Consider the following 122,529-nt stretch of genomic DNA (forward strand, 5'->3'; position numbering starts at 1 on the left):
CTCTTTTATCCAAGATTTAGAGAACTTTCTATCCTTAATATATTGTGAAAGTTGACTAATAAAAGCCTAACAATATGTATAAATTCAAACTCAAGAGTATGAATATGTCAAATTAGGTAATCACCCAACAGGTTCACTGTGCCCTCTGTCTAGATAGAGCCAATTTATTCAAGACATGGGAATTGCAATAGAGAAAGAGTTATTCATGCAGAGCCAGCTGTGCAGAAGACTGGAGTTTTATTATCACTCAAATCACTCTCCCTGAGCATTCTGGGATCAGAGTTTTTAAGCATAATTTGGTGGATGGGGTTCACTCCTAATGAATTGGGAGTGCTGATGGGTTGGGTTGTAGATGAAATCATAGGGAGTCAAAGTTGTCTTCTTGAGTCAGTTCCTGGGTGGGGGCCACAAGATGAGATGAGCCAGTTTATCGATATAACTGGTGCCAGCTGATCCATCAAGTGCAGGGTCTGGGAAGTATCTCAATCTCTGATCTTAGGTTTTACAGTAATGATGTTATCCCCAGGAGCAATGTGGGGAGGGTCAGAATCTTGTAGCCTCCAGCTGTATGACTCCTAAACTGTAATGTCTAATCTTATGGCTAATTTGTTATTCCTACAAAGGAGGCAGTCTAGTCCCCAGGCAAGAAGGGGGTTTGTTTTGGGAAAGAGCTATCACTTTTTTTTTTTTTTTTTTTTGAGACAGAGTCTCGCTCTGTCACCCAGACTGGAGTGCAGTGGCAGTGGTGTGATCTTGGCTCACTGCAACCTCTATCTCCAGTGATTCTCCTCCTCAGCCTCCCAAGTAGCTGGGATTACAGGTGCGCACCACCACACCCAGCTAATTTTTGTATTTTTAGTAGAGACGGGGTTTCGCCATGTTGGCCAGGCTGGTCTTGAACTCCTGACCTCAAGGGATCTGCTCACCTTGGCCTCCCAAAGTGCTGGGATTATAGGCCTGAGCCACCAAAGTTAGTTTGGCCTACGACCAGGAATGAACAATGACAGCTTGGAAGCAAGATGGAGTTGGGGAGATCAGATCTCTTTCATTCAGTTACAATTTTGCAATTTCAACTTAGGAAGAAATAAAATACAGCTAGCTTGTGGGTATTCAATAGGTACACAAATTTTCTACCTTTCAGGCATGCAGAAGGGAATTCTGCTAAAAGTAGGCCACAATCTCTTCTTTTTAAATTTTTGACATGAAGTCTCTAGCTCTTGTCCCCAGGCTGGAGTGCAATGGCATGACATTGGCTCACTGCAACCTCCGCCTCCCAGGTTCAAGCGATTGTCCTGCCTCAGACTCCCTAGTAGCTGGGATTACAGGTGCTGGCCACCACGCCTGGCTAATTTTTGTATTTTTAGTAGAGACAGAGTTTCACCATGTTAGCCAGGCTGGTCTCGAACTCCTGACCTCAGGTGATCCACCCACCTCAGCCTCTCAAAAGTGCTGGGATTATAGGCATGAGCCACCATCCCCGGCCCAGTCTCTTCTTTAGTTTACTTTCATGTTGAATTTCACACATTTTAGATATTAGATAAGTTGTGTTAAGTTTAAAACTAGGAAAATAAGCTATTTCTCGGAGACCAGTTCAAGTTCCTGGTTAAAAATATTCATAAAATTGTGTATTCCACCTTCATCACTCTCAGGGAGAAAAGATTCTCCTGGACATTAGGTATGGAATTCATTTCTTTTACTGCAGTACATTAGATAATAAGCACCACGGCTGGGTGTGGTGGCTCATGCCTGTAATCACAAGACTTTGGGAGGCTGAGGTGGGTGGATCACTTGAGGTCAGGAGTTCGAGACCAGCCTGGCCGACACGGTGAGGACTAAGCTCCGATTTTTTTTTTTTTTTAAATCTTGCCTAAATTCCTATCTAAGGGGTCTGGGGAGTCGTGCCTTACAAAGCATGAATTCTCATCAGATGGGTTTTATTTAATCCTGTATATTGTGACTTACTTTCCACTCTGACTCTGGCATAACAGGAAAATCAAAATGTTTTACCCCCAAATACATTTTCTTGCCATACCTGGAAATTGCCCTGTAAAGTCTTTGGTGGGAAAAATGCACATCCTATAAAGAATCCCTTTTCCCCTTTGTTTTCCTTCCTTTCTTTCCAGATCCAGGAGGTATTCAACTTAGAACCAGGCACCTTTTTAATTCCCGTAAGAAACATTTCACAACCTGCTTTCTCTGAAGTCTTTTATCTGAGCGCTTCCTCTGCACAATAAAACTCCGTCTCCACAATCCTTTATCTTAACCTGAACATTTCCTTTGATCCCAGGTCTTCAGATAAACTCAACCAATTGTCAACCAGAAAATGTATAAATTTACCTATAGCCTGGAAGCCCCCAGCTTTGAGTTCTCCCAGCTTTCTAAGTCAAACCAATGTATTTGTTAAATGTATTTGATTAATGTCTCATGCCTTCCTAAAATACATAAAACTAATCTGTACCTTGGGCAGGTGTTCTCAGGACCCCCTGAGGGCTGTATCACGGGCCATGGTCACTCATATTTGGCTTAGAATAAATCTCTTAAAATATTTTAGAGTTTGACTCTTTTTGTCGACAATGGTGCAACCCCGTCTCTAAAAAAAAAAATAAAAATAAAAATAAAATAAATTAGCCGGGTGTGGGGGCATGTGCCTGTAATCTCAGCTACTCAAGAGGCTGAGGCAGGAGAATCGCTTGCTTGAATGTGGGAGGTGGAGGTTGCAGTGAGTCAAGATTGTGCCACTGCACTCCAGCCTGGGCGACACAGCAAGACTCCCTCTCAAAATAATAAGCACCAGAAATTGTTATATTTGCTTCAATAAATAGTTGGTCACATATGTCATTTTTTGTTTGTCTCCACATGTCTTCTGCATGGGGGTGACTAGGTTCTTTGAGGTTCACATAAAAGAGAAAATGAGAGGACTGAAGTATCTATACTCTCAGGGTCCATCTCATTTGGGAGTGCAAGGAAGGGGAGTTGGGGTGGATGGGTAGTGTAGAGGTTCTTAATTATTCCCAGGGAGGACTTTGAGAGGTCTGCTCCAATTTTATTTGTGTGTGTTTGCCTCATCAAGTTGAGAGATTATTTCTATTTTTAAAATGTTTAATTTTTAAATTTATTGCATCGTGTTGTATTGACAAAGTCTTGCTCACTAGAGCCTAGAACTCCTGGGCTCAAATGATCCTCCTGCCTCACTCAGCCTCCCAAGTAGCTAGGACTACAGGCACATGCCACAATGTGGGGCTAATTTTTTATAGAGATGGGGGTCTCACTATGTTACCTAGGCTGGTCTCAAACTCCTGGCCTCTTAACAATCCTCCCACCTTGGCCACCCAAAAAGCTAGCATTACAGGCATGAGACACCACACCTGCCCCCAAATTTTATTTTTAAAATGTTTATTTTTTCAAAATTGTAATGTCGACAGAGTCAAACTCTGTAAAATATTTGAAGAGATTTATTCTGAGCCAAATGTGAGTGACCATGGCCCATGACACAGCCTCAGGAGATCCTGAGAAGATGTGCCCAAGGTGTTTGGGCCACAGCATGGTTTTATGCACATTTTAGGGAGCATAAGACATCAATCAATACATGTTAAATGTACATTGGTTCAGTCCAGAAAGATGGGACAACACAGAGGTGGGGGTAGGGGGATGGACTTGCTGTCACATTGGTATCTTATTGCTACAAAGTGTATCAGTGTTAAGGTCTCTGTTTGTTTGTTTGTTTGTTTGTTTCTCCTGAGACGGAGTCTCGCTCTGTCACCCAGGCTGGAATGCAATGGCATGATCTTGGCTCACTGTAACACCCACCTCCCAGGTCCAAGTGATTCTCCTACCTCAGCCTCCCAAGTAGTTGGCATTACAGAGGCCCACCACTATGCCTGGCTAATTTTTGTGATTTTACTAGAGACAGGGTTTCACCATGTTGGCCAGGCTGGGTCTTGAACTCCTGATCTTAAGTGATTCACCCGCCTTGGCCTCCCAAAGGGCTGAGATTACAGGCATGAGCCACTACACCCGGCCTCAGGTTTACTTTAGAATGCCCTTGGCTGACAGGATGGGTCTATTTAGTCGGTTGGGGGGCTTAGAATTTTATTTTTGTTTTACAGTAAGAAGCCAAAGGACACAACAGAGTGAAAAGGCAACCCACTAACAGGGAGAAGACGGGGCTGGGTGTGGTGGCTCATGCCTGTAATCCCAACCCTTTGGAAGGCTGTGGCAAGAGGATCACTTGAGCCCAGGAGTTTGACACCGGCCTGGGCAATACAGGGAGACCCTGTCTCTAAAAAAAATGAAAAGAAAAGAAAAAGTGGGAGAAGATATTTGCAAATCCTATCTGATAAGGTGGTTAATATCCAGAATATACAGGGAACTAAAACACAACAAAAACCTACTAAAAAAATGAGCAAAGCCAGGAGTTCAAGGCTGCAGTGGGCCATGATCATGACACTGCACTTCAGCCTCGGTGACAAAGTGAGACCCTGTCTCTTAACAAAACAAACGGGTAAAGGACTTGAATAGACATTTCTCCAACGAAGATATACAAATGGCATGGCTGATAAGCACATGAAAAGATGCTCAACATCACTGGTCATTAGCAAAAGGCAAATCAAGACCACAACGAGATACCTCACACCTATTAAGATGGCTACTATACAAAAATAAAAAGATGTCAGCAGAGATGTAGGGAAATTGGAACTTTTGTGCACTCTTGGTGGGAATGTAAAATGATGCAGCCACTATGGAAAAGAGAATGGCAGTTCCGCTCGGCACAGTGGCTCATGCCTGTAATCCCAGCACTTTGGGAGGTCGAGGCGGGCGGATCACGAGGTCAGGAGTTCGAGACCAGCCTGGTCAACATAGGGAAACCCCATCTCTACTAAAAACACAAAAATTAGCCGGGCATGGTGGTGCACGCCTGTAGTCCCAGCCACTCAGGCGACTGAAGCAGGAGAATCACTCGAACTCAGGAGGCAGAGGTTGTGGTGAGCCGAGATCGCACCACTGCACTCCAGCCTGGGCAACAAGAGTGAAACTCCATCTCAAAAAAACAAAAACAAAAACAAAAACAAAACAAACAAGAGTATGGCAGTTCCTCAAAAAATTAAAAATAGAATTACTACATAATCCAGCAATTCCATTTCTGTATATATTGCTCAGGAGTTGAAAGCAACAGATATTTGAACATCTGTGTATATACCCAAAAGGGTTACAAAACAGATATTTGTATATCCACGTTTATAGTATTATTTCACGGTAGACAAAAGTGGAAACAACCTGTTATCCATTAACAGATGACTGAATGAACTGCCATATATATAAAATGGAATATTATTCAGCCTTGAAAGAAATTCTGACACATGGATGAACCTTGAGGACATTATGCTAAGTGAAATCAGTTACAAAAAGACAAATGCTGTATGAATCTTTATATGAAATACCTAGAGTAGTCAAATTCATAGAGACAGAAAGAATGGCAGTTGCTGGGAAGAAGGGAGGGGAAGAATGAGGAGTTACCATTTACTGGGTACAGAGTTTCAGTTTTGCAAGATGAGTGCTGGAGACGGATGGTGGTAATGGTTGCACAACAATGTGAATGTATCTAATGCCACTGAATTGTACCTTTAAAAATGGTTAAGATGGTAAAATTTACCATCTTACAGTTTTACCATCTTTACAGTTTCTCGAGATTGCAAGGCCAGCAGTTAAAGACAAAAACGAAACTTCACTATTTCCAACTGCCCTACAGTGTGCAGACTTTTCCCTTGTCCTGCCCTGAGTAGAACTACAGTTGTCATCCGTGATTCTCCCTTTAAAAAATGCTTGTGGCCAGGAGCGGTGGCTTATGCCTGTAATCCCAGCACTTTGGGAGGCCGAGGCGTGCGGATCACCTGAGGTCAGGAGATCGAGAACAGCCTGGCCAACACGGTGAAACCCCGTCTCTGCTAAAAAGACAAATTAGCTGGGTGTGGGGGTGCGCGCTTGTAGTCCCAGCTGCTCCGGAGGCTGAGACAGGAGAATTGCTTGAACTCGGGAGGCGGAGGTTGCAGTGAGCCGACATCGCGCCACTGCACTCCAGCCTGGGCAACACAGTGAGACTCTGCCTCAAAAAAAAAAAAAAATCATGCTTGCGTTTCATGGCGAATGTTACACATTCAAACTTATCACATACATTAATAGTAAGAAAATATGTTTTCTATCCGTTGTATATATTTGAGTTCCAGGCGAGATTTCCTTCGCAGAAAGAGTTCCGCAGATGAAAAGGAAAAGAAAATCCGTGGCCAAAGTCAGCCGCGCGCTGAGGCCGGTCCCGCTACTAGCCCCGCCCAATCAACAAGGCCAATCAGCGGCTCGCAACGGGGGAGGGACACGCAGCCGCCAGCCGAGCAAGTCGATGAGGAGGCGCAGGAAGCACGCTGAAACACTGGGCTGCGGCAAGCTGTGCGACGTCTTCTGCGGCCGGCCTGGGCAGGTGTCTTCCTCGGGAGGCAGGCAGGGGATCCCGGACGTGAGTCCGTGCAGTTGGGTGTGTTGTGCGGCGGGTGGGGCGGGGCGTTACGCCCCGGCGGGTACCGCGGACTCGCGGCGCGGACGCTGGGGAGGTCGCAGGCGCGACCCGGGGCGGGAACCGTGCTCGCTGCGCAGCGTCGGCTCCGGCCTGTGGGTGCCTCGGGCTCCTCCCTCGGCTCCCGCGCCGGCGGCTGCCTGTCCGCCGTGGTTGTGCGCATTCCGGGGAGGTGCTGGGCCCAGAGAGCGGCCTACGGAGAAGGCACAGCGAGTGCAAAGCGAGACCCGGGCGCAGGGTGAATTATGTTGGCTTTGGTTATCTCTGAAAACTTTGAGCATAATTTGAATAAATACTGTCAACAGAATAGCTCAGATTTAGTTGTAGTTAATTTTCTAAAACTTCAAATTTGTGAATTAACACAGTTAACAACAACAAAAAAGGTCACAAAACAATCTCCAAATCCAATTTTTTTTTTTGAGACGGAGTCTTGCTGTGTCACCCAGGCTGGAGTGCAGTGGCGCTCTCTCCGCTCATTGCAACCTCAGCCCCCCGGGTTCCAGCGATTCTCCTGCCTCAGCCGCCTGAGTAGCTGGGACCACAGGTGCGCGCCACCACGCCCGGCTAATTTGTAAATTTTATTTGTAGAGAAGGGGTCTCGTTGTGTTGCCCAGGCTTGTCTCTAACTCCTGGGGTCAAGGGATCTTCCCATCTTGGCCTCCCAAAGTGCTGGGATTACAGGCATGAGCCATCGCGCTTGACTTCAAATCTGATTTGAGTGTAAAAAGTTAGAGACACCATAAGCTGTAGGTTTATAACTAGGTGGTGAAAAACAATTCAGGTTTTCTTTATGATAGTGATTGTGAAGTGTTCTTCCCAGACTAGCTTTATCGTCATCTGGGAAATTGTTAAAAATGCAAATTGACAAGTTTGAGAGCCGTGGTTCCAAGAAACTACAGAATCACACGAACTAAGTTGCAACCTCCCGACGTATGCCCTGGTACTTCTAGCCTAATACAGGATTTGACTCTACTAATCCAAGTTAGTCTTGCCTTTCCCATTACTAATGTGCATTCGTTGAAACCAAAGACTTTCTTTTGTGTCCATTTGTACTCAATGGCTGGCCGTCTGCACGGAGATCTGTGTTTCCTGGTAATTCTCCAGTCTAGAAGCGACTATAATTTACTATATATATTTTATATAGTAAAATATATAACTATTCGTTCTAACAGGTCTTCTCCACTCTAAGACCCTATCCTCTCAGAGAAGCCCCTGAGAGCCTGTTAGTACTTTTGCCCTGGAGAGGCAGTTTAGGTGGAGCCAGTCTGGGTTCTACCACTTACTAGCCTAGTGGTCTTGGGCAAGTTACTTTGTGTGATCTGTAAAATGAAGATAAGTGAGGATAAGAGTACTACTTCCAGTAGTTTTGTGAGGATTAAATTAATGTAACAGTGTTTGGCACATAGTAACAAAATACTAGCTCCTTTTAAGACGGAGTTTTGCTCTTGTTGCCCAGGCTGGAGTGCAGTGGCGTCATCTCGGCTCACCGTAACCTGCACTCCCCGGGTTCAAGCGATTCTCCTGCCCCAGCCTCCCGAGTAGCTGGGATTACCGGCATGCGCCACCACGCCCTGCTACTTTTGTTTTTAGTAGAGACGGGGTTTCTCCATGTTGGTCAGGCTGGGCTGCAACTCCCAACTTCAGGTGATCCTCCCGCCTTGGCCTCCCAAGGTGCTGGGATTACAGGCGTGACCCACCGTGCCCGGCCTTTAGCTACTATTATATATATTATAATTTAAAAATTATTAGTACCGAAGCCTGAGACAGGAGAGAAATGGTAAAACTAGTAGGGACTGCGGGAGAGAGAGAGAAGTATCCCCTGACAAGTACTAGAATGACATAGGTGCTACCATTAAACGAAGCCAGCTAGGATGGTTACTTTTGATTAACACTTTGCTACTCAAGAGTGTGGTCTGCGGCATCACCAGGAGCTTGTTAGAAGTGGAGAATCTCAGACTTACCTCAGATTTACTGAATCAGAATCCTTTTTTTTTTTTTAAACAAGCTCTCCAGCAGGTTTAGATGCAGCTTTGTTTGGAGGAAATGTGAGATTCGTTTTAGGATTTCTCAAGGAGTTCTAGCCTTCGATCAGTGACCATGGGGATCTGGCAGGAGGGCTTGAATTTCTAGCTGATTCTTCTATTCTGTCTTACCCTCCGGTCTTCCATCATTTCTACATTGCTAATCTCTATCCCTGGAGAAATCTATGGAACTGCTGGTTATTATTGGAGAAAGTAACATAGTTGCCAATAGTATGACTTTGTGGATGTCACAGTCAAAACTCAGCTGCCTGGCTGGCACGGTGGCTCACCTGTAATCCCAGCACTTTGGGAAGACAAGGCGGGGGGCGGGGGGATCTTTTGAGTTCAGGGGTTCGGGACCAGCCTGGGCAACATAGTGAAACCCTGTCTCTATAAAAAAGAAAAAAAAGCTCTCAACTGCTTGACAGGCTTTTCATTCACTTCCCTTTGTATAATGCCTCCTGTAGTAAGTACTTTTTTTCCGCTTCAACTCTCCATTTCCCCCATCTTAACCTCCTCACATACAGTGTTAGAAATGCAAATTACTCTTAGTAATTTCTCTGTCCACTTGATATCATAATATGAAATCTGTCAACTTCTCTTTTTGCTTTTGAAATTTTGTCTTCATCCCTCTTCATTCATTTCTATTTATGGAGTGTATAACCTCATTGCCTATGAAGAACCCTTCCTGTAACCTTGATTTCATGCACTCCCATCTTGGAGCCTGTCTCCAGTTTACACACTCCCTTTGTCACCTACTTCTTAACCACCTAGAGAATTAGGCTTCTCACTGTCATTCTCTGAAAGGTCATAAATGGCCAACTAATTAACCAATCTAATGGCTTTTTTCCAGACTTTATTCCTCTCCACTTCTCTGAAGTATTGAATATGCTTGATACCTCTTTCTTGAAATTAAGCCCCTCTTTGGTTTTTGCCCATTGCATTTTTTTGGCTTGCCCTCTATTGCCCTTATTAGCCTTCACTCTCCTCTCTGGTATTTGCTTCTTCCATGGCTTTCTTCCTTAGCTGAACTCTTAATTTTTTCCAATACAGTATACAGTTATTCAGTATTTCTAAGTATCTCCAGAGCATAACAGCGATTTTAGTGGGTTTTTTTTTTCTTTTTTTTCTTTTTTTTTTTTTTAAGACGGAGTCTCGCTCTGTTGCCCAGGCTGGAGTGCAGTGGCGCCATCTCGGCTCACTGCAAGCTCCGCCTCCCGGGTTTACGCCATTCTCCTGCCTCAGCCTCCCGAGTAGCTGGGACTACAGGCGCCCGCCACCTCGCCCGGCTAATTTTTTTGTATTTTTAGTAGAGACGGGGTTTCATTGTGTTAGCCAGGATGGTCTCGATCTCCTGACCTCGTGATCCGCCCGTCTCGGCCTCCCAAAGTGCTGGGATTACAGGCTTGAGCCACCGCGCCCGGCCTTTTTTTCTTTTTAATTGAGTCAAGGTCTTGCTCTGTCACCCGTCTTGGAGAACAGTGGCATGATCACGGCTCATTGCAGCTTCAACCTCCCTAGCTCAAGTGATCCTCTCACCTCAGCCTCTCCAAGTAGCTGGGAATATAGATGTGCGCCACCACACCCAGCTAAATTTTAAGTTTTGTAGAGATGGAATCTCCCTAAGTTGCCCAGGCTGGTGTCAAACTCCTGAGCTCAAGTGATCCTTCTGCCTTGACTTCCCAAAGTGCTGGAATTACAGGCATGAGTCGCCACAACCGGCCAGAAGCTATTGTTCTATATATTTTGTGAAGAGCTTTGATTGTTCAGGCAGGAGGGTAAATCTGGTCCCTGTTACTCCATGTTGGCCAGAAGTAGGAGTTGGGGAAGTGTGTTGGAGTACAGAGTCCCCCCTTTACTCTTGGGGGATACATTCTAAGACCCCAGTAGATGCCTGAAACTTCAGATAGTACTGAACCTTATATATATTCTGTGTTATTTCCTATACATCTATACCTCTGCTAAAGTTTAATTTATTAGTTAGGCACAGTAAGAGATTAACAGCAATAACTAACAAGATAGAAAAATTATAACAATACACAATAATAACAGTTATGTACTGTGGCTGGAATTTTTTCACTTTGAGGTACGACAGCAAAACTAGCATGAATTTCTTTCTCCTCCTGTACAATTTCATGGATACAAGTTTTGTTCTTAACATAGATCTTAGCAACCTCATCATATGAGTTTTTTTCTTTCTTTCTTTTTTCTTTAATTTTTTTTTTTTTCTTTTGAGACGGAGTCTCACTCTGTCACCCAGGCTGGAGTACAGTGGTGCGTTCTCAGCTCACTGCAATCTCTGTCTCCCAGGTTCAAGCGATTTTCCTGTCTCAGCCTGTCAAGTAGCTGGCATTACAGGTGTGTGCCACCATACCCAGCTAATTTGCATATTTTTATTTATTTATTTATTTTAAGACGGTGTTTCACTCTTGTTGCCCAGGCTGGAGTGTAATGGCGCGATCTCGGCCCACCACAACCTCTGCCTCCTGGATTCAAGTGATTTTCCTGCCTCAGCCTCCTGAGTAACTGGGATTACAGGCATGTGCCACCACGCTCGGCTAATTTTGTATTTTTTTGTAGAGACAGGGTTTCTTCATGTTGGTCAGGCTGGTCTTGAACTCCTAATCTCAGGTGATCCGCCCATCTCGGCCTCCCAAAGTGCTGGGATTATAGGTATGAGCCACTGCGCTTGGCCTATTTATTTATTTTTTGAGATGGAGTCTTGCTCTGTTGTCCTGGCTGGAGTGCAGTGGTGTAATCTTGGCTCATTGCAACCTCTGCCTCCTGGGTTTAAGCAATTCTCCTGCCTCAGCCTCCCAAGTAGCCGGGACTACAGGTGCCTACCACCATGCCTGGCTAATTTTTGTATTTTTAGTAGAGACAGGCTGTGTTTGCCACACTGGTCTCGAACTCCTGGGCTCAAGTGATCTGCTGGCCTCAGCCTCCCAAAGTGCTGGGATTACAGGCATGAGCCACTGCGCCCAGCCCTTTTTTTTCTTTATTAAGTTGAGAACTTTCACTTTTTCACTTAAAGGAAGCACTTTATGGCTTTTCTTTGATATATCTGAATTGCCAGCATTGTCACTCCTGTGCTTTAGGACCATTATTAAGTAAAGATTCCTTGAATACACACACTGAGATACCACAGCAGTCGATCTGATAACCCAGATGGATATTAAATGACTGGAGTGTGACACCTACAGTGTGGACATCGTCCCAGGTGGGATGGAATAGGACAGCAAGAGAGTTCCTCACACTATCCGGAGCTGCGCATAATTGAAAACTTAGAAACTGTTTACTTCTGGAATTTTCCATTTAATATTTTCAGACTGCAGTTGACTGTGGGTAACTGAAACCTCAGAAAGCAAAACCGTAGATGGTGGTACCACTGTAGAGTTACTGTGTCACTTTGATCCGAAACCTCCACCTGAATGATTCCTTTAACCGTTCCCGCTAGGCTTTCTCTGTTAAAGCTGCTGTGCCAAATCCAGGGGTCAGTTTGCTGCCCTCTGATCGCCTGACCTCTTAGCAGCATTCAACTTATTTGTCTCTTCTCTCCTCCTTTCTTCACTTGGCTTCTGGAATTCCAGCCTCTCTTGGTTTTCTTCCTGCCTCATAGCACTCATTAGAAGTATCTCTTGCTGGTTCCTACTCTTCTTTCTGATCCCCGAATGTTGGCTTGCCCTGGACTCAGTCTTTTGTCCTCATAATAGATCTTCTGGTGATCTTACCCAGTCCATCTCTTTTAAACCCGTCTACATCCTGAGGGCTCTCAAATGCAGTCCCACTGCTCTCCTTAGCTTCATCCTGCATATTTACAATCTCTACTTGGACATCAGTGGACACTTCAGATTTACTATATCCAAACAAAACTCTTGGTCTTTCAGAACTTGCTGTCTTCCTCAGTCTTTTCTCCCAGTTGGCCTGGCCACAAACCTAGAAATTGTACCAAATCTTCACTTGTCCTTACCTACATCCAAATTTTCAGCAATTTCTATAGTGTATTTCTGTATTAGAGTAGCAAGAGATGTTATAAGAAATAAACCCATATATCTCAGGATATGCCATAAAGGAAGTTGATTTTTGCTCACATGAAAGTGAAAAGCTATATTCCCACTTAGTGGGTGGCCTTCCAGGTGGGCCCAGGCACCTGCATAGTTTGGCTGCCCTCCTCCAGGGCTCAGTGTCCTGGACATTCCCAGGTTGGAAGAAGGCAGCTGGGAGGTTTTCATGGGCCAGACCTGGATGTGGTGCGTATCCCTTCTACCTGTTGCATTGGCTAGAACTTTACTATTACGCGGCCATACTCTACAAAGAGAGGCTGAGACATACAGTCATCATTTGTCCAGAAGGAAGAAGAAATATGCCTAGTGACCTATTAGCTGGTCACTTTGCCAAATGTAGTAGGGTCTACCTACAGATTTTAAAAATCTGACCATTTGTCATCACCTTTGCTGCTATCTTAGCTCATGTCACCTTCATCTCTCAACTGGATGACTACAGATCCTCCTAACCTCCTGATAATTTTCCATTCTAATCTCTACATAATAGCCACAGTAATTTCTTTTAGAATGTAAACCAGATTCTATCATGCCTCTATTTAAAAGCCTCAGGTGGCTTCCTGTTACATGTAGAGTAAAAACCACACTCTTTACTGTGGTCTACCACTCCCTCCCTCCCCACCTCCCTGCCTCCCAGCTCATCCCCAAGACCCAGCTGTTCTGGCCTCCTTTCTGTTCCTTGACTGCTTCAGCTTCTTCCCCACTCAGGGCCTCTATACTTGCTGTGTCTTCTCTCTGGATGTTCTTCAAATCTTCCTAAGATTATCTTATTTTTCTCCTTAAATGTTCTTGTAGTTACCTACTTACGTGTAACAAACCACTCTAAAGTGTAGTGGCTTTTTTTTTTTTTTTTCTTTTTGAGACAGAGTCTTGCTCTGTCACCCAGGCTGGAGTGCGGTGGTGCGATCTTGGTTCACTGCAACTTCCACCTCCCAGGTTCAAGCAATTCTCCTGCCTCAGCCTCCCAAGTAGCTGGGACTACAGGTGCGTGCCACTATGCCCAGCTGAATTTTTGTATTTTTAGTAGAGACGGGGTTTCACTGTGTTAGCTAGGATGGTCTCGATCTCCTGACCTTGTGATCCGCCCGCCTCAGCCTCCCAAAGTGCTGGGATTACAGGTGTGAGCCACCGTGCCTGGTCAAGTGTAATGGCTTTAAACAACACTTTTATTACCACTGGTGATTTTGTGGTTTTATGGGGTGTGATTGGGCTCAGCTGGATAGTTCTTTTATTCTGCATGACGTTGGCTGCATCATCAAGTCAGTCACCAGAGGCTGGACTGGAACCACCAAGATGGCTCAGCCACATGACTGCCATTGATATTAGCTGCAGGCTGGGAGCTCAGTGTGCCCCTGCACCCAGCCTCTTCGTGTGACTGGCCTTCTTACAAGGTGGCAGCTGGATTCCAAGAGGGGCGTGTTCCCACGAACATATGTTCTGTCTTAGGATTCTCCAGAGAGACAGAACCAATGAGGGTGGGTGGATGGATGGATGAGAGGGAATTTATTAGCGGAATTAGTTCATATGATTATGGGTGCCAGGAAGTACCATGATAGGCTGTCTACAAGCTGGAGACCCTGGAACGCCAGTAGCCTGGCTCAGTCCAGGTGTGAAAGCCTCAGAACCAGGGAAGCTGATGGTGTAATTTTCAGTCTGAGGCTGAAGGCCTGAGAACCTAGGGGCTGCTGGTGTAAGTTCTGGAGTCTAAAGGCTTGGAGAGCCTGGAGTTCTGATGTCCAGTGACAGGAGAAGAAGAGTGTCCCTGCTCCAGGAGAGAAAAGAAATTGCCTTTTCTCTTTTTTGTTTTATTAGGGTTCCCAGATGACTGAGTGGTGCTCGCCCCTACAGAGGGTGGATCTTCCACACTCAGTCAACTGACTCACAAACCAGTCTTCCCTGGAAACCCCCTCAGACACATCGGAAGGAATGCTTTGCAGTTCTCTAGGTATTCCTTAGTCCAGTCAAGTTGACACTTAAAGTTAACCATCACATGTTCCAAAGCGAAGTAGAAGCAGGCGACCCTCTTGAAGGCTAGGCCCGGAACCATCGCAGCCCCACTTCCACCAAAGGATTTTGGTTCAGTAGTCACAGGGCCAGCCCAGATTCAGGAGAGGGGGAAATACACTCGACATCTCTCCGTGGGGAGAGTGACAAAGCATTTGTGGCTGTCTTGGATTTTAGGGGCCTACCCTGAAATACGCAGCATCGTCTAATCCATATGTAACACTGTCTTGCTTTATTTTCTTAGGATTTATCACTATCTCGAGTTACATGTTTTTGTTTTTGTTTTTTGCCAACTTGCTGTCCTCCCCCCCTAGAATGTAAGCTTCCTGAAGAAGACCTTGTCTGTGTAGATTCCTGGGGTCCCTGTCACTTAAGACAGTGCCCAGCGCGGTGGCTCACGCCTGTAACCACAGCACTTTGGGAGGCCGAGGCGGGCTGATCACCTGAGGTCGGGAGTTCGAGACCAACATGGAGAAATCCCTGACTAACATGGAGAAATCCCTTCTCTACTAAAAATACAAAAAATTAGCCGGGTATGGTGGCGCATGCCTGTAATCCCAGCTACTTAGGAGGCTGGGGCAGGAGAATCGTTTGAACCCAGGAGGCAGAAGTTGCAGTGAGTTAAGATCACACCATTGCCCTCCAGCCTGGGTGACGAGCGCAACTCTGTCTCACACACACACACACATAGCCCAGCCCAGGAGATCGCGCCATTGCACTCCAGCCTGGGTGACAAGAGCAAAACTCTGTCTCACACATACACACACACACACCCCAGGAGGTCGCGCCATTGCACTCCAGCCTGGGTGACAAGAGCAAACCTCCGACACACACACACACAGTGCCCAGTGTACAGTAGGTATTTGGTAAATGTTGAACAAATTAATGCTGAACTCCTTCCACAGCCATATTCTCATTCTGAATTTCTATTTAAAATTAACATCACTGTTTTTGTTGCTGGTAGGCTGAGGTCTGTAGAATTGATCTTCAGAGTGTGCCACGTGTGTCCTTCCTGGTTTTGTTGCCACCACTCTTTTAGGCCGAGTACCACATCTTTCTTCTGCTTCAGCCACTTTGTTGGATAATGAATCCAGGTTTTCCTCCTCCTCGCACTTAGTGCTAGTTTTTTATTTTTTTTTTTTGTTGTTTTTTTTTTTTAGAGACCGAGTTTTATGCTTTCGCCCAGGCTGGAGTGAAGTGGCACAATCTCGGCTCACTGCAACCTCTGTCCCCCAACCAGGTTCAAGCGATTCTCCTGCCTCAGCCTCCCAAGTAGCTGGGATTTACAGGTGCATGCCACCATACCTGGCTAATTTTTTTTTTTTTTTGGTAGTTTTAGTAGCGGCAGGGTTTCACCATGTTGGCCAGGCTAGTCTGGAACTCCTGACCTCGTGATTCACCTGCTTGGCCTCCCAAAGTGCTGGGATTACAGGCGTGAGACACCGCGCCTGGCCTAGTGCTAGTTTTATCTTCCTGCAGTGTGGCTCACATCCCTCTCTTTCTTGAGGTGGAGTCTTGCTCTGTCACCCAGGCTGGAGTGCAGTGGCGTGATCTCCGGTCACTTCAACCTCTGCCTTCCAGGCTCAAGCGATTCACCTGCCTCTGAGTAGCTGAGATTATAGGTGCCTGCCACCACGCCCGGCTAATTTTTGTATTTTTAGCAGAGATGGGGTTTCACCATGTTGGCCAAGTTGGTCTCAAACTCCTGACCTCAAGTGATCTGCCCACCTCAGCTTCCCAAAGTCCTGGGATTATAGGCGTGATCTACTGCTCCCAGCTTTGGCTCCCACCCCTCGTGAGAATTACAGCAGGTGAAGTTAGTCATAAGCTTTTTTCCTCAGCAGTGTCATCACCAGCCACCCACCTCTACCTCTCACTGTATCCATCCTCCCAATTGCAATTGCTGAAGCATACACTTTGCCCTCTGTCTCTGCCTGTCCCATCTTAAGCACTTAACATGTTACCCCTACTTCAGATTCTCATTCCTGTGCAGTCTTTCCACTTTCTCCAGTTGATGTGCATTCTTTTTTTTTTTTTTTTTTTTTTTGAGACGGAGTTTTGCTGTTGTTACCCAGGCTGGAGTGCAATGGCGCGATCTTGGCTCACCGCAACTTCCGCCTCCCGGGTTCAAGCGATTCTCCTGCCTCAGCCTCCCAAATAGCTGGGATTACAGGCATGCACCACCACTCCCAGCTAATTTTGTATTTTTAGTAGAGATGGGGCTTCTCCATTGTTGATCAGGCTGGTCTCAAACTCCCCATCTCAGGTGATCCATCCGCTTTGGCCTCCCAAAGTGCTGGGATCACAGGCATGAGCCACTGTGCCTGGCCAGATGTGCTTTCTTTATCCTTTGAACCTCTAAAATCCTTGAGTCCTTGCTATGGCTTTATTTGCATTTGCTGCTTAACAAACGTTTACTGAATGTCTTTCACGTACCAACCACTGGGCTGGGTGTTGAGGCTGGGGAGATGGAGGGACAAGGTGGAGATGTGAGTGGGAAGGTGACTTCAGAGTTAGGTAAGATATTACCTTTCCCTAGAGAAGTTCACTCTTTAACAGTGGTTTTCTATCTTGGCTACACATAAGAATCACTTGGAGGGGCTTAAAAAAATTCCAGTGCCTGGGTCCTAATCCCAGAGATTCTGATTTAATTGTTTTGGGATATGGCCAAAACATTGGGAGTTTTAGAAGCTCCTTGGGTGATTCTAATATGGAGCCAAGGTTGAGAGCCATTGAGCTAATGGAAGAGACAGACCGATAAATGGCTAACTTCATTGCTTCCAGTGCCAGAAGAATATACAAGACACATGGGGAACAGGAGTATTTAATTTAGCCTGGAGTTATATTTATTGTATAACTAGACTGTAAGCTGTTTATGGACAGGGCCCAGGGCTTTGTCATCTTGGGGTTCTCTTGCCTGATTCTTACATGTGGTGGGTATGAGATAGGCCATCCAACAGAACTTTCTTCGATGATAAAAGTGGTCAAATGTTCTGTATCTACCCTGTCCAATATGGTAGCGACTACCTATACGTGGCTATTGAGTGCTTGAAATGTAGCTAGGGGGAATGAGGAACTGAATTTTTAATTTTATTTAATTTTAATTAAATAGCTATATAGAAGAGTTACTAATGTTTAAATTATTTGACTGTTTATGCAGGGGCTTAGGTAAGGCAGGTTATTTTCTCTGAATGGTTTTGAAGTTTAGTCACTTCATTTGAATTGTAATTTCTCACTTCTCTTTTTTTTTTTTAAGGTGGAGTCTCACTCTGTCACCCAGGCTGGAGTGCAGTGGTGTGATCTCAGCTCACTGCAACCTCTGCCTCCTGGGTTTAAGCAATTCTCCCACCTCAGCCTCCCAAGTAGCTGGGATTACAGGTACACACCATCATGCCCGGCTAAGTTTTTGTATTTTTAATAGAGACGGGGTTTCACCATGTTGGCCAGGCTGCTCTCGAACTCCTGGCCTCAAGTGATCCGCCCACCCTGGCCTCCCACAGTGCTGGAATTACAGGCGTGAGGCACCGTACCTGGCAATTTCCCACTTTTCTTATTTATCATTTGTTAAAATGAAAAAAAACACAGAGGGAGTCAGGTGTGGTGGCTCACGCCTGTAATCCTAGCACTTTGGGAGGCCAAGGCATGTGGATCACCTGAGGTCGAGAGTTTGAGACTCGTCTGACCAACATGGAGAAACCCCATCTCTACTAAAAATTCAAAATTAGCTGGGCATGGTGGTGCATGCCTGTAATTCCAGCTACTCAGGAGGCTGAGGCAGGAGAATCGCTTGAACCTGGGAGGCGGAAGTTGCGATGAGCCAAGATTGTGCCATTGCACTCCAGCCTGGGCAAGAAGAGCGAAACTCCATCTCAAAAAAACAAAACAAAACAAAACTCCAAAAACACAAGGAGGTTCATTAAAATACCTGTTTTTAAATTGACTTTATTGAGCTATAAATCATACTATAAAATCCACCATTTAAAGTGTCCAGTTCCACTAGGCGCAGTGGCTCATGCCTGTAATCTCAGCACTTTGGGAGGCTGAGGTGGAAGGATAGCTTGACCCCAGGGGTTTGAGACCAGCCTGGGCAATATACTGAGACCTTATCTCTACAAAAAAGTTAATTAATTAAAAAAAAATTAGCCAGGTGTGGTGGTGCAGGCTTGTAGTCCCAGCTACTCAGGAGGCTGAGGTGGGCAGATCACTTGAGTCTGGGAGGGTGAGGCTGCAGTAAGCTGGGATTGTGCCTCTTCACTCCAGCCTGGGAAACCCTGTCTCCAAAAAAAAAAAAAAAAGTATACAATTCCATAGTTTTGGGTATACTTGCATGTATTTGCAACCATTATCAAATTTTAGAACATTTTTCATCACCTCAAAAGGAAACCCTGTAGCTATTATACTCCCAAACCTTCAGGCTTAACCACCTGTTAATCTACTTTCTGTCTTAATAGCTTTGCCTATTCTGGATATTTCATATATATGTACTTATATAATGTGTGGTCTTTCATATCTGGTGTCTTTCATATAACGTAACATTTTCAAGGTTCATCTATGTTGTAGCATGGTGTCAGTACTTCATCCCTTTTTATGGCTGAATAATCTGTTGCATGGCTGTATCACATTTCATTTATTTATCAGTTGATGGAAATTTGTTTGTTGTTGTTGTTGTTTCTGTGACGGGGTCCCACTCTGTCACCCAGGTTGGGGTACAGTGGTGTGATCTTGGCTCACTGCAACCTCCGCCTCCCAGGCTCAAGTGATCCACCCACCTCAGCCTGCCAAGAGGCTGGGACCACAGGCTGCACTACCACACCTGGCTAATTTTCTGTTTTTTTTTTTTTTTGTTGCCTAGCCTGGTCTTGAGCTCCTTAGCTCAAGCAATCCACCCGCCCAAAGTGCTGGGATTACAGGCGTGAGCCACCACACCTGGCCCTGTTGATGGAAATTTGGGTTTTTCCGAAACGTTTTGGCTGTTATGAAAAATGTGGCTATAAACATTCATGTACAAGTTTTTGTGTGGACATACATTTTCATTTCTCTTGAGTATATACCTAGGAATGGAATTGCTGGGCCATGTGGAAAAATGCCTGTTTTCTTATCTCAATGAGCATATTATGCATACATGCATGTTTTTTATATATGAATACCAATTTATTATTAATGTACCTTCTTCCTTAGTTACTATTCAGAAAGTGTTATCTTAGCTCTAGAAGGAAGTATTTTCATTATAGAACAATCTGGCTGGGTACAATGGCTCATGCCTATAATCCTAGCAGGGTGGGAGGATCACTTGAGGCCAGGGGTTTGAGACCAGCCTGGATAACACAGACCCTGTTTCTACTAAAAATTAAAAAAAAAATTAGCCAGGCGTGGTGGCACACACCTGTAGTCCCAGCTAGCCAGGAGGATCCGTTGAGCCCGGGAGTTGGAGGATGCAGTTAGCTGTGATTGTATCACTGCACTCCAGCCTGGGCAACGGAGCAAGACCCTGTCTCTAAAATAATAATAATAATAAAACCCAAAACCCAATTTATTTAAAAAATAATTCTATTTCGTTATATATATTGAAAATTGTTTTTGCCTTATACAGGATGCTGTGTTCTTGGCTCCTTTGTGAATGTCTGTTGCTAGTAGCTGGTTATGCTCATGATGATGACTGGATTGACCCCACAGACATGCTTAACTATGACGCTGCTTCAGGAACAATGAGAAAATCGCAGGTATTAAAAAAAAAAATACGTGCATGTGTGTGTAAGACCTTCTCAGCCCCATGATGGAAATAGTCTAGCTCTGTTGTTTTTCACAGAGCTATGAGGGTCATGGATCCATGATTAGCAATTATGCAGAATATTTTCCTGACACTGTTAATCTAAAATTATTTCAAACCTACCTAGTATTGAATTTGAATGTAAAGCCCTTGAAGTAGCAAAATAATATGATTTTAGTTCTTAGTGTGTACATTTGAAACTGTTTTTTTGTGGTTCAGTATAATTTAAGAATATAACATGCAGAGTCATGAAATGATGAAGTCAGAATCTTAGTCTTCATTAACCAAAGGCTATTTTTGTAACTAAACTATAAAGAAATAAAATGTTTCTATACTCTGTTTTAGGCAAAATATGGTATTTCAGGGGAAAAGGATGTCAGTCCTGACTTGTCATATGCTGATGAAATATCAGAATGTTATCACAAACTTGATTCTTTAACTTATAAGGTTAGTTTTTTTCATTCATAAATTTTATATTTTTATATTATGTTAAATCGCTCTCTGCTGATACATTTGTGTTTCTAGTGTTTCTGTGTACCATATGATTTTTATAGGTCAAATTTTTCTTTGGATACTCTGACCTTGGTTTCTCATTGTTATTGTAGCTTTGGTTTTTCTAATAGTACCTTGTATTTTCCTGTAATAACATTGACATCTCTGTGTTGTAAGTATTTCTTTACCAGACTGCAGACTTCTTGGTGCAAGGAATACGTTTCATTCATCTTAATTCTCTATCACCTATCACAGTGCTGAGGCATAGTAAACTCTCAAATGTAGCAAATGAAGAAATGTGTCTATTACCAGCTTATAAGCATAAGAGTTACTCTTAAGAAGGATTATTATAATTTAGCATGTAATAGTATTCATTCCTTCACTTATCCAATCCTCTTTAAAAAAATGTAGCTAAAGAAGAGTTTACACAAAAATAAATAAGTCAAGGGATGTGAATGGAGTCGTTATTTGGTGTGGGAGCCACCTTCAATTGGCTGCGTAGGCAGGGCGAACTGGTAGCAGTGTGGAGGTAAGGAGGTAAGCCCTGGAATGGAGACGGGGGCGGGGGGGTGTCAGTGAGATCAGTGGAGGCTACAGAACTCCAGAAATGCTGAAGGTCTGAAATGAGGCAGTGATGGGTTGAAGATAAGAGGCAGGTATTAAACTTTTATGAGGTAGAGTAGGCAAATGTTGGTGGCTTAGGGAAGCGGGGCGGGTGTTAAGGGATAGGGAATTGCTAAAGAGTGAATGAGTCCCAGCTTGAGAGACTGGGAGAGTTTGTTCATTGAGATCCAGATAGAGCCCAATAAGGTCTATACCCACTTGCTTGTGATTCTTATTCAATGCGAATATTGTCTCACCTGAGTGCTTGAGAAAATGCGCTTGGATAAAATTTGCTTCGCTCCCATGATTTGAGGAAGCCACAAGAAAAAGAAAAGGAAAAAAAATTGCTTCACTTTGTGTATTATTACTGTATAGTGAGCTACACAAAAGTTTGGTTGCATAGCAAAAATGCAGAAATACCTTTTTACAGAATTTTTTTATTCCATTATTTGTGACTGGTTTAAACGTTATAAGAAACATGATTGGTAAAATGGAGTCTCGAATCCTTTCTTTTTTTTTTTCCTAAGTTGTTTCTTTAAGGTTTAGAAAATAAACTGGTTTTACAAACCTTGCCTGAGAGCAAAGGAAACTGCTGCGTCCTTCTGTGTCCTCCTCTGCTCTGTGCGCTTCTTATTTTAAGTCGGTGTGCTGCTCAGTTATTGTCGCGTTTATCCACTGACGTGCATTTCAGTGCTGAACTCGTGGTCCACACTCGGTTAAAAAATACAAGTTGATAATCACCATGTTATTTTAATGTTTGAAAAATATCCACTACCCTCAGCGACTTGCCTTCTGGGTTGGTGGTGGCAGAGCTAAGTTCGTAGGAAGTCTGCTCCGTTGTAGAATTGTGCGCTGAAGGTTTACCATGTGGATGGTACCCTGGAGAAGCTGCTGTTCCTGCCTTCCTGAGCATTCCATACAGCATGGAATGATTAATTGCTGATGAAACATTAATGAAAGGCCAAAAGTCATATGCACAGTGAAGAAATATTCTGTTGTGTCTTTCATTTCATATTCTGGCTTCATCTTGTCTCTGTTTCTCTGTCCATTTGTCTCTCTGTGTGTATTTATTCTGCTCTTCCCTCCTGCCCGTCCTTCCTCCTTTCTCTTGTTAAATTGTTGCTTTGGAATTAGAAAGAGGCAGATTGGTCCAGATGCTCTGCTTGTGGATCTCTGCCTCCTGGACTCATGATCTTTAGCTTTAAAGTTGTTGAAAGTCAGCAGAAAAACTGCCAGGTTAGAGCTAAGTACTGGATCTGGGCTCCATGTTTGTTGCCTACTTGCCCTTTGCAAAGAGAACATGGGGAGGCAGGCCAACTCTGCCCTGTAATGTATTATAGCTGATAAATGCAAGCTTGATCAAAACAACTAGCTCCTTACCTTGATTCCAATGGCAGCACTAGGCTAGAAACTTAACCCTTACATTATACTTTGACTCTAACTAATGTTGAATGATTTTATGGTTACAGATTGATGAGTGCGAAAAGAAAAAGAGGGAAGACTATGAAAGTCAAAGCAATCCTGTTTTTAGGAGATACTTAAATAAGATTTTAATTGAAGCTGGAAAGCTTGGACTTGTGAGTATCTGATGGTGTGATACTAATCAGAGTAGTGGATATTTTTATTCATTAATTTCAAATAATATAAAGAAGTGAAAGCATCATGATGCTTTTTAACAGAGCCCACCTGACTGACTCTCTAACCAGAAGCTATTCATACAGGATTGAAGGCACTACTGTATTGCTTTGCAGTGGTCTGGTGGAAGATGAGCAGTGCAGACCGCTCTTTCTCCTTTAGTTTGTATGGATTTACTTACTCAGCTCTGTGCTCTGCTCCACCAGTTAATAGAGGTGAGGAGGTGGGGTGATAATTCTGTCCTGACCCTACTCCTGGTTTTCTCTCAGTATATGCTGAGAAAAAGAAAAATGTATTTTATGTAGTTTTTCTCCTTGTTGCTTACTGTGGTGAGTGCTGCTTTATAGACATATTGTTCATAATTGTTGTTAAAATTTCCTTTTTTTTTTTTGAGACAGAGTCTCGCTCTGTTGTCCAGGCTGGAGTGCTGTGGTGCAATCTTGGCTCACTGCAACCTCTGCCTCCCAGGTTCAAACAATTCTCCCTGACTCAGCCTCCTGACTAGCTGGATTACAGGCACCTGCCACCATGCCTGGCTAATTTTTGTATTTTTAGTAGAGATGGGGTTTTGCCATGTTGGCCAGGCTGGTCTTGAACTCCTGACCTCAGGTGATCCGCTTGCCTTGACCTCCCAAAGTGCTCGGATTACAGATGTGAGCCACTGCACCCAGCCAAAATTTCTATTTTTAAGAAGTCACTGTTTTCACTTTGGGAAGTGAAAACTTCCCAGACTTAATGCATTAATTTAGTTTTAATTCACTTACCAAAGTGAAAACATCAAGAAAACGTGTAATTTAATAACTTATAACATTTAGAAAGCTCATTTAAAAGCTCATAGACTTTTTTTCCCTATTGTGTATGCCACCAGAATTGATTTAGAGAGTCAGAGACCAGCCTTTGGTCTTGATCTGGCCGTTAGCCCCACCTACCAGAAGTGGTCACAGGCAGAGCCCCGAAAATGAAAGGCCCTTGCATCAGCACAGTGTAGGCTGGCAAAACTTGCCATATACTCCATCTTCCTGGTACAGTAAGAAGTGACCAAAAGAAAAGGGAGTGTTAGATGAATAACAATGCTGCCTTATTCTGGAATTGTAGAAGCAGATGTGTTCTCAAATGTACACTCTATAATTTGAGTCTTACAGCTGTGTACAGGGTGGAACAGAACCTGGATAAGGAAACAGATGGAAACAAAAATACCTAGGATGGAAATGCTTGAAAATACTTAGTTTCTGATTTTTTTTTTTTTTTTTTTGTGACGGAGTCTTGCTCTGTTGCCCAGGCTGGAGTGCAGTGGCACAATCTTGGCTCACTGCAAGCTCCACCTCCTGGGTTCATGCCATTCTCCTGCCTCAGCCTCCCAAGTAGCTAGGATTACAAGCGCCCGCCACCATGCCTGGCTAATTTTTTGTATTTTTTTTAGTAGACAGGGGGTTTCACCATGTTAGCCAGGATGGTCTCCATCTCCTGACCTCGTGATCTGCCTGCCTCGGCCTTCCAAAGTGCTGGGATTACAGGCATGAGCCACTGCGCCTGGCCTAGTTTCTGATTTTTAAAACATGTTAATATTAATGATGGCTTTTAAAAATGCTTACTGATGATTTGTGATAATATGTGACATTTGTTTCTTTTCTTTTCATATTTACTTTTTTATATATGTATTTTTTGAGATGGAGTCTCACTCTGTCACCCAGGCTCTCGGCTTACTGCAACCTCTGCCTCCTGGGTTCAAGCTATTTTCCTGCCTCAGCCTCCCGAGTAGCTGGGATTACAGGTGCATGCCACCACGTCTGGCTAATATTTTTGTATTTGTACTAGAGACAGTATTTCACCATGTTGGCCAGGCTGGTCTCAAACTCCTGACCTCAAGTGATCTGCCTGCCTTGGCCTCCCAAAATACTGGGATTACAGGCATGAGCCACCATGCCCCGCCGTGTATTTACTGTTTGTAAAAGAAAAAGGAATTTTATTTGTATCAACTTGCTAATTAATGCAAAATTTGTTTACAGTGATTTTGCTAAGGTGAACTCACACTTACAAAGGTAGTTATAAATATATATTTTGTGGAAGCCCATTATTTTGTTGCTCTTTGAAATCCTTATTTTTCTTGTTTGTACTAATACAGATTTTAGGCTATCTGAAAACTGTTCAGCAAATGAAAAGTCATGCAGTGAATCATAAAATAAAAATGCACAGTTGATCCTCATTCTTCACAGGTTCTGTATTTATGAATCGACCTCATTAAGTCTGTGTAACCCCAAAGTCAATAATCGAGGTGTTTTGTGGTTACTCTGGGACACTGTGAAGAGTGGCAAAAAATTTGGGTTGCCTGTTGCATGCATTCCCAGCTGAGATGGAACAAGGCAACCAAAACTGTTGTCTTGTTTCAGCTCTCATACTGCAAACAAGTGTTTTTTTTTTGGGGATCTATTTAGTGGTATATTTTTTCATGCTTTTTTGAGGGGAGAGTGGTGATTATTTTTATTTTTATTTATTTTGAGACCAGTCATTAAACAGCATGATTTCGTTGTTTAAAACAGCCCTCTGATGTAGTGCTGAACTGAGGTCTAGTGTTTCTAAGTGCAAGAAGGCCATGATGTACTTACAGAGAAAAGGTGTGTATTAGAGAGGTGTGTATTAGAGTCAAGCGTAAGGTATACGACAGTTGTCCATGTATTCAATGTTAATGAATGAACTATATGTATATTCAATAAGGCGTCCTTAAACAGGAATGTACAGAAACACACATAAAACAAGGTTATGTATTGATCAATTGATAAAAATGTTATGACAGAGGTTTGCATGAACCAAACTGTATATTTATTATAGGAGTAATGGTTCAGTACTTGCTAATCGGTGTTTGAGGTGACTTTATAGACAATAACTACTGTGAATAGCAAGAATCAACTGTATTTTAGTGAAATTTACAGTATCTTTTTTTTGCACAGAGTTCTAGAATTTTTAAATGTTTTTCACCTGTATTATCTTTGGTTTTCATGTTAGCCTGTGAAGACAGGTGGATATTATTATTATTGTTTTTAAGAGACAGAGTCTTACTCTGTCTCCCAGGCTGGAGTGCAGTGGTGTGCTCATAGCTTACTGTAGCCTTGAATCCGGGGCACAGACAATTCTTCTACCTCAGCCTCCCTAGTAGGCGGGAGCCAGGTGCACACCACTGCACACAGCTAATTGTTAGAATTTTTTGTAGAGATGGGGTCTTGCTTTGTTGCCCAGGCTGGTCTTGAAGTCCTGGCTTCAAGCTGTCCTCCCACCTTGGCCTGTCAAAGCACTAGGATTATAGGTGTGAGCCACCTCGCCCAGGCTATTATACATATGAAATACTGCAAACTAATATTTAGTTCCAAATTGGCTTTTGTCTTAAAATGGTTCACCAAGTAGTAATAAAATTCTCTTTCTATTGTTTGTTTTTTGGTAAATTTAATTTAGCCTGATGAAAACAAAGGCGATATGCATTATGATGCCGAGATTATCCTTAAAAGAGAAACGTTGTTAGAAATACAGAAGTTTCTCAGTGGAGAAGACTGGAAACCAGGTGCCTTGGATGATGCACTAAGTGATATTTTAATTAATTTTAAGTTTCATGATTTTGAAACATGGAAGTGGCGATTTGAAGATTCCTTTGGAGTGGATCCATATAATGTGTTAATGGTAAGATGGGATGAGGGCAAGGGCAACGTCATTAAGTTTCCTTTTTAAAATACTTTCCAAACTCCACCATAATTATGTTAAGAACCTGTACTAAGTCACTCATGCCTTATTGATGAACAAGCCGCAAAATTGTAGAAATGATTTTGTGCATTTGAGTCCAGTTCTTTTTAGCTGCCCTGAGTGTTTTTGGTGGCTGATTTCTGCTTCTCTCTGTTTTAAGGTACTTCTTTGTCTGCTCTGCGTCGTGGTTTTAGTGGCTACCGAGCTGTGGACATATGTACGCTGGTACACTCAGTTGAGACGTGTTTTAATCATCAGCTTTCTGTTCAGTCTGGGATGGAATTGGATGTATTTATATAAGGTATTACATGGATGAAGGGTTTTACAATTTTAACACATTTATTCACAATGAAAGAAGACTAATCTGTTGAAAGCAATCTTGCCTTGGATGTAGGTTGGAGGCAGTGACTAGAGGTGGTCCACGCTGGGGAGGAATTAAATGGACAATTCTTAGCTGACTGTTTTTTGATTCCTTGACCAGTTAGTGGGTAAAAAAGTTCAGTCCTAATTTTCATAACCCAGTTACTGTTAACATTTGGGCATGTAAGTCAGAATAAAGCTAGGTGGGTTGGGCATGGTGGCTAATGCCTGTAATCCCAGCACTTTGGGAGGCTGAGGTGGGCAGATCACTTGGTCAGGAGTTCAAGACTAGCCTGGCCAACATGGTGAAACCCCATCCTTACTAAAAATACAAAAATTAGCCGGGCCTGATGGCGTGTGCCTGTAGTCCCAGCTACTCAGCAGGCTGAGGCAGGAGAATTGCTTGAACCTGGGAGGTTGCAGTGAGCCAAGATCGTGCCCCTGCACTCCAGTCTCGGCCACAGAGTGAGGTCCTTCTCGAAAAAAGGAAGGAAAAAAAAGAATAAAGCTAGGTGGATACATTTAAAAATTCTCATGTGGGTAATTTAGGGTATGTCATTCTATTCTTTGCTAGAAATGATACCAGAATACTATCTTTTAAAAATTAGCTTATTTTTTGAGTAAGTGTTATGTTCATGGCAGAGAATGTAGAAAAGACAGATAAAAAGAAATTAATTTTAAAAATCACCTATAATTTTATCACCTAGAGAAAATCTGTCAGTAGTTTGAGGTATTTCTTTCTAGTTTTTTCTAGATTTTAATTATCTTTCAAAGTTGGGATCATACTGTATATAGAAATTTGAAAGGACCACTACTGTTCCCATCAACATAGCATAATCATTGAAAGAAAATTTTAGATCTGTCTAGCAGAGTAAGTCAAGTAGCCAATGACTTCAATGACTTCATCTGGTTAAAGCATTATGACATTTCTTTAACCTTTTGCCCTAAGTATTATAGTATCTAGAACTAATTATTTACAAATTAAACACAGATTCTATGTGGAAGGAAAGTTTGTTGAGTATTGTCACCTCAATGATTATATATTGGTCATTGTGCTGGAAATTATCCAGTGCAAAATAGGATATCATCAACTGTAAAAGAAAATGAGAAGTAGTCATTTAATTTGTATGGCTAGAACTAGTTGTTGTTGTTGTTGTTTTTGAGACCGTCTCACTCTGTCCCCCAGGCTGGAGTGCAGTAGCGAAATCTCGGCTCAGTGCAACCTCTACCTCCTGGGTTCAAGCGATTCTCCTACTTCAGCCTCCTGAGTATCTGTGACTCCAGGCCCTTGCCATCATGCCCGGCTGAACTAATTTTTAAAAACATTATTTTTAGTAAAGTTTTCCTTTTTCATTATAATTACTTACAGAGAAGGCAATTGTAGTTAGTACTTTATGCTTACTTGTTGCATTAAGGCTGTACTTTTCCATGAACTGGAAATAGCTACTCTTTACAAATAATATGTTTTCCTATAATCCCTCCTATAATATAATTTCCTATAATCACTTTGGGAGGCTGAGGTGGGCAGATCACTTGAGGTCAGGAGTTCGAGACCAGCCTGGCTAACATGATGAAACCCCGTCTCTACTAAAAACACAAAAATTAGCTGGGCATGGTGGCGGGCACCTTTAATCCCAGCTACTCGGGAAGCTGAGGCAGGAGAATTGCTTGAACCTGGGAGGTAGTGGTTGCAGTGAGTAGAGATTGTGCCACTGCACACCAGCCTGGGCCACAGAGCGAGACTCCGTCTCAGGAAAAAAAGAGAAAAAATAGTAATAATATGAATTTTTTAAATTAAAACTTTTATAACAGTCTGGTTTGGATGCATGGTAAAGACACTCTTTGAATGAAGGTCTTTTGGATGTGTAGGCCTAACCTTCATGGTAACGGCCTCTCCTGGTTCCCTTTTGGTTTTGGTCAGCTAGCTTTTGCACAGCATCAGGCTGAAGTCGCCAAGATGGAGCCATTAAACAATGTGTGTGCCGAGAAGATGGACTGGACTGGAAGTATCTGGGGTAAGGTGTTTGTGCACTTGTCCTTATTTTGATAGAAATTCTGAGAATGAGAGAACATAGAACAAAGAGAATGATAAAATAACAGAGGAGGCTTTCCATGACTGAATCTTTAATATCAGAAGAACATGCAAGAAGCATTTGAGGTTTAAAACCAGTGACTTTGTATGCTCATCTAAAGTCACAGGGAAGGAATAGAAGTTGTATATATGTTGGCTCTGATATTATGTCTTCCTTCATAAGACTGTGTGAAGGATCCTATGCTCGCTTTTGTTCATCTCGTCCTTTGCACAGTGTCTGGCATATTCTCAATAGAAGTTTATTAAACAAGTGAATCAAGTGAATGAGTGTATATATGAATTAATATCCATCTTAAATTTAATGGCCTTTATTGACTTGTGAAATTTTATGTTATAGCTTTACTTTTTTTTTAACTCTGGGAAAGATTAGTTTTTTAATTCTTTCACATTTTATAAACATTCTCATGAATGTTCACTACCTTTGGTTGTGTATATCTAGCAATGGGGATGGTTTAATAGTGTTCTAAGGCATTTTATAAATGCAAGTCCATGACTGATACAGAATTCTGCAGATGGGTTCCAAAATAAATGTTTCTTAAAAAGTTGTGGGAGGCCGGGCGCGGTGGCTCAAGCCTGTAATCCCAGCACTTTGGGAGGCCGAGACGGGCGGATCACGAGGTCAGGAGATTGAGACCATCCTGGCTAATATGGTGAAACCCCGTCTCTACTAAAAATACAAAAAACTAGCCGGGCGAGGTGGTGGGCGCCTGTAGTCCCAGCTACTCGGGAGGCTGAGGCAGGAGAATGGCGTAAACCCGGGAGGCGGAGCTTGCAGTGAGCTGAGATCCGGCCACTGCACTCCAGCCTGGGCGACAAAGCGAGACTCCGTCTCAAAAAAAAAAAAAAAAAAAAAAAAAAAAAGTTGTGGGAACTAAACCAATTCATGGCTTCAGTGGACTGTGAAATGTGTCCTCTAGCTCAGGCTAGTTTGCCAATGTATATAAGCCTGATTTGGAAAAATTAGAACTAATATTCTACTTTATTTTGTAAACTCCATAAAGAACTGACTTTTTTTTTTTTTTGAGACGGAGTCTGGCTCTGTCACCCAGGCTGGAGTGCAGTGGCGGGATCTTAGCTCACTGCAAGCTCCGCCTCCCGGTTTTACACCATTCTCCTGCCTCAGCCTCCCGAGTAGCTGGGACTACAGGCGCCCGCCACCTCGCCCGGCTAGTTTTTTGTGTTTTTAAGTAGAGACAGGGTTTCACCATGTTAGCCAGGATGGTCTCGATCTCCTGCCCTCGTGATCCTCCCGTCTCGGCCTCCCAAAGTGTTGGGATTACAGGCTTGAGCCACCGCGCCCAGCCAGAACTGACTTTTTAAATAAATAATTTACTGAGGTAATTGTGGATTTACATAGTAAGAAACACTACAGAGAGGGCCGGTGTACCCTTTCCCCATTTTCCTCCAATGGTAACATCTTGCACAGCTTTAATAGTACAATATCAGAGTCAGGATATTGACTTTGATACAATCCACCAGTCTTATTTTGACTTCCCATTTTACCTGTTCTCATTTGTGTTTGTGAAGCATTGCTTTTAAAGTGTTTACCTTTTAGACATTTTTATAAAATACAATTTTTTTATCTGCATAAAACATGTATAATTTGAATGGATTTTTAAAACATGATTTTGGACGTAAGATGAAAAATTAAAAAATCAGCATTACAGGGAGTCTACTTAAAACAAGATAATTTAAAACTGATTGGTGGGTGGTCAGAGGGTCGAAACCAAAGTAGTGTCTTGTTTGGGAATGAAATGCAACATTAAAAGAAATGATCAGTGTTTTGTCTGTTTCTCTAAACAGAATGGTTTAGAAGTTCATGGACCTATAAGGATGACCCATGCCAAAAATACTATGAGCTCTTACTAGTCAACCCTATTTGGTTGGTCCCACCAACAAAGGTATCGCATATATTTTGTAAAAATTCCTTAAAGTAAGTCAGAAATCCCTTGTATTTTAAAGAAATTTAGTGTTTGAGTCATTTTGCAAATAAGCCTTTGTCCAACAAAAAATACTATTGCACAGTGATTTTTCACATTAAAAATGGCACAACAGCATTTTAATTTATGTAACATACTTTCAGCCTCAGTGCACAATGAATTTTGATTCATTCTGTACCTTAGCCCTGTGAGGAGAAAATTAAGTTGCTTTTCTCTCTTGTTTTAGGCACTTGCAGTTACATTCACCACATTTGTAACGGAGCCATTGAAGCACATTGGAAAAGGAACTGGGGAATTCATTAAAGCACTCATGAAGGAAATTCCAGCGCTGCTTCATCTTCCAGTGCTGATAATTATGGCATTAGCCATCCTGGTTAGTATTAATGTATTAGCACTGTCAGGCCGGGCGCAGTGGCTCACGCCTGTAATACCAGCACTTTGGGAGTCCGAGGCAGGCGGATCACAAGGTCAGGAGATCGAGACCATCCTGGCTAACACGGTGAAACCCCGTCTCTACTAAAAAAATACAAAAAATTAGTCGGGCGTGGTGGGGCCGTCTGTAGTCCCAGCTACTTGGGAGGCCTAAGGCAGGAGAATGGCGTGAACCCGGGAGGTGGAGCTTGCAGTGAGTGGAGATTGCACCACTGCCTTCCAGCCTGGGTGACAGTGTGAGACTCTGTCTCAAAAAAGAAAAAAAAAAGTGTGTGTGTGTGTGTGTGTGTGTATATATATATATATATATATATAAAAGCACTGTCAGTATTTAGCAAGATTTATATTAAATCTTAGTGTTAATATATTAATACTGGTTAGTATTAGCACTGTCAATATTTAGCAAGATTTACAGAAAAGCAATGCTGAACTTACTGGGCTTCTCTGATATTGTAAATCAGGCTAAGTCATGCTTAATGAGAAGGTGATTTTTAAGTGATACAGATTTTTTTTCCTCCCCTCCCCCCCTCTAAATGATACAGATATATTATACTTACTTGTATATTTTTCTTTTTTTTTTTTTTTGACCTGATGGGAGCCTTTATTCACACACTCGCCTCCCCCTCCGCTTCTCTCTTCTCGGGCTTTTGGAATTGGGTGTAGCACTCACTCCTGTGAGGACACCCAGCCTGGCCTCCAGCAAACCTGGCTGGTTGGAAGGAGTCGCAACAGGAGTGCTGCAACATCCCAGCATGAGCCCAGACGACTGATACTGTTCACGCATGGTTCTCCTTGGACAGCTGCTGGTCCCCCTGGGAGTGCCTCTGTACTGCTTGCTCCCTGTGGGGTTCGTCCTCAAGGCCACTCAGCAGTGGCTATAACAAATTGTGATAAATGTTGTCCAAGGGTCAGTGTTCAAAGAAGAGGAACAAAGGTAGTCAAGGGAGCCCTCTGCCCCCAAGGGAAGCAGTAGATGGGGGAAGTAGGCCAGGCCCCGCTGGCCCAGGAACTCAGGCCAAGCCCTGGATATGCACGGGTGGTGCCGCAATGCCCAGCTCCTCCCGTAGAGCCCTCAGGGACTGCTCCCAGCGCCGCTCATAGTACAGGTTGAAGACACATGGGGCTGTGCGCCCGTTCTGAACGGCCCATGGGATCAGCTCCGAGACCAGCACTTGCAGGCTCTGAGCACTGAGTTGGATCGGTCCAAAGAGAGCACCCAGGATGCACATGGGCAGGCCAGTCTGGACAGCCTCAAACCATTTCACCACCATCTCCCCCAGGATGTTGGTGGGCATCCCCAGCAGGGTGTGAAGCATGTCGTGCACCTCCCGGTATCGCTGAATCACATACGCTAGCTCCTCATCATCCACGAAGCGGGTGGGTGCTCGGGTGTCTGGGGAGACCCTATTCACATCCAGGAAACGGAGATACTCGCGACCCAGGGAGCCTTCTGGCAGGCTCTGAGGGTGGACGTCGAAATCCGGGGACGCTCCTGCAGGATCTGGGCACCCTCTGGATCCCTCCTCATCTGGTCCCTGAGGACCTTCAGGGTGCGGTGTCCTGTGGTCTCCCCTAGAACTGCGACCATGTCGTGGCGGCAGGGGTCATAGAGCGCCATTGCCGCGGAGCCGGCGGCCAGCAGCGCTTTCTGCAGCGGGGAGGTGGGGATGTGGTGCGAGTACAGCGGGCCGGCGCCGGCGCCGTCGCTCCTGGCCCGGAGAGGCATTTGTGCTGCAAGCCGCAGGAGGCCGGGAAGCCCGCGGAGCCCGCGGAGCCGGCGCAGGACAGGGCGCAGCAGAGTCGCCATGGCAGTGGGCGTCCACTTGTATATTTTTCTAATCAAGAAAGTAGTTCTCTAGTTTGATTGCATATGTAGCAGTGATTTAGAATAATACCCTCTTTTTAAATTTGTCCTTTAACCTTGGTGAATTAATACACAGGAAATAGGAAGTTGATTACTGTCTCCTTGAGAAAGGGGGCCTTCTTATTTGTAGTCTGAGTTTTTGCAGCAGTGAGAAGGGAAGAGCATTGAGTTTGACACAGAACCAGAAAGGGATGTGGAAGAACGTGGGTATGCTGAGAAGGAGTTTGGGGATCCAGGAGCAGACATTAAGAAGAAATATTACTCGTCATTCATCCATGGTCTGTTCCGTGTTTTTTTTTTTTTTTTTTTAATCGATTTTTTAGCTATTACCCAAGTAAAGCGGTTGTTGCATAAAACCAAAAACTTAGATGTGCCAAGGGAAATTCTCTGCCCTAAGGATACAAGATTCACCATCTCTATTCACTTTGAAATTGTTTCTTTTTTGGTTTTGTGTTTTGGCTTGTGATTACAGGATTATGTGGTTGGCGGGTATTTTTTTTTTTGTTAGGTGACATTAGTTCTATAGTCGTAGTGTAGTCTCTGAAACTGAAATTATCAGCAGAGTCTTCACCATCTGTTTTTGTTTCATGTGCTCCCTAAGGAAAGTTATGCTCTTTGACTTTGGCTGCTTCTGTCTTCAAATAGTAGTGTTTGAAAAACTAGTATAGAAATTTTCAAAGTTTCTGTTCTCAGGACCTCTTTGCAGTCTTAAAAATTGAAGCCCACAAACAGCTCTTACTTAAGGTGATTATATTTATTGATATTTACATATTAGGAGTTAAAACAAATTTAAAACATACGAGTACTGTACACGCAGGCAGGCATCTCCTGAGTCCGAGTGAGGCTGTCACTCTAGCATCTGGAATGTTCCATTGCACACTCAGGAGGGGACAGTGAAAAAGACAAATAATAATGGCTTTGTATTATGAAAAGTTTTGATCTCATAGATCCCCTGAAAGTCTCAGGTTTCCCCGCAGGGGTCCCTGAGCCACACTGTCAGGAACTGCTGCCTACTTTTTCCCATGGAATGTGAATCAAAACCTGTTGAATTTTAGCTGTAACTTAAGCTAGTTTGTATTTGTAAAAAGTAAAGGTACAGGATATTGTTTACATAATGATATACAACTTTAAATATTTTCAGCATTTACCTTGTATGATGGGCATGAAGCTAGAAACATGAATAATTATCAGACTAGAACCTGCTAATTTAAATACCTAGGCTTCAGCCTGCCATTGTTATAGTTCGATCAAAATGTGTCTAGCTGATTAAAATATCTACTGAATAGTCAGTGATTTATTAAGCTTTATGGGCCACTTTGGCCTTGTATTAATCTAAAGAAGAGGTCTCTAATGAAAAAAAGTCAAATTAACATGTTTATGTCTATAAATGCCACAAGTAAGTTAAATTACATAATTTTGTTAGCACTCTGAATAAAATGCCTCATAACTTTTTTGTAGGTTAGCCATTAAGTCCTTAGGAAAATGTATTTCTTTTCCTTACAGAGTTTCTGCTATGGTGCTGGCAAATCAGTTCATGTGCTGAGACATGTAGGCGGTCCTGAGAGAGAACCTCCCCAGGCACTTCGGCCACGGGATAGGAGACGGCAGGAGGAAATTGATTACAGACCTGATGGTGGGGCAGGTGATGCAGAGTTCTATTATAGAGGCCAAACTGGCCCCATTGAGCAAGGCCCTTATGCTAAAACATATGAGGGTAGAAGAGAGATTTTGAGAGAGAGAGATGTTGACTTGAGATTTCAGACTGGCAACAAGAGCCCTGAAGTGCTCCGGGCATTTGATGTACCAGACGCAGAGGCACGAGAGCATCCCATGGTGGTACCCGGTGTAAGTCAGCAACTCTTTTATTTTGCTGTCCCTTCGTTACTGGTTCTAAATGCTTCTGGAAGAGTTTTGATTGTTTTTACTCTTACCCTTCACCCTTAATTATATAATGAGTGATACAGTCACTCTGTCTCTCCCCTTTCTGGTCAAAAGTTAGTTCAGCTTTCTCAGAAGAAATAAAATTAGATTTAACTTTTATGTAAAATACAATTTAACAGTAGTTTGTTAGAACAGATGGTAATTCATACGAACCTTCATAGGAAGCCAGCATGTGAGCATGACAGAAATTTCTATCTTTGAAGAGATCAGAGAGGAGGCATCACTGAAGGCCCAGAGCTCTAGGGAAGGCACTGTAGGGCCCTAAAGGATTAGCTGGATGGAAGAGTGGGCTGGGGCCAGGGATCAAAAACATTGCTTCCCCAAATCTTCGGTGTCATTGGCTGGCTAGACTATACTTTTTACCTGTAGAATGGTGAGAAGTGTTTCACCATTATCAGTCTTTTAAAGGGACATTTCCATTTCTGTTTGAGGGAGGAATTTGTATTGTCATTTGAAATGTTTAAGTTGCAACTGTTAAACCTTTGAAATAGTTATGAACATAATAGAATCTGGGAAATTATAGAATCCCTTCCCATAGAGTTCGTACAAAAATAAACACATCTACATGTATCTAGAAAACCTTAAGATGGACCAGGTGCAGTGGCTCACGCCTGTAATCCCAGCACTTTGGGAGGCCAAGGCAGGCAGATCACTTGAGGTCTGCAGTTCAAGACTAGCCTGGCCAACATGGCAAAACCCCATCTGTACTAAAAATACAAAAAAATTAGCCAGGCATTATGTGGTGCGCACCTGTAATCCCAGCTACTTGGGAGGCTGAGGCAGGAGAATTGCTTGATTCCAGGGGGTAGAGGTTGCAGTGAGCCGAGATCATACCATTGCACTCCAGCCTGGGTGACAGAGTAAGACACCGTCTCAAAAAAAAAAAAAAACAAAAACCAAAACAAACATAAAAACAAGACCTTAAGATGCTCCTTCCAGCTTTTATAGTTAATAATTACCTGTCACCTATCTCAGAAGTCTTCCAGTGACTTCCTGTCTCACTTGAGGGGAAAGCCAGTTATCACAATGGCCTAGAAGCTTCCTTGGTCTCCCCTTCCCCCACATCCACTACCTCTCTGGTCACCTCTTCTTCCTCCATGCTCACTCTACTTCAGCCACAAGGGCTCCTGACTGTTCCTTGAACTGAGAGCCTTTGTACCTCCTGTTCATTTGCTCTACAGTATTCATTCATATATCATATGGTTACTGTCTTCAGGCCTTTACTCATTTTTATTATTTTTGGAGACAAGGTCTCACTCTGTGGTCAAGGCTGGAATTCAGTGATCTTAGCTCATTGCAGCCTCAAAATCCTGGGCTCAAGCGATTCTTTTGCCTCAGCCTTCCTAGTAACTAGGACTATACCACCATGCCTGGCTAATATTTTTTATTTTTTGTAGAGATGGGGTCTTGCTGTTACCCAGGCTGGTCTCAAACTCCTGGCCTCAAGCAGTCTTCTCACCTTGGCCTCCCAAAGTTATGGGATTACAGGCATATACCACCATGCCTAGCCATATCATGCTTTTTTTTTTTTTTTTTTTAATTATTTTTTATTATGCTTTAAGTTCTAGGGTAAATGTGCACAACGTGCAGGTGTGTTCATATGTATACGTGTGCCATGTTGGTGTGCTGCACCCATTAACTCATCATTTACATTAGGTATATCTCCTAATGCTATCCCTCCCTTCTCCCCTACCCCATGACAGGCCCCAGTGTGTGATGTTCCCCTTCCTGTGTACAAGTGGTCTCATGGTTCAATTCCCACCTATGAGTGAGAACATGCGGTGTTTGGTTTTCTGTTTTTGCGATAGTTGGCTGAGAATGATGGTTCCCAGCTGCATCCATGTCCCTACAAAGGACATGAACTCATCCTTTTTTATGGCTGCATAGTAGTCCATGGTGTATATGTGCCACATTTTCTTAATCCAATCGGCATTGATGAACATTTGGGTTGGTTCCAAGTCTTTGCTATTGTGAATAGTGCCGCAATAAACATACGTGTGCATGTGTCTTTATAGCAGCATGATTTATAATCCTTTGGGTATATACCCAGTAATGGGATGGCTGGGTCAAATCGTATTTCTAGTTCTAGATCCTTGAGGAATCACCACAGTCTTCCACAATGGTTGAAGTAGTTTACAGTCCCACCAACAGTGTAAAAGTGTTCCTATTTCTCCACATCTTCTCCAGCACCTGTTGTTTCCTGCCTTTTTAATGATCGCCATTCTAACTGGTGTGAGATGGTATCTCATTGTGGTTTTGATTTGCATTTCTCTGATGGCCAGTGATGATGAGCATTTTTTCATGTGTGTGTTGGTTGCATAAGTGTCTTCTTTTGAGAAGTGTCTGTTCATATCCTTTGCCCACTTTTTGATGGGGTTTTTTTCTTCTAAATTTGTTTGAGTTCTTTGTAGGTTCTGTATATTGGCCCTTCTCAGATGAGTAGATTGCAAAATTTTTCTCCCATTCTGTAGGCTGCCTGTTCACTCTGATGGTAGTTTCTTCTGCTGTGCAGAAGCTCTGTAGTTTAATTAAATTCCAGTTGTCAATTTTGGCTTTTGTTGCCATTGCTTTTGGTGTTTTAGTCATGAAGTCCTTGCCCATGCCTAAGTCCTCAATGGTATTGCCTAGGTTTTCTTCTAGAGATTTTATGGTTTTAGGTCTAACATTTAAGTCTCTAATCCATCTTGAATTAATTTTTGTATAAGGTGTAAGGAAGGGATCCAGTTTCAGCTTTCTACATATGGCTAGCCAGTTTTCCCAGTACCATTTATTAAATAGGGAATCCTTTCCCCATTTCTTGTTTTTGTCAGGTTTGTCAAAGATCAGATGGTTGTAGACGTGTGGCATCATTTCTGAGGGCTCTGTTCTGTTCCATTGGTCTGTATCTTTGTTTTGGTACCAGTACCATGCTGTTTTGGTTACTGTAGCCTTGTATTATAGTTTGAAGTCAGGTAGCATGAGGCCTCCAGCTTTGTTCTTTTGGCTTAGGATTGTCTTGGCAATGTGGGCTCTTTTTTGGTTCCATATGAACTTTAAAGTAGTTTTTTTCCAATTCTGTGAAGAAAGTCATTGGTGGCTTAATGGGGATGGCATTGAATCTGTAAATTCCCTTGGGCAGTATGACCATTTTCACAATATTGATTCTTCCTATCCATGAGCATGGAATGTTCTTCCATTTGTTTGTGTCCTCTTATTTCATTTAGCAGTGATTTGTAGTGGTCCTTCACATCCCTTGTAAGTTGGATTCCTAGGTATTTTATTCTATTTGAAGCAATTGTGAATAGGAGTTCACTCATGATTTGGTTCTCTGTTATTGGTGTATAAGAATGCTTGTGATTTTTGCACCTTGATTTTGTATCCTGAGACTTTGCTGAAGTTGCTTATCAGCTTAAGGAGATTTTGGGCTGAGACAATGGGGTTTTCTAAATACACAATCATGTCATCTGCAAACAGGGACAATTTGACTTCCTCTTTTCCTAATTAAATACACTTTATTTCTTTCTCCTGCCTGATTGCCCTGGCCAGCACTTCCAACACTATGTTGAATAGGAGTGGTGAGAGAGGGCATCCCTGTCTTGTGCCAGTTTTCAAAGGGAATGCTTCCAGTTTTTGCCCATTCAGTATGATATTGGCTGTGGGTTTGTCATAAATAGCTCTTATTCTGAGATACGTTCCATCAATATCGAATTTACTGAGAGTTTTTAGCATGAAGGGCTGTTGAATTTTGTCAAAGGCCTCTTCTGCATCTATTGAGATAATCATGTGGTTTTTGTCTTTGGTTCTGTTTGTATGCTGGATTACATTTATTGATTTGTGTATGTTGAACTAGCCTTGCATCACAGGGATGAAGTCTGCTTGATCATGGTGGATAAGCTTTTTGATGTGCTGCTGGATTTGGTTTGCCAGTATTTTATTGAGGATTTTTGCATCGTTGTTCATCAGGGATACTGGTCTAAAATTTTCTTTTTTTGTTGTGTATCTACCAGGCTTTGGTATCAGGATGATGCTGGCCTCATAAAATGAGGTAGGGAGGATTCCCTCTTTTTCTATTGATTGGAATCGTTTCAGAAGGAATGGTACCAGCTCCTCCTTGTACCTCTGGTAGAATTCTGCTGTGAATCCGTCTGGTCCTGGACTTTTTTTGGTTGGTAGGCTATTATTACCTCAATTTCAGAGCCCATTATTGGTCTATTCAGGGATTCAGCTTCTTCCTGGTTTAGTCTTGGGAGAGTGTATGTGTCCAGGAATTTATCCATTTCTTCTAGGTTTTCTAAGGTATTTGCGTAGAGATGTTTATAGTATTCTCTGATGGTAGTTTGTATTTCTGTGGGGTCGGTGGTGATATCCCCTTTATCATTTTTAATTGCGTCGATTTGATTTTTCTCTTTTTCTTCTTTATTAGTCTTGCTAGCGGTCTATCAATTTTGTTGATCTTTTCAAAAAACCAGCTCCTGGATTCATTGATTTTTTTGGAGGGTTTTTTGTGTCTCTATCTTCTTCAGTTCTGCTCTGATCTTAGTTATTTCTTGCCTTCTGCTAGCTTTTGAATGTGTTTGCTCTTGCTTCTCTAGTTCTTTTAATTGTGATGTTAGGGTGTCAATTTTAGATCTTTCCTGCTTTCTCTTGTGGGCATTTAGTGCTATAAATTTCCCTCTACACACTGCTTTAAGTGTCCCAGAGATTCTGGTATGTTGTATCTTTATTCTCATTGGTTTCAAAGAACATCTTTATTCTGCCTTTATTTCGTTATGTACCCAGTAGTCATGCAGGAGCAGGTTGTTCAGTTTCCATGTAGTTGAGCGGTTTTGAGTGAGTTTCTTAATACTGAGTTCTAGTTTGATTGCACTGTGGTCTGAGAGACAGTTTGTTATAATTTCTGTTCTTTTACATTTGCTGAGGAGTGCTTTTCTTCCAACTATGTGGTCAGTTTTGGAATAAGTGTGATGTGCTGAGAAGAATGTATATTCTGTTGATTTGGGGTGGAGAGTTCTGTAGATGTCTATTAGGTCCACTTGGTGCAGAGCTGAGTTCAATTTCTGGATATCCTTGTTAACTTTCTGTCTCTCGTTGATCTGTCTAATGTTGACAGTGGCGTGTTAAAGTCTCCCATTATTATTATGTGGGAGTCTAAGTCTCTTTGTAAGTCTCTAAGGACTTGCTTTATGAATCTGGATGCTCTTGTATTGGGTGCATATATATTTAGGATAGTTAGCTCTTCTTGTTGAATTGATCCCTTTACCATTATGTAATGGCCTTGTCTCTCCTCATCTTTGTTGGTTTAAAATCTGTTTTATCAGAGACTAGGATTGCAACCTCTGCCTTTTTTTTGTTTTCCATTTGCTTGGTAGATCTTCCTCCATCCCTTTATTTTGAGCCTTTGTGTGCCTCTGCACGTGAGATGGGTCTTGACTTTTTATCCAATTTGCCAGTCTGTGTCTTTTAATTGGAGCATTTAGCCCATTTACATTTAAGGTTAATATTGTTATGTGTGAACTTGATCCTGTCATTATGATGTTAGCTGGTTATTTTGCTTGTTAGTGGATGCAGTTTCTTCGTAGCATTGATGGTCTTTACATTTTGGCATGTTTTTGCAGTGGCTGGTACTGATTGTTCCTTTCCATGTTTAGCGCTTCCTTCAGGAGCTCTTGTAAGGCAGGCCTGGTGGTGACAAAATCTCTCAGCATTTGCTTGTCTGTAAAGGATTTTATTTCTCCTTCACTTACAAAACTTTAAGTTTGGCTGGATGACATATCACGTTTTCAGACCACCCTGATTTAAACTATAATTTGACCCTACCAGCCCACCCCACATTCAGCAGTCATATCTTCTCTGCTTTTTTTACATAGCCTCTTTAATTCAACATATATATCATACTTGTGTGATTTTCTTCTAACCTAAATATAAGTTCCAGTGAGAACAGTTTTATGTGTTTTGTTCCTGCTGTATCTCTAACACCTAGAACTTAATATATGCTCAATAAATATTTGTCAAATGAATTATTCTCACCAGGCTAGAGATGTTAACAATACTGATGACCAATTCTCTTAACGCCTTCTAAGCTGGGCCACTAGACCACCCAGTAGGCCCTAAGTGTTCCCACTCCTCCATGGGAGTACAGTGGAGTTTGGTGAGGTATAATAACATTTACATAATTATAACTTAGCACTGGACCCTGGATTTGAAAGAGTTTGGAGCTTGCTACAACAGATTAGGGTGGGAACTTTTTAGATATGTTTGATTACTGAGACTTCACATTACATCAAACAGTTAAAATGTAATTTTGTACTTTATAGCAGAAATCACCTGTTTTGGATACAAAGCCCAAGGAGATAGGTGGAATCCTGGGGGAAGGCACACTGAAAGAAAGCAGTACTGAAAGCAGCCAGTCTGCCAAGCCTGTCTCTGGCCAAGACACATCGGGGAATACAGAAGGTTCACCTGCAGTGGAAAAGGCCCAGCTCAAGTCTGAAGCTGTGGGCAGCCCAGACCAAGGCAGCACATACAGCCCCACAAGTGGTGTGGCTGGACCATGTGGACAGGATCCAGTCAGCAGCCCCTGTGGCTAGAGGAACACCAGCACAAACGACAGCCTCAAGTCTCCTCCGAGCTCTGTAAAGTATACTCTTCACTCTCTTTCTCTTCTCTGCAAGTATTCTGATTACTACAAAGGTGCCAACTTCAACATTCACATTTTTACTGACAATTAGAATTAACAAACACATGTATGTATATAAAAGCTTTTAATTTCATCTTCTCTTTGATATTTACATCCCATAAAGTAGGAAGTGTTTAAGATGAACAGATGGCAGGCATCACTGATTCTGGATAGTTAAGGAGACCAGTTTGAATTGGGGACATTGAAAAAGAAATTTTATTGTTATAGGCACTTACAGGAACCCACTAACCAACTTACGTTGCCTAGTGGAATCCACTAGAGTTCAGGCCACCCACTTGGTGCCTCCAGCATCTTCATGCAGCCATGGAGTGTCGTTACCAGGATCAGTCTGACTGACACCTCAGCTTGTCTCTATGTAGCCTGCCCACAGGTCATTGTGGCTTCGTAGTTTCATCTTTTCTGCAGCTATTACTACACCTGCATCCTTATTGTCACTTTTACTTTATGTTTACTTAGAGAAAACTGAAGACTGCCAGGGCAATTTAGATAACATTGGTAATCTGTTTTACAGAGTCAGTTGACTGAAAATGACATTATTCTTTTCCCCCACCAAATGAAGTATATGGGCTTTTTATAAGACCTATTTTTCATGTTACTCAGAATCCTAGCATATTATCATATCTTAATTTATATTATAGCAGATCATATTGTCTTGTCCATAGGAAGTTTGCATTTTTAGAAATCTGTACACAGAGAATACCATAATGAGGAAGAAAAGTTGGGTGTCTTCCTTAACTGCAGACAGGACATCAGTCAGCACTTTACATTAGTCTTTCTTGTTATCAAAAGCATTCCTCATTTTAAACTGTTTAAAAAGCAATTCATAAATTTTGTACCTGTCCTTAGCAGATTTCACAGACATCAGGTGTCCTTCGTTTTAACCATATTCACACTACAAGATTTCACAGACATCAGGTGTCCTTTGTTTTAACCATATTCACACTACAAGTTATGTTCAACTGCTTACTAAAAATGATACCAGTCAGGAATAAAGTCTTGAAATTTTCATGCAGATATTTGTATCCCAAGCACTTGCTTTTTCATTTTAATACGAAATGCAGAATGCACATTTTTGGATCCAGGAAGTGTTACTTATGTGCCTGTAACAATTTAATTTTAGGCCAGGCGCAGTGGCTTATGCTTACAATCCCAGCATTTTGGGAGGTCGAGGGAGGATGATGGCTTAAGCTCAGGAGTTCAAGGCTATCTACTAAAAATAAAACTAGCCAGGCATGGTGGTACACACCTGTAGTCCCAGCCACTTGGAGGGCTGAGAGAAGAAGATGGCGAGGTGGCAGTGAGTTATGATCTAGCCACTGTACTCCAGCCTGGGTGACAGGGCAAGACCTTGTCTCAAAAAAAATTATACATGTTAATATATTCTAGTTTAATATTGCAAACATCTTTAGTATTTCATCAGAAAGGTTATTTTTTCTAAGAAGTGCAAAAGGATTTTAAGATTTTTAACACAGAGGGCATATAACAAATGAATCCTGACAGACACCTGCAGTTTAGAATAAGTTTGTGAACATCCATGCATATAAAGTAGTCCTCTGGGGACAAGACATGTTCACACTGACCCCAAGGTGAGAGCTGTCTTTTGAACTGTGATCCGACTCTGAAAAGTAGTGAATGCCCCAGGTGATAGACTGTAACTGTGAATGGAATTAAAGCTGCTTGCATGCCTTTTAATCCAAAAACAAATTCTTTTAAAAAAATTTTAAATAAAATTTCACCTCTGTATTCTTTCATTACAGATATCCATTTGGGGATGAAATCTACTTTGACAGCTAGCAAGGCAACGTGCAGCTGCTGTTGAATGACGACAGCAATTCAGGAAAGACTTAAATATGAAAGCAAATTGAACACATCAGGGCCAGTTTATTATCAGAAAAGAGATAAGGCTTATTGACTAGCCAATATGTCATTAAAATTAAGGTTTATAGTGTGAAGCTTTTTTAAAATTTAATTTTGAGAGTTTTGCTCTGTTGCCCAGGCTGGAGTGCAGTGGCGCAACCTCGGCTCACTGCAACCTCCACCTCCCAGGTTCAAGCGATTCTCCTGCCTCAGCCTCCCAAGTAGCTGGGATTACAGGTGTGCGTCACGATGCCTGGCTAATGTTTGTATTTTTAGTAGAGACGGGGTTTCGTCAGGCTGGTCTCGAACTCCTGACCTCAAGTGATCTGCCCTTGTCGGCCTCCCAAAGTGTTGGGATTACAGGCGTGAGCCATCGTGCCCAGCCTATATAGTGTGAAGCTTTTAGGAAAATCAGAACAGGGTAGATAGACAGCTATTAAAAACAGTGTTTAAATGGAATAATGTTGAATGTTTACAGGCTGTAAGAACTATTATATACACAAAATAAACTTTTTACATTGTGGTTTGGTATACTGTGTTACTGAATTTTCTTATAAGAACCCCATGAAACTTACCTGAGTTTTTAAAATGCTATCCAGGACATCACACCTTATAGTATACGTAAAACATAATGTAATCCAGGTTTTAATTTAGTACTTTTTGTTTTTTGGCTGAGCACTTTAATTCCAGATTATGACTCTCTCTTTAAAAAACATTGGCCATTTAGATAAATATTTCTATTTGCCCATTCAAATCACCTGAATGACTTTTTGAAAGAATAGGGGTCCACATCCCCAGATCCCATCCCAGCTGTGCACAGTCAGAAGCAAGGAGAGTGGAACAAGTTGGCAACTTGTTCCAAGCATGGGCTTTTGCAGTCTGTGATGCAGTGTTACTCCAGGCCCTGGTCTGTCCCATACTTGTCTTTTGCTACAGTTACTTTGTTATCCCCTTGTAAACTGCCTTCAGTATCTGGGATAAGGAAGACAAGGCTTAATGACAACTAATGTTCTAGCTGACATCTTTTATACTTAATTTTTGTGAGTTTTCATCTGTTTTCTATTTATGTGTCCTAGGTTCTTGACCTAACCATATGGTGCTTTTTGTTTTTTTTATATTGGGACTTAGAAAAGTTTGTTTTACAGCAGTATTATGGAACAGAAGAGACCATTTTAAATATATATATATTTTAAACAAATAGCCCAAAACACACAAAAGATACTTGTTTTCTAGAGACAGGGTCTTGTTCTGTCACCCAGGCTGGAGTGCAGCCTCCACCTCCTGGGCTCAAGTGGTCCTCCTGGCTCAGCCTCTTAAGTAGTTGGGACTACAGGTGTGTGCCAGCATGCTTGCTATCTTTTTTCTTTTTTTTTTTTTTTGAGACAGAGTCTTGCTTTTTCACCCAGGCTGGACTCCAGTGGCTGGTCTCGGCTCACTGCAGTCTCAGCCTCCCAGGGGTTCAAGCGATTCTCTTGCCTCAGCCTCCCAAGTAGCTGAAACTACAGGTGCATGCCACCATGGCCAGCTAATTTTTGTATTTTTAGTAGAGATGGGGTTTCGCCATGTTGGCCACGAAGGTCTCAAACTCCTGACCTCAAGTGATCCACCCACGTAGGCCTCCCAAATGCTGGGATTACAGGCATGAGCCACCGCGCCTGGCTGCTGATTTATTTTTTGTAGACACGGGGGTCTTACTATGTTGCCCAGGTTGGTCTTGAACTCCTAGCCTTAAGCAATCCTCCTGCCTCAGCCTCCCAAAGTGCTGGGATTACAGGCATGAGCCACCATGCCCAGCCCAAGAAGCAGAGTTTCTTTTATACTGACTGGCCTAAAAAATATTGAAAATAGATTTTCATGGAGAAAAAAAAAAACTAGATTTTTAATAAGACTATTTTATATGCTTTTTTACATTGATCAAGTACATTATTTTTACTAAACAGCATTGTTTCCCACTACATCCATGGTTATGTGTAAAAAAAAATGCCATTGTCAAGATTTTAAAAAATTATTTCCATAAGAGGATTAAATTCTAATCTATGATTCACTTAACTTCCTACTTTACAAACACTAGGTAAAGTAACCTAACAAGCTGCCAAAGAACACATCCCAAGTAATCACAGATGATGAAGCACCTTTACAGGACACCTCCACCCTCAAACATGCGCGTGTCCAGAGAAGTAGTAATGCCTTAATAGACTACTGAAGGTTAACTATTTACATTATTCTAAAAATATTTTAAGCTGTATTACAGTGCTATAAATTCTCCTTTTAAGGAAAAAATTAATAGATTGTTTCCTTACCGTGTTCTGAAAGGAAAAAAAAAATACATCTATAGTAACTAGTGGTCTGCTGATTTTTTCCCTGAATTTTTAAACTCCAACAAAGCATTACTTTGCAAAAAGTCCTTTAGCCCAAAGTCAGTGTCTCTGTTTTGATCTCTTTGTAAAAGAACTCTCTGTTCATCCATTCTCTTTGCCTGGGACCGTAAAATAAGGCTGAAAAAGTCTTCATCTGGTACTGTCGGACCCTTTGTGGTAGCAGGTGGTGGAGCACATCTTTGATCATCTAATCTGGATCCCTAAAAGTGTATGAGAAAGAGATTAAAAGACATCCTGTGGGAAAGAAAGCACCAAGCTATGTTATATCTCTGTCAGTCATACCAAGAAAACACAGTTGTAAACTTATTTGGGGCTTCTCAGAAATTAATCTTTGATTTTACATTGTTTTCTTTAGTTCCCAGCCTGATTTCTGAAATAAATTAATCTTTAAACCTGAAACTGCATACAATTTTTCCTTTAAAATGACTTATATAGGTATAGCTGCTTCATGGGTTTAGTAAGTGCATTATATTAAGTCATACTGTTTTAATTATAATTGGTCACAAAAAATCTGAGATAAAACACAAGGTCAACTCTATCTAAGTATGACAGTTCAAGGTTATAATCTAACAGGCATCAACAGTGGAACTTAACAAACCTTTAGAAATATGTACAAACCCATGAGGAACTACCTTAAAAAAATCGCGTCTTAGGCTAGGTGACAGCAAACTGTAACCCAATGCCTGCTTCTGTAGATGAAGTCATTTTCATTTTCCCATCAATACATCTGTTTATATACTGTCTATATGGCTGCTTCCCTACTAAATGGCAGAGTTGGGCAGTTGCAACAGAGACCATATAGGCTGCAAAGCCTAAAATATTTTCTATCTGGCCCTTAACAGGAAAAGTTTGCCTGCCTCTGTCTTAGGCAGTTAAATCTGTTAAGAAATAGCCGGCGGATCACGAGGTCAGGAGATCGAGACCATCCTGGCTAACACGGTGAAACCCCGTCTCTACTAAAAAATACAAAAAAAAACTAGCCGGGCGAGGTGGCGGGCGCCTGTAATCCCAGCTACTTGGGAGGCTGAGGCAGAAGAATGGCGTAAACCCGGGAGGTGGAGCTTGCAGTGAGCTGAGATCCGGCCACTGCACTCCAGCCCGGGTGACAGAGCGAGACTCCGTCTCAAAAAAAAAAAAAAAAAAAAAGAAATAGCCCAGACTGATTTTTTTTTTTGAGACACAGTCTCGCTCCGTCATCTAGGCAGGAGTACGGTGGTGTGATCCTGGCTCACTGCAACCTCCATCTTTCAGGTTCAACTGATTCTCCTGCCTCAGCCTCCCAGTAGCTGGGACTAAAGGCATGTGTCACCACACCCGGCTAATTTTTTTATTTTTAGTAGAGACAAGGGTTTCACCATGTTGGCCAGGCTGGTCTTGAACTCTTGACCTCAAGTGATCTGCCCGCCTTGGCCTCCCAAAATGCTGGGATTACAGGCATGAGCCACCATACCTGGTCTCTGAATTTTTCTTTCAAGTTTGAGTATTATGATTCTTACATTAGACATGCTACTTGTCAAATAAAAAATACATGTACTTACAAGTATACACCACAGTTTCTGGCATTATAGCTCAAGAATAAGAATAGAAGTGTGATAGCTGATATTTGAATACCCACTACATTGTTAGGGACTGTGATAAGCACATAGATCCCTGAGTATTTAATCCCACAACCCTCAGAGGATGCAGTTATTTACTGCCCTCCTAAGTCGGTGCCGCCTCCACACATACATGGCTCACTCATTTCTCCTGTCATAAATTGATAATTTCAATGTCCTCCAATTAACCCAACACTTGGCACTTCAGTTCCTAGACTTCCTCTGATTGAGTGTTCTCATCCTTCACTTCGGCATTAGCCATTTGGCTCCCATGATCATATTCTAGCCTCTTGTTCTCTCTATAGAAATGCCTCTTGCAGTTCTTTGCCCATTTTTGAATCAGGTTGGTTTTTGTTGAGTTTTAGGAGTTCTCTATATATTCTGGATATTAATCCTTTATTAGATATGTGATTTCCAAGTATTTTATGTTGAGTTGCCTTTTTACTGTTGATAATGTCCTTTGAGGCACAAGTTTTTAAGTCCATTTTGTCTATTTTGTTGTTGTTGTTCCCTGCTCCTTTGGTTTTATAACCAAGAAATCACTGCCAAACCCAATGCCATGAGGCTTTCCTTTTTTTTTTTCCTTTAGAGACAGGGTCTCACTCTGTGGCCTAAGCTAGAGCACAGTGACATGATCATGGCTCACTGCAGCCTTGAACTCCTAGGCTCAAGTGATCCTCCCACCTCAGCCTCCTGCATAGCTGGGACTACAGGTGTATGCCATTAAAAAAATTTTTTTATAGAGATGGGATCTCACTATGCTGCCCAGTCTGGTCTTGAACTCTTAGGTTCAAGCAATCCTCTCATCTTGGCCTCCCAAAGTGCTGGGATTACAGGTGTGAGCCACCACATGCTCCTCTTTAGTTTTATAGTTTTAGTTCTGATGCTTAGGTCTTTGATCCACTTTGAGTTTTGTATATAGTATTAGGTAAGGGTCCAACTTCATTCTTTTTGTATGTGGCTATCTAGTTTACTCAGAACCATTTGTTGATAAAACCATCCTTTCCCCCATGGAATGGTCTTGGCACCCCTGTTGTGTATCATTTGACCACACATGCAAAGTTTATTTCTGGGATCTGTATTCTGTTCCTTTGGTCTATATGTCTGTCTTTATGCCAGTACTGCACTGTTTTGATTAGTGTAGTTTTGTAATAACCTGAAATAAAAAAATGTGAGTCCTAAAGCTTTATTCTTAAGATTGTTTTGGATATTTGGAAGTCCCTTGAGGTTCCACATGAATTTTAGGAATTTTAGGCTATATTTTCTATTTCTGTAGGGGGAAAAAACCATTTGGATTTTTACAGGGATTGCATTGAATTTGTAGGTCACTTTGGATAGTATCAAAATTTTAACATTAAGTCTTCTAATCCATGAACATGGGATATTGTTCCATTTGTTTTCTTTCATCTCTTTCAGCAATGTTTTGTGGTTTTCATTATACAAGTCTTTTGCCTCAATGATTAATTCCTAAGTACTTTATTTTTTTGATGCTATTTTAAATGGAATTTTATATTTCTTTTCAATTGTTCATTGTTAGTGTATAAACACACAACTGATTTTTGTGTTGATTTTGTATCATGCTATTTTGCTGAACTTGTTGATTACCTCTGTCAATTTTATTGATATTTTGTCCTTTTCGATGTGAATGCCTTTTTTTCTTTTTTGCCTAATTGCTTGAATTTCTAGTACCTCATTGAATAAAAGTGGCCAAAACCTGCATTCTGATCTTGTTCCTGATCTTGGAGGAAAGCTTTCAGTCTGTCACCATTGAGTATGATATCAGCGGTGCATGTTTCGTATATGGCTTTTACTATGTTCTGGTAGTTTCCTACTGTTGCTAATTTTTAAGTTTTTATCATGAAAGAGTTTTGAATTTTGTCATTTTTTTTTCCTATATGTGTTTTTTCCCTTTATTCTGTTTATGTGTTACATTGATTGATTTTCACATGTTGAACAATCAATCCTTGTATCCTAGGAATAAATCCCACTTGGTCATGTTGTAAAATCCTTTTGATGTGCTGCTGAATTTGGATTGTAGTATTTTGTTGATTTTTGCATCTGGATTCATGAAGGATATTGATCTGTACTTTTCTTGTAGTGTCTGTCTGGCTTTGGTATTGGCAATACTGGCCTCATAGAATGAGTTATGAAGTATTCCTTTATTTTCAGTTTTTGGAAGGAACAGTTTGAGAAGGCATAGTGTTAGTTCTTTAAATGTTTGATAGAATGCACCAGTAAAGATATCAGGTCCAGGGCTTTTATCAAGAGGTTTTTGATTACTGATGCAACCTCCTTACAATGGGTGTATTTTCTGTTTCTTCATCATTTGTTCTTGGTAAGTTTGTGTTTCTAGTAATTTGAATGTTTTTAAAATTTATCTAGCTAAAAGTTTGTCAATTTTGTTAATCTATTTTTCAAAACGTTTTGGCTTCATTGATTTTCTCTATTTTTTTTCTGTTCTGTATTTTATTTATTTCTGCTATAATCTTTATTTTTCTTTCTTTCCTTCTGCTAGTTTAGGGTTTTGTTTGTTCTTCTTTTTCTAGTTCCTTAAGTTGTAAAGTGAAGTTGTTGACTTGAGATCTTTCGTCTTTTTTTAGTGTAAACATTTATGGCTATGAATTTCCCCCTTGGCATTGCCTTTGCTATGTCCCATACATTTTTGTATGTTTATTTTTATTTGTCTCTATTTTATAGTTTCCATTGTGATTTCTTCTTTGATGGATTAGTCGTTTCAGAGTGTTTAATTTCCACAAATTTGTGAGTTTTTCCTGTTTTCCTTCTGTTATTGCTTATTTTATCCTTTGGGGTCAGAGAAGGTACTTTATATGATAGTTATCTTTTAAATCTGTTGAGAATTTGTGGCCTAACATATGGACTGACCTGAAAAATGTTCCATGTGCACCTCAGAAGAATGTGCACACTGCTGTTGTTGGGTCAAGTGTGCTATATGTGCACATTAAATCTAGTTGGTTTACTGTGTATTCAAGTCCTCCTTTTCCTCACTTATCTTCTAGTTGTCCTATCCATTAATGAGCACAGGATATTGAATTCCACAACTATTTTTGTAGAACTGTCCATTTCTCCCTTCAATTCTGTTAATTTTTGCTTCATAGATCTTGATGGTTTGTTATGTATCTTTAGCATTCCTTGAATCTACTGGGACCACTGCTACTTTTTACTTTCACACCTTTCATTTCTTTATTTCCCTTCTTACAGCCTAGATTCTAAAGTCCATTATTAAAATCACTTCCTGGCACATGTCTTCAACTACCATTCTCTCCCCTAAATCCCATTCTCCTGGCAAAATATCAGTCTTGATTTATCTCTCTGCTTCAAGCAGCTGGTTATGACTGGATAAATACACAATTGCATTCAACCAGTTTTACTTCCAGTGACTGTGAACCTCAGGTGGGTTCTTTCCACAGCACAGTATTCTTAATACTTTCCCCTAGTTTCAGTTTCTCTAAGTCATCTATTTCCCACTTCCTTTTTCTTCAAATTTGTAGGGCTCCCCAACCCCAGTCTTAACTAATGACTACTTCTTTCTTTGGTGAGACAATAAAAGCATCCAGAGAGAATTCCTACTTGCTCCCATCTCCAAATGCATACTCTGCTTTCCCTCTCTCACCTACACAAAAACTGTGTTCTTCAGTTACCCCAGACTTACCTACATCACTGACTCTTCTCTACTTGACCGTTTCCACCTGTAAACTATGTTATCACCCCAAAAAAGAAAAGAAAAAACCACATTTGCCTTCTATTTCTTTTCTAGCTAATGGTCCATTTAACCCATTAAAGTTTTCTATATTTACTATCTCCCCTTTCACACTTCCCATTTTCCCACCCCACTCAATCCTTTGTCCCCACCATACCACTGAAACAGTATCTTTCAAAATTATTTATAATCTCCATGTTATCAAATCTAGTAGTTATCATCTGACTCAGGTTCTTAGCAACATTTGCCACAGTTGAGCACTGCTTAAGATACACTCTTCACTTGATTTCCACCACACCACACCTCACCCCACCCCACCCCAGCCCACCCTCGGGGTATCCTTCCAACTCTCTGGCTGTTGCTGCTTTGCCAGCTCATCTTCCTCCATCTAACTAGTAGACTTTGAAATGCTCAGGGCTTAGTCTTCCTGTCCTATTCTTTAGGTAATTTCTTCCCAGGGCTTTAATACCAGCTATATGCTGATGCCTCCCAAGTTTACATCTCCCTTGGGCTCCAGATTTCACATCAAATTGCCTATTTAACACCTCTACTTCATTGTCTATACCAGTCACACCTGCCGTTCCTTGAACTGGCTAACAGTTTACCAAATTTAACATGTCTAAAACAGAACTCTTGCTTTTTGTCTCCAAACTTGCTTCTCTCTAGTCATCTCCATTTCAGTAAATAGAACCATTCATTTCCCAGTTATTCAAGGTATAAGTAATCTTTGATTCTCTTTCCCTGAAACCCTCTACCCAATTTATTAAGACATCCTGCCAACTAACCATAATATATAACTGATATAATAACTAATAATGTAGCCCTACGCTGACTACTCACTGTTACCACTCTAGTCCACATCACCAGTATTTTTTGCCTGCATTGCCATACTATCTTCCTAGCTGGTTTTCATACTAACACCCTTGCCCCTCTACATTCTTCCATCAGTAGCCAGGATCCTCTTTGAGGATACTCCCAGTACTTTCTTAATACATCTAAAACACAAGACTTTATCATGGCCTCCAAGAGCCTAGATGATCTAGGCCCTGATTACTTCTCCATCCTCATATTGTGCGACTCTTCCCTTCCCCTACCCATCCCATGCCAGTCACATTTGCCATTCCTTGAACTGGCTAAGCTTTTATATCCAAGAGGGGACTTGCTGCCTCTGCATGGAATACTCTTTCTCTAGATAGTTACATGGCTGACTGCTTCACTGCATTCAGGTCTCTGTTCAAATGACAATCTAGAAAGGTCTTCTCTAACCACCCTACCTAAAACAGACACTCCCCCTACCACCAACACCTTCGCTTATCCACTACCCCTTTATCCTCCTTTAAAGTTCTTCATAGCAAGTATGATTACCTAATACAACACACATACACACACATACTCTCTCTCTCTATACACACACACACACACAAACACACACACATGCACTTGTCTCTCCTAAAATGTAAGATCCTTTAAAAATCAAGTGTGTCCTCAATGCCTAGAATAGCACCTGAAACATAATCGGTGTTCAATAATTTTTTACTGAATGAGGGACAATAATAACTCTCTAATAAAAAATAAGCCCTTCCTGAATGAGAATTATAACACTGCCAATGTTCTCAGTGGCATCTGAGCTGTATGCAGAATGAAAAAAACATACAGACATACTTGACATTTTACAAGGATGTCAAAGAAATCTTCATCAGCCTCTTTGTTGTCATTAGTCATCAGGTGGCTAAGTACCGACTGGCTGTTGTTTTGTGTTAGACGAAGCCCTGGCAAATTACTGAAACTAGCCCTCTGGTCATCCAGACGACGGCTCTGTGAGCTGGCAAGAAGATCTAAAAACTCATCCGTGTTGGGGGATACCACAGGAACAGACGGTGCTAAGAATAGTAGAAGAAAGCGAAAGGTTAAAAAAAACAAAAAAACAAAAAAAACCTAAGCACATTTATTATATATACCTAGATCTTTTCAGCCTTGCCAGTCCCAATACCTGCCCTGCCCTCCTGCTATAGCGCTGACACGGATGGGCTTTGGCTAGATGGGTGTGGTTTTTACTGGTGGGAGGGAAAAATGAACCCTAGAGTACTTCAAATGACCCACTTGGGGGTTATTCAGATTTGGCTATATTTCTCTATTTAACGCTCACTCAAAATGTAACTATATGTGACCAGATTTCAGAAGGTGAATAAACTGTTTTTCTTACATAATTTCTCAGACCAGGATGTGTGGGACAGTGTTTTTTATTCTAGGCCCTGGATACAAATCATTTAGTAAACTAACAGTTAAGTGCTGCTGGCAAGTCTTGGTCTATGGTATAAGAAGTCTTTTGGTAGCTGAAATAGAAAAATATAAGCAACCTATTTTAGTCCTTTCTAACTCAGCCAGGCCTTAGCCTCAGCCTTAGCCATAGGTTCCTCTTCAGTCTGTCTTTGTTTTTCTTTCTTAATTCAGATACGAAGTATTGACATTTTATATATAATCATAAAGTATGTATAACTACTTTTCTTCCTCATTTGTATTTTTAAAAGTTATATTAAGGCTGGGCATGGTAGCTCATGCCTGGAATACCAGCACTTTGGGAGGCTAAGGCAGGAAGATCACTTGAGGCCAGGAGCTTGAGACCAGCCTGGACAACATAGCAAGACCTCATCTCCACAAAAAATAAAAATAATTAGCCGGGCATGGTGGTGTGTGCCTGGAGTCCCAGTTAACTTGGGAGGCTGAGGTAGGAGGACCACTTGAGCCCAGAAGCACAAGGCTGCACTGACTATGATCATGGCCTGGCACTCCAGCTTGGCTAACAGCAAGATCTCGTCTCAAATAAATAAATAAAATCAGATTTTATTTTTATATATTTTTTAGACATAGGCTTTAACTATGCTGCCCAGGCTGCAGTGCGGTGGCTATTCACAAACACGATCATTGCACACTATAGCCTCAAACTCCTGACCTCAAGTGATCCTCCCACTTCAGCCTCCCAAGTAGCTGAGATTACAGGCGTGCACCACCACACCTGGCTCACAGTCACATTTTCCACAACAGATTTTTCAAAGAAAACTAGGGAGGTAGTATAATATAGTTAGTAGAAGGCACATTGGACTAAAAACACATATATACATAAGGGAACTGAAAAAACCTTGTTTGAACTGTATAATAGCAGCATTTCGGATATACCTGGATTCAGGCTCATTTATTATATCTCTTATGATGAGAACTCAATTCTCAGAAATGAACCACAAGAATATCAAAGAGAACTATTAAAATCGGGGGAGAAACAGAGATGACTTACTTTTTAGCATCATTTTGGGGGGAGTGGAAGAAGTTGTTGTTGAAACTGTATGGGAGTTCTTTTCTTGCAAGCAACATCTCTGATCATCCATCCTATTGCTTTGAAATCGGCTTAATAAGTCAAAGAACCCTTCATCTCCAATAGCATCTGCACTGATTTTCTAAAATATTGAGAGGAAGTCTAGTTCATTTGAATATTCCAGTATTATTTTTAGATCATCAGTGAACATCATGATGCATTTAAATGCAAAAGGTAAAGGATGAGGATTAAAAATGAGAATTGACATTTTGAAAAAGAATACAAGATGGCAAATATTGGTAATAAAATCTTATTTTAATCCAACTAACAAAAAGCACTTCTAGTTTTTAATTCCTGTATTTCTGAAGCTAAAGAAACATACCTCAGACGTAACAGAACCACTACAGATACTGAATTATGCAAACACTGGTGATACAGGCCTGTACTTCAGGCTCTGCATTCAGTTCTAAACATTCTACAGTGGAATTTAAGTACACTTACCTCTTTGTAAGAGCTGTCTAAGAAAGAAAACAAGGGTATTTTCCTACCATAGTGATTTCTAAGGTCTTTTTATTATACTTAGATTTGAAGACCCTGAAAAAATACAAACTTCAAATAAATGAATATTTGTGAGGAGAGCAAGATCTATATTTATACTTCATTTGGAAGGCTTCAAAACTGAAATGATTAATGCAATGTTTAATACAAGTAATTATTTTAATTTTTTCATAATGATGTATTATAATAGAGGCACATATACAAAAAATGTTATGGGCCTGAGGAGGAGAGAAGAACTAATTTTTAGGAGAAACAGGGAAAATTTCATAGCATGTATTTGTGTTGGCTCCTTAAGAATGAATAGACATTTGGAGGTGAGAGATGTTTCATACTGGTTAATATGCAATAGTATTCAATTGATGATGAACTGAAGGGTAGGGGTAGGTATAGAGGAGGGAAGAGGCCTTTGTATGCAATACTAACAAATGTAGACTTTATCCTATGTGAAATAAGATGAGCACTGGCAATAGTCAATTTTAAGCAGTTTTGTTTAGCGATAATAAATGAAGGCAGGGAGATCAGTTCAGGTACCTATTGAAGTCTAGGTAAGAGAGTAAGTACTAGGCTAAGACATGGTAGCAGATTTTTTTTTTTTTTTTTTTTTTTTTGCGGAATCTCGCTCTGTCATCCAGGCTGAAGTGCAGTGGTATGATCTTGGCTCACTGCAACCTCTGCCTCCCAGGTTCAAGTGATTCTCCTGCCTCAGCCTCCTGAGTATCTGGGACTATAGGTGCATGCCACCACACCTGGCTAATTTTTGTATTTTTTGTACAGTCAGGGTTTCACCATGTTGGCCAAGCTGGTCTTGAACTCCCGACCTCAGGTGATCTGCCTGCCTTGGCCTCCCAAAGTGTTGGGGTAGCAGATATTTTTTAAAAGGGGTGAGGGTGAGAGCAGATCTGAGGGACACAGTAGATTTGATGTGGTTAGTGAAAGAGGGAATCTTGCACGACACTGGGGTTCCTGGCTTAGGGACAGAGTAAATGGTATCCCTTTAACTGGGACAAGGAAAACAGGAGTGATTAAGAGAAGTTTTTAACATGTTAAATTTGAGGTTTGGGAATGATATATACATAAGCCACAGTCAAATGTGTTAATTACCAACAAAAGACTTTTTCCTAGGAGCAAAAAAGCCTAGAATTAAAGACTGAACGTAAAAATATATATGGCTCCAAAAGTATGGGCATTTTCAGTTGAGCTAAGTGAGCTTAGTTAAGACCCCAAACTTTGAACAAAGGCGTGACTTCCTTGAATTCCAGTCCTGCTCTAGATCTACAAAAATATCCCTGAATTTCTATATACCCCATAAGTTTTAATTTTATTAGTCATAGCTATCCCAGAAAAGCTATGTAAGAAACCACTGATAAAAATCGAGGCATTCTATAACAATACCACAGACTTGGGGGAAAGAAATTGAGACAAAAGACACTACAAGGATATAAGTATAAATGAAATGCTGACAAAAGAAATCTCTAACTTAAAACAAAAAGGTTAACTTTTTTTTCAAAGGCTCTCATTGCTGGAAAAATTGATTTTATTTATTTTACTCTTTTGAAGACAGTCTCACTCTGTCGCCCAGGCTGGAGTGCAGTGGCACGATCTCGGCTCACTGCAACCTCCAACTCCTGGGTTCAAGCGATTCTCCTGCCTCAGCCTCCTGAGTAGCTGGAATTACAGGCATGTGCCATCACACCCAGCTATTTTTTGTATTTTTAGTAGAGACGGGGTTTTGCCATGTTGGCCAGGTTGGTCTTGAACTCCTGACTTCAAGTGACCTGCCTGCCTTGGCCTCCCAAAGTGCTGGGATTACAGGTATGAGCCACCGTGCCCAGCCAATTTTATTTTTTAATTTTTTTTGAGATGGGGTCTCACTCTGTCACCCAGGCTGGAGTGCAGTGGTGCAATCTCAGCTCACTGCAACCTCTGCGTCCCAGGCTCAAGCAGTCCTCCCACCCCAGTCTTCTGAGTAGCTGGGACCACAGGTGTGTGCCACCACACGCAGATAATTTTTTGCATTTTTGGTAGAGATGGGGTTTCACCATGTTGGCTAGGCTGATCTCGAACTCTTAAATCCAGAAGATCTACCCACCTTTGCCTCCCAAAGTGCTGGGATTACAGGCATGAGCCACTGCGCCTGGCAGATAAATGGATTTGATAATATGAAGTACCTTCTTTGTAATTTACTTTGATACTTTTACCAGATTATAGGGTAGCTGGATTTGAGATTTCCCTGATACTGATTATCAGTAAACCCATCATATTTTTATTTCTAAATAAATTAAATAAACTGTTTGCTATGCTCATTTTTCTCTTTTTTTTTTGAGACAGGGTCTTGCTCTGTTGCCCAGGCTGGAGTGTAGTGGCATGATCTCAGCTTACTGCAACCTCCACCTCCTGGGCTCTGGGACCATAGGCACATACCACCATACCCGGCTAACTTTTTATTTTTTGGTAGAAACAGTTTCACCATGTTGCCCAGGCTCATTTTTCATCAAAAGTTTGTAATTCTATCATTACAGTTTCAATAATATGATTAATAGAAGTAGATGCTAACAGACACTCTTCATTCTAAATTAATATTTAAAAATTCTTGAGCATCTGAATTTAATTTGTTCTGCCTTCTGAGCTGAGTAGAGGGTAGTTTTACTGGGAGACAATGCAGTGAAATAACTGGTAGTATTTTTGCAAACAACAGTGACTCAAATAAATAATTATTGGCCAAGCGCAGTGCTTCACATCTGTAATCCCAGCACTTTGGGAGGCCAAGGCAGGCAAATCACTTGAGGTCAGGAGTTCGACACCAGCCTGGCCAACGTGGTGAAACCCTGTTTCTACTAAAAATATAAAAATTAGCTGGGCATGGTGGTGCGCACCTGTAATCCCAGCTACTTGGGAGGCTGAGGCAGGAGAATCGCTTGAACCCGGGAGGCAGAGGTCGCAGTGAGCCGAGATTGCGCCACTGAACTCCAGTCTGGGTGACAGAGCAAGATTCAATCTCGAGAAAAAAAAAACAAAAAGAAAAATAATTATTGTCCAATACAAGGGAGCAACTTATCTACTAAGACAGTAATTACCATTTCTAATTTTGAAGAAGATAGAAAAGATAGGGAAATATGAATACAAAGGTATTTTATATTACATGTCTAATTTAAATTACTAAAAATTCAGTATGAATACAAGAAAACCCAAATGTTGGTACTCAAAACACAATACTCAAAAACTTAAACGTACCCTCTGAGAATCTGGAATTCGGTGGTCAATAGAATTACTGGCATCTTGGAGAACTTTAGTGGAGGAATTCGTTTTGTATTTTTTCCCCTTCAGTCTGTTGACAAAGAGTAGCTTTGCAGAAGGTTTGGCAATAAGAGGTTTTTGCTTAGCAAGAATTTCACTGTTCCAGTTCTGTATCTACAAAATTATAAATGGAAGGTAGGTGAAAAAACACCTCCAAATCCCCAGCTCTCTTCTGGTTTCCCATAATATTAACCTGACATACTCACTTATTTACTACTGGGGGAGAGAGGAAGAATTTTAGATCTCTTTAAAAATATCTTTTTTAGTATATTGCACTATTTTCAAGATCTTGTACCAAATGCATACTGTGGATTTCTCATTATCAAAACATTAAAATGCTGGTTTTAAAGAACCTATGAATAAGAAAGCAAGGTTTGCCAAAACCTTATAAAGTATGAACGGTCAGAGAAGGAGCCAAAGTTTTACTCTAGACGTGAGTTACTTAAAAATATGTTACAACTGGAATTTTTGGATGTATGTAGAATTTTTAAACATAAAAATTAATATTTGAAACATAGCAGTAATTTTTAAAAAATAAAACAGTACTGTTTTTACTAATACCGTACTAAATTCTCAATAGGCAAAACCAATTTATAAAGGTTTAGATATGATGTAAATACACAACCTACAAATAACAAAATAACATTTATTGAGTACAGGGGAAAAATATGCACTACATACAATAGCTCTGACATTTGCAGCTTTAACATTCAGTCTTAAATGTTTATAATTAAGTCTAAAGGTTCATGCTATGTAATAATTTTAGTTACACACAGTTTTTCATAGGTAAAATTACAGTCAAATGCACAGACTTTAAGTCTATGATTGGAAGCCATATAACCCCTACTCCAATCAATACATAGAACATTTCCACCAATCCAGAAAAGTGCCCCATGAGGCACAAACTGAAATAAATGTACAGGGGAGTGAGACATGTAGCTGGGGATGGTGGCTCACACCTATAATCCCAGCTACTCAGGAGGCTGAGGCAGGAGGATTGCTTGAGCCCAGGAATTTGAGGCTAGCCTGGACAACATAGTGAGAACCCATTTATATATATAGAGAGTGTGTGTGTGTGTGTGTATGTGTATATATATATATACACATATAAATACATTTGTTGGTTTTTTTTTTCTTCTTTTTCTGTTGCCAGGCTGGAGTGCAGTGGTGCAATCTCAGCTCACTGCAGGCTCCACCTCCCAGGTTCAAGTGATTCTCCTGCCTCAGCCTCCCGAGTAGCTGGGACTACAGGTGCCCACCACCACGCCCGGCTAATTTTTTGTATTTTTAGTAAAGACGGGGTTTCACCACGTTGGCCAGGATGGTCTCGATCTCTTGACTTTGTGATCCACCCACCTTGGCCTCCCAAAGTGCTGGGATTACAGGCGTGAGCCACTGCGCCAGGCCTTGTTGCTGTTTTTAAAACATGTGGTTAGTAAGTGAACCAAGCCATCGATTCCTTTTCACATACACATTATAAGGGGAAATTATTTACTACAGTGGATTTCATGGTCTATTGTTTAGAGAAAAGGAAAATGGTCCTTGATGTGAGAACATAAAACTGTACCCAAAACCCAAGAAGAAAAATTAAAAATGTTCCTTATATATTTATTTGAACTTCTCAACAATACTGAAAACAAGAATACAGGGCGAAGCAATTCCCTTTTTCCTTATGTATGCTTCTTTACTTTGTTGAGAATAATGAAATAATGAATTATTTGACAGCTTTATTATGAGGAAAAGAAACCAATACAAAGAACTAATTACACTTAAACATATTTTAAATTAAGGATAGAATTTTATCACTTGGCTCTTGGAGAATTACAAGGTCAAATCTGGTCAGCTTCTTACATAACACTGTTAGTACCACTACATAGGTAGGCAGAAGACAGCAAATTAATTTTGCTACTTATTAGTATGTTCCTAAAAGAAGAAAGTAGACAAAAATTGCCTTAAAAGCTTTTAAAAAATAATTTGTGGATTTAACAAATTTATATTTGAGAGCCACTCACAAAGAAAAGCTGGACATTTGGAAAAATCACAAAGTCCTTTAAAAATTACTAGAGTTTCCAAATAACTGTGAATGGCTGGAATAAAAATATCTTGGATATGATTCTAACACAATTAGATTTTGGTTTTTTGAAGACTATTCACACATAAACTATCACTATTGAAAAAGCATATGTTATTGTTATAATGATAGGGCAGAAGAATATTTAATGGCATGGAAAGATGTTCCTTTTTCTTTTCTTTTTTTTTTTTTTTTTTTCCAGAGACAGGGTCTCACTCTGTTACCCAGGCTGGAGTCCAGTGACACAATCATGGCTTATTGCAACCTCTGCATCCCAGGCGCAAACGATACTCCTGCCTCAGCCTCCCAAGTAGCTGGGACTACAGGCATGGCATGCAACATCAAGCCTAGCTAATTTTTCTATCTTTTTTTTTTTTTAATTGTAGAGACAGGGTTTCACCACGTTGCCCAGGCTGGTCTCAAACTCCGGGGTTCAAGTGATCTGCCTGCCTCGGCCTCCCAAAGTGTTAGGATTACAGGCATGAGCCACTGCGTCCAGCTGGAAAGACGTTCTTGATAGATTACCACATATTAGAAAATAGTGTCTATAACATCCATATGAAAATGCCAGATGAATAGATGCCAAAATAACTGTAGTTACCATCAGGAGGCAGGATTACTGATTATCTTTATTTCTGTATTCAAATTTTCTAAAGTTGCTGTAATGAAGATATTTTATAAAAAGTATTTTTAAAAATATACCACAGCTGGCACAGTGGTTCACACCTATAATACCAGCAACTCAGGAGGCTGAGGCAGGATGATTGCTAAAGGCCAGGAGTTCAAGACCAGTTTAAACAACACAGTGCGAGACTCTGTCTCTGAAAAAACTTAGCCAGGCATGATGATGTACACCCATAGTCCCAGTCTCAGCAAGACTCCATCACGAAAAAAAAAAACAAAAACATAAAAGAACGAGAACCTTTTTTTTTTTTTTTTTTTTGAGACAAGTCTCGCTCTGTGGCCAGGCTGGAGTGCAGTGGTGCGATCTCAGCTCACAGAAACCTCCGCCTCCCTGGTTCAAGCGATTCTTCTGCCTCAGCCTCCCGAGTAGCTGGGACTACAGGAGTGCACCACCACACCCAGCTAACGTTTGCATTTTTAGTAAAGACAGGGTTTCACCGTGTTGGCCAGGATGGTCTCGATCTCCTGACCTCATGATCCACCCACCTTGGCCTCCCAAAGTTCTGGGATTACAGGCGCGAGCCTCCGCGCCCGGCTGAGAGCCTATTTTGACAATGTAATATTCAGTTCAAAGGAAATGGAAGAAAGTAGTCTTGATGTGTTCTTCAATAACCTGTTTCTAATTATGAAGTCCCTTCCCTTTTACTATGCACCCCTCTCCCCCAAGAAAAAGCCTAAGGAAGATGTATCTTCAACACAAAGTACTTGTTTAAAAAAAAAAAAAAAACTTTTCAAGAATGCAGCTAGAAGAACAACTCTCCTTTTGATCATAAATTTCATTTATCTTGGCAATAAAGTTGCTATGTAGTTGGGAAAAAAAGGTTGTCCTTTTGATCTTCCTGATCTAATTAAAAAAAAAAGTAATACATTTACTTGGTAAATGATTCAAATAGTTCAAACTGGTATATAAAGTATTTCTAGCCTAACCCACTCAGTCCTCTTCCCAGAAGAAATCACTGTTAGCCTGTTTCTTACATCTTATTCCAGAAATGTTTTAGGAATCTACAAAGGAAATATATGCATGTATTTTTCTTAAACAGATGGCAGCATACTGTACGCATTCTTTTTGCACTATACTTTTTCTGATTTTTTTTTACAGGCAACTTTTAAAGTGATATCTATATAGGGCAAGCCTTATTTAAATTATTTCATTAAATGAAAAGTTACTAAAACATTTTATAATAGTTCATGAAATTTAAAATATAAAACCTGTCACCCACCTTTTCTGGTGTTAACTTCATAAGTTCCATATTTTCCATACTGTGCCGGCGTCCCAACTTGGGGCGTACACCTTTGTTTAAAAAAAATTAATTCAAATAAACCAGGGAGCCCTTAAGAGTACAAGTTCAGCATCATTACATTATTCAGTTCTAAAATCTGATACACAAACCCATATGGAAGGAGAAAACCTGTACAAATATGTATTCTTCTAAGAATAATGATCTTCCATACCAGCTACACAAAAATAGAATATACATTCCCCTCTAAAATGCTTTGATGTAAGGAAGTTACATTTTGGTTGGAAACTAACATTACCCCTTAATTTGAAAAAGGCATTTTATAGTAACTGGTTTTATACTATCCACACAGTTTCAAAAATAACAAACTGTAGAGCGGTTTATTCCTTATAACAACATAAGGAAAAGGCTGTAGGCCTTCAATTGTGTGAAAAGAATCAAAATAGCATCCCCACTACCACGCTGTTATTCCTTTCTAGGTCACCCCTTTCCATTTTAAGATCTCATTAGATGACAGACTTACTGCCAGTCAGAAAACAAGTAAACAAGGCCTTAAATTTTTTTCAGTAAAGTTATTAAATATAGAGAATTTCCATATCCATTTAATCTTTTAAAATATTAGGCAATAGTTTAAAAGGCATAAGAAATACCTAATACCCAGCTTAAAAAATGAAACATTACAAACACATTAAACTCCCCTTGTATAACTCCCCTCATAATTTACCTTGTCTTCCCTGTGCTTTTATGCATTTTCATTACAAATGCATGTATTTCTTAGCAATACAGCATGTGTGGGTTTTGAAACACTTATAAATGGTATCATACTGTATGTATTCTGCAACCAGCTTTGAGAAACCTTATATTTGTGAGATTCATCCAAGTTGCCATGTATACCTTAATTCATTTTCATTGCCATTTTTGGCAAGGGCTTTTTATAATAACTGGTTTATACTATCCACACCGTCTCAAAAATAACAGACTGTAGAGTGGACTAGGAAATTATCCATTTTACTAGTGATAGATATTTGGGTTGCTTCCAATTTTTTGCTATGATAAGCACACTACAGATATTCTTGGGAATGTCTCTCAGTGTACATGAACAAGCATTTCTTCCAGTTTGGTGGTTATCAGGAGTATATAACTGGGAGCAGAACAGGAATGGAACAGCTGGATCATACACTGGCGTATCTTTAACTTCACCAGAATGTTGCTGGATTGTACTTCAGGGTACACCAATTTCTATCCCATCAATACCATATCCACAGTTTCATATAATAGTTTTATATGAAACTATTTCATATAATCCATATAAGAGTTTCCATTACCCTGCATCATTTTAATACTGGTAGTAATTTTTGTTTACCTCATAAGTTTCTAATAGTACTCCACTGTGATTTTTGCTGATGAGATGAAGTTAAGTATCTTCTATTTATGGGCTATTTGTGTACTGTTCGTCACTTTTGCCCCCCCGTGCCCTCCACCCCTATTTTTTTTTAAATAGAGACAGGGTTTCACCATGTTGACCAGGCTGGTCTGGAACTCATGACCTCAAGTGATCTGCCCACCTTGGACTCCCAAAGTGTTGGGATTACTTGCGTGAGCCACCATCCCTGGCCAGCCCCCATCTCTTTTTTTGAGAAGGGGTCTTGCTCTATTGCCCAGGCTGGAGTGCAGTGGTACAATCATGGCTCACTGCAGCTTTGACCTCTTGGGCTCAAGCGATCCTCCCACCTGAGCCTACCAAGTAGCTGGGACTATAGGCATGCAACACCATTTCCAACTTTTTTTTTTTTTTTTTTTGATACAGACAGGGGTCCTATATTGTCCAGGCTGGTCTTGACTGCTGGATGCAAGCGATCCTCCTGCCTCAACCTCCCAAAGTGCTGGGATTACAGGCGTGAGCCACTGCACCTCTCCTGCATCATCACTATTACTGCTCTAAATCTGTCTTTCACATTTAAATCCTTAATCCATCAATAATTCATTTTTATGTGAGATTATTTTCCATATATGCAAGGAATATAGGCTCTCTACTTGATTCCACTGGTCTATTTGTTTGTCTTTATGCCAACAGCACACTGTCTTATTACTTATATCTGTAAAGAAAGCACTTTTCATGTTCTTAGGAATGTTTTGGTATTTCTCAGAACTTTTTTGTTTCATATAAACTTGTGAATAACTTCATGAAGTTCCATAAAATAATTGTGATGTGTTTGGCAGTGCACTTAATTTTTATCAATCTGAGAAGAACCGAAATCTTTTATAAAATTTTGTCAGCCGGGCATGGTGGTGCATGCCTGTAATCCCAGCACTTTGGGAGACTGAGGTGGGCAGATCCCTTGAACTCATAAGTTCGAGACTAGCCTGGGCAACATGGGAAAACCCCATCTCTGCCAAAAAATATAAAAATCAGCCAGACGTGGTGGCGTGTGCCTATAGTTCCAGCTACTCAAGAGGCTGAGGTGGGCAGATTGCTTGAGCCTGGGAGGTAGAGGCTGCAGTAAGCTGAGATGGCTCCACTGTGCTCCCTGGTGACAGAGTAAGAGCCTGTCTTGGGGGAAAAAAAAAAAATTGTCTTCCCACTTGAGTATGATTTATCATCCATCAATTACTGAGAGAGATGTGTTAAAATTTCCCATTATAACTGTAGATTTTCCCATTTCTTTAATTTTGCTTTATGTACGTTAAGGCCTTGTTATAAAGGCCTACTAAGCCCAGACGCATTTAATGCATGTATCTTCCTGGTGAATTGAACTGTTAATCACTGTTAAGCACCACTGTAAAGTGACCTTCATTTACGTTTTTGTTTTTTTTGAGATGGAGTCTCGCTGTGTTGCCCAGGCTAGAGTGCAGTGGTGTGATCTCGGCTCCCTGCAACCTCCACCTCCTGGGTTCAAGAGATTCTCCTGCCTCAGCTCCTGAGTAGCTGGGATTACAGGGCGCTGCCACCACCCCCAGCTAATATTTGTATTTTTAGTAGAGACAGGGGTCTCACTATGTTGGCCAGGCTGGTCTCGAACTCCTGATCTCAAGTGATCCACTGGCCTCAGCCTCCCAAAGTGCTGGGATTACAGGCATGACTTACCACACTCAGCTGACCTTCTTCATTTCTAGTAAGACCCTTTGCCTTAAAGTACATTTTATCTGCTATTAACATAGCTATACTGGCTGTCTTTTGGTTAGTTTTTGCATGGCGAATCATCTATTCTTTTACTTTCAGGCTTATTATATCCTTATATTATATATTTCTCTTGCAAGTAGTGTGTAGTTGCATTTTATTCTTTCTCCAATCTGCTACTGTGTCTTATAAATGGAACATTTTCATTTAATAGTACTATTAAATGAAATATATTTAACAGATTTGGATATTTGGGTGATTTTCTCTTTCCTATGTTCATTGGTGAATTACATTAATTGATTTTCTAATGTTGAATCCACTTGAATTTTTTTTTGAGACAGAGTCTCTCTCTGTGGCCCAGGGTGGAGTGCAGTGGCGCTATCTCGGCTCACTGCAACCTCCACCTCCCGGGTTCAAGTGATCCTCCTGCCTCAGCCTCCTGAGTAGCTGGGACTACAGGCGTGTACCACTGTGGCCTGCTAATTTTTGCATTTTTCAGTAGACACAGGGTTTCACCATGTTGGTCAGGCTGGTCTCAAACTCCTAACCTTGTCATCCACCTGCCTCAGCCTCCCAAAGTACTGGGATTACAGGGGTGAGCCACTGTGCCCTGCTCCCTGTTTGTTTTTAAATACAATGCTGGATTTGCTTTGCTAATATTTTGTAAAGATTTTTACATCTTATGTTCATGAGTAAGGCTGGCCCGTAATTTACTTTTCTTGTATTGTTCTTATCTAGTTTGGATATCAAGGTTATGGTTCTCAGAAAGATTGATAAAAGTATTTCTACTTATTCAGTTGCCTATACAATTTTTGTGTAAGGTATTGTAATTAGTTTTCTTAAGTGGCTGGTTTACCTCACTTGTAAAATAATCTGAGCCAGGTATTTTCCTAGTGGGAAGATTTTAAATTACTGATCTAATTTCTGTATAATTTTAGCGATTAGCAAACCATTCACATTACATTTTACCATTGGATCAGTTTTGGTAACTTGTTTTTCCAGAAATTGCCCATTTCTCCTAGATTTTCAAATATTTTGTCACAACGTTACTCAGAATCTCTTTTTAATCTCTGCATATTTATTATGTCCCCTTTTCTTTTTGAACAGTCTTGCTGTAGACTTAATTAGTCAAAATTTAAACAATTTGGAACCAAATTTTGACTTAAAAAAAACCATCTCTATTGAATCTTTAATTTTATTAAATTCTGCTCTTTTAAAATTTTTGCCTTCTTTCAGTTTTTTCTTTCTTTCTTTTTTTTTTTTTTTAGATATTTAGCTCACTTTCAGCCTTTTTCCTTTTTTTTTTTTGGGAGACAGAGTCTTGCTCTGTTGCCAGGCTGGAGTGCAGTGGTGTGATCTCGGCTCACTGCAACCTCCGCCTGCTGGGTTCAAGCAATTCTCCTGAGTCAGTCTTCTGAGTAGCTGGGAATACAGGCACCTGCCACCACGCCCAGCTAATTTTTGTATTTTTAGTAGAGACAGGGTTTCACCATGTTGGCCAGGATAGTCTCGATCTCTTGAACTTGTGATCCGCCCGCCTGGGCCTCCCAAAGTGTTAAGATTACAGGCATGAGCCACTGCCTTTTTCCTTTCTAAATACAACATAAATTTTGCTCTAAGTACCAATGTAAGTTGTGTGCCACAAAATTGAAACTATTTTTATAATTCAGTCCTAAGTTACTTTCTAACTTTAAGATTTCTTTTTCAACCTGTAAGTTACTGAGAAGTGTTAAGTTTTCAGTTGAATGTTTTATACATTATCTTATTAATTTCTAAATTAAATGCACTGTGCTCAGGGCATGTGTGATACAGATGTGATACAAATCCTTTTAAATTTGTTGAGATTTGCTTTATTGTCAGTTTTCTGTAAATATTTCATGAATACTTAAAAATAATGGAAATTGACCAGTTAGGTCAATATATTTCCATTAAATCAGTGGTTTTCACTTTTAAGGTGTAACCCCATATTAAAAAATACACATATATACCTAGAACATACACAAACATACAACAAAATCTTCACACAACAGTTTTATATACACACATACACATGTGTGTAGTTTTTTGGTTTTTCTCTGTTGCCCAGGCTGGAGTGCAACGGCATGATCATGGCTTACTGCAGCTTCGACTTCCTGGGCTCAAGCGATGCTCCCACCTCAGCTTCCCAAGTAGCTGGGATCGCAGGCTCATGCCACCATGCATGGCTAATTAAAAAATGTTTTTTGGAGAGATGGCGGTCTCCCTGTGTGTCCAGGCTGGTCTCAAACTCCCGGGCTCAAGTGATCCTCCCAAGAGCTGGGATTACAGGCATGAGCCACTGCCCCGGCTCCTGTATGTGTTTTTTTTTTTTTTAATTATTTTTTTGAGACGGAGTCTCACTCTGTCGCCCAGGCTGGAGTGCAGTAGTGCAATCTCGGCTCACAGCAAGTTTTTTCTTTTTGAGACGGAGTCGCGCTCTGTGGCCCAGGCTGGAGTGCAGTGGTGCTATCTCGGCTCACTGCAAGCTCCGCCCCTGCAGGTTCACACCATTCTCCTGCCTCAGCCTCCCGAGTAGCTGGGACTACAGGTGCCCGCCACCATGCCCAGCTAATTTTTTGTATTTTTTAATAGAGACGGGGTTTCACCCTGTTAGCCAGGATGGTCTCAATCTCCTGACCCCGTGATCCGCCTGCCTTGGCCTTCCCAAAGTGCTGGGATTACCGGCACGAGCCACCGTGCCCAGCCTCCTGTATGATTTTTTTTTTTTTTTTTTTTGAGACAGAGTCTTGCTCTGTTGCCCAGTTTGGAGTGCAGTGGTGCAATCTTGGCTCACTGCAAGCTCCGCCTCCCGGGTTCACACCATTCTCCTGCCTCAGCCTTCCAAGCAGCTGCGACTACAGGTGCCCACCACCACACCTGGCTAAATTTTTGTATTTTTAGTGGAGATGGGGTTTCACCATGTTAGCCAGGATGGTCTCGATCTCCTGACCTCATGATCTGCCTGCCTCGGCTTCCCAAAGTGCTAGGATTACACGCATGAGCCACTGCACCCAGCCCTATATGTGTATTTTTAATGGTAACTGCAACTCATTTTATAACTCATGAATGGGTCAGACACAGTTCGCAAAATATTGCATTAGAAGAAGCCTATTAACTGTGTTGGTCAAATCTCTATTACTGATGTCTAACTCCTGACTGATTTTTATCAATTATTCAGGTGTGTTAACATCACATTAAGACATAACTATCACATAAGACGGATTCTGGAGCCAGAGTGACTAAGTTTAACTCCCATCTCTACCACTTACTATGCAGGTAACCCTGGGAAATTTATCTAACCTCTCTTGCCTCCATTTCCCCATCTGTAAATTAAGGATAACAGAAACTAAACTACTAGAATTGTTACAATTCAATGAGTTAAAACATGTAAAGCACTTAAATCACTGCCTGGCATATCATAAGCACTCAATAAATATTAGTTTGTTTTTTTTTCAGTTTACCTAACATTTTTGTTATTCTCTTGTTTCACTTCCTTGTTATTTCTGTAAACTTTTCACCATAGTCATTTTATTTTCTATATCTGATAATTCTAACATCTGAAGATCTTGATAACCTAATTTTGTTGTTTGTTTCCTTACTATCTTGGCTTGTTTCTTTATGCATTTGGTAATTTTTTTGTTGTGAAACCCTTATGACCTGGAATCAAGAATGCCTTTCCCCCAGAAACTATTTGGTCTTACTTCTGCTAAGTCTCTAGGAACACCTCTAACCCAAAAGTGCTTTAATGGATTAGGGTTTCTTAGACTGTGCAGATGGTATAAATCAAATTCCAAACCAGTATACAGGGAGGCTTATGAATTCATGAATTCAGGTTTTTAGCGAAGGCTCCTTTTTTCTACCTTGAGCCAACACCAGAAATAGACAAGTTTTCTTACAAATCCTTTCTCCTCACACTGGGGATATAGCAATGAACAAGAGAGACCAAAAAACACCTGTCTTCATAGAGCCAGAGTGAGCAAGAGGTGGAATGGCAGGAAAAGAGGCTGAAGAAACAGGCAGGTTCAGATTACGTAGGGCCTTTCAACCATGGTGAGGACTGAGGATTCAGTTCTAGGTGTGATGGGAACTAACTGGAGGGTTTTGAACAGAGGAACGACATATGTTCTAAAGGAGCACTCTGAGGTCAGGCATGATGGTTCATGCCTGTAATCCCAGCGCTTTGAGAGGCTGAGGTGGGAGGATCACTTGAACCTAGGAGATGGTACCTACAGTTCCGTCACTGCACTACCGCCTGGGTGACAGAGCGAGATTCCATCTCAAAACCGCCTCCCAGGTTCAAGCAATTCTCCTGCCTCAGCCTCCTGAGTAGCTGGGACTACAGGTCTGTGCCACCACGCCCAGCTAATTTTTGTATTTTTAGTAGAGATGGGGTTTTGCCATGTCGGCCAGGCTGGTCTCGAACTCCTGGCCTCAGGTGATCCACCTGCCTCAGCCTCCTGAAGTGTTGGGGATTACAGGCGTGAGCCACTGTGCCTGGCCAAAATTTTTTTTTAATTTAAAAAAAAAAAAAAAGCACTCTGGCTCCTATGAGGAAAAGTAAGTGTGAGAGATGCAGAATTGAAGTAAGATAAATTATTGGTAGGCTAGAACTCTGCTGGGAGCTGTTGGTAGCTTATACTAAGATCATTGCAGAGTAAACTGTAGGAGAGATTAGGGATACATTTTGAAGGCAGGGTTTCTGATAGGTTTGATGTAGAAGTGAGTGAAAGAAAGGGAACAAGGCCAGCTAATTGAGAAGCTGAAGTGGGAAGATCTCTTGAGGACAAGAGTTCGAGACCAGCTCAGGCAACAGAGTGAGAGCCTGTCTTTAAAAAAAATAAAATAAAATAAAATAAAATAAATAAATAAATAAATAAATAAATAAATAAATAAAAGTAGAAAGTGAACAAGTATGACCCCTAGTTTTTTGGCCTGATTACTTGAGTGAATGGTGATACTATTTCCTGAGATAGGGTGGGGTACAGGAAGAACATGTTTAGGAGAAAACATTTTAGACATGCTAAGTTTTAGATGCCAGTAAGATATGGCATGACAATGGAAAATGTTAAACAAATGAGTCTCAAACTTATGAGAGAAATTTTGGCTAGAAATATAAATCTGAAAATAATCAGTATATAGACAATATAAAAGCCAAGTAACCAGATGAGATTATCTAGAGCTGTACTGTCCAATAGCCAGTAGCCACATGCGGCTCTCTACATTTTAATTAAGCAAAGTTAAGTAATATTAAAAATTCACCCCCTCTTGTAGTAGCCACATTTCAAGTGATCAACAGCCACATATAGCTAGTGGCTTTTATATTGGATGGCAGATATAAAACGTTTTTATCATCACAGAAAAGTTCTACTGGAAGCACTGACTTAAAGCACAGAATAGAAGGAAAAAGGATAAAAGCAGTAAGAAGGAAGGAGAGACAGATGGAAAATAGGGAGAGAAAGAAGGTAGGAAGAGATCCAAGAACTGAACCCTGAGCAGTGCAAATGTAAAGGACAGAAAGATGAAGAAGAGGAGAGAAGAGAATAAAGACGAGAGTGGCAAACCAGAAAAGTACAGTAATCCTGGAGGCCGAATGAAGAAAGTATTCTCAGAAGGGAATGATTGGCTATAGATACTGTTGAGAAAAATCAAGTAAGCTGACATGTGAAAACTGAATGATATATTTGGTAAAATGGAGGTTTGTGGTAACCTTGAAAGGTGGTTTCAGAGTCATGGTGAGGGTAAAGCCCAACGGGAATGGGTTAAAGAGAGAAAGGGAGGCAAGGAAGTAAAGACAATGAACATCAGTGGTGTCTTTTCAGGTTTTGTTATAAAAGGGAACAAAGGAACAGTCTATAGGGTTCATGAAGACAAGCGACTGTTTGCTTTTGCTTTTTAAAGATGAGAGCTCTCATGGCATAACCTATTTGAAAGTTCAACACAGGGCCGGGTGCGGTGGCTCAAGCCTGTAATCCCAGCACTTTGGGAGGCCGAGACGGGAGGATCACGAGGTCAGGAGATGGAGACCATCCTGGCTAACACGGTGAAACCCCGCCTCTACTAAAAAATACAAAAAAACTAGCCGGGCAAGGTGGTGGGCGCCTGTAGTCCCAGCTACTCGGGAGGCTGAGGCAGGTGAATGGCGTGAACCCGGGAGGCGGAGCTTGCAGTGAGCTTAGATCTGGCCACTGCACTCCAGCCTGGGTGACAGAGCGAGACTCCGTCTCAAAAAAAAAAAAAAAAAAAAAAAGAAAGTTCAACCCAGAAAAACGTTTTAGAACATCATTCAACCACAAAGCATGCAGTCACAAATTATTATACGGCTCACGCTTCAGACTTTTCACTAAATGTTCTTTGAAAGTCTAAATCAGATGACTAGCCACTAATTTCTTTTCCTTTTTCATGAGTTTAAAGAAAAAAATTGGAAAAAGGTAGATTTATCACTGACTTCCAGATTCAAAATATTTGTCAGTTTTTTTTAGACTGAGAATCTCTCAAGCTTAGGAAAATGATCTCATACAGAATCACATACTGATGAAATTTTAAAATGTGATCCTAATCTTATCCCTTTTATTTCTTTAAAAGCATTTTTTTTCACTCAAAAAGAGACATTATAGCAAGTTTCCTCGCTATAGAAATGTCAAACAAATCGGCACCTAAGGAAGGTTTCCTAAAAATAGGTTTTGCCACCAAAAAACAAAAAACAACAACAAAAAAAAAGCAAGAAAGAAAAATAAAAAGACTATCTTAGATTTTCTGAATTTAAAAAAGAAAGTCCTAAGAAAATTCACCTTGGAAATGAAATGGGGGAAAAAGAGCTAAACAGAAATCAAATATGTAAAACTATATGAGATAAAAAGGATAAACAATAACATTTAAAAATTTTGGCACCTTCACATTTATAAATTTTTGAATGAGCTTAGAGAAAGAATTTAAATGTATTTTTACAAAAGAAAAGAACAATACCATCACCATTCCTAAATTCATAAAAACTATAAAATATTGTTTTACATTTATAAATTATATATTATATATAATTACATATATTTACAGAGCTGTGTACAGCAAAAAGAGTGTAATAAGTTGAACTTCCTATGTTATATATTCTCTCTGAATATGCCAAATTTGTGATAAATAACTTTAATGTAAATATTGAGGATTAAAAAATTGGGTTTTAAAAGTCCTATTACTTACCATTCAAACTGCTATCAATTTCAGTATTTTCAGACATTATGGAGTTATTTGTGCTGTAGCTCAGACCAAGAACCATTTGAAGGTCTGAGAGATTCAGTCGTGCTGTTAGTTCACCACTTTTATCCCCAACCTACAACACAAACATTTATATTTTAGAGTAGTATTTAAAGACAAAGAATGGTGAAGATTATTTATAAATGTAGTGAACCTAAAACTGGAAGAATGAAAATAGTTTTATTAGAATTATGAGACTATGAATGAATGAAAATTTTTTTCCATTAATAGTTGTCTTAAAGAATATAGAAAGAAAAAGCAAGTTTCTAAAATATCATAATAGGACAGCTAATTGTATTCTTTTAATTCTTTAGCTCTCTAAACATTAGATTGCTCTTGCTCTCTGGGATCATACTAAGTAATAATGTAGATTATCCTGGACACATTAACTTGGTATATGAATCAAATTTCCTTAGAATATTTTATTCCCATAGTATAATAGTAATGTTTATTAAGCTAGCACCAGATATTTTGCTAGGCACTTTTAATATACATTAGCTCTGATCATTAAAACACTTTGCAAGGTAGATATTATTATTCCCATTTTGCAGATGAGAGAAATTGAGGCTCAGAAAAGGTTTCCAAGCTCAAATAGCCAGTAAGTGGCAGAACTACAAGAGGAAGCAGTCCTTAATTCTAAGAATCATGCTTTTCCTTCAATACCATGCTACTTCTCCATGTAGAGATGCGGGTAGAGTAGGGGCATATTTTAGTACTCTCCTTCCACTTACCCATGCCCAGCCTTACTTTCCTGTCTTCCTACATCAAAGACAATACAAACATAACTGTGATCTGTACCTCAAAATGCTTTGTGGGGTTCTTATGACAAGAGAATGATATATAATCAAATTTATTATTCAGCCACATGATCAATCTAGAGAAATAACAGGGTTCCCTCCCCCAACCTCTAATTTGTAAATTACAACAGCACAGACAGCATTTTTTTGTTTCATACCTCTCTTGAAATTTCCAAGTGCTTTTCAGCAAAATGCATTGCTTGATCATGATTTCCTAGTGCTGTGTATGCATTTCCTAAGCTCCAACATGCTCTTCCTTCACCAATTCTAAAATATTATTCAAAGCGAACATGCAGTTATTTGAAAAAGAGGTCCTATGTATAGAATAAAAGCTATCTAGCAGGAACTAAAGATATAAAGAAAGGTTTGGATTGATTTGGTCTTTCATATAAAGAACATACTATCATGATATTATAGACATATTAGAATACCCAGATTAAAAAAAATAATACCCACATGATACTAAACTCATAGTCAAGTATTACAACATAGAAGACATTCTTTTAAAATATGAAAATACATTATAAAGTAATAAATCTCAAGGATAGGTATTCTGGTCCACTACCCCATTTTCCTTCTATAACAGCCCTACCAGGTAATTATTCAGTGTGTGTCTGAGCAGCAGGGAGAGAGAACTCACTACCTCTTGAGGTAGCATACTTCATTTTGAACAACTGCATCGAAAAGTTCTCTTTCATACTGAGGTAAAAAAAAAATCGATTTTCTAAAGCAAATATCACAGACTAAATGCTGGCAAATACTGTTTTTTTAATACAGTAAAACAAAATAACTGAATTAGCCACTAACATTTAAAAAGCAGATTTCATATAAAACTCAGCACTTCCAACTTTTCTTTAAAAAACAGGAAGATGTGGACACAATGGATTTTCATTCCTGCCTGGCAACAATTATTTGGAGTTGGGTAGCAGTTGCCCCCTTCACACTGGGCATTATCTCTTAAGTTTACCACAATTCCCGCACTTACATAGTTAGGAAGACTTTTTTTTTTTTTTTTTGAGATGCAGTCTCGCTCTGTTGCCAGGCTGGAGTACAGTGGTGTGATCTCAGATCACTGCAACGTCCACCTCCTGGGTTCAAGTGATCCTCCTGCCTCAGCCTCCTGAGTAGCTGGGATTACAGGCACACCCCCTCCCCACACGCAGCTAATTTTTGCATTTTTAGTAGATACGGGGTTACACTTACGTAGTTAGGAAGACTTTTTTTTGAGATACAGTCTCACTCTGTCGCCAGGCTGGAGTACAGTGGCGTGATCTCAGCTCACTGCAACCTCCACCTCCTGGGTTCAAGCGATTCTCCTGCCTCAGCCTCCCAAGTAGCTGGGATTACAGGCGTGCCCCACCACGCCTGGCTAATTTTTGTACTTTTTGTAAAGATGGGGTTTCTCCAGGAAGACTTCTGAAGAGGTAACTGAGTTTGGGACCTAGTCACTGATCTTGGGTCAAGGGCATATGGAACCAGACTAATCCTCTATCACAGACTAATTCTCTATCGCAGACAGTCCTCTATCACAGACTAATCCTCTATCACAGACTAGCCCTTCATACAACGATATACAGAGGATATCACTGAAAAAGAAAATTCCTTAAAAGGGATTTTGAGGTAAACACAGGAAAAGAAACAAAGGAAAAACTCTAGGGATTCAATAATGCATCTATATTTTACCTTAGTTACGGTCAAAAGATGTAAAACATACCTATCATTCAGCTCTTGAGCAATTGCTAAGTGCTTCAGATGATAATCAATGGCCTTTTCATAGTCTTGAAGCAAAGTATATGTATTTCCAAGACTGTAACAAGACTGTGCTTCTACAGCTCGGTCTTTAAGCTGTCGAGCCAACAGTAGTGTCTTCCTACAAGAAGAAATTAATTCTTACATAATGATCATTCTCAGTTTGGGCTTTAAGGATCACAAAATAAAACTCTAATTTTTCCTCTCTGCTGCTTTCTGCTGCCTTTAAATCTCTGAGAGCCTAATATTCATATCCCATACTTTCTTCATTACTTTTAGACAAAATGAAAAGGCCTTTTTGAAACACAGAAAGCAGATTCAAGACAGAATAAATTTGAGAATCCTAACAATTCACCAAAGTAAAGGAGTATTGAAACATGAAATCAAGAGTTTCTAGAGGTTAACATACTATCTTTAACATTTAAAAAAAACTTTCCCTTTAGTATTGGCTTTTTTCCACATGACATCTGTTTTCAATCGTACCGTCACCTTTGCATTGTCAAAATTTAAAATATTTAGGTAAAATTCTTATGTGTAGGCTATTAGTCACCACTTAGGTAAAATTCTTATGTATAGGGCATTAGTCATCAACTCATGAAAAATACTGAATGCTGCATCCAAACATTACCCATTCTAACTGTGGTATTGTCAGTGAGAAGCTAGCATAGCAGTTAAGAGTATAGATCTTGGAGCTAGACTGGGTTTAAATCCCAACTTTGCTAATTACTAAGCTAAGGGCAAAGTATGTATACCAGTCTCTCCATATATAAAATGGGAGAAATACCTCAAAGGATTTTTGTGAGGATTAAATTAATATGTATAGATAAAAAGTGCTTAGAATAGCATCTTGTGCATAGTAGATGCTGTATAAATGTTAATATGTTATTATTATCAGTGCTTAAACCTACAGATGCTTTTGGATTCAGTAATTTAAATGGCTCTCCCATCATTTCTGCCAAATAGTGTAATTACTTAATATCACTTATAACTATATGACAAATTACTATACGGTAATGTGATAGCTTTTTCTTAAACAAACAAATCTAAAATTACATATTTAATGATGATACATTCAAATCTGTCGCCTTGGGAGGCTACCTAATTATTCTAATGCTGCCTGTCTTTTCAAATATTTTTGAAAGACTTTTGGAATTGCTCTCAGAACCTGTGACATAATGCTTTCTGGCATACCATTATTCTTTGATGGTACAGTTGATTTGTAAATGATCAGAAATCTTTCTGGAACCAAATTCAATTACTAACATAGGTTTACCAAACTACTGCTTTGTATCTGGAAGGATATGGATCTACAATGTTATGTCAGCCTTCTTGTTTGACCCTGATAACAATTCCGGGCTGGGTGTGGTTCACACCTGTAATCCCAGCACTTTGGGAGGCCGAGGTGGGCGTATCACTTGAGGTCAGGAGTTCAAGACTAGCCTGGCCAACATGGTGAAACCCCATCTCTACTAAAAATACAAAAATTAGCTGGGTATGGTGGCAGACGCCTGTAATTCCAGCTGCTCAGGAAGCTGAGGCAGGAGAATCGCTTGAACCCAGGAGGTAGGTTTCAGTGCACCAAGATTGTGCCATTGCACTCCAGCCTGGGCGACAAGAGCAAAACTCAAAACTGTGTCTTTATTTAAAAAAAAAAAAAAAAAAAAAAAATCTAAAGAAGAGTTCTAAAAATATTTCTAACCAACAACTTGGAATATATATAAAGTTCTGAGTTCTAGCCTGCTTATAGGGAGAAAAAAAGTAAGTTTCATTACTTTATATTCATGCTTCTTTAGTCAAATAGCCACTATCCATTTTATAATAGAACCTTTCAGTATGTAACACAGGTATGCCATTTAATAATTAAGACTTCTCTATATCCCTTGGCTTTAAAACATAAGAAACTTTTATATTTAAAATCAAAATATATACTCCTTCATATAGTACATAGTAATATGTTTTATTTGGGAGGCTATTTCATATCTAACTAACCTAACCAACCAACAAATATTAACCATTAGTTAATGTTTAAAGCAAAGTGGAATGCTATTCAATTTTTTTTAGATAGGCCTGAAACAATTTTACCTTTTTATGAAGATGACAAAATTATCCAGAACTGTCTCATATTGGATTCTTTAACAAAATACAAATCAATCACTGTGTCTTCAGTTTAGTCAAACTGGCTTCTACCCAAAATCTATAAGGGCCTTCAATCCCCACTAACTAGGGAAAACTCAATGTAGAAAGCACAGATCAGGCAACTTGAAGCTGTCTAAACTTTCTATCATCTATGTCTCAAATCTACTGATAAGAGACATCCTGCCACAGAAGAAGCTGGGATTGCAAACTCCTCAGGTAAGTGAATGGGGACGCAGCTTACAGTGACACAGTCAAATATGGGCAGAAAGAGGGTAAAGGGAGAACTGCTCAGTAAGAAGGTGGGAAGGTAGAGCAAAAAAATCAGTGATCACTGATAGAGACTATAAATATTTTTGTTACCAGGCTTTCTTTTGGCATCTCCTCTAACCCATAATTGAGTGAAATAAAGCATATACACAATATACACCACATATGCTAAGTAGGTTTAAAAGATATTAAAGGTTGAAAACTTCATTTAAAAACAATTACTTTTAAAGATAAAAACCAGTACTATAAAGGGGTCATACTGCTGCTATTAAATCTTAGGTACAATAATATTTATTGAGCGCTGTGTACCAGGCACTGTGCTAAGTGTTTAATATATTATTTCATTCACTCTTCACAGTATTCCCCAAAATGATGTATTGATATATTCTGTTACAGATAAGGAAATTGAGGCTTAGATGCCAAAAGTCCTGCTGCAATCAGATTTTAAACCTAAAGCCTATAAATTAATGGGATTGAATAACTATTCGTTTTACATTTATCTACAGAAATATTAGACTAACTTGTAGTAGTCTGAGGCAGTTTCAAATTCACCAAGAAATATATATGCGTTTCCAAGGTTACTATATGCTCTTCTTTCAGCCGCTTTATCTCCAAATTCTTTTGCAATCAGGAGACGCTGAAACAGAAAATTTTAATTAGATGTAGCTAAAATAAAATGGAAGAATGATCTAATCACTGTTCAGAACTTTGATGGAGGAAATGGTCTGGCTCCAAGGCCTTCCACTGTACCTGCTCATGAGCTATAACTGCATCCCTGAAATTGCCAAGGAGGTAATGTGTGTTCCCAAGATTTCCAAAGGCACGTCCTTGTGCTGCTCGGTCACCCAAAGCAGTCACTAATGATAGATTTTCCCTAAGGGATAGCAAAAAGTGACGAAAAAATAAGTTTGCAAAACAATTTTATTTATGTGATTTACATAGCTAATTCTTTTTATCAGAAAAAAATGTAAGGAAGCTTACAGCCATAATGTGCAACATTTTAAGGATGACATCAATGATGAAGAGCAATTATAGGAAATAGCTGGGAACACTTTATTAAACTATTCAGATAGGTTTCTGCCCAGGGTCAAGCACAGAGTTAATCTTGGAACCCCTATAGTTAAGTAGTTGTATGAAATTCTATTGGTAAAAGACTAAATTACTCTAAATAACAGCCCAACCATTGATATTTCTTGTTTTTGCCACTAAGTGGCACTGGTCTGCAATTTAAATGAAAGCTGCAGATTACTACTAATAACACTATAACATTTAAGCAACTGAATTGATGATTTTGCTAGTTCATAGCTTTAAAACCTTTGCCAAACTTAAAAACTTTACTACTGAATAAAGAACGTATAGCAGATCCACAGCTTAGATGGGCCTACATGATTGCCCATATCAGCCCCTACTCACTCATAAAAATCCACGGCTGCCTGCAGAGCATCTCTCACTTCTTCTGGAAATTCTCCTACATCATCCTGGGGACCAGGGTAACCAAAACTTTTCCCTTTGGCATGATACACATTCCCAAGATTGTAAAGTGCTCTTGCTTCTCCCACCTAAATGAAGACATCAGCAAAGTTTACATTTTGAAAACAGAGGTCAGATTTATCATATATATTTGTAATATCCTTAGTATTATGGACAAGGGAAAGAAATTTTTATATTGGCTCTCCATACAGAACCAATCAAATAATTACTTATAAAAGAAAGACCTCTATTTCCTTCTTTTTCTCCATTAAATTTTTTTTCTCTTTTACTTCTATTAGTCTATCAATGTTTTCTTTTTTGGTATTAATTTTTAAATAAACTATAGAATAATTAAATAGTATTAAAATGCAAAGCCATCTGAATGAAAATATTAGACCTACCATCTAATGCTGCAGTATTACCTTGTCATTAAGCTCTCTGGAAATATCTAGGTGTCGCTGACAACAAACTATGGCTTCATCAAAATTCCCAAGAACTTTTAAGGTGTTTCCCAGATTACCACTAGCTTTCGCTTCCCCCAACTGGTCTCCAATAGTCCTGAAAAAAGCAAAAAACAAAAAAAAAAATGGTATTGAAATACAAATGGTGTTAAAATATAAAGCAGCCAGAGTACAGTTTTCCAAGAGGACAAACTGACATGCTTAAGGTAAGAAAAACCCATTGGCTTTGAAACCTACTTTAAATAAATATTTAAAACTTACATTTCTGGATTCAAATGTAATTAGTTTTCATCCATTTAATTAAACTCTAGGGTCATTTCACTACTATTCATTCAATTAAACTGTGTTCAACCTAAAGGTTAGTTTTAAAAAGTGATGCTACTGAAGTAGAACTCATTAAATGTATTAAGTTAGTTTTTGTTAATTGAATAGAAATATTTTTTAATGTAATAGCTAATTTCAGAAGGAAGAATATTTAAAAGCTTAATTACCTTGCAAGAGTTAAATCATGATGGTGATATTCTAATGCTTTGGCATAATCATGCAAATAGAAATAAGCATTGCCCAGCTGGCTGTAAATAGCACTAAGTGTTTTTAGGTCTTCAGTTCCAACTTGAACTGCAGCTTCAAAGAATGACACACCAGCACGGCAGTCTCCTGATTTACATAGACGTTCCCCTTCCAAGGCCAGCTCTAGGCAAGAAGCTTCCATTCTACAAAATTATACAGGACAGACATTTAAACATAACATTACAGCTGCATCACAGTATTTTTAACTTCCAGTAATATAATTTAAATGTAGACTATATGGCTACTCTTGTTCAGGGCAGCTGCCTCTATAACTGAAATCTATATACATTCCTGATGAAACAGTAAAACAGTTATTTGTAGCAAGAGGTAATTTGCCTACTCAAATTTCTCTGAGCCTGCTCAGAGAGGTCAGGATAGCTAAATATCTGTATGTGGAGCTCATTTTAATTGGCCCAGAGCAATCCATGTTACTAGTGAAAGAACCTATAGCAGTATTTCCCAAACAATTCTGAGTTGTAACAGACCTCTGGACTTCCTTAGAGTCTGAGGAGATGAGTATGTGGGAAAGTGAGGCCCTACAATTATTAATACTGTTCTCTACCCAGGTATCCAAGTTATCCAAGTATTCTAGTCACTTGTTCATCAACCCCTCTGACCATCCATCCATCCATCCATCCATCCCTCGCTCTCTCTCATACACACACAACACACACTCAGTCTCCTTCCTCTTCTTACCACCACATGACCACGTATACCATAGAAAAATAGAGAAACAAAATATTCTTGATCTATAAGGCACATTTTCACAAGAGAACTAAGTGTCAGGAAACTAAGTTAGAAAATAATGATTCAAAAATTTGCAGAAATACTAAGTTTGGAAGTCTGTCCCTGAATTGAAAAAGAAGGATGAAGTTACTGTAAACGTATCTGGGAGAAAAAAACACTGATACTTCGGATTCAAATCCTAAATTTTAGAGGGTGCCCCTCACCAAAATTGCCATTGTGTTTCTTCAGCATCTTCATGATTTCTGCCATATGTATGAACTACCTATTTGTTTAATTATTTCTGTAATTTGGCAAATTCCCTTTAAATTGGCACACTATCTTTATCATTGAAAAAAAATGGAGCTTCATCCAAAGCAGTACTCATGAAACTGTGAATTTGATATGATACTTATATTTATATTCTAATATGGCAGTCTCCAACCTTTTTGGCACCAGGGGCCGGTTTTGTGGAAGACAATTTTTCCATGGATGGGTGGCAGGGGATGGTTTTGGGATGATTCAAGCGCATTACATTTATTGTACACTTTATTCCTCTTGTTACTACACATTCACCATAATGTAGAATCAGTGGGAGCCCTGAGCTTGTTTTCCTGAAACTAGATGGTCCCATCTGGGTGTGATTGGAGACAGTGACATCTCATCAGGTATTAGACTCTCATAAGGAGCGTGCAATCTGGATCCCTCGAATGTGCAGTTCACAATATCGAATGCCACCACTGACAGGAGGCAGAGCCCAGGTGGAAATGCTGACTCGCCCCGCCCACCTGCAGCTTACCTCCTAACAAACAGGCCACAACAGTACTGGTCTGCGGCCCAGGGCTTGGGAATCCCTGTTCTAATACACATTAAACAAATATGTAATTATTAAACTCTAAAAGTGAGTAAAGTTACCTTATGTACCACCAGTGGCATACATATCACTCTTTGAAAAGCTCTGATTAAGCTCATGAAATGTTTTAATTTTTGGAACAGCACTAAGTTACTCCTTACTAGAATGAGCTTTGAGCCAGTGGTTCTTAATGCTGGTTGTGCAACAGCAGAGCTCACCTGGAGCACTTTCTAAAACTCTCAACCCTGAACTCCACTCTCTGGGTGACGTCTGGCCATCTGTATTTTTTCAAAGCCCCAAGTAATTCTAAAGTACCAGTTAGGGTTGAGAATCAGTGCTTTTATAAGAAATGTGAATTAAACCACCACTCACCCTAATATCATTCAAATATGATTATATTCTGTATATCTAGTGGTAGATCAATTAACATGTTTTTTTGAGTGCTGTTTTTCAGTCTGTAAAATGTCAAAGGTCCTTACAGCCATAAATTAAAATGGGATTATAAAATGGAAAATATATCTGATAAAGCTAAAAGCCTGGACAAAAGTAACTGAGCCAACTGTAAAGGTTCAAAGCAGACTTCTAGTTCAGAGCAAGCAGATGTATGTAGCCAATTCCAATAGGTAATTTTCAAGTTTTCTATCTAGGTATCTTTTTCTTTTTTTTTTTAAGAATTCAAATGACTTAGTTAATGGCTACTGCTTGCTCATCTTCACTTTTTTTTGAGACACAGTTTCACACTGTCACTCTACAATCTCGGCTCACTACTAACCTCTGCCTCCTGGGTTCAAGTGATTCTTGTGCCTCAGTCTCCTGAGCAGCAGGGATTACAGGTGCGCACCATCATGCCTGGCTAATTTTTGTAGTTTTAGTAGAGACAGGGTTTTGCCATGTTGCTCAGGCTGATCTCAATCTCCTGACCTCAAGCAATCCACCCACCGTGGCCTCCCAAAGTGCTGGGATTACAGGTGTGAGCCACCATTCCCGGCCCCATCTTCACTTTATGGGTCTATGCAAAATAATGCAGGTAACTAACATTTTGCTACAACATTAGACTACAAGCCAATTAGATACAGGAGAGAAGATCTAAAATACATAGTAAGATAAGCGGTTAAATCAGAAGCCTTAAACAGCTATATTTATGTTTCTTTATATGTCATTTCACAATTAATAAAGCCTATTTTTGTCTTCCAAAAATGAAAATTGCCCTTTACAATTGCATTTCTGAAAATGAGAGATTTCATAAAAGAAAAAATTGAGATCTAAGATTTTATGAAGTTATTGTCATATTCTATGTATAAAGAGATATAAGTCAACAAAAGATATGTAAAAATGTGATTTTTTTCTTGAGATGGAGTCTTGCTGTGTCACTCAGGCTGGAGTGCAATGGCGCAATGTTGGCTCACTGCAACCTCTGCCTCCTGAGTTCAAGTAATTCTCCTGCCTCAGCCTCCTGAGTAGCTGGGATTATAGGCATGCGCCACCGTGCCCAGCTAATTTTTGTATTTTTAGTGGAGACGGGGTTTCATCATGTTGGCCAGGCTGGTCTCAAACTCCTGATCTCAGGAGAGCCGCCTGCCTCGGCCTCCCAAAGTGCTGGGATTATAGGCATGAGCCACCGTGCCCAGTCAAAATGTGATTTTTATTAAAGGATTATTTTGCTAGATGAAGTACCTGAGCTGATTGTCTTTGTCAAAAACTGAAACCAATGAACTTCTAAGAAATATTTTAAAAAATGGAAAATATATTTTATATGCAAAATTTTTTCCTATAAAAAGTTTTTAATTTAAGCATTCTAATTATGTTAAAATTTATATCTCAAGCATTTTCAGTGCTAGGAATTGATCTTAAGGTATACGTATACAAATTTAAGAAGATATATATGAAAGGATATTTACAGCAGCAAAAAACCACAAATGAATTAAATGTCCACCAATAGAGTACTGGGTAAAAAAAATTACACGCCACTATACAATGGAATACTAATGATGGCACATCATGTCACTGAGGGAGAGGTAGGGAAATGGTCACATGTGACAGCACCGTCAGTTCAGGATGACTGGGTTGCTGGCCAGGAAATTAGGAGTAAGGCAGAACTGGCTATTCATGTGAACAACATTTAAAAATCAGAAGTATAAAAGTGTTTTCTTATATTCATATAAAGCTAAGAACTATCTTCTTCAAATAAATAACTTCACCACAAATGACTGATCTTCTGGATTTAAGTTTACAGAACATTTTACTGGAACCATTGATCCAAATGATGTGGCATCCAATAAAACTTAGCTATAGGTTGAATGGCATCATAAGTGTTACACATTTTTTAAAAGGCATTTTACATAATTGCCATAAGAAACAATGACAGCAAACTGGAAGCTTGCTGGCTACATGGCTGTCTTTGAAGTCCATGTAGTAAGAATGCCCTACAGGAGAGACTATCTTAGAAAAGCTATTCCAGTGACTAATACCTGAAATAATGTCCAAAACTCTCTAGTTTATGATTAATTCTTAGATAGATTCGGGCTCTGTTGTATTTTATTAGAAAATAAGTTAATATTCTGGCAAAAATCTCTAACATCTGAATCAAATATAGGTTTATGCCTGCAAAATAGGGCAGGTTGGTTTATAAATTTTTTAGAAGATCATTAAATAGTAACAGAGAAAGTAATTTCATATTCTCTCTGTCTCTATGAGAGAATAGAATTACCTCCTTTGTTTACCAGTTGGGTTGAAAACAAAGAGCATACCCAGATATAGAAGAAAAACCAAGAAAATACCCCTCCATTAAAATATATCCCACATATAAAGTTTCTAGAAGACTTAAAAACATCAATTTTGTCCAGATTTGACTCTTGCTTCAAGGAGCTTACATACTATTTAAGAATAAATGATGGGATTCAGGACTTAAGAGCCAAAACAAGAGTACTCTCCATTTTCTCTATTATGCTTTCCACTTCTGTGGTTGTGGAATCTTCTTTCATAGACCCTAGCTCTACCTTCTCTGTATTCTAATTGGGCATGAACCTTTTCCATCACCAGTCCTAGCCCCAATAAACAGTTTTCACCCATTCAATTTACCACATATATCTAGCTGTTCTCATTTATTTTGTAAAAGGAAAAGTGCTCAATTATATTGATTTACATTTTGTATGGTTAGATGATTAATAATATAGAATAAGAAGGAAGAAAATGATTAAAAATAAAACTTTGTAAGTTAATTTAGTCTTAAAAGTGATTTTAACCTTTATCAAACTTAATTCTCAAAATAACCCTCTGAGGTGGGGTGCAGTGGCTCATACCTGTAATCCCAGCACTTTGGGAGGCTAAGCGGGGTGGATCGCTTGAGCCCAGGAGTGCAAGACCAGCCTGGGCAACACGGCGAAACCCCATCTCTACCAAAAAAAAAAAAAAAAAAAAATTAGCTGGCTGTGGTGGCATGCGCCTATAGTCCCAGCTATTCGGGAGGCTGAGGTGGGATGATAGCTTGAGCCTAGGAGGCAGAGGGTGCAGTGAGCACTCCAATAAAATAAAATAAATATAACCTTCTCAAATAAAATAAAAACAACCTTCTAAGATAGGCATTGCTACAGAAGGAGAAACTGATGCTGAGACAGGTTAAATGACTTGCTTAAGGTCATGGGATGGCAAAGCTGAGATAAGAAAATTTGTCTTTGTCTCCAAATCCAGTGGTCTTTGCATCACTCCATGTTAACTTAAACTATTCAAGAAAGCACATTATTAACAACTACATTGAGCTAACAAAATTAAAGAATTCAACACCATATCTGTATTCCTTCACAACTTACGTGCAATAATCTAACTTTTACAATATTAAAGTATTGAAATGTTTATTATTCACAGTAAGCAGCATAAATGACATCTCCCAAAGAAACACAAAACCAGAGAAACTAGTGTAATGAACCCAATGTATCCATCTTTCAACTTCAATAATTACACATATATAATCAAAATATTATTTATTCATTCCTACTCCCATTGTTACTCTTCCAACCCCAGATCAGTCTGAAGTACATTCTGGAAAGCATATGATTTCATTTGTAAATACCTTAGTATATATCTTTAAAAGATTAATCTTTTTCAAAAAATATAATCACAATACCATTATCACACATAAAAATTTAATAATTCCTAAAAATCAACCATGTAATTTTTTTAACTTAGAAATAAACTGTACTTTGCTATCAGTCTCCACCTTCTGAAATAGGTGCAAAATATTTCATTAAAGCATTCTGATGTCCGCTTAGGAGGTGACTTAGTGTCCCAAGAAACATTCCATTTCAAAATTACAAATTCATTGTGCCACAGAAGCTCCTCCAGGGATAGATGAGGACTTCCACAATGGAAGAACCAGATGGATAAAACATTTCATAAGTATTTACTAGAGCAGAAGAATAACTTATACTAGCCTATGGCCTAACATAAAGAGTTCAAATCATTACCTCCAATTATACGACAATCCAATCAATATACAGAATGCTGGTTGTAGAGCACTGATAAAGTCAGGGATTTGTTTGGTATAGTCCTATTACAGACAGTACCGATTTTTAAGTTTCCCTTGGTGAAGTCCTATAGCAATGTGCAACCATGTTTGATCTAAACTGTATCATGGAAAAAAAGACAATTCTAAGATCTTCCAACAGGTAGAGGTACAAGCCATTCCTCCTTATCTACTGCTCTTACCATATTAGAAAGCACAATACTATTCAAAACATTCAGCAAGACAAACATCTTATTATGTTCATATTCCATTGAAGTTCAATATGTGCCAGAGAACATGCTAATTATCATGGCTGCTGAGGAGCGACCATAGCTGAGGAGCTAATGCTCAAAGGGAGAGGTGAGGGGGAAGACAGTACCATAAAAACAGATTCACTTAATTTTAATATAGTTGGTGGTGCTAAGAAAAATGCACAGATTGTAATATAATCACATGGAGGCCACAGAGCCTAACTATGGAGCTTAGAAATGGTTTCCAGGAGGAGATAATCTCTGAGCTGTATCTTAGATATTGAGTAGAATTAGCTAAACAAAGAAAGTGGGAAGGGAATTCAACACAGGGTATAGTATGAGCAAAGACACTGAGAAATAAAACAGCACGACATGTAGGAAACCAGAGCTCAAAGTGCAAGTTAAAGAATGGCAGGAAGTAAGGTCCAAGGAATAGGCAGAAGCCAGATAACGGAAGATCTTGTGTTCTATGTTCAGCTTGGCTCGGTGACAAGAAGCCACCCTAGGTTTTGAGCAGAGAGGTTGCACGGTTAGCTCTCTGTTTTGAGACTGAGCCCACTACGTGACAAATCAAAATGATGGGTTCCAAGAAGTGAAGAATGGAGGGAGTCTGGAAGGAAGATCCTGAGGATCTCAATTGAGCTATGGTGGTGTAAAAAGTAGAGGTTCCTCTTCAAAGACTTTCCTCCCCATCTAATTAGGAATAAATAGTAACTTCTCTTAGAAGCAAAATTTATTCAAAGACCTGTGCTAACATTCTTAAATATCTGCTAGCCACGATAAGGAAATCAATGTACTTTATGTTCTTAGCTCCCACAATTTAGCCTAAGTATTTGCCCTAGCATGCTTATACTGGTCCAAGCAAGCATTAGGTCATAACCTGTTCCTCTTCCTTCTTTAAAAGTGTTTTTACCTTTCTCAACATTCCACAAGTTACTTCCTCCTTCCTTTGTTGCCCTCTACCTTTGTCTCTTTTAAAAAGTTCTAAGTTGCTAGCCACTCGGGACAAATATAGAATGTGAGGTCCCGTTCCAGCCAATGGAAACCGGACACAGCAGTAGGGTGGATGCGTCAGGTTATAAATGACCCTGTCTCCTTTGTTCAGTGTACTCTCGTGGCAAAACTGCTGGCGAGTGTACCCTTTCTGCAGGAAATACAGAAAGTCTTAAATGTCTTACTAAATACATTTATGTTCAAGTGATATTTCTTTACGGCACCAGGGAACAAGCATTTCATACAACTGGAAGGACGCACATGAGTAGATGAATCTGAGAAACATTTAGGAGATGAAACCAGCAATACTTCATGCTGGATACAGAATGAGAAAGGAAAAAAGTAGATAATTCCCAGGTTTCTGGAAGTTTATGTAACAGGTAGGATGAGAGCATTTCATATATTAAAATCTCATCTTAATTATATCTTAAATGTCTTCCATTTTATTTTACTTGAAACTCTTTTTTAATAGAAATGTCCTCATCTTACCTATGTTAACTTCCTTGGCATGAACCTTCCTAACATGAACCATTTACTCTACAGGATAATAAATCTCCTATTTCCTAAATATGTTAAGACATATAAAATTTGATACACCTTCCTTCTGAGATTTTGAATTCTATTAATTGCTACAATATTCTGATGTTTATCTAATAATTAACTTGTAACAGTTTTGATAAAGAATCTATTACCAGCTGGGCACGGCAGCTCATTCCTGTAATTCAAGCACTTTAGGAGGCCGAGGTAGGTGGATTTCTTGAGCCCAGGAGTTCGAGACTAGCCTAGGCAACACAGTGAGGTCGCATCTCCACAAAGATTTTAAAAATTAGCCAGGCACGGCTGTAGTCCCAGCTACTCAGGAAGCTGAGGTGTGAGGATTGCTTAAGCCTGAGAGGTTGAGGCTGCAGTGAGCTGTGATCATGCCACTGCACTGCAGTCTGGGAAACAGAACAAGACTCTGTCTCAAGGGGTTAAAAAAAAAAAAAAAAAAAGCCAGGTGCGGTGACTCATGCCTGTAATCCCAGCACTTTGGGAGGCCGAGGCAGGTGGATCACCTGAGATGAGGAGTTCGAGACCAGCCTGGCCAACATGGCAAACCCCATCTCTACTAAAAATACAAAAATTAGCCGGGCGTGGCAGTGCATGCCTGTAGTCCCAGCTACTCAGGAGGCTGAGGCAGGAGAATTGCTTGAACCTGAGAGGCAGAGGTTGCAGTGAGCCAAGATTGCACACCACTGAACTACAGCCTGTGGGACAGAGCGATACTCCATCTCAAAAAAAAAAAAAAAAAAAAAAAAAGAACATATTCCCTAATCACCTTACTAAATGATTATAATATTTAAGTTTGCATTTTGCATTTATTTTATCATTTAGTGCAATTACCAGAACTTCCAGAATAAATGTTAATAATCATAGTGCAGATAGTTTTGTTTTGTTCCTAATTGCAATAGAGATGTCATTAATATTTTATCACTAAATGTTAAACTGGCTATTGGTTATCATGTTTACAAAGTACCCACCTATTCTGGTTTTATTTAATACCCATTTCTTCAAAATGCTCATTTACGAAGGCTGAGCTCCACACATGGATGGGGGTGGGCCGCATGCTCTCACAGACTGTCACTGGGTGCATGGTGTCTGTGGGTGACACTGACCTAAGCAGCCCATCTAGAAGGATGCAATAGGAAGGTCTGTATGCAACCCTCCAGGAGTGAGGAATGAGAATGGCACCCTGGCTTGCAACAGGCAGTGCCTGGTAGGATGACAGGTAGTGGCATTCTAGGCCATCCAAGGAATAAGGGCCAAAGTCTGGGAGGCAGAGGAACCTATGGGGTTTGGGGAATGGAGGGTGTGATGAGGAGGTATGGAGGGCAATGAGGTGGGCAAGGCCAGGAGATGGAGACTTCACACTTGGTGTTCTGGACCTCGAGGTGCAGAAGTGTTACAGCCTCGGAGTCCCAGGGTAAGTGTATGTTATGTCCTAGAGAGGAGCTTTCTCAAAACCTCGAGCTCTACCTCCCCCACCTGTCTGTGTGGTTTTTTAGAGTGTTGCGTCTGTTACAGGGCTTTTTCTCCTCCTTAAAATGTTCAACCCACATTTAAAAAAAAAAAAAATTTGCATTAGCTGCCAACATTTCAGAATTTGGAGACAGCATATTAAAGATTTACATTTCCGGCCGGGCTTGGTGGCTCATGCTTGTAATCCCAGCATTTTGGGAGGCCGAGGCAGGCAAATCACTTGAGGCCAGGAGTTCAAGACCAGCCTGGCCAATATGGCAAAACGCTGTATCTACTAAACATACGAAAAATTAGCTGGGCATGGTGACACACACCTATAATCCCAGCTGCTCGGGAAGCTGAGACAAGAGAATCGCTTTAACCTGGGAGGCAGAGGTTACAGTGAGCCAAACTCATGCCACTGCACTCCGGCCTGGGCATCAGAGCGAGACTGTTTCAAAACAAACAAACAAACAAACACTTCAGATTTTCAGATTTCCTGTGCTCTCCTGAAAAATCAGGAAGACCTGCCCACTCTACACCTTCATTCTGCCCAGCTATCACTTACTTCCTGGCTTGCTTCACTCCTTTCCTGATGTGTATGTCTGATTTGGATCCTGATCTAGATCAGTGGGAAGCATCCCCCCCAATACACATACATTTGCATAACATATTATATATAAGGTATAGCCAAAGGGAGTGTGCTGTATTTGTGAAAGATACTTGTGGATGCAGAACAAAGGTGGGAACACTGGTCCCTACAATCTGCAACCTTTTACCTGGAATGTAGACAGTCCATTTGGGCATCCAAGGGAACACTGTAGGTCCTAGAGGAGCCAGGCCATTTCCCTAGGGCCCGTGAAGCTTGTGAGAGAATGTGGGTGCCTTTCCTCAGCCTGACTTGCTTTCTGAAGTAAATTAGGGATTACCACTACTTCATGTAAAACTGTGGTCTTATGTATTAAATCAGCAAAACAACACAAAATGTCACTAGACATTAAGCTTAAAAGTGATATTTCTTTTGAGCAGTGCTTATTTGTATTTTAATAATAATGTATTTACATTAATGTGGATTAGGTAAATATTTAAAATAGTAATAATGGTAGTGAAATAAAATTTCCTTTAAAGATAAAACAAAAAGCCAGGTGCAGTGGCACACACCTGCAGTTCCTGCTACTCTGGAGGCTGAGGCAGGAGGACTGCTTGAGCCCAGGAGTTTGAGACTTGCCTGGGCAATATAGTGAGACTCCCATCTCTAATAATATAGAAGTTAAAAAGTAAAATTAATAAAATAAAAAAATACAAAAAAGGAAATGAGAAGGGAATCAAAACAATACACTACAAAAAATAAAAATAAATCAAAAATAAAAAGTTCATTTCTAAAAGATCACCATTAAATTACAATGCAAAGGTTAGGTCCTTCAGCTGACCACATTTTTTAAAAATCCATCTTTTAGCCTCAAAGATTTTCAAACATATTTCATTTACATATTTGCATTATATAAAAAGTTACAAATTATAAAGAAATTATTCATAAACTCTTCCAGGGAACATTAAACAAACCATAGTACACAATTGGTCTCTACTTGCATTTTTCTATAGAAAGGACATAAAAACTTACAACAAAAAGAAAATATTGTCTACAGACAATACTATGGCTGGTATATTTGAGTATTTTCATCTGAAACTTGAAATGGTCATCAGAGTTAAAAACATTTTAAAATAAGGATTAAAGGTCATCCATTAAGACAGCAATAGTCTTACCTGTAACGAACATGAAAAGAATGGTCTTCCCTCATGCTTATCAAATTTTCCTCCATCAAGTCATATTATAAGCTGAATAAAATGAAATTATTTTATTTTGTGCCAATCCAGTCCTTTACAGTGTAGAATTATTTGTAGAACATTGTCCGGTTAGTATATTAATGAGTTGGTGTTAATACATCCTAAGCTCCTGCTTCTTCTTTATTAATAACGAAAGGAGGTCAATGTCAGACAGCTTAAAGGTTCAAAATGTGTCCCAAATCCTTGCATCTCTGGCCCTTTCAGCAGCACTTCAGCAACATTTCTGCAAAAGGAATACAAGATGCTTTGCTTGAAGTCCTATTTTCAAAGAATAACCTATAGTAACCCTGAGCTGTACATAATCACAAGCTAACTCCACAGACTGCTGTCATGTCAATCACTACAGAAGACAGCACAGGGCTTAACTGTCATCATGGAGCTTCTAAATAGGGGTGGGAATAGATGAGATTTGAGAGCTGTACTTTAATTTTTAAAATGTTTGAAATTTAATAATTTTATGTAATATTTTCTGCTATAAACAAAAAAGAATAACAATAGGTATCATATTAACATCTAAAAACAAAATTGCCACTTTTAAAAACTACTACTAACAAATCAAATGAAAATTCAATAATTATTTGAAATAGTCAACTCCAAACTCAGTAAATTTATTTCTTCAAAGAAGATATCACACTGATACTTAGGTTATAGTTGGATTCATTTGCTTTCAAAATATATTCTACTTAGACTCTTTAAGGTCTTTAAAATGTTTTTTATTAATATTGGGTAGGTACAAAAGAAATTTGGGAAATATGTATATGGTAAAAAGAATGACACAACAAATATTTATATAACACCATTCAGTTTAAAATAAGAACATTACCACTGCCTTTAAAGTCTCCTGGGTAGTCCAACCTAACCCATCTCCTTCCTTTTCCCTTTAAGGTGATTTCTAAACTGAATTTTGTTCCTTATTCCTTTGCTTGTCTTTACAACTTTACTACAAATGTCGGTATAGTCCTAAATAAGATACAATTGAGTTTTGTATGATTTTGCTGAACGCTATGTTTCTGAGATTTTTCTCAATTGTTGTGCATAGCTACAACTTGCATGTATATTCCATTGTATACCAAATGTATTTTTCATTCTGCTGTTGATGGACATTTTGATTATAGGTTTTTGATTGCTGTTACTAAAAGTATTGATATTCACGCCACTGCACTCCAGCCTGGGTGACAGAGCAAGACCCTGCCCCAAAACAAAATGAAACAAAAAACTACCATGAACACTGATATTAATAACTCAATGTACTAGTTAAGGCCAGGTGTAACGGCTCATGCCTGTAATCCCAGTGCTTTGGGAGGCCGAGGCAGGTGATCACTTGAGGCCAGGAGTTCAAGACCAGCCTAGCCAACATGGTGAAACCCTGTCTCTACTAAAAATACAAAAATTAGCCAGGTGTGGTGATGCACGACGGTAATCCCAGCTACTTGGGAGGCTGAGGCATGAGAATCACTTGAACCCGGGAGCCGGAGGTTCCAGTGAGCCAAGATCATGCCATTGCACTCCAGTCCAGGCGACGCAGCGAGACTCTGTCTCCCCCCACCAAAACAACAACAAACCCTCAATGTACTAGTTAAGCAGCTAAAGAGAGAATGATAAGCAGACGAAAAATAACACAGAGAAGTTCAGAGAAAAGGAGAATAAAATGAGCAGCCCTATAATATATCTAATAGGAGGGTGAGAAAGAAATAGAGGAATAAAGGCAAAATCTTCAGTGATAAAGACTGAGAATTTTAAAACAAAAACGAATCCATACCGATACATTAGAGAGAGCTACAGCACATCAGATATAAATTATAACCTCTGAGATAACAATTGAGAAAGACAAAGAAGGATATACATATGTATATATGAGATAAATTCATAGATAAACAATCATAAAGTCCTGGAATCTCAGTGTTATAAACAATCCTAGAGGTCAGTTAGTCCACTATTTTACTATAGCATTCCTACATAGGTCATAAAGCAGCTAATCCTAATTTTGAATATTCCTATAAGAAAACTCTTCCATACTTTGAGCAATCCTTCCATTTCTACCCATTTGTTCCACTTCTTCCTTCTGCTGCCATATACAATAAAGCCCAATTCCTCTTCTATATAACGTCCTTTTAAGTATTTCAGTTATAACATAAACCAGACTCTAATGAGTACTCACTGCTCTGTCAGTTAAGTACAGCTAGAGGTTAATAGGGAACAGAGCAGTAAGGTGAGAGGAGGGAAGGTAGAAAGAAACAGCCTTGGGAATACTGACGAAGTTTCCTAGAGGAAATGAGGTTTTCATATTAATAACAAGTTTAGCATGCAAGAAAGACAAAATATTAACTCCTCTGATCCCTTCTCTTGGCCAAAAAAGGAAGCACTATCTTTTGTTGTTGTTTTGTTTTTTAGAGATGGGATCGTGCTATGTTGCCCAGGCTGGAGTAAAGTGGCTATTCACATCACAATCATAGCACACTGCAGCCTGGAACTCTTGACCTCACGTGATCCTCTCGCTTCAACCTCCCAAGTAGCTGGGACTACAGGTGCATGCCACAGCATTGGCTAGGAAGCAGTATTTTAAGAAAGAACAAAAAGGTAGCAGCTATCAACACATCAAATCTCTTTTCCTTTTGTTCAGAATTCCATTGTGCATCTTTTTTCCTTAATAAAAAAATTAATAAAGGGAATTAATGTGGACACTCATAGCAATAGCTCCAAAGTGCATCCAGATTACACAAATAGCTAAACTGGCAATGAAATTGTCTCCCATTATCCACTATGAGGTTTGGGCTGTTATTTATAAAATGGAGCAGAAAGAGAGGTATTAGAATTAATTTACCTGAGAATTAAATTATAGTAGGCCCTCCAGATCTGTGGGTTCTGCATAGTGGATTCAACCAACTGCGTATCAAAAATATTCAGGAAAGAAAATGAATAGTTGTGTCTCTACTGAACACGTATAGACTTTTTTCCTTGGCATTATTCCCTAAACACTACCATATAACAACTATTTACATAGCATTTACATCATATTAGGTATCATAAGTAATCTAGAGAGGATTGAAAGTTTGTGGAAAGATATGTACAGGTTATATGCAAATACTATACCATGTTATATAAGCAACTTGAGCATCCATGGATTTTGGTATCCTCAGGGGGTCCTGGAACCAATTCCCCACAGATACTGATATTAAATGTAAATATTTTTCTCAGCCAGGCCCGGTAGCTCACATCTGTAATCCCAGTGATTTGGAAGACCAAGGTGGGAGGATCACTTGAGACCAGCAGTTCAAGACCAGCCCAGGCAATGTATAAGACCCTGTTTCTATAAAAAATTAAAAAATCAGCCAGGTGTGGTGGACTGTGTCTATAGTCCCAGCTACTTGGGAGGATGAGGCAGGAGGACTGTTTGAGCCCAGGAGTTGGAGGTTATAGTAATCTATGATCGCACCACTGCATTCCAGTCTGGGCCACAGAGTGAGATCCTGTCTCTAAAAAAATAAAATATTTTTCTCATCCATGAGTTCTTAAGGAAATTCTAAATAAATTTTGCAATCATTATAAAATGTTAATTTCGTACTCCTTAAGAAGAAACATATAGCATTTACATGTTTAACAAATTAACGAATAAGTAAATGAACATAAAGTTGCAAAATACTTTACTTGATGAAAACTGCATGTAGAACCATTTTTAAGACTATCAAAATAAGCAAGAAGACAGAATGCTATTCACTATTTCAATAAGAGCAATTTATAATATAGTCTTACTATTCTCAAGGGAAGAATATCTTTAAAAGTGCCTCTTACATTACAATCTCCATAACAATTAGGTAGCACTTCACAAAAAAAAAATTCACTGAACAAACAAGCAATTCTTGATTCATGATTCATGTTTCAAGAACTCTGTAGCCAATTTAGCAATAATGTGTTCACTCATGTTCCTCATTACATGGAGTTAACAAATCTACTTCCTAGATACAATGCGTGTGTATGTAGTGTAAGACTAGTAAAATTTGCAACAAATATTAAATTACAAATTTGTTCATTAGGATAAGAAAAATTAACCACAGGACCAACAATTGGAAAATAAATGATAGGTTTGTAAGGATACTGAGAAGTCATCAAGTTCAACCTCCATTATTATTTACAACTAACAATCTGCAAGGAACAAATCTGTTTCCTAACAGTATCTTCCAAGCAATGCTCCAAAAACTGCAAAATTAACAAAATTGCTAGATCACAGCATCTAACCCTAAAGAAAAGGCAATCATTTTTTCCATATCCCAGGAATTGACAGAAACATACAGAAAGATCAACTAGTACACAACTCTAACTGCCTCGCATTTAATTATCTAATTAGAAAGTCAAAATAGACAGACTTCATTTAGACAGCTAGGTGGACTTTCAGGCACTGTCCAAGGTATGCAATCAGAGCAGACAAGAAAAGCTCTTTATCAGAGATCCTAGCCCTGCTTTACTCCATTGGCAGTAAAAAGTTTGCAAACCAGGTTACATTTTGTGCTTCTTTGAATTTGTCTAACCTATCTGATCCTGATTGGCACTTAACTGACAATAACTTTTGGTCTGTTTTTGTTGTTGTTGTTGTTGTTTGTTTATTTGGTCTGTTTCTTCCATCCATGGATCTATACAAACTGGTAACATTCATCAGACAATAAATATATAATTTACTTTTCTTGCCTCCAGGTTAGATCATCTGAACTATATATAAATCTTTTTGGTAAACATAGCCATTTATTACTACCAATGATGGTCATCAGCTTCAATCAACTAATACATATACATGATAATTTTAAAGCTCAACAGTGAAATAGAAAGGAAATGGTCCTTTCCACTAAGCATTTTTTTTTTTTTTTTAAGAGATGTAGTCTCACTCTGTCGCCCAGGCTGGAGTGCAGCGGTGACATCTTGGTTCACTGCAACCTTCACCTCCTGGGTTCAAGTGATTCTCCTGCCTCAGCCTCCCGAATAGCTGGGATTACAGGTGTCCAGCACCATGCCTGGCTAATTTTTGTATTTTTAGTAGAGACAGGGTTTCGCCATGTTGGGCAGGCTGGTCTTGACTCCTGGCCTCAAGTGATCCGCCCACCTGGGCCCCTCAAAGTGCTGGGATTACAGGCGTGAGCCACCGCGCCCGACCCAAACACATTTTTAAGCAGAAATAAATTCCAAATGCGGAAATATTATAAATGCTTAGAAAGGGTCCCTAGAGAGTTTGAGTTTAGAATTCTCCATAGCAAAATATAGTAAGCATGATTTTATCTTCTCTTCCCAAAAGTTATCAACATTCTGTGGGAAAATAAATGTTTCTATTCAATAATGTTTTGAGATAATATGGGAAGAATAATTCTAACTAAAAAGGACCAGGGAAAAATTTTGGAAGCAAAGAAGTTTGTACTGCACCTTGAAGGATGGCTTGATCTTATTAGCCAAATGAAGGAAAGGCATTACAGTCAAGGGAAAAGAACAGCTCAAGAAAAAGGGAGAGGTAGAAATGTGCAGAATGTGTTCCAGGATAAGCACATAGTGTTCAGAGTAGTGAAAGAGAAGTCTGAGAAGTTAGAACAGTTAACAAATTGTGAGAGACTCTGAATATGTGGCAGAAGCATAGATTCATATTCAGCCTTTTTTTTTTTTTTTTGAGATGGAGTCTGGCTCTGTCACCCAGGCTGGAGTGCAGTGGCGCGAACCCGGCTCACTGCAACCTCCCCCTCCTGAGTTCAAGCGATTCTCCTACCTCAGCCTCCTCAGTAGCTTGGATTACAGGCGTGCACCACCACAACGAGCTAATTATTGTATTTTTAGTAGAGATGGGGTTCCACCATGTCGGTCAGGCTGGTGTCGAACTCCTGACCTAGTGATCCACCCACCTCAGCCTCCCAAGGTGCTGGGATTACAGGCATGAGCCACCGCACCCGGCCTCAGCCTTTTATTTACACAATGGGGAACCTTGCTGGTATTTTTTCCCCAGAAAGGAATAGCCAAGTTGGATCTCTGCTAGGAGGATAAGCCAACAGCAACATGTAAGGCAGGAATGGGGAGGAAAGAAAAATACTACAAAAACACCAGAAACAACTACTGAATAGCAAGCATTCTCTTGTCATCTCACAATACCAAAGACATTGCTTTGCACATAAGGGATGCCCAACAAACTTTCATTTCTTGTCTGGGAAAAAGACAGGAATTATGATGAGGCCAAAGAATCCGGTAACAGTGAGAAAACCGGACTTTAATACATTTCTTTTCCACAGGAAAGATTGTATTCATATTTATGTAAGAAACTCAGAAAAGTCTTACTCTTCACTTATGTTTTGTATAAAGATGATTAAGAGGATATTGAAAATATAATGTGATTTATAAGATGATTTATAAGATAATGAAGCAAGATAGTTCCAACAGAAAGACTGAAATATTTCTGCGAAGCTACAACACACAGCACCTAAAGCCATCTTTAAAGTAGAATTTGTCCCTACAAATGGAATTCAGAGATACAGCAGAGATTTAAACAGACACACAGAAGAAATACAGTATGTGCTTTGGGATCGGCCCATGATTTGAAATCTCAGCACAGTGACTTATTAGTTATATGATCTTATGCTAAACTCTCAGTTGGTGTGGGCATAATGACACTTACCTAAAATGTGCTGTGATAATTACAGACATGATTTATAAAGCACCTGACCCAGCACCTGGCTCTGATACATAACAAAAGTACTCAACATAGTGCTGTAGTAATAATAGTAACTGTTATTATAAAATAGACAGATTTAATATATATTCAAATTTAGAATAACCTAAATCTATGTCACGTTTTCAATTTTAAAATTCCAGAGAACTAATTACAAAATTTTTAAGATAGATCTTAGAAATATTTTATGTTTATGAAAAGGTCATTTTAAAAACTACTATATCTTATCACTGTTTTAATTAGTCTAGTAACCAAGTCTCAGATTTATATTAAACTATGTCTGTAACACCGAATATCTGATTTAAGAACGTAAGAAAATACAACTAAACTGCTTATCTGGCCAAAGAGGATTTTGGAGACATGCCTCTACAACAACATCGGGCAACTTTCTACTTTGAAACCGCTCCAATACTTAAATTATAAATAATAGCCTGGGAGATGGCTTGTGAAAACGACTCATGGTAGTTGTAAAGAGGAGTAAGTGTTAGACCACCCCTGATCCCTAAGGCCCCCCTCTCCTTACACACACCGTGTCAACCAACAGTGATCTACCCTTTTTAATGTTGTTTATTCACTTCTAAACAATCAACAAAAGCTGCTCCTGAATAGTGAGAACCCAAGCAAAAGTGGTATTTATCAGAAGCAATCACACTGGCTATTATCAGGCCAGAAATCTTCGGAACACCCTTCTAAAGTGGCAGCTTGAAAACTCAGCTCGGTTGGTCCTGTTAACTTCCAACACAACCCATGAAGGCTCCAACGCAAACCGGACAGAAAGGAAAGCCAAGAACCTACTTCGTTTAATTCTACGGTGCGGTTAAATTATGCATCAAGGCAAAGAAAATTTCCATCCTTACTCGTTTTCTTTAACCAGAGTTAATGCTCTAATTGGTTACTACTAAAACAAGGAAATTTCAGATTTTTTTTTCATATTTTATTTGAAGGCATTCTATAGATTTCAAGAAAGGGTTTTCTTAACGTTTTATGTTTACTCACACTTTTTGCAGCAACTACCAATTTCTACCGTAAATCGACCAGTGGGTGCCCGAAAGTTCACTAATTTAAACACGGTCAACGCAGGTATTTGCCACAAACTGCCTGGTTTAGGTAGGAAGCGCCCGACTCCAAGTGATTGCAATCAGCCTCGGATTGTATTCCACGGGGATTCGGGCTTTAACTCACAATTTGTTACTCACACTCAGAATAGTAAGAAGTCGCTGGACTCTAGCAAACTCTTTACCTTAAAAAAAAAAAAAAAAAAAAAAGACTCGGGAGTGAGATTCTTACGCTTTACTCTCATTTTAAGACTTTCCAACAAAAAAGCAGCAACTCCTCAAGCCGAGTTTCTGGTTTCTTGAGCATCGACGCCGCGTCCCCGCAGCGCCCACAGGTCCCGAAAGTCCCCCGCCCGCCCTCCGCCCAAAACAAAGGACGTCGCCCCCAGACCTCTGGACACAGAAGCTCCACACGCACGCACACGCACCCCTCCCTGTCACCTCCCTCCGAGAGCCCTTCAAACGCCTCAGACCCCTCTCGCGGTAGCGCTCACCTCCCGCGGGCCGGCGGGTCCCGGGTACGCGGTGAAGGTGCAGCGGCGACCGCCTCGGGCGACAGGCGGGTGGTCACGGCCCCTCCCCCAGGCAGGGGCACCGCGGGAGGCCGGCGCGCCCCCTGCTCCCGCCCCCGGCAGGTCACGTGGGCCAGAGCTCTTAGCGCCCCTCGCTTCCCCCGAGCGTCCCTCCGCCACCTAGGGGTCCCGCCGCTCCGCCGGCCTCAACACCGCCCTCTGCGCCTGCGCCCCGGCTCCAGGCGCTCCATTCAAACCGACAACGCCCCGCGTCTTTCGGACCGGCCAATGGCTGGCGGCGCAGCGGGGCGGGGCGGGGCGCTGGTTGCCCCACTCTTCGCAGTCCTGGCGACCCGTCTGCGTGTCAAGGTGACAGGGGACTTGGGAGCTTGGTCCTCCTCTGCTCTGGCACGTGTCCTCAACTCTCAAATTGAAGTTTCTTTCCTGTCCCCTTCTTTCTTCTTCAGACACTAAAAAGTAGAGCAATAAATATTGTCCAGAGTTGGCCGGGCGCAGTGGCTGACGGCTGTACTCTCAGCACTTTGTGAGGCCGAGGCGGGCGGATCACCTGAGGTCGGGAGCTTGAGACCAGCCTGACCAACATGGAGAAACCCCATCTCTACTAAAAATACTAAATTAACCGGGAGTGGTGGCGCATGCCTGTAATCCCAGCTACTCAGGAGGCTGAGGCAGGGAATCGCGTGAACCTGGGAGGCGGAGGTTGTGGTGAGCCGAGATCGCGCCATTGCACTCCAGCCTGGGCAACAAGAGTGAAACTCCGTCTCAAACAAACAAACAAACAAACAAAAAATCATACGGAGTTCAGATAGGGGCTGGCCTAGATCCCTTTAAAAATGGAGCACAAAACCAGCGCCGCCTTTTTGGAAGACTTGGTGCTGCCCTGCAGAATGAGTGTCCCAAGCGGCAGATGCGGGATGTAGAAGAAAAAGAGGCCTCTGTGGAAGGAACAGAGGGACCGTGTGAAAGTCTGAACAAGGCAGCCTCAGTTCTTGAGGCTGTGCCACAATCTTGGCGTTTCCAGCTGTTGGAAAAGCAAACTTCTGTTGACTGCAGAATCGCTGGTTCCCAGGAAAATTGGGTGGCAGTTTTACTCAGTTTCAGCACCTACATTCTAAAGACACAGGGAAGAATAAGTTTTATTTCCATTCACCTCTCCTCCATGTCAAGGTGGCCCCAAAATAGTAGTCACCTTGTAGTTTGTTCTTCACAAAATACCGGCAGGGCGCAGTGGCTCACATTTGTAATACCAGCACTTTGAGAGGCCGAGGCGGGTGGATCACCTGAGTTGGAGACCAGCCTGGCCAACATGGTGAAACCCCATCTCTACTAAAAATACAAAAATTAGCCGTGCCTGGTGGCGGGCGCCTGCAATCCCAGTTATTCGGGAGGCTGAGGCAGGAGAGTGGTTTGAACCCAGGAGGCGGAGGTTGCAGTGAGCTGAGATTGCGCCACTGCACTTTCAGCCTGGGCGACAGACCGAGACTCCGTCTCAAACAACAACAAAAACCGAAATACCAAGACCAGAGTCTCTCTGGGGTAAAGCATCTGATGAATTTACTTAGATTATTTCTCAAATAGATATTTCTCTTCTGAAACAAAGTTTAAATGTTTCTACAGGGTAAAGCCTATGTTCAAGAAAACTCTGGGTTCAGTATCTCTGTGAATGATGGCCATCACCAGCGATCCGAGCAACATTTCCCATTAGGTGCATGTTGTGGCAAATTGCTTAAAGGAACAGCTTTGTCATCAAACTAAACCTGGGTTTGAGTTCCAACTCTGCTACTTACTTATCTGATTGACCTTGAATGAGTTATCTTCTTTAGTCTTAGTTTCCCCAACTATGAAACATAATAAAGCCTCTTCTAATAAGGGTAGCTATGATGCTTCCGTGAGGTAAGGTTGTTAAGTGGTTGACATAGGGCCTGACACATAGAAACTGCTCCATACTTGATACCTATTATTATTATTATCAACAACCATCTTTAATATCAGGTTCTGGTAAATAACAACGGAATTGGTTGGCTGTACTGTTTCAGAGGTAGGTATTAATTCCTTCTTAATCATAAATTCTTTTAAAGTATGGATACTGTGAAAGCCACAAAGGAAGTTTTATATATAGAGAGAGAGAGACAGGACCTCCCTCTGTCACCCAGGCTGGAGATCATGGCTCAGCAGCCTCAATCTCCCAGGGCCAAGTGATCCTCCAATCTCACCCCACCCCTACACCCCAGTAGCTGGGACCACAGGACCTTGACACCATGTCTGGCTAATTTTATTTTTCAGTAGAGAAAAGGTCTCACTACATTGCCCAGCCTGGTCTTGAACTCCTGGGCTCAAAGGATCCTCCTGCCTCAGCCTCCCAAAGTGCTGAGATTACAGGTGTGAGCTCCCTCACCCAGCTGGAAGTAAAACATTACATTCAACATGTCCAAAATTATTTCCCCCTGCAAATCTTCTCTTACGTATGTGATTTCTATCTCTGATATTAGTTACTTCCATCTTCCTAATCACTCAAATTGAAAAATATCTTTTAAATGGCATAAGTCAGATTATGTCACTCTCCTACTTGTAAACCTTTAGTGATTTCCCATTTAATTAAAAATAAAATAAAATCCAAACTTCCTATTGGGGAAAAAGGCCTTAAGCCATCTAGCCCCTGCCAATTTCTCTCTTCTCTCCTATTTTTTCCCTCCTGCTGCCTCACTTTCCTCCAAGTATACAAGGCATTCTTCATGCCGTAGAACGGACTAAGCCTCAAGGTTCTCTCAGGACCTCCTCTCTGCCTAGATTTTCCTCCAAGCTCCTTAAATGGTTGGCTTCTTTTCATCCTCAGCTCTCAGCTTATTCATTACAGTATTCAGCAAGTATGTATTAAGTTTCTGCTATGTATCAGGAACTGTTCTAGGTACAGGGAATATAGTAGTGAGCACAACAGAACACAGCCCCTGATCTCTTGGAGCTCAACAAAAATAAATAACAAGAAAAATATCAGGACTGGGTGTGCTCGCACCTGTAATTCCAACACTTTGGAAAGCTGAGGTGGGAGGACTGCTTGAGGCCAGGAGTTTGAGACCAGCCTGGGCAACATAGCGAGACACTGTCTCTACAAAAATAATTTTTTTTTTTGTTAGCCTGGTGTGGTGGCACACACCTGTAGTCTCAGCTACTCAGGAGGCTGAGGCTGAGGCTCAAGAGTTCAAGGCTCCAGGGAGCTATGATCCAGCCACTGCACTCTAGCCTGGGTGACAGAGCTAGACCCTGCTTCAAAAAAGAAAAAAGAGGCCGGGATTCACGCCTGTAATCCCAGCACTTTGGGAGGCCAAGGAGGGTGGATCACGCGGTCAGGAGATCGAGACCATCCTGGCCAACACAGTGAAACCCCATCTCTACTAAAAAAAATACAAAAAATTAGCTGGAAGTGGTGGCAGGTTCCTGTAGAGGCTGAGGCAGGAGAATGACATGAACCTGGGAGGCTGAACTCGCAGTGAGCCGAGATCACGCCACTGCACTCCAGTCTGGGTAACAGAGCGAGACTCTGTCTCAAAAAAAAAAAAAAAAAAAAAAAAAAAAAAAAAAAAAGAAAGAAAAAAGAGAAAGAAAAAAAAAAGAAAGAAAAAGAAAAAATATGATAGGTACCATGCAGAGAGTTAAAAGAAGGGTGATATGAGAGTGAGTAAGTGACTGTTTCAGATTGGGGGCCAAGATAAGGAAGGTCTCTCTGAGAAAATGGCATTCAAACTGGGATTTGAATTATGAGAAGGAGGCAGCCTTCAAGCAAACTTCAGGGAAAAGCACATTAGGCAAAGGCAGCAGCCAATGCAAAATCCTGTGAGGATTTTGCAGGATTTGAGAGCTTCGTGGACTTGAGAAACTGGAGGAAGGCCACTGTGAGAAAGAAGAAAACATAAAAAAGGCAATGTAGGCCTTTGTAAGCCAGGGTAGTGAGTTTGGACTTTATTTTCTAAATATTATAGGAAGTCAGTGGAAGGTTTTAAACATGGGAATAACTTCATCTTATTTTTCTATATATGTATATGTGTGTATATATATGTGTGTGTGTGTGTGTGTGTGAATTTTTTTTTTTTAGATGGAGTTTTGGTCTTGTTGCCCAGGCTGGAGTGCAGTGGTACACTCTCAGCTCACTGCAACCTCTGCCTCCAAGGTTCAAGCAATTCTCCTGCCTCAGCCACCTGATTAGCTGGGACTACAGGCCTATGCCACCACACCCGGCTAATTTTGTGTTTTTAGTAGACAGGGTTTCACCATGTTGGTCAGGCTGGTCTTGAACTCCTCACCTCAGGTGATCCACCTGCCTCAGCCTCCCAAAGTTCTGGGATTACAGGCATGAGCCACCACGCCTGGTCCTGATTTATATTTTTTAAAAAGCACTCTGGCATAAATCCAGAACTGCAGACATTCTACAACTAGCCCAGACTCTTCATAAATGTCAATGCCATGGAAAACAAACGAAAAAATGCACATTAGTCTTCTTGGGGATCCTGAATCAGAGAGAGAGAGAGAGAAAGAGAGAGAGAGAGAGAGAAAGAGAAAGAGAAAGGGATCTGTTTAAAAACGTATTGTGATCTGCTCCATAACATTTATGTTTAAATGCCTATTTTATGCCAGGCACTTTGCTGGATGCTGGGAACACAGCAATGAAGTTTTTACCACACCACTTCCACAATACTAGATGAAACCCCCTGGTGCTCACACTGCTGACAGGCTTCCTTGACCATTTTCCAGTGTGTTGGAGTAGGGGGAGAGCACTGAGCATGTACATAGCCTCACAACATGTGGAGTTGTTAGGATACGCCAAGCTTTGCTTTAAGATGAAACCAGGGTCGCTAGACTTCCCTGAATTATAAATGACCACACTGAATCAAGGCAAACTTGAATAACCAAGTAAATAACATTTGTTGCTTCCCTCCCCCAACAAAATCAGTGCTCCTTTGATTAAAAGAAAGTTAGAAGACTGGTTGTGTAGTTTCCTCAGCAAGAATGTGGACTTGTAACTCCATCTTTTAGAATAAAAGATTGGGCATGGTGGCTGATGCCTTTGATCCCAGCACTTTGGGAGGCTGAGGTGGGAGGACTGCATGAGCCCAGGAGTTGGAGACCAGCCTGGGCAACATAGTGATACCCTGTCTTTACAAAAAAATAAAAATTAGCCTGGTGTGGTGTCATGTACCTGTGGTCCCAGCTGCTTGGGAGGCTGAGGTGGGAGGATCACTTGAGCCCAGGAGGCCAGTGCTACAGTGAGCCATGATTGTGCCACTGCACTCCAGCCTGGGCGACAGAGCAAGGCCCTGTCTCAAAAAATATATATGTATGTATATGTGTGTACATATATACACATACATATGTATGTATATATGTATGTACATATGTACACATATGTAGGTGTATGTGTATATACATAAAATAAAAATAGAATAAAAGGAGGAAAAAATGAGGGCACGGAGTAGGTAAGAGCTTTCCAAAGGAATAGCTAAGAAAAAGAGAATGGGAAAGAGACTTCAAAATGCAGGGAAACAGCCTGCTAACATGCCTAATCTCTCATGTGAAATCTAGAGTAAATCAGTAAATAATAATAGCTAAGATTTATTGGTGCTAAATATATGCCAAGCACAATTCTAAACTTTTTTCATGTTTGAGGATTATACCTGGACATTGACTGATGTAAGGATTAAATGAATGAATACATATAAACTGTTTAGAACAGGGCTTAGCACATATAAGTGCTAAATTTTGCTATTATTATTATTTTGACTATTATTTAATCTCCACAGCAACCCTATGAAGTAGGTACTAACATCATCCCCATTTTACAGTATCTTAGGTTGGTTTCCCTAGAAGCCAATCCTGAGATGGGATTTAGATCCCTATAATTTATTGAGGGAGGGCTCTTTAGGAGGAACCCATAAGGGAGAGAGTGAAACAGGATAGGGAAGGGAAAAGATCTAAGAAAAATGGATCTTAGGAAATCCTAGCCGTGATCTGCTCCACTGAGGGAGGGCTCTGGAAACTAGAGCATAAACCAAACTGCAGAATTAGCCCCCATCTTACACAAAGGTATTTGTACCTTTGTATCAGGATAAAGTGGGGCGTAACCTTCCCCCAGGTGTGGCTGCCTTCCCTAGTGTAGACTCTCTAGAGAAAAAGGCACCTGTGAGCTCTAGCCGCCAACCTCACAACAGTGGAGAGACAGGTGTACTGGCCAGTGAAGGGTATCTAAACAGGGCACCTAACACGGCATCCACCAAGGCTAGTAAATAGTAGAACCAATCTGTCTCAGGAGCCATGCTTTTACTCTCTCTACATATACTGACTTTTAAAAAATCAAAAGGAAAATGACAAATGGAGACCTGTGTTACTGACAAAGAGTTAATACCGAATACTTAGTATTTAAATGAAATTACCTTACAGCCTAACCTCTAACAATGAAATAACCTCAAAGAAGAAAAAGACAACAACCCAATAGGGCAAAGGACAAGGACCAGCACTTAAGTGACCACAATGAGCTCACATACGAACTTCAGCTTCATTATTATTAAATAAATGCAAACGAGAACAACAATGGGACTCCTTTTTTGCCCATCAGACTTCAGATTTTTAAAAATCATGTTACCCGTTGTTGCTGAGGATGTGATAAAACGAGTCCTCTCATAAGCTGCTGTTGGAGCTGCAAATAAGTATGATCATTTTGGAGGGAGATTTTGTAATATGTGTCAAAAGCCTTAGTACCTCTTGACCAAACAATTCCATTTTTTAGGACTTCACCTACATAAACGATCAGGCAAGTGTGCAAAATAAATGTACCAGGAAGCTTATCATACAATCATTTTTAATATTCAAACATTTGAAACCACTTACATGTCCAAAAGAGCAGTGAAAACAAGTCACCCATACAGTGGAATGTTGTGCAGCAATTGAATTTATTTGCTAGCTAAGATGCATATTGGTTGACATGGAAAGGTATTAACAATGTATTGGATTCAGTTCTTTCAGGAGCAGGTTATAAAGTACTATAAGTATTAACGTTTTCTAATATGTTTTACAGTGAGCATGTATTACTTGTAATTAAAAAACAACCATATTGTAGATAATAGCTAAATGTGCAAAGGACAGAGATAATACACAAATGAAGGAATAAAAATGGTTAATAAACATGAAAAATGTCCAACTTCATGAATTATCGAAGTACTACAAATTAAAACACTAAAATACCTTTTTTTAATTAACAAAGATTTTAAAAAATTACAATTTAGTGTTGCAGAGAGCATATCAATATATTATTCCCACACTGTTGATGAATATGCTTGTAATCCATTTTGTTTTTATATTAAGAGCATTAAAATACTTATATTCTGTCCTAATACTTTCCCATCTAATAATCTATCCTAAAGAAATAATTAGAAATACAGGCAAGGATGTTTTACTGTTGTGTTATTTTAAAATATTGAGGCCAGGTACAGTAGCTCACTCCTGTAATCCCAGCACTTTGAGAGGCTGAGGTAGGAGGATCACTTGAGTCTAAGAGTTTGAGACCAGCCTGGGCAACATAGCAAGACCCCATCTCTACTGAAAAATTTAAAAGTTAACTAGGTGTAGTGGCACACACCTGTAGTCCCAGCTACTCGGGAGGCTGAGGTGAGAGGATGGCTTGAGCTGTAACTGTACTGCTGTACTCCAGCCTGGGTGACAGCAAGAACCTATCTCAAAAACAAAAAAAGAAAATGTTGAAAACTTGGATATACCCTAAATGTCTGTCATTAGGGAAATGATTATAGTATAGCCATGTAGTGGATATAACTCTTAAAAACAAGTATTCATTTCAAAGTTTTTAATAACATGGGGAAATGTTCTTGACATTAGATGAAAAAAGCATCGTATGCAATTTTTTATGTATTGTGTCCTCGAAACACAAGAAACAATTACGATGAAGCATTGTCTTTCTATACTTTTTTCGATTTTTCACATTTTCTACAATAAGCAGGTAAATATAAAACATAAAAAAGTTAAAAACTGGCTGGGAGTGGTGGCTCACGCTTGTCATCCCAAGACTTTGGGAGGCCGAGGCAGGTGGATTGCTTGAGTCCAAGAGTTCAAGACCAGTCTGGCCAACATGGCAAAACCCCATCTGTACTAAAAATACAAAAATTAGATGGGCATGGTGGCATGCACCTGTAATCCCAGCTACTTGTGGGCCTGAGGTGGGAGGATAACTTGAGCCTGGCAGGCAGAGAGTGCAGTGAGCTGAGATCATGTTACTGTACCCCAGTCTGGATGACAAAGTGAGACCCTGTGTCAAAAAAAAAAAAGTTGAAAACTAAGAAAACCCCCTGTGGATTTGTATATATTTCCCACACGTGCCTCTCTTTATCACCTCCTTCTGGTATCTTTCTATTATAAAAAAAAAAAAAAAGGTATGAAAAGAGATTAAGTGCTTGGGGGAGACAGATAATACAGATGTTAGCGGTTGGGTAGGGTGGAGAGAATCTGTTCTGAGCTGGGGTGACCAATCATCCCGAGACTGATAGGGTCCCAGGATGAGGGACTTCCTATTTTAAAACCTTGAGGAGTTGGCAAAGGCAATTGAGCATGGAAACCCTTTAGGACTTGTAGATCAAAGATGGTAGGTTTAAGAAGCCTGTCTGAGAAAGAGAAGTAAGTAAGTAGCTTAGGGCTTTAACCAGGAGACACCTCTCTTTCTTTACAGGGTTGGTGAAGATATATTAATACCTTTTAGTGTTCACTAAAGTTGAGGTGGGTGCTATCACTGGTTAACAGCAGATCTAGAGGCTGCCTTTGCTTTGCCAGCAAAACAATCAAGTACTCTTAATTTACATGGTGTCAGGTGTAAAGGAAGTTGCAAATAAGTTGCCTAGTAAAACTTCATTACTGCCATATTGTTCAAAAACTCAGTAGGGTGGCTTGCTTAGAAAGGAAGCGAGACTCTTATGATGACCCTAGAAGTCTTCCATGTACTTAACTTCTAAGAGTCCGTTTGCCTTTAGGGTAACATGCTTGCTCAGATGTTCTCCTCTGAAGATAATGACACTGTTTTATGATGTTATTATCAGTTTTAATAATGGGATTGCAAATGTGCCCAGAGGTTTAGGCAAATCATACCAATCCAAATTGTCATCATTTGGAATTCTTTCTACCTTAGTGGCTAGACTCCACCTCAGATAGTTGTCACTGACGCTTCCCAAACCATTGTGTTTTGCATTAGTATAACCTTGGTAGGGCTCTGGTCTCAGAGACATTAACCCATTTATGCCTGAGGTTGCAATTTTTTGAATTTTTGCAATCAGACCTTGGTGATGACCTTGAGCAGTAGGATATAAATAATTCCCACATGCTTAGCCTTCCAATAATGGAACACTAGGCATAAGAACTAAGTAAATTTTTAGCGGTGTCTCACTTCCTCATTGGGTCACATTCTTTCCAAGAAACCAAGTGTAGTCATCCTACAGATACTTGCTAGCATGCTGGAGGGATTGTGCGGAAAAGGGTAGATCTTTTATGAATATTTGAGCAACACGACCATGCCAATGTCTATGAATTCTACCCATTGCCTCCACTCTCACCAATTATGACTGTTCATCCCCTGACCACAGGCTTCCTTTAAGACATTTTTGTGTTCACAGAGCCTCTCAAACCCATTTAGGAGGATTATAGATGTTCTCTCTAGCAAGCTAGGTACTAAGGCTTTTTCAGTCCACATTTCTCAGTTAAATTTTCACCCTTACTTGCCCTTCCATTTGGGGAAGAGGGAGAAAGAGAGAAGGTAAAAAGGTTTGACATTTTTTGAGCACTTACCATGTGTCAGACACTGAGCAAGGCACTTCCATATACTTATCTAATTGCCGCGAGCACCCTTTTTCTCCATTTTGTGGATGTGGGGACTGAGGTTCAGATCACTTAGATAACTCATCCAGGTCCTCAATTACTAAGGAGCAGAGCTAAGGGTCAAACTCAGTTTTTTTTTGTTTATTTGTTTGTTTGTTTTTGAAATGGAGTTTTGCTCTTCTTGCCCAGGCTGGAGTGCAGAGGTGCAATCTTGGCTCACCGTGACCTCCACCTCCCAGGTTCAAGCAATTCTCCTGCCTCAGCCTCCCGAGTAGCTGGAATTACAGGCATGCACCACCACTCCCGGCTAATTTTGTATTTTTAGTAGAGATAGGGTTTCTCCATGTTGGTCAGACTTGTCTTGAACTCCCGACCTCAGGTGGTCCACCCTCCTCAGCCTCCCAAAGTGCTGGGATTACAGGCGTGAGCCACTGTGCCCGGTCCAAACTCAGTTTTTAAACAACTTGTGCTTTTCCACTCTCCTCAAGCAGCCAAATAGGTCTTCTTCCCTTCCTTCCCTCTTCCCTGTCTGCCTTCCTTTTTCTCACTGTCTCCCCTCTCTCCTTTCACCAGTATTTTATTATTGTGATAAATGCTACTAAGGAGATAAGCGGAGTACTCTGGGGGCTTATATCAGGGGACCCTGGCCAACTGTAGGAATGAGAGAAGGTTCTGGAGGAAGTGGCATGCTAAGAGTTGAGTAAGAACCATGTAGAAAGGCAGGAGGAAGGTGGGGTGGACACTTCAGGCCCTGTGAACAGATGAAGGGAAGGTCTAAGGTAGGCAGTAGGCAGTGTATTTGAGGAGCAAAAGAAGTTCAGGGGACAGAGGATCCCCAGGGGTCAAGGAGTAAGTGCAGAGAGTGAGCGATTCGGGGAGAGGATTCCAGTCTCCTCACTAGCTGCACATCACACTCACATGAAGCACTAGGGAAAAGGATTATTTGCAGTCTTTTTTTTTTTTTTTTTTTTTTTTTGAGACAGAATCTCTCTCTGTCGCCCAGACTGGAGTAGTGCAGTGGCGCGATCGTGGCTCACTGCACCCTCTGCCTCCTGGGTTCAAGCGATTCCTTTCTCTCTCAGCCTCCTGACTAGCTGGGATTACAGGCACCTGCCACCACATCCGGCTATTTTTTGTATCTTTAGTAGAGACGGGGTTTCACCATGTTGGCCAGGCTGGTCTGGAACTCCTGACCTCATGATCCGTCCACCTTGGCCTTCCAAAGTGCTGGGATTACAGGCGTGAGCCTCTGCGCCCAGCCCATTTGCCGTCGTTACAGAGAAAACACACTTTATCCTTGAGTAGTGTTTCTAACTGGAGTTTTGGACGAGAGCATTCTTCTTTGCACAGGACTTTGCTTCCACCGTGGCCCCTGAGTACTAAATGCCAGCTGCACTCCCCCTCCATTTCTAAAAGCCCCTGGGTGGCCCTGCCATCCTATTGAGAACCAACTGCTCTAGTTCAGGCTGCAGGAGTGTCACTGCCACCAACTTCAGGACCGTGCTTTGTCCCTTCATCCAGCAACATTCAAACTCCTCTTTTGGCAGATCTTCTTCCCTGTAGACATCCTAATGGTTCTCATGTATACCACCATGACACACTGAGAGCATTTCCAGTTCCATAAAATAAATGTTGAGACCCTGCCATCCCTGCTATATGCCCTGGCTGGGATTACAGATAGGCTAGTGACAGGACAGATATGAAACAATTAATTACAAGATAGTGGAGAAAGTGTAACCGGGGAACCTTGTACAGGGCATGAATTGACAAAAGGCGAAGGGATGACCTCTCCTGGCCAAAGAGGCCAGAGAGGAAGGGCATTCCAGGCATGTCTTCTTCAAAGACGGGGACATAAAACACCAGGTGAGCTTGGGGAGCTATAAATAGCTTGGGATTGTTGAAGCATGAATTTCAAGGCAAGGTGTGGTAGGAAGACAGGTTGGAGAGGTAGGCTGCCACAGTTCACAAAGGGCCTCAGAGGCCATGTGGAGCTTAGACAGTATGCAAAACAAACTGCTAAATGTGTTACACTTGCAAACCTGCAATCATCCTAAAATGAACATCTGAATGAGGTCATTAAACATTTTCTGAAGAGCTTTATAGATAAGGTTACTGCTGTTTGATACAAGTTTCTCCCTGGCTCTATGATCTCATTTTATGAAGTTCCTGTGTGCTTTGGAGGATTTTAAAGTCTCTTTTCATGTATTATTATATTTTTGAGACAGGGTCTCCCTCTGTACCCAGGCTAGAGGGCAGTGGCGTGATCATAGCTCACTGCAGCCTCCAACTCCTGGGCTCAAGTGATCCCTTCTGCCTCAGCCTCCTGAGTAGCTAGGACTACAAGCTTGTGAGCTTCTGTCACCATGCCCAGCTGGTGTGTGTGTGTGTGTGTGTGTGTGTGTGTGTGTGTGTGTGTGTGTGTGTGTGTGTTTTAAAGACAGGGTCTTACTATATTGGTTTTAAACTCCAAGCTTCAAATGATCCTCCACCCTCAGACTCCCAAAGTGCTGGGATTACAGGTGTGAGCCACGAAGGCCTGCTCATGTATTATTATTATTATTACTACTATTATTTTGAGACAGGGTCTGGCTCTGTCACCGAGGGTGGAGTGCAGTGGCATGATCTCAGCTCACTGCAACCTCTGCCTCCTGGATTCAAGCGATCCTCCCACCTCGGCCTCCCAAGTAGCTGGGACTATAGGTGTGCACCACCATGCCCAGCTAATTTTTGTATTTTTAGTAGAGATAGGGTTTCACCGTGTTGGCCAGGCTGGTCTCAAACTCCTGACCGCCTCAGCCTCCCAAAACACTGGGATAACGTATTATTTTTAACAACTTTCTTGAGCTATGGCTGACATACAATCAACAGGACATATTTAAAGGGCACGATTTGTGAAGTTCTGAAAAAAAATCACCACAATCAACATATCTATCACTTCTAAAAATTTTCTCATGTCTCTTGGTCACCCCATCTCCCTTCTCAACCTCCACCCAACTCAGGCAACCACTGATCTACTTACTATTATTATACATCACTTTGCATTTTTCACAATTTTATATAAATGGAATTATACAATATATACCCTCTGTGTGTGTGTGTGTGTGTGTGTGTGTGTGTGTAATCTGACTTCTTTCAAATAGCTAAATTACAGTCATGCACCACATAATAGCATTTTGGTCAATGACAGACTACATCTATGACAGTGGTCCTGTAAGATTATATTACCATATTTTTACTGAAACTTTTCTATGTTTAGGTACACAAATACTTACTATTGTGTTACAGTTGCCTACATCATTTGGTATGGTAACATGCTGTATGGGTTTGTAGTCTAAAAGCAATAGGCTATACAATATAGCCTAGGTGTGTAGTAGGCCACACCATCTAGTTTGTGTAAGTACACTCTATGATGCATTTCTCAGAATGTGTATCTGTTGTTAGGTGACATGTAACTGTATTTTGAAATTCATCCATGTATTACAGTTGCATGTATCAAAGTTATCATTTAAAATTTTTTTTTAGCTTTCCAATTTTGAGGTATGCCCTCCTGCTGTATCTCAATAAATTACAATTGTTCTACAGGATAAAAAAGCTTCACATCAAGAGGGGCTTTGGGGTAGTAGTACCCTCTGGAGATACAATAAATGCTGCTTGGGGATGAAATGATGAGGCATAGATCCTAGTTTTCTAAGAATCCTCCAAAAGAGTACTATGGTAAGCAAAACAATGGCCCCAAAAGATGTCCAAGTATTAATCCCTGGAATCTGCAAATGTGTTACCTTACATGTCAAAGGGATTTTGCAGATGCAATTAAATTAAGGGTCTTGAGATGATTATCCTAGATTATCCGGGTGAGCCCAGTGTAATCACAAGGGTCCTTGTAAGTGAAAGACTGAGGCAGGAGTGTCACAGTCAGAGGAGATTTGAATATGTTGTGATGTTGCTTTTGAAGATGAAGGAAGGGGCCATGGGTCAAGGACTACAAATGGTCTCTAGAAGCTGGAAAAGGCAAGAAAGTTGATTCTCCTGTCAAGCCTCCAGAAGGAATGCAGCCCTACCTACACCTTTATTTCAGTGCAGTGAAATTATTTTCAGACGTTGACCTCCAGAACTTAATCAACTTGTGTAGTTTTACACTACATTTGTGATAACTTTGTGAAACAAAATTTATGAGAGGTCATTGGTTGACTGAGCTCCTGCACTAGGCCCCAACAGACCAGACCCAATAAGAATGGAGTCACTCGTGCTTGGGGCCACATAACCAAACTGAACTTAGAAATGGGTCAGTTTGGCCGGGCGCGGTGGCTCAAGCCTGTAATCCCAGCACTTTGGGAGGCCGAGACGGGCGGATCATGAGGTCAGGAGATCGAGACCATCCTGGCTAACACGGTGAAACCCTGTCTCTACTAAAAAAATACAAAAACTAGCCGGGCGAGGTGGCGGGTGCCTGTAGTCCCAGCTACTCGGGAGGCTGAGGCAGGAGAATGGCGTGAACCCAGGAGGTGGAGCTTGCAGTGAGCTGAGATCGCGCCACTGCACTCCAGCCTGGGTGGCAGAGCGAGACTCCGTCTCAAAAAAAAAAAAAAAAAAAAAAAAAAAGAAATGGGTCAGTTTCCCAAAACAACAGGAAATTCATAGCAACCAACCTAATGGGGCCCAGTCAACTTGATCAGGCATGATAAGGAAATCCCCTCTGCTTGAAGTCACTTTGAAACAATCAATCTGCTTATGGGTCCTTGTTCCTTATTTCTGCTTACTTTAGCCTTTTCTGCCTGTAAAGCCCAGCCTCTCTGCTTAGCTCATTGAAGAGACTTTCTATTTCACAGATGGGATGCTGTCTAATTCATGAAGTGCCAATAAAAGCCAATAAGATCTTTGAAATCAATTTGTTGAAATTTTGTTCCTTAACAATTTGTTATAGAAGCAATATGAAACTAAAACAATAACCAATCTTATTAAAACAACAACAATAACACTGATGAGTCTGACTGCTTCTATTTCTTCTTCCTGTTTGTGACACGTGGTGTTACAGGAGTAGAAGCACGTTGGCTTTGGATGACCTATCCTAGCTCTGTTCCTCTGAGCTCAGTTATCTTTTTTTTTTTTTTTTTTTTTTTGAGTCCGGGTCTCACTCTGTCACCCAGGCTGGAGTGCAGTGGCACGCTCTCAGCTCACTGCAACCGCTGCCTCCTAGGCTCGAGTGATTCTTGTGCCTCAGCCTCCCGAGCAGCTAGGACCACAGCTGCACGCCACCATGCCCCATGTCCAGCTTAATTTTTTTTTTTTTTTTTTTTTTTTGTATTTTTAGTAGAGACAGGGTTTCACTACGTTGGCCAGGCTGGTCTCAAACTTTTGTCCTTAAGTGATCTGCCCGCCTTGTCCTCCCAAAGAGCTAGAATCACAGGCATGAGCCACTGTGTCCTCAGTCCTCATCTTAAAGAAGCAATGATACTTACTTTGGGGGCTGTGGAAAGGACTGAAGAGATATACACAAAGCACCTACCACACAGTCGGCTTTTAATCCCACCTCACACCTGATTCCAAGGGATTAAATCCTGGCTGCTAGTGGCCTGCTGTATAATTTTAGCTAAACTGCCTCCTCTCCTTCAATCTGTTCCGCAAGGTTAGAGATACTTAAGTCCCTGAGAGTGTTTAATTAGAGTTTGCAATGTGACTGGATACTGTTGGTCGAAAAGTGTTATTTAGAGGCAAAGTGCTGTTATTTTTGAGCAGATAATTGTTTCCTGTCCTAAGTTGTTTAACCTTGTACCTAGTTTCCTTCTCTGAGATAATGACACTGCTTGAGAGGGTAAAGAAATACCTCACCTAAGTGTTGTGAGTTTTAGTTAATTAACGCTTATGAAGCCTACACAAGCCTATCATAAAAGGCTAAACGTTGATTATTTACCTTTCATATGGTTGTCATGTAATACTCTCTAGTAAAAATTAGCATTGCAGCATTGGATCAGGTAATATTTACTTCATAATCGTGTTGGGGGCTCTAACTTATGACTATGCAAAGAGCTTTGTGCTTTTTACAAGAAAGGGGTTAGGGAAGTATTGATAGCTATTGTTTTTCTACCATGGCAAATTATAACAGATTTACATTTCAAATTCTTATCTCATATAAAACCATACAAAAAAGCTAAAACTGTGAAATACTGAGAGAGGTATTTTACATAATGGTTAAAAAGTTTTTAAAGCTAGCATGTATCAAGACATTATGTGTCACGCACTGTTCTAAACCTTATGCATGCATTAAAGCTAAAGTAGGCATAGGCTGGGTGCAGTGGCTCACGCCTGTAATTCCAGCACTTTGGGAGGCCGAGGCAGGAGGATTGCTTGAGCGCAGGAGGTCAAGGCCAGCTTGGCAAACAAAGTGAGACCCCGCCTCTCCAAAAAATTAAAAAAAAATTAGCTGGGTGCTGTGGCAGGGACCTGTAGTCCCAGCTATTTGGGAGGTTGAGACAGGAGGATCACTTGAGCACTGGAGGTTGAAGCTGCAGTGAGCTACAATGATGGCACTGTACTCCAGCCTGGGTGACAGAGGAAGACTCTGTCTCAAAAATAAATAAATAAATACATAGGTTTAAGTGATTCTTGTGCCTTAGCCTCCCAAATAGTTGGGATTACAGGCACATGTCACCATGCCCAGCTAGTTTTTTTTGCACTTTTAGTAGAGACGGGGGTCTCATCATGTTGGCCAGGCTGGTCTTGAACTCCTGGCCTCAAAGGATCCACCCACCTTAGCCTCCCAAAGTGCTGGGATTATAGGCATGAACCACCACACCCGGCCTACAAATATGTTTAAAACATAGAACGTGCTCTAACAAAGGTAATCATCTTTTCATATGTTTAAGCACCATGTATATTTGTATATCTTTTTTCTCTTAATTCATGTCCTTTGTTCTTTGGGGTCTTTTTTTTTTTTTTTTAATTGATTTGAGTGATCTTTATTCTAAAATACTTGGAAAAAATACAAGAAAGCATGACAAGGGGTCCTGATTAAATTCTCCCCTGCCTTCACAAGCACATTGCCAGGTTTTGTTGATTGTTACTCAAAAATGTCTTATGTCTTGAACACATCAACTTATTTCATCTCTGCCACCACCATGCTAGTTCCTTTCAGCTTTCCCAATAAACAATGTTATTTTCCATCCTCAGGTCTTTGCACACATGTCCCCTCAGCCCAGAACGCTCTGCCCCAACTCTCTGTGTGGTTGGTTTGTGTCCTTCAGGCTCCAGCTTGAAATGCATGGCCTTGGAGAGCCCTTCCCTGCCTATCCGTTCTCAAGAAAGGTTTATATTCTTTCTTATATTCTTTCTTCCAGAAGTCTCTTCCTATCATTCATAGCACTTATCACCATTTATAATAATATACAATGTGCTAAATCCTTTGCACTCGGTTAATGAATATTTGGAAAGTGATTAGAATAGCATCAGGTGCATTGTGCTATGTAAATGTTGCTTTAAACAGCAACTCACATACTCTTCACAACAACCCTATGTGGTAGTGCTATTAATACCCCCATTTTACAGATGAACGAACTAAGGAATAGAGAAGTAACTTCTGTAAGATAGCACAACTAATGAGTAGCAGAGCCTAACTACAAACTCACTCTGGCACCAAAGTCCACACACCTAACTGTTCTCTACATTTCCTTTTGATTCCAGGACCTAGTGTGGTACTGTATGCCCAACAGGTACACTCAATAAATATTTGTTTAATAAATGAAGGAACAGTTCTAATGAGAAAATAAAAGTTACCTGTAATCCTACCACAGGTTTTGAGATTCATCCTATAGATATTTCTTCTAATATAAAAATAAACTTAATCCAAATCATAACTTTTCGAAATCATTTTGAGGAGCATAGATTAGGTATCATGTGCAATATATTTAACCTTGTATTCATTATTTAAAAAAATATATAATTACAAGTCAGTGTTCTTCCTTTAGGCAGGGGGAGGAGGGCAGAGGAGAGAAGCATAAGTCTTTGGTTAAGGGAGGAAGGGTTTTCATAAAATATTCTGGCTCTTCTTATCTCCAGGCAGAGGTTGCAAAACTTAAGTTTGAAAGTTTAGGGAAGGGCAGAGAAGTTTCAGGGACAAGATGAAAAACAAATTATACTTATTCGAGGCTGGGTATGGTGGCTCATGCCTGTAATCACATCACTTTGGGAGGCCGAGGAGGAGGATCGCTTGAACCCAGTAGTTTAAGATGAGCCTGGGCAACATAGCATGACCCTGTCTCTACCAAAAAAAAAAAAAAAAATTTAGCCAGGTGTAGTGGTATGTGCCTGTGGTCCCCGCTACTCAGGAGGCTGAGACGGGAGGATTGCTTGAGCCCAGGAGGTAGAGACTGCAGTGAGCCATAATCATGCCACTGCACTCCAGCCTGGGTGACACAACAAGACTCTATCTTTAAAAAATAAATAAATAAATAAAATTTAAAAATTATACTTCTTTGGCTGGGCATGGTGGCTCACGCCTGTAATGCCAGCACTTTGGGAGGCCAAGGCAGGCAGGTTATGAGGTCAAGAGATCAAGACCATCCTGGCCAACATGGCGAAACCCTGTCTCTACTAAAAATACAAAAATTAGCTGGGCTTGGTGGCGCGTGCCTGTAGTTCCAGCTACTTGGGAGGCTGAGGCAGGAGAATCACTTGAACCCGGGAGGCGGAGGTTGCAGTGAGCCCAGGTTGCGCCACTGTATTCCAGCCTGGCGACAGAGTGAGACTCCGTCTCAAAAAAAGAAAAAGAAAAAGAAATTATACTTCTTTAAATCAGTGTGTTTTGAAGTTTATCACTGGAATTATTTTCAGCAAATCAATTGGTAAGAGTTTTCTAAATGTTTCCAAAGCACAGCAAAGGTCCGTGGTTTATAGCACAAACTAGGCTACGTCAATGGCAAAATTGGATAAAAAGACAGTGCTAACCTCATCAAAGCCCGAGGAAAACCAGTAAAGTTTTCTGGTAAAACACGGGCAGGAAGTTTCTCCAAATATTGCTTTACTCATACTTTTAAAAGGCTTTTCTCCCTTCCCCCCACCTTCTAAAATCGTTTCGGGATAACAAATTTGTAACAGCTGGTCATCAAACTCATGCTCACTCCCAAAAGGATGACGTCACTGAAACTGACTATAAATAATACATCCATCTGGCTCTTGTAGGAGTATTGGATTGACTTGTTGCCCATCACAGTGTCTCCCTTCTGCCACCCACAATGACAGGGTGAAGCCAGACGGCCTCACTGAATGGTATATGGTTACAGCTGAGGCACTGCATTGTGGGTACCCCACATTTCTGAGATAAAGTTAGCTGATAGAATTACCAGAGCGTAATCAAATGCAGTCATTACAGAAGGAGCCTATATCACCTTACCTTTGAAAATATTTTAATCTAGAAACACCATACACTGGATACAAAATTCATGAATCCCTGACCCCTGGGCGTGGCTTTGGACATATTATTCTGAGCCATCTCCTATTTTCTTTCATATGTAAATATAATTCTTGAGCTAGGAATAGAAGGAGAGAAAGAGAAAATTGAAACAGCCAGACCAAGTGTTTTTGAATGCTCTTAAAAGACAAAAAAAAAAAAGACAAAAGTTTGTATCACATCAGAAGTTCCCTATGTGGTCTTCAAAGCTGATTTCTTGCAGTTAAAAGAACCCAGAAGAAGCAGGCACGCCATGATTTTGAAGCTCCATTTTTGTTCTATTATTCAACTGTAGTCAACTTCCAACTGTTGAAAAAAAGACGATTTAGAGTTAAAGGATTGCTTGTCTGTGTCGCAAGGCCATTCAACTTGTTCACCCTGTGATATCCAGAGCCTCCAAGTTGTTGGTGAGTTTCTATTGCAATTGCCATATTACCATGGTTTTGCCTCTTTCTGTTGACTGTAGCATTGTGTTGTTTGAAGACAGAGCAGCATATTGCTTTGTGCAGCACAAATTATTGATGGATAATGTACTTAAAGCTTTTAGCTGTACACTATTCACATTCTAAATGACAGATACAAAAAGGAATAATCAGAATTCAGGTTGTTGAATCATTGCCTCCAACAGCCAACTCTTACCATGACAAAGTCAGTAGGGCTGCTCTTAGAAGTGTAGGACTTGTGAGTGTTATGTGGCTGTGCTAACTGGTACTTTAGTGGAGGGGCAGAGCAGGGTGAGTAGAAACAATGCCTGCTTTCTCCTCCATGTCTGGGTCCTACACATCGTCCCCAGTTTGCCTGGTTTGTAGAGGTTTAAACACAGAACAGAGGGTGTTGGGAATGAGATAAAGAGATTGTCACAGGAACATGGCCCCACGGTTTTCCTTTGGTGATTAAAACAATCCTGTCAATATGGAAAACTGTGTTATCACAAAATGGGCTTAGTAAATAGAAGAATTGTCACCTACCAGCCAGAAACAACAATTTGCAGACCACCTTTGGCCTCTTGCCAGTAAGGAGTTTGGTTTTCCCATCTGTAGAAATTCTTAATTGAGTCCATCAGATTCCCAGTCATCCTAGCCATGGTTACCTTCTTCTCTAAGTTGGCAGGTTAGTGAGCTTAGGCTAGCACTTCAGCATCAAATTTAGACTTCATGATAAAGTAAATCACACAGGGAATAGCTGTCAGCATGGTGACTACCTTGTTGTTCATTCCTACTCAGGGACTGGCCTGAAGTGTTTTCACAGCCTGGGTCACTATGATGTCCTGGCCCTGTTTGCTCAAAGTGTTCATCTCAGAGTGACTTGTGAGGTATTGCTGAGCACATAATGGCCAGGATAGCTGCATAAGCAGGCGTGGCCCCAAATGTAGTCACCTGACTTCAGAAAATCAAATTGGATTCTACAGAAAGGTTCTGTTGGATTCTGACCGGAACCTCTTTGGGTGTGCCTTTGGATTTCAAGTGTTGACATGGGAAGATGCTCCAGTTCCTCAAGCTATCTGAAACAAGCTCATTACAATGCTAAGGGTATGGACTGTCCTTTTCCAGAAAAATCCTCTTGATATTTTGCATGCACACACACAAATAATAACAACAACAGAAGCTGTTTTCCTGTATGTAACGAGAGTGTTCCTCAGGCTTCTGGTTTATCTTGATGGTATCTCACTCTTTCTTTTCCTTTCTCTCTCTCTCTCTGTGCGTGTGTGTGTGTGTGTGAGAGACAGAGAGAGAGAGAGAGAGACAGACAGACAGACAGACAGACAGACAGAGACAGAGAGACAGGGTCTTGCTCTGTCACCCAGGCTGGAGTGCAGTGGTGTGATCTCTGCTCACTGCAGCCTTGACCTCCTGGGCTCAATTGATCCTCCATCTCAGCCTCCCAAGTTGCTGGGACTACAGGCACGTACCACCACTCCTGGCTAATTTTTAATTTTTTTTTTTTTTTGTAGAGACAGGGTCTTGCTTTGTTGCCCAAGCTGTTCTCAAACTCCTGTCCTCAAGCAATCCTTCTGTTTTGGCCTCCCAAAGTGCTGAGACTACAGGCATGAGCCACTGGACCTGGCCTTTTTTTTCTTTTTCTTAAGAGCCAGAGCAAAATTCAAATTGTATCAGTTTTAATGGAATTATACTTTAAAAGTGGGAATTTGGCCAACAAAGTGTCTTTCCTTTCTATACAAGAAGGCTATGGAGTTTGGCAATGAGCTCCTGAAAATGTAAAGAAAGCATGAGGATAACTTTGGGGCTGTTGCTTGGGTCATTAAAAGTATTGCAAAACTAGAATTTGTTTTCTTCCTCCATTCTCTCTGTAGGCATTTAAACATACTCTCAGGCTGGGCACAGTGGCTCGTGCCTGTAATCCCAGCACTTTGGGAGGCTGAGGCAGGTGGATTACTTGAGCCCAAGAGTTCAAGACCATCCTGAACAACATGGTGAAACTCCATCTCTACAAAAAAAATTTAAAAATTAATCAGGTGTGGTGGTGTGTGCCTGTAGTCCCAGCTACTCAGGAGGCTAAGGGAGGAAGATCAATTGAGCCTGGGAGGTTGAGGCTACAGTGAGCGATGGTGGTGTCACTGCACTCCAGCCTGGGTGATAGAGTGAGACCTTGTCTCAAAAAAAGAAAAAGATACTCCCTTTGTTTTTTTTTTTGTTCTAAAAAATTAGACAAAATTTTGTTTAAAATTGCTTAGTGATTTATTATTATTATTATTTTAATATTTTTGAGACAGAGTCTTGCTGTCACGCAGGCTGGAGTGCAGTGGCATGATCTCGGCTCACTGCAACCTCTGCCTGCCGGGTTCAAGTGATTCTCCTGCCTCAGCCTCCTGAGTAGCTGGGACTATAGGGGTGCACCACCATGCCTGACTAATTTTTGTATTTTTAGTAGAAACGAGTTTCGCCACATTGACCAGGCTGGTCTCGAACTACTGAGCTCAAGTGATCCACCTGCCTCGGCCTCCCAAAGTGCTGAGATTACAGGCGTGAGCCACCTCACCCGGCCTGATTTTTTTTTTACCTTCAAATATATTTATTTACAGGTTGAGTTTTAAAATTGTCTTAACGTTCTTGTAGAGACTATGTCTTTTTTT

At 40.6% G+C, this 122,529-nt stretch overlaps 2 protein-coding genes and 1 pseudogene across 28 annotated transcripts; 1 reads left to right on the forward strand and 2 right to left on the reverse strand.

Annotated features, from left to right (window-relative positions):
* Positions 1–6,377: 6,377 nt before the first annotated feature.
* On the forward strand, positions 6,378–44,564 carry CLCC1 (chloride channel CLIC like 1). Of its 19 annotated transcripts, none has more exons than XR_013400328.1 (13): positions 6,378–6,505; positions 17,905–18,026; positions 20,239–20,368; positions 20,761–20,862; positions 22,980–23,087; positions 26,590–26,811; positions 27,032–27,172; positions 29,153–29,246; positions 31,127–31,224; positions 31,490–31,636; positions 35,063–35,201; positions 41,794–42,111; positions 43,934–44,564. XR_013400328.1 is itself a non-coding variant. In XM_077952243.1 (13 exons), exons 3-12 carry the CDS (start codon positions 20,240–20,242, stop codon positions 42,064–42,066), a joined length of 1,656 nt encoding a protein of 551 aa, XP_077808369.1. In that variant the 5' UTR covers positions 6,378–6,505; positions 11,024–11,803; position 20,239; the 3' UTR covers positions 42,067–42,111; positions 43,934–44,564. The 19 variants fall into 19 exon arrangements, 17 of the variants coding, with proteins under 17 accessions (XP_077808369.1, XP_077808365.1, XP_077808366.1 ...); XR_013400344.1 differs by having other exon boundaries at positions 41,797–42,111; XM_077952243.1 differs by lacking the exon at positions 17,905–18,026 and adding an exon at positions 11,024–11,803 and having other exon boundaries at positions 35,063–35,404.
* Positions 32,706–33,516, reverse strand: LOC696696 (ubiquinone biosynthesis protein COQ4 homolog, mitochondrial pseudogene; annotated as a pseudogene). The gene has a single exon (XR_010613.5). The product of XR_010613.5 is annotated as a ubiquinone biosynthesis protein COQ4 homolog, mitochondrial pseudogene (transcript).
* A 1,324-nt stretch (positions 44,565–45,888) lies between the features above and the next one.
* GPSM2 (G protein signaling modulator 2) lies at positions 45,889–100,185 on the reverse strand. 8 transcript variants are annotated; one of them, XM_077952232.1, is made up of 17 exons: positions 100,106–100,185; positions 94,690–94,751; positions 91,788–92,091; positions 80,629–80,850; positions 80,099–80,234; positions 79,620–79,765; positions 78,957–79,080; positions 78,728–78,843; positions 75,769–75,924; positions 74,213–74,321; positions 73,204–73,333; positions 62,859–62,929; positions 60,240–60,296; positions 58,821–58,997; positions 55,014–55,173; positions 53,387–53,604; positions 45,889–46,611 (listed from the first exon to the last, which is right to left on the reverse strand). In XM_077952232.1, exons 3-17 carry the CDS (start codon positions 91,841–91,843, stop codon positions 46,372–46,374), a joined length of 2,118 nt encoding a protein of 705 aa, XP_077808358.1. In that variant the 5' UTR covers positions 91,844–92,091; positions 94,690–94,751; positions 100,106–100,185; the 3' UTR covers positions 45,889–46,371. The 8 variants fall into 8 exon arrangements, with proteins under 8 accessions (XP_077808358.1, XP_077808360.1, XP_077808356.1 ...); XM_077952234.1 differs by lacking the exon at positions 94,690–94,751 and adding an exon at positions 99,753–99,796; XM_077952230.1 differs by lacking the exon at positions 94,690–94,751.
* Positions 100,186–122,529: the final 22,344 nt, after the last annotated feature.

The sequence above is a fragment of the Macaca mulatta genome, chromosome 1 (genome assembly GCF_049350105.2).
Source record: "Macaca mulatta isolate MMU2019108-1 chromosome 1, T2T-MMU8v2.0, whole genome shotgun sequence".
Classification (NCBI taxonomy): Eukaryota; Metazoa; Chordata; class Mammalia; order Primates; family Cercopithecidae; genus Macaca; species Macaca mulatta.

What these genes read in the sequence shown, in the direction of transcription:
- CLCC1 (XM_077952239.1), top strand. Translation starts at nt 6,392, where the DNA reads ATGAGGAGGCGCAGGAAGCACGCTGAAACACTGGGCTGCGGCAAGCTG. An exon ending in GGTTGGTCCCACCAACAAAG is followed by an intron (nt 31,225 to 31,489) that starts GTATCGCATATA and finishes CTCTTGTTTTAG; the next exon opens with GCACTTGCAGTTACATTCAC. An exon ending in ATCCCATGGTGGTACCCGGT is followed by an intron (nt 35,405 to 41,793) that starts GTAAGTCAGCAA and finishes TGTACTTTATAG; the next exon opens with CAGAAATCACCTGTTTTGGA.
- GPSM2 (XM_077952230.1), bottom strand. Translation starts at nt 91,843, where the DNA reads ATGGAGGAAAATTTGATAAGCATGAGGGAAGACCATTCTTTTCATGTT. An exon ending in CAGTTATAGCTCATGAGCAG is followed by an intron (nt 78,844 to 78,956) that starts GTACAGTGGAAG and finishes TTTCTGTTTCAG; the next exon opens with CGTCTCCTGATTGCAAAAGA. An exon ending in GAATTCCAGATTCTCAGAGG is followed by an intron (nt 55,174 to 58,820) that starts GTACGTTTAAGT and finishes TCAATATTTTAG; the next exon opens with AAAATCAGTGCAGATGCTAT.